Source organism: Lagenorhynchus albirostris, chromosome 5 (assembly GCF_949774975.1).
Source record: "Lagenorhynchus albirostris chromosome 5, mLagAlb1.1, whole genome shotgun sequence".
In the NCBI taxonomy this organism is placed as follows: Eukaryota; Metazoa; Chordata; class Mammalia; order Artiodactyla; family Delphinidae; genus Lagenorhynchus; species Lagenorhynchus albirostris.
The window spans coordinates 144,853,322-144,981,413 of NC_083099.1; the positions used below are offsets into that span (position 1 = coordinate 144,853,322).

Sequence of the window (128,092 nt, forward strand, 5' to 3'; positions counted from 1 at the left end):
TTTTTGTCAGCATGGCTTTATGATGTGTGTTTATTGTCAGTAGGGTTGTTATTTTGTTTCCTGTTTTCTTTTGTCTTAAAAAAAACTTTGTATGATATTTAACATCACACGAAATTTGTTTTGCTGAACTTTTAAGAAGGGAGGTATTGTTTATAACAGCATTGCTAATTTCACAGCTCTAGAATGCCCTCTTCTGTTACTTTTATGAAGGTTTAGTATGAGGACTTGCTGCAGTTAGAGTGTGTCTGGTGGGAGCTGCTGGGGGTCTCCGAAAGCTGGGTAAAGGCCTTGTGTCGCCGTTAAGTGCTCCGGTTTTGATAACTGGTTTTGTACCCTGCCTACCCAGATGCCCTTGGTTTTAGAAAATATGCTCTAAAGTATTTGGGGTCAAGGCAAGTGCTGTCTTGTAGTCACTCTTAGCCGGTGTGGATTGATGGGGAACAAATACCTGTGCAACAACCAGGCAGGCCTGACTGTGAGCAATGGGGGGACAGTTAAGGGACCTGCAGGAGTTTGTTGTAATGTTCACGCAACTTTTCTCAAGGTTCCACATTACATCCCAATAAAAAGTTGTCAAGTAAGTAAGTAAAACGAATTCTTCAGTGGAAAACATGGTGGCCCTTCTCCTCTGTACAGATCTCCTGGGAGACTCGGGAGCGGGGAGGCCAAGGGGCAGCAGGTGGGGTCCCAGGTGGGCCAAGGGGGGCGCCGGGCTCTGGGCCGATGCAGGGGCTGACGTTTCAGTCTCTCAGCACTTTTCTCAAACTGCAATTTTAATTAAAACAAAATCAATGCCTCAGAATATAATTCAAAAATCTAATGAGAAGAGGACAAGCGCCCTCCTGAAGTGACGTGGGGTTTCGGGGCCCAGGAGGCCCAGAGGGCGGCTGGCGAGAGCTCCTCCCTCGGCCCGGTGGGCGCCTCCCACTGTCCCGAGGTTACTTGTCACCAAGCGCGAGCCGCTGAAGATGTGCGCGGCTGGTTCTCTACCGACCCGGGCTGCGCCCGGAGTGGGTCTTTGGATTCACGGGGTGCAGCGCTGCCGGCCGGGCCTCGTGGTGAGGAAGCCGGGCGGGGGCTGGGGCGGGGGGAGGTGCTCGGGCGCTTCTCGCCCGGGGCTTTCCACTCACACCCGAGCAGAGCACGTCCGCACCCCGTCCCCCACGGGGGCCCCGCCTCGTGGCCGTGGAGAGCAGGACCCTGGAGCTGCCCGGGGCTCTGAACCCTGGGGCCGCGTGAGCCCCGTGCTGGGGAGGTGATGCCTCTTCTTGTAGCAGTCTCCAGGGAGCTGGGACTCCAGCCGGCCGAGGGCGGTGCGGCGGCTCACCAGGCGCGCCCCTTTCGTGCCCAAGAGGCTCATCTTGAGATGCGGGCTCCTTGGTGACCTCGAGACCCCTCAGCGTCACCCCCACAGCCAGGCCTGACCGCCCCGCCCTCACTCCCCGCTCCGTTGCCCTGGCCCCCCCCCCCCGGGCCTCTGCCCCTTGCCCAGGGCCGGGTGCCACGCCCTCGCGGCACCCCGGATCCCCCCCGCGCGGCCCGCCCTCGGCCTGCCATCCACCCTCCCGCACTCGAGCCTGTCTGGCCCTGGTGTCCTTTGTAATCCAAGGTCCGGGCCCAGCCAGTTCTCATCACCACGACCCCTCGCCTGACCCTGGGAGGTCTCTGCCCACAGCGGCCCTGCGTTCCCCACCGCTGGTCTCCAGCACGACCACCTGGATCTGAGCGCTGTCCGAGGAGAGCGGTACCCGGGTGATGTCAGCCGCGTGTGGCCCCAGGCCGGCCGCCCCTCCCCACGGGCTGCGGCAGCCTCTCGGTGGAAAAGGAGGTGCCTGGGCAGAGGGCAGAGGGATCACAGACGCCCCCCCGCGCCCCCCACGTCTGTGCCCCCGCTGTGCGTGCCCCTCTCCACATGGGCTCCACGCCGGGTGTCAGGCCGCTCGCTGTCGCTTTGTCTCCCGCCCTGGAAGCGCCCTTTCCACGCGGCTGGTGACCTGTTGTGTGCTTCTTGCTCGTTCTCTGCCCTGGGCTGAGGTTTTCTCTGGACAGTGCGGCTTTCAGGACGTCGCTGCAGCCACTGCTGGGCTGCACTAGCACATGTTAGGCTCGTGCAGTCCGACGAGGTGAGGCAGCCTAGGCGGGAAACAGCGAAGCACCCACACCGCTGTGCCCGTCGCCTGCCGGAGTTCAAAGTAATCACGTTTACAAACTAGTCACGTTTGTAACTATGGTGCACATCCCTCCCATGTCTGTTCGTGACGCCGACGGAGCTGGCCGGTCGTCTTGGGGTGCCAACTGTCCCTCTGAGTCTTAGGGCCGGTTAGGGCCTCCAGGGCAGCAGCATGGAGAAGGGCGCGCAGAGGCAGCTGCAGCTAAGCTGTGGCCTTGGAGACAGTGCTGCCCGCCTCCCTGGTGTCTCCCGCTGGAGGAGACGGCCCAGCCACAAGGCCCACCTCTCCACCCCCACCCCCCCCACCGTAAACCGCCCGCCGGCTCCTGGCCCCGCGCACAGGGGATGGTCAGATGTGTTCTCCCCAGAGCACAGACCTTCCTCTCTCCCCAGCCCCAGCAAATAATTGAGCCCTGGCGTTGTTTGGACCCGGACGCTTTCAGAAATAATACAGTAAACACATTCCTCACCTTCGTCTGTTCCTTTCTCTTATCTCCTATTCTTACTCTAGAATTATCCTGGCAAAATCAGGCTTAAAGTTCCTCATTTGTATAACACTTTGCAAATTACAGAGTGCTTTTCATGTCACTGAAAGGTGGGTATTTTCTCATTTGTATTTAGAACGAGGAACAGAGGCTGAGAGCAGCCGAGTCTGGGCATTAGCCTGGGGGTCGAACTCAGGGTCCTCTGCAGAGCAGGCCCCCAGGAGCCGTGTCACTAGCCGGAAGTCACCAGGCCCCAGAGAGTGTCCCTGGGGTTGGAGGAGCCGATGCGGCTGCACGGGCGCCAAGTGCTCCCGCAGAGCCGCCTCGCTGCATGGTACTCTCTGCCCCCGCCCCTCCTCCTCTGTTGCCCTGGCGGCCGCCTGGACCTCCCTGCAGGACCTCCCGCTGGGGAACATACCAGAAGTCAGCCCAGGACAAGGTGTGGTGGGCAGATATGTAGGCTTCCACCCCGGCCTAGAGGCCTTGCTGAACTCCCCCCTTGAGAGTGGGCGGCACGTGGGACGTTGTCCCGTGATTGTGTCGCGTTGCCTGGCAAAGGGATTTTGTGGATGTCATTCAGGTTTCTAGTCACCTGACTTTGAGTGACTCAGAGGGAGGTGCCCTGACCTAATCTCAGGAGCCCTTCTGTCTGGGTCTGGACGTGGGAGGTGGAAGAAGACAGAGACGGGAGGTGAGGGGGATTCCAGCGGGAGAGACCAGGAGATGCAGATGGCGTCTGGGAGCCAAGAGGGCCCAGCCGGTGGCCACAGCGACACCCTCCGCCTAGAAGAGCCCGGCTCCCAGGGAGACCACAGCAGTGGCTGAGTCCTGTGTGAATGAGGACCAGCCACCCCATGTCCGGGCCTCCTGGCCGTGAGCTGATAAGTGGGCACTGTGTTCAGCCCTAAGTTATGGGGTTTGCTCTCCAGTGGTAGAGAAAACTGCACAGACCAGCAGGAGTGGGGCCAGTGGGGTGACATCGTGCTGGGCTGGAGTCTCAGGGCCACTTACAATTAACCCAAATCCCTACTGATGAGAGATGCCGCCTTCATCCCAGGCACTTATGGTCTGCGCTCCCCTCCCCCCACCGAGTGCTGCGATCCACAGCATCTCAGAATTTGTCCCTCTGCCAAAAAGCCAACTCACGACCCGCCTTACTCCTCACCTCTGTGCTTCCCGAGGAACGCTGCAGTCCTTCTGTCATGGTTTCTGTGGCCTCCCATTTCAGTCACACCTTCCGGCTGGGAGGGAGGTCCTTCCAAGTGGGGCATGGCAGGCTCTGCCCACACACAGGCCTCGCCAGACCCCGTGGTCTCCTCAGTGTGTTGTGTGGCCCTTAGTCAGGTTATCCTTGGCTTCTTTTGTAAGTGTTACCGATGTATAGGAGAGATACTTATTCTTGCATCTTTAGTTTATAATCTGTCATCTTAGTAAACTACGTCCTATTGGGTCTCATAAGCTGGGATGTGTTAGGTAGAGAATTACATGATCACAAATGATCATTTTAACACCCTTCCCTTTTGAGTATCTATGGCTCCTCGTTATGTTTCATTTACTAACCGCATGGCCTGAATCTTTGGAGTAACATTGAATTGCAGCCTGTCCTTTTCCTGTTCGGCCAGACGTCCACCTCCTCCTGCCCCAAAGCTGCCGGATGCAGTGCACACCCGACCTGCCGGGTTCTAACAGCAGTGAATTATTGACTGTTCTGGTGCTCCTTTCTGAAAACCTCTCGGCCCTGGGCTGTGACCACCCCGCCCGCACGGCCTCCAGACGCTCCTTTCCTGGACCCCATGGGCTCTCCTCGTCCATGTGTCCGCGAGCACGCTTCTTCTGCCCACTGTCCTGGGTTCTCCACTCGCAAGACGTGCGTGTGGGCTCCCCCCTCCCGAGACGCATCCCCGACCGCCAGATGTCCCCCCTCGCGTCCTGGGCACCTGGAGAGCCACACCCCAGACCTGGCTCCTGTCCTGAGTGCGGGGAGCCGCCAGCCCTGCCCCCTCGCCTCACCCCGCCTCCCCACATCCACCACGAGCCCAGGGTCCTCGGTGTGCTCCAGGCCCCTCCTCATGCCTCAGCCTGCATGCAGACGGCAGAGAAGGCCACAGATCAGGGAGGCAGAGGACAAGGAAAGATAGGAAGTCTCCAGAGCCCCCGGGACGAAGTGCCTGCCGGTGTCTAAGGGGCCTGCCTTCCCAGGCAGACGAAGCCGGACTCAGGGAGGCTCGACAAGTGTGCTGAAGGGTGCCCAGACGCTGTGCGGGCACCAGACCCGGCTCCCCCCTGGGAGAGCAGCGGCCCCGCTCCTCGGGGTGCACTCGAGGAAGAGCAGGCTCACGCGCCCAGGAGACGCGTGAGCAGCTCCCTGTCAGATGCTGGGAGGTGCCGGTCAGATGAGGCTGGATGTGTAAATACACCGTGGGCACATTAAGCGTTGATCTGCGGGCGCCAGTGGGGCCACCCTGATGGCACAGTCCTGAGTGTAAGCGGCAGAGGGGCGGTGCAGATGGTGCCCTTGGTGCCCATTTCCTGAACGCGAGATGCGATGGGAGGTCTTGTTGGGGCGCTGTGTGCAGCCTGGTGGGAGCGCGACGGCAGGGCCTCTGCCAGGCACAGCGCAGAGGCCAGGCGGCTGGAAGAGTGGCCTTTTGTGTGTTCCATTCATTTGAAAATAAGCTGAAGCAAATAGAGTGCAGTGTTCGCATTTATAAATTCTCAGTATCCAGTGCACTGCTGTCTCATAGTTTTTAGTTTCTCCGGGTTTGAAATACTTCGTAGTGAGAAATTAAAACTTTTTTCAAACTAGATCCCCCGAGCCTCTCATGAAGGGAGCCTTGCGTCAAGCCCGCCCCTTCCCCAGAGGGCGTCCTGACGGGACTCACGCCCGCTCACCGCTCCGGGGCTGAGGGTCCCAGAGCTCCACCAGGCCTGGTCCCAAGCCCGGGTTGGGCGCAGAGGCTCCTCAGGGCCCGCGGTGCTCTGTCCCTGGACCCAGATGTGGACTTCCTGTGGCCGTGGGTTGAGGGATGTCACCAGGAGCTCCCCGAGGGCCCCGCTCAGCCCAGGCCTGGTGGTGTGGGCATCGCTGAGCTGGGTGGACCCTCCTCCCTGAGCTCTTCCCTTCCTTGGTGGGGGGTCCAGTCTGATAGGGTCACCGTGGTGCCTGGGGGTGGGCCCCCAGGAGCAGGGAGGGTGCCCCACCGAGCAAGACCAGAAGCTGGTCTTGGCCGGGGCCGGCAGACTCGGCTGCCCGCTTTTGGAGCATTTCTCGGTTTCCTCTGCAGGACAGGCCTGGAGGTTACAAGGCACCACGTCCCTTCCTCCCGCCATTGACGGACAGTGCGGCTCTGAACGGGCCCTTCTCTCCCCACGGTCAGCGCACACGTCTGGACCTGGTCACCCTGAGGGTCACATAGTTTCCCAGGAGGGATGGGGGAGCCGACCTCATTTCCCCTTAGAAGTTAGAGGGCGTTTAGCAAGCGATGCCGGCGCCCCTGGGCCGCTATGTGCAGGGATGTCTGAGCCGGGCCAGGTGAGCACCGACCTGAGTCTTCAGAGAGCCCTCCCCGCCTGCCCCGCTGCCCTGTGACAGCAGCCGTATCCCCGCGGCAGGCCTGAACGTTGTTTCCGGTGTCCTGTGGGCCCAGGCAGCACGGCACAGGGGCGCCTGTCAGGGACCCTGGGCTACAGGCCCCGCATCACCTCGGGGCTTCTGCCTCTTTGGCCCTTGGGTTCATTTTCACTTGCCCTCAGCCTCTGTCTCCCTCCTCCATCCGTCAGTCTGTCTGTCTCCCTCTGGGCTCTCCTCATCTCTCTCACCCTCTGCTCCCTTCCTCTCTGCCGGGGTCCCCGCCTCTCCCCGTGACCCTGCTTGGGCCGGTCAGGGCTGTCATGATGGCCGGGCATGTGGAGCCAGGTGCAAGGTACTTTTGTGCCTCAGTTTGCTCCCCGCTCTCGACCCAGAACCACCCGGGTCCCTGCTGACCGCTCCGTACCCCCGCCCGCTACGGACCAGAGCCAGCCTTGTTTAGAGCCCAAGCAGCTGCACGTTTACAGCCTCGCGTCCCTCCCGGGAGCTGGCCCCGCTGACCACACGTGCATCCAGTTACCACGAGGGCAGTGGGAGCGGCAGTGGGGGCAGGGAGGGCTCTGCGGCCCAAGAGGGACAGGGCCCCGTGCCCAGAGCCTGGGCCCATCCTCCCTCCCCAGCACCTTGGTGTGTCTTTCCCTAGAGCAGAATCTTCCCGTGAGATTGTCCACAGGATCCAGGGACAGGTGCTCATGGAACTTACTCTCTGCCCCCTTCCCACAAGAAGGCCCCATGCTGCCAAGACCCGGGCTCGGTGCCCCTGAGCCCTGGGCAAGCTGATTTAAGGCTGGGGCATGTGGTGTCACGTCAGGCCCTTCACTGAGGTGCGCCACTGAGTGGGACTTGTGGGAGGTTTGGGAACAACGGTGCACCCTCTCCAGAGGGGCCAGCTTCCCGGGATGACATCAGGCCCAAGGTCTTTCTGGCTCTCAGATAAGCAAGTGCTCTGGTCACTTTTAGTCACAAAGTAGCCACTACAGTAATTAAAGTATTCGGACGCATGGGCTTAGTTAAGGCAATGCTAGCTGGTACGGTGGCACAAACATGATATAGTTTTCTTTTTTTCCTGATTCTCGATGATGGGGGGAAATGATTCTGTTTCAATTTTAGATCCTACTTAAAATAAGGGATAGAAGGAAAGAGGATGAATATCTTCTAAGATACTGAAGGAGATAACAAGCAAAATGTCTAAGACCTAGCTCAGCATTTTTATACCCGAATGTAAGTGAAAATATATTTCATATAAGCCAACAACATTAAATAAGGAAACAGAAAAAAAACATAAGGGACAGTTGACAGGTTGGATTAATTATTTAACTACTGATAATAAATGGAAATTATTAAACTCTCCTACTTCAAAATAAGCAGCAATTAAACTGTTCTATTTCAGAACAGAGGTTCTCAGATTGATGTGGGAAATGGAAACAACCACATGACATTTGAGGCAGACAGACCTAAGATAAAGGTTAGAGTTCTTGGATTGTGTGAGGAAAGACACACACATTGCTGGGGGTGTAGAGCAGTGCTGCAGCACAAGGCTGAATCGTGCCCTCCAGATTCATGTGTCGAGCCCTAGCCCTCAGTACCTTGGAATGTGACCATATTTGGAGCTGGGAGTCTTCGGTGAACTAATTAAGTTAAAATGAGGTAATTAGAGTGGGCCCTAGCCCAACATGACCGGCATCCTTATAAGAAGAGGAAATTAGGATGCAGACACGTGTATGCACAAGAGAAATGATCGTGGGAGGACACGGAGAAGGCAACCACCTACACGCCAAGGAGAAAGGCCTCAGGGAAACCAACCCTGCCCAGATCTTGATCTCTCAGACCCCCAGCCTCCAGGACTGCAAGAAAAGAAATTTCTGTTGTTTAAGCTGCCCAGTCTGTGGTACTGTGTTGCAGCCACCCAAGCTGACTATTATAGTACTTATGGAGGGGAACTTGTCAGTGTCTAGAAAAGTTTCATTTGTGTTTACCCTTTGATCCCATGGTCCTATTTCTAGGACTCTATCCCAGAGCATCACTGACAAAAATAGGCATGACCAACAGGTATAGGAAATAGGTATACACATGGGTATTCATTTTAGCACTATGTTAATAGCAAAAGATGGGAAATGATCCGTATGTTCATCTATGGGTTGAGTCCATTGTGGTTTACTTATACAGTGGCGTACTCTGCAACTGTAGAAATGGAATGAAGGGTATTTCTGTATTGCAGTTTACGGTCATCTCCAGAATACATTAAGTAAAAAGAAAAGCAGGGTGCAGACTTGTTCATAGTATTCTACCCTTGGAAGGCAGATATGTGCATATACAGATGTGTATGTATGTAATGTATTCATTTATATGTTTAACAACAAACAATGGAAGCATTTACCAAACCAGTTTTTTTGGTTACTTATATTGAAAGGGAGGGACCCAAAGTGGACAGAAATGGGAAGATTTTTGTGAATGAAAGTCATTATATAATTTTGACAATGGCATCATGTAAAGGTTTTTGGATAATCAGTAAACATCTAAATCAAGAAAGTATGAGGAAGCCACTCCTAAATATTGAAATTATATGGAAATTAATTAGTTTAAATATATAAATGTATGTCAAGTTGGTGATACAACCAAAGAGGAAAAAATTACTTCATAACATGGCAGTTTTGCTTTTTTTTTTTTTTTTTTTTTGCAATACGCAGGCCTCTCACTGTTGTGGCCTCTCCCACTGCAGAGCACAGGCTCCGGACGCGCAGGCTCAGCGGCCATGGCCCACAGGCCCAGCCGCCCCGCGGCACACGGGATCCTCCCGGACCGGGGCACGAGCCCGCGTCCCCTGCATCGGCAGGCGGACTCAACCGCTGTGCCACCAGGGAAGCCCTACATGGCAATTTTAACTCTATATTCCAAGTGGAATATTCTCTAAGGGAAAAAAAAATAGTTCCATAGATTGATTGTTAGTAACAACGTTATTACTGTTATTTTTAAACTGTTACATATATTTGGGTGAACCCTTTCAATGTATCTCCCTGCTATGCTGTTTTCTGGATTTTCCGTTTGTTTTTTTGCTAACCTTTTTCTTTCTCCTCTCTGTCCTTCATTTTGGACCTTTTCTGTTGACTGCTTTTCAGGTTCACTGCCCTGGACTTCTACTGTGTTCTGTCCCCTGGTAGCTGTACACAGTGATTTTTTTTCTTTCATATTTTGTAATTTTCCGTTTTAGAATGCAGGTTTTTCTTTAACTTTTCATTCTTTGTTGAGATACTCCATGTCCCTTTTGTCTACCTTTCCTCTATTTTCTATCACATAATCATCACAGCTACTTTGAGGTCGTGGCCAACATGAGTGTTTGGGTCACGCCCAGACCCTGTCGGCTGTTCCGTGGCTCACTGTGCGTCTGGGAATTCTCCTCTGTGTGCCGAGCATCACGGATGAAGTGCTGTGGGGCTCCCACGTGTTCCCCCTTTGTTCCGGCAGGGAATGAAGTGGTCAGTGGCCCCCTTGCTCCTCTCAAGACTCGAGTTTCGGCTTTGTTAGGGCAGGTCTGTTTCCATTTTGCCAGAGTCCCCGTCACCTACGTGCAACTGCTGTGGAAAGCTTGGTCTTCTCACTGGGGTCCCTTCACTCCAGGGCCCCACACTGGCTCCTGCTGAGCTGAGCTGTCAGTGTGACCCCCACTTCCCAGTTAGTTTTGACCACCCCACCCTTGCCCAGAGTCTCATTTTATGCAGACACAGGATTCACCAAAGACCCAAGGGGGATTTCACACAGGTTTTGGGTGCTCCTTCTTAGTTCCTATCTACAATCTCTGCACCCCACTTGGAAAACACCCTCAGGGGCAAGCAGGATGAGTGTGGGGCTCACCTCCAGCTTCTACCTTCCCCAAGGATCGTGGGCTTCTGCTTGTCACCCAGCTCTTACCACGGGTTCCTGCCTGAGGCTAGGTCAACCCCAGTGACTGCATCATGGCCCCATCCTAGATGCCACAACTTGTGTCTTGAAGGATCAAGCAAGTCAGCAATCAGGTCGATGCCATTGGAAAGCAAGAGTTGTCGTGTAACAAAAAGATGTGTTTGTTGAGGGGTTTTGTCATGCATGGTGTTGAATTTTGTCAAATGATCTTTCCTGCATCTGTTGAAATTTTAACTTTCTCCTAGATCCTCTTAATGTGGTGAATTATATTGACAGATTTTGCAAATATTTTGCAAAATAATTTTGCATTCCTGGTGTAAATCCTCGTTCTTCATGATTCTTGAATTTTTCTTGCTAATATTTTTGTGAGGAGCTTGCATCTATGGTCATTAGAGATATTGGTGTTGCCATTTTCAGTTTGCTCACATCTTTGTCAGATTTTAAAATCAGAGTTATGCTTGCTTTGTATGATGTCTTTGGAATTACTTCCTCTTCCTCTATTTTTCTGAAGCAGTTTGTGTGAGGTTGGTGTTATCACTTCTTTACATGTTTGGCAGAATTTCCCAGTGTTTAGAGTCTTCTTGGTGGGAAGGTATTTGACAACAAATTCAACGTTTTCAATATTTACAGGGGTATTCAAATTCCTTTCTTAGTTTGTGTCAGTTTTGGAAGTTGTGGTTTTTGAAATTGTCCAGTTCATCTAAGTTGATATATATGTTGGCTTGAAGTAGTTCATCATAATAATCCCACATTATCGTTTGGACATCTGTAGGATCTGTAGTGGTGGCTTATCTTCATATCTCTTGTTTGTTTTCTCCTTTTCGCTTCAAGCATTTTCCAGTTTGAAGGTTACTAACTTTATTTCATTTTTCTTTATTGTTTATCTATGTTTTCATTAATTTCCATTCATATTTATTATTTCCCACTGTATTCATTTCCTATGGCTGCCTTAAAATATTACCACAAACTTAATGATGTAAAACAACACACATTTTTTATCTTAGAATTAGTTCTGTAAAGCAGAATTCCAGCACAGGTCTCACTGAGCTAACATCAGGTGTGGCAGAGCTGTGCTCCTTTCTGGAGTCTCGGGGAGAATGCATTTCCTGGCTTTCTCCAGTTTCTGGAGGCCTTCCTCCCTTCCCTCCCACCTGCAACACTGCCTCTCTCTCCGACCCTTCCTCCCTCATCACTTCTCTCTCTAATGCAGTCAGAGAGGCTCCCCACTTTGAAGAACTCTGTGGCTGTACATGGTCCACCTGGACCATGCAGGGAAGTCTCCCTGTTTCAAGGCCTGTAACCTTAATCCCATCTGCAGGACCCCTTTGCCACAGGAGGTCACATTTACAGTTCAGGGACTCAGGTGTGGGCATCTTTGGGGTGGGCGCAGGGGTTATTCGGCTGCCACACCTACATTCCACCTACTTCGGCCTTAGTTTACATTACTTCTAGCTTCTTAACGTAGAAACCATTTGTCTTTTCTAATTTAAGCATTTAGTCCTGAAATTTCCTACTCAGTACTACTTTAGCTGTGTTCCACACATTTTGGCATGTTGTATTTTCTTTCTTTTTCTTTTTTTTCTTTTTTTTCGGTACGCGGGCCTCTCACTGCTGTGGCCTCTCCCGTGGCGGAGCACAGGCTTCGGACGCGCAGGCTCAGAGGCCATGGCTCATGGGCCCAGCCGCTCCGCAGCATGTGGGATCTTCCCCGACCGGGGCATGAACCCGTGTCCCCTGCATCGGCAGGCGGACTCCCAACCACTGCACCACTAGGGAAGCCCTGTATTTTATTTTTCATTCAGTTCACTGTATATTTTAAATTTCACTTGAGGTTTCCTCTTTGTCCATGAATTATTCAGAAGTGTGTTAATTTCCAAGTGTTTAGAGACATTTCTGTTATCTTTCTGTTATTGATCTCTCGTTTGATTTAATTATAATCAGAGAATAAATGCGCTGTGTGATTTGAATTCTTTTCAATTTGTTGAGGTTAGTTTTCTGGCCCAGGATATGGTCTGTCTAGGCGATTGTTCCCTGGGTGCTTGGAAAGAATGTGTGTCCTGCTGTTGTTGAGCAGACAGTTCTACAGATGTCAGCCACCTCATCTGGGGCCTGGTGTTAAGTTCTTCTATATTGTTGGTGGTTTTCTGTCTAGTTGTTCTACAAGCTGTTGAGAGAGGGGGTCTTAAAGTGTCCAAATGTAACCGTGGATCTGTCTGTTTTCCCCTTAGTTCTACCAGTTTTTACTTCGTGAGTTCTGTGGCTTTGTTGTCTGACGCATGCACATTTAGGATTGCTCTCTTTTTGATGGAGAGACTTTTTATCATTATGTAATGACTTCTTTGTCCCCGATTGTTGTCCTTGCTCTGAAGTCTGCTGTGTCTGGTGTTAATGTAATCATTCCTGATTTTTACAAAATAATATTTGCTTGGACAGCATGTAGTTGGGTCATTTTTTTCATTAATACATTCTGCCAATCCCTGTCTTTTAATTGGGTATTTAGACCATTTATATCATAATGTAATAATTATTGCCATGTTAGGGCTGAAGGCTGTCATTTTATTGTTTGTTTTGTGTTTGTTCTCTCTGTTTTTTTTAAAAAAATATTTATTTATGTATTTTGGCTGTGCCTGGTCTTAGTTGCATTGCAGCATGCAGACTTCTTAGTTGCGGCATGTGGAGTCTTAGTTGCAGTACGCATGCAGGATCTAGTTCCCCGACCAGGGATTGAACCCTGGCCCCCTGCATTGGGAGTGCAGAGTCTTACCCACTGGACCACCAGCGAAGTCCCTCTCTCTGGTTTTTGTTTTTCTGTTTACTCATCCTACCCTCCTTTGGATTACTTGACCATTTTTTTTAGAATTTCATTTTGATTCATCTCTAACATTTTTGAGTGTATCTCTTTGTACAGATTCTTTTTTAAGTGGCAGTGTCTGCAGGCTGGGCAAGGAGCTGGACAGCAATGGGGCAGAGGTGTGATGGTGGGGCGGCCACATCTCTTTGCCTTGTGGTCCAGCCCTGCTACCCCGCTTGCTGACACAGCGAGCAGTCAGCCTGCAGGACAGAGAGCAGGCCTCCTGTCCTGTGTTCACCAAGGCCCGTGGCTGAGGAGTGGAGGTGGGCTGCTGCGCCCTTCCAGTGCCGCAGGCTCTGGCTGGGCCCAGCGTGTTTCGTCTGCATCTTTGCGGAAAACATTTTCACAAAAGCATTTTGAAAAGGGCAGTTTATTAGAATGTTAGTAATGGTAGCAAGAAAGACTGACAGTAAACAGTTCGCATGGTAATTAAGATATGTTTTCTTTCCTTGTTGAATTTATGTAGAAATGAGCTGGAACGTGGTAACAGGAACCCCGATGTTGGTACTGCACGTCCCCCTTTCAGAGCACGTTCTCGTCCTTGCCTCGTAGGCTCCTCCCCACAGGCCTCCCTGGAGGACTCTGGGTGGAACCACACCTTTTCCAGACACGGTAGTGCTTCTCCTGGGGCCTCAGATAGTGAAGGTTGGCGCTGGGACTGTGACCCCGGCCTGGGGTGTCGGGGCCTCACTTCCTCCTCTCCCTTTGATGCTTTCTGGAACGTTCCAGGAAGTACAGGGGTGTCTGCACCTGGCACATTCAAACTGACTCACACGCAGAGCGTTTGCAGAAAGCTGTGTCTGGAGAAAGGTTTCTGTGGCTCAGAGAAGCTTGAAAACCACCTGCCGTCTCGAAGAGACTTGTGTGACCAGGTGTGCCTGGGAGCGCTGGAGACGTGTGTATGGTCACCTCCTGGGGTGGGCACAGGGGACCATGCAGGGGACCTGGGACTGTGAGGATTGAAGATGAGCCTGTGGTCTGGGGGGCCGCGTGGTGATCAGGCCGACCCCCAGAGTGGAGTGAGCTGGGAGCCAGGAAGTGGGACCCTTAGAGCACTGGGTCAGCACAGCCTCCAGGTGGGCAGAGCTGCTGCCCAGCGAGCTGTGTTTGAACTCTACCTTGGACAGCTGTGCACAGAAGTCAGCAGCTGGAAAGCATGGATGAAAAAAGAGGGACAAATCTCAAGTGAGGAAGGCCGATGTAACCGGTGTGGACTTGAGGTCCGGCCCTGATGACCTGGGAACATGGGGTCCCGCGCTGACCTTCAGCTTCTCCCTGATGCGTCAGGAGCTGCATGGGGTAGCAGGGCTGCCCCGGGGTCTGTGTGCTTGGCTCCCTGTGGAGCTGCACACTCTGGGGGCCTGTCCACCCCTGTTAAAATAATTGACGGCACCGTGGCTGAGTGCGGAGGGAGTGCTCTTGAAGCTGAGGGTGAGGCCTTCCCGATGAGTGTCCCGGCTGGGCACTGGGTCCTGAGAGGCTCGCACATGCTGGCCGAGGCTGCTGGACCAAGAAGCATCAGGCGTGGCCTCCACCTGCCGGGAGTATGCAGCAGGAAGACGGGCTTGGACACTGTCCTGCTGGGAAGAACCGCAGGACCACCCATTAACCAGCTGACCGGCTGTTCTCGACTGGGGATCTGGGCGTGACAGCTTTAGTCCAGGCTCCCAATCTAAAGCACTTCCAACATCCTCACCCCTCCTCGGGACAGGCTGCACAGTGGTGGAATCAGTTCTCACACCAGTTGGAGTCCTGGGACGACCTGGAAGGCCCGTCACTGAGCTCGTGCTGCCCTTGCCCTCTTCACTCCCACCCCACTCCAGGGCCTTTGCAGATGCCCGGCGGGCTGGGTGCTCTGCTCCCTCCTGTGTTTCAGGTCCTTATTCAAAAGTCACCACAGTGGGCCTTCCCTGCCCCTTTGTGAGGCCCACCCCCACCCTGTCCTGTGCGCCCTCCTGGCTGTGCTTAGCACTGGTCACTGCCCAGTGCCCTATTTGGCCTATCTTTGTCTTTGCTGTCATCTGTCTTGTCCACTCAAACGCAGCCTCCTTGAGGTGGGCGTTCGGGTCCTGTCCAGCACTGTTTCTAGGGGGGTGGGGGGGTGGGGGTATGGGGGAGTGTTCATGTTAACTCAGGTGAAACTCACAGTGACCAGGGACTTTGTTTTCTGAAAGGAGTGAAAAGCTGTGGGATCTCCCAGAGATTTAACCCTGCGGGAGGGGGTTCCCCCCAACCCCGTCCCACTGAGCTACCTGCCCCTGGAGAAGGTGTGTGTGGATCACGCCTCCCCCTACACCCAGGGGCCGGTGGTCAGAAGAGGACACTGCTGTTGTCAGGGTGCTTGGGGAGCCCCCGTAGCCGGGAGTTAGAGTAGGTTTGGCCCATGTTTCTGGAATAGTAGGTGAGAGACGCTTTCGGTTTTGAGGGCCTTGCAGTCTTTAGCATCCAATCAACTCTGCCCTTGTAGTGGGCATGGCTTCGAACCGAAACCCACGGGGGCAGGTTTGGTCTGTTTTTGTGAATCCCTCAGAGAACTGTTTTCTTTGAAGAACTGGGATTTAGCCAGTGGAGCTCTGCTGCCTCCTAGTGGCTGGTAATTTTGCTGGATCAGGTCACACCCTTTCATCTCCGGGGCCGCCTTCCAGTGAAGGAGAGACTGAGGCTTCTAGAATACCCAGATGCTTTTCCACCCCGGTTGAGTTCAGGAGGTTCTGTTGACCATCATCCTCCCGGCCTCCTTGGAGACGCCCGCGTAAGCGCGTCAAGACTGGCTTCAGAGCGGGGCTGAGGGTCTGCAAACGTGGGATGTTAACGGAGGGTGGGAGCAGCTGCCCGTCCTCTCGCCTCCACCTGCAGCCTCCCCGCCTGCCTATGGCCGTCGTCCTCTCGTGCTCCAGGTATCTGGCCTCTCCAGGGAGGGCGGGTGAGCTGTGAGGATGCAGTCGGGAGTGCAGGGAATGGCCCTGGAGGGGACGTGGGGGTGTCCAGGGCTGCTGTGACCGCTACCCTCCCACAGCTCCTTAGCCCACCGGGCTAGTCAGGTGTGAAGGATAGGACGTCTGGTCCAACACACCTGCGGACTGGCGGGACCATAGGGCTTGTGCACAGGCTTCAGCTGAAGGGCAGGTGTGGACTCGGGAGGGGAGTGGGTGGAGGCCAGCCTGGGCTGCATACGTCTGGCCCACTCGGTGACCTTAGGCTTCCTGTCCAGGGGGCTTGGGCTGACGTCAGCAGGAGAAGGGGCTTCAGGCCACTGGAAGGGGGACCCTGCGACTCGAGGGGCAGCGCCCTCAGTGCAAGGCAATGGGCGGTGAGGCCACTGCGCAGAAAGGCACGGTGATGATACACCACCTCACCCCTCGGCCTGTGCCTCCCGGAAAATTCACTGGCAGCGTGAACCTGAAGTCAGATGCCTGTTACAGAAAGACTGTCCTGAGTGGGCAGCGCCCAGGGCTGGGCAGGAGCAGAGGGCTGCACATGCACTCCCTCCTGCCGCCCGCAGGCCTTTAGGCCAGGGGCGTGTCTTAGAGCCAGTGAAGGGTGGAGAAGGGGCCACACGAACCTGGCACAGGGCCTCTGACTGGGAGGCAGGCACGTGACCTTTGCCGAGGATGGCGGCCAGCCTTCCCCGTCCCCAGTGGGCTCGAGGACCAACTGGCCTGTGGCCAGGCACGGGCTCCCCTCACCAGGCTGGCCCACAGCTGAGCCTGCCGGGGGCAGTACTCATGGGCATCTGGGTCCCTCCCCTCCTGGCAGGGGAGCAGGCGGGAGCAGACCTCCCCCACCAGCACCGCCCCATCCGACCATGGAGCTGGCTCTGCAGCAGGGCCCCGGGTCCCACCCAGTAGTCCCAGGCCTCAGTGTGGGAGCCGTGGTCCTGGACCAACGCCGGGCAGGAGGGCTGTGTGCAGCCAGCAGCATCGTAAGGAAAGTTGGCGTCCCGCAGTCCACACTGCTGCGATCGGAACTTTGCGCTCACCAAGTGACCTGTACTTACCTATCGGCGAGTCACAATTTACAGGTGTTGCTGTTTCTCAGAGTAATAAAAGTAAAAATATCATCATTAACCGAAGTGGCCAAATTATGGGGGGATTGGTGAAATATGAGGGGTTAGTCTGATGCCTTTAGAAGGGCTTTGGAGAGGGTATTTAAGAACGTGGGAAGATGTTCAGTACATAAATTCTGGTGCTTCTGGACCGACGGCTTTCTCAGGCCATGTCCTGTGAGGGTGGCAGCCCCAGGCCGGGCCAGGCTTCCACGACAGGGCACCTTAAACCCCACCTGTCTCACCGGCTACTGACGAGGGTTCTGGCGGTACCTCTGGTTGTCCCGGAGCTTGCACACATCTTAGTCACACGTTGCCAGCGTCTTATTTTATCATGTAAAAGTTCTTTACATATTGTTTCCTGAAGTATATACTGCAAATATTTTCTCAGATGATCTGCCCTGGTATTTTATTGATAATAGCTTTTTGAAAAAAGGCTTTAGAACAATTTTAGATTTGCAGAAATGTTTAAAAAAAAGACAGCACAGAGATTTCCACCCACCCCACTCTTAGTTTCCCGTTACTAACACCTATGTCAGTGTGGTACACTGGTTACAATTAAGGAGCCAAGATTAATACATTATCACCAAACTAAAGTCCATTCTATATTCAGATGTCCTCAGTTTTTCCCTAATGTCTTTTTTCTGTCCTAGAATACATTGAATTGCCTTGTCTCTTTAGGCTGTTTTTGGCTGTGATACTTAGACATTCCTTGTTTTTGATGGTCTTGACAGTTCTGAGGAGAGTGGGTCAGAGAATTTATAGAACGTCCGTCTATCGGGACTTGTCTGATGTTTTTCTCATGACTGGACTCGGATTATGGGTTTTTGGAAGAGCACAGAGGGGAAGGGCCCTTCTCATCACGTCCCGTCCAGGGGTCCAGGGTCCATGCCGTCTCATGACCTACACTGTGGACCCTGACCTTGGTCACCTGGCCCAGGTGTCTGTCAGTCTCTCCACTGCAAGTCATTCTTTGTCCCCTTCGCCACACTGCCCTCTGTGGTAGGAAATCGCCATGTGAAGCCCACACCTAAAGAGTGAAATGAGAATATACTTTTACTCTTGAAATTGTGCGAGACTCTATATTGGTGTAGCGTGTGAGGTCAGATCAGTCTAATCTTTTACTTTTTGGTCTAACACTAATTGTACTGGTACCTTTGTTAAACCATGTCTCAGTTCCCCAAGCGTCCTAACGTCACGGCGTCTTCCAGTACCTTACGTGCCCGTCCTCCTGGGTCCACCCATCTCACCGCGTGGCTGTACCAGGAGCACATAGTCTCAGTGAGTGTCTTTTAAAATTGGCTCTTTATTCTTTTAAGTGACCTTTCACCCGCTCTGTGAGGGTTCATGCAGGTCCAGCTGGGTTTGGGTCGGAATTGTGATGAGTCTTCGCGGTGGAAATGCGGCCATTTAACCCCAGGCCTCTGGCCCTTCCTTCTAGAGGGTTTCTCTGCCTCTCATCTGCTGCACCCACGGGCTTGGGGCCCTGTCCTGTGATCCGCCAGATCTCCCCAAAGGAGTGCAGCCACTGCCTGCCTGTGGCCCGGGCTGGATGCGCTTGGAGTGCCAAGTGCTCCTGGCCGTGATGGGCTGGAAGCAGCGTCTAAACCCACAGCTGAGGGGGGCTGGAGGGTTCTTACCATGTGTTTCTAGATCTCTTGGCGTGGGTTTTTCTCAGAGGAGTCCATTTTGACGCTGAACAGCTGTATGACTTCTGGCATCTCAAGTTTGAATTTCCCCCACCCCGAGAGACCTTCGTCTGCACACATCCAGCACAGGAAGGGGGCTGGCAAGGTGAGCTTGGGGTTCGAGGCGGAGCCAGATGTCCTTTCTAGCTCCCACTGTCTTTGAGGTGAAGCCCTGCTCAGGACTGAGACAGCAAGTCGACCCTCCAGGCTCCAGAGGTGGCCAGGCTGGGGCCCTGCATGGGCCGTGGGCCCAGGAGTGGACAGCGTGCAAATAAATGCATGGGTAGGTCCCATCCAAAAATACTGCTTCATTTTGCATTTTTCCTCAGTTGGACTGCTGCCTGCAGATTGAAATTTCCTCTCCACCAAAAAGGACCACCTTTGCGGTAACCCGCTGCCTGGGTGCTCTCTGCCCTGAGGGCTGGCAGGAGGGGGCGGAGGGCTGGTCTCCGTGAGCAGCCACGGCACGCCTGTGTGCACATGCAGCCGCGTGCACGGGTGTCTCCACAAGCAGTGCACCCCACCCATGTGCACGGGTGTCTCCACAGCAGACCGGCGCAGGTAGCGCGCTACGTGTGGTCCAGCGTCTCGGGTGGCGCCTGTCCGCGTTGGTGAGCAGTGGGGCCTCAGCAGGCATACCCAAGTGGAACAGCTGTTCTTTACCAGCTGCACACTTAGGAGTCTCCTGCAGCCTGGAATGCTGTGTGCCCGTCTGCTCCCCGGCCTGGGCTCCTGCCCCGGAGCTTGTTCCTGTTTCTAAGGCCACACCCACGTCGCCGTCGCTCGCCCTCACCGTGCCCGTCAGCGGCCGGCGCTATCCACCGAGGCTCAGCAGGTTTCCGAGTGTGAACGCCTCTCGATTTGTCATCTGCCTTTGGTCGATTTCCAGCACCCTAATGGTTATGTTTGGACGGTTTTGTCTAGTTTCGTGATTGCTTTTGGGGGACCGCATTCACCAAGCTCCTCATTCCACCTTCCTGCAGCCCATCCCCCTCGTTATTTGTCTACAATATTTTAGACAGTTCCAAGGATCACTGCACTGAACTGCAAATTAGTCTACAGAGCATCAGGGAGCTTGAAACATTCAGAGTCTTGCTGAATGTTCTGGATCTCTTGTTCCCTTATTCTTGTGCAATCTTTCCATCCTCTAGGAGGGCCATAGGGCACTAAGCCAAATCATATCAGAAAGAACAGCTTTCAGAGGCACATCCACTTCTAAACTCCATCATGGAAGCGGAGGGTCACCCTGACGTCATGGCCACACGCCCCGTAATGAGATTTCTCAGATCAGGTTTGCTGATTCCCAGCAGCGCGTGCCGAGTGGGCCTGGGGTCGTGCGGGAAACTCCGCCTCCACAACGGAGCGCTGTCGCCCTCTGTGCTGCTTTGTCTTCAAGGCATGTGGCGGGAGGGGAGATCCCTGAGGGGGCATCTGCAGCGAGGACAGTTCCTGTGAAGAATCCAGGGCCCGGCCCCCAGGCTGCTTTCCTGCTTCGTCATCTCCCATCCACCTTCTTTTCTGCTCCGTCTGTCACTTCTGCAGGAACACAGGTGACCCTGTGTGTGTGTGTCAGGTGCCTCGAGGAAACAGCGCAGGACCTTTTAACAGAAAATGTGTAACTGAAGGTAGGAAAAGAAAAAACAGCGAGGACGAGACAAGTCCAGGGAGCGTCAGTCATAGCTGTAACCCTGAGTGGGTGAACTTGGCTATTGAGAGATACACGCACAGGGACGGGTTCACACAGCAGTGTGGACGGCCATGAAAGCAGCCTTCATTACGTGACTGGGAGCACAGGCCGGCCGCAGGGACAGAAAGCCAGTCAGCAGACCTCTGCTCCTGGGGAGACGGAGCAGATGCACTTTCCCAACCCCGGTGGGGGCCACTTAGGGCCCAGGTTGAGCTGCAGAAACAAATGATCCTCAAATCGTATAAATACAGTTTATTTTTCATTCTCTTGGGTCGGCTGTGGCTCTTTCTGTGTTGACTTCACCCCCTTCCCAGGCTAATGGGGCAAATTCTCTCTGGAACATTCCCGGAATGGTGGCAGGGGGAGGAGAGAACGCGGAGAACTCTGCTCTGGCCGTGCAGCTTCTTCCCAGGGGAGCACTATGTGGCCAGGCCTGACCTCAGCGCTGGGCGGAATAAATAACACACCGACGTCTGCTCCCCACCTGCCCCCTGCCCAGGAGAGACGGCCGGAGCCCACCCTCCAGCAGCACAGGCACAGGCATCATGGCCAGGCCCTCGCGCCCGTTTCTCGGCCAGCTCCACTCTGCCCCCTCTTCCTCTGGACACCTAAGGGCAGAGGGGCTGCTGACTGTTCACCTGCCCCGACATCCACGGGTGGGTGCGGCTTGCAGCAACTCGGACAGGTGCCTTTCGACGGAGCAGAAGCAGGAGGCACCCGGCGCCCTGCACCCAACAGATGGGAGAGCCCGAGGGGCGACCTCCTCGCCAGGCCCCAGTTCCGACCCTAGGGTCCCTCCCGGCCCGCTGTCCCGCATTCTCTCTGCACCTCCCCACACCTCTGTCCTCTAGGGCGGGGTCTGGATTTCTGTATCAGACCAGACGGTAAACACCTGGGCACTGTGGGCTCAGCAAGGTCTGTGTCCATCGCCCAGCTGCTCCATCGCAGCGAGAAAGCAGCCCCAGACGGTACGCACACTCATGGGCATGGCTGTGCGTCGGTAGGACTTTCGTTACGAAACCAGACGGTTGTCTGGGCTGGGTTTCTGTAGTGTGCAGGCCCTGTTCAGAGGTCCCTGCGCTCCTGGGCTGGGTGGGTGTCCTGGCCTGAGCCTGCCCCTCCCGTGGCTCCTTGGCCAAGACAGTGCCCCCAGAACTTCACTTGGTGGAGTGCTGGCAGCTGCGCCCCTGGTTCCTCCTGAGCACCCCTCTCTCCAGACGGACCTGCTGCAGCCTGGGGTCTAGAAGGCTGCAGCCGTCCATAGAGGGCTCCAGCCTCAGGCCTCCCCCCTTCCCAGCTGGAAATGTCACTCAGCAGTTTGGATGGAGGAGGCTGTGGGCTGGGTTGTGTCCCCCCAAAATTCATAGGTTGAATCCCTATCCCCCACCACGACTGTATTTGGATGCAGGGCCTTTAAGGAGGTTCAGTGAGGTCATAAGTGTGGGGTCGTAACCCGATAGGGCTGTGTCCTGATAAGGAGAGGAAGGGACACCAGGAGTGAGCCCCCAAGAGGAAAGACCACAGAGGACCCAGGGAGAAGACGCTGTCTGCACACCAAGGAGAGAGACCGCAGGAGGGACCGGCCCTGCGGCACCGGACCTCAGGCCTGCCGCCTCCTGAGGCGACTGAGGGTGTGCTGGCCGCCTCCTTAATCAGATTGAATTTTAAGTTGAATTTTAACAAGTGTTTGTCTCCTAAAGACATTCTCAGTCTTACCCTCTACTGCGCTGGTCCTCAGAGCATGACCCGTGGAGCCCTAGGGGTCCCCGAGACCCTTGCAAGGGACCTGCAGGGTCAAAAATGACTATTTCCATAGTGCTGGTTGCGCCTTTCCCCTCACTGAGTGCCGCTTGAGCTGGGGCGGGGCTACTGCTGGGGCCTGAGCCCCTGGAGGCTCTGCTAGGGGCCCCTGCGTTCTCAGCCAGACTCACCCAACCACGTCCTCTCGGGGCAGTGTGCTTACTCCTTGTATCCAATAGATCCCGAGCCTCGAGCACCGTCCTTGCCCCGCCTGTGCACCACGCCATACAGGAAGCACGGCCACTTTGGGGGACGCCTGGTGGACAGGTGTCTGGACTTGGGTATTGGACAGGCACTTTCTCAGAAATGATTGGGGTTACATCTGAGTGTTTTGCTGCCAACTATGACCTTTGAGGGCTCAGCAAAGTTAGAATTGTCCAAAATTTTTATCTGCCACTGTCCACTGCTCCCTCAGACCTTCAGACTTTTCTGTGGTGCTTAGTGGTGATATTAACAAGTGTGATTGCTTTTGGTATTGAGTGATAAAATCTGTCCGCATTTAGAAGATCTGCGTGACTCCGTGAACCAGTTTCTGTATGACCAGTCATGCTTGGGTAAAAGACAATCAAAGTTTAGGGCAGCCCAAGGCTGTTACAGTGTGACAGTGTTCAGAAAGCTCCCTGTGGCTTTTCCTGTAGCTTCAGATTGCAGTTGCAGCTAACCTTTGAGAAATTACCATCGCTGAGTTAGGCATAGTGACAAGGAAGACTGTGTTCCCGGGTATCTGAGCAGGCCTTTCCCAGCTGCCCGTCTCCCTGAGGCCCGTTGTCTTCACGGACTTCAACCAAAACAAGCAATCACAACAGAGTAAACACAGGAGCAGATATGAGAATCCGGCTTCTTCTACGAAGCAGACCCTAAAGAGACTTACAAAAATAGGAAACAAGGCCACACTTCACACTAATTTTTTTGTTTGGGAAAATTTAGTTATTCATGAAGATTTACTTTTGTTAACCTGTGTCAGGTTTCTTATCGTTGTTTTTAAATGAATTAATAGATAAAACATTTAAGGTTGCTCAGTTTCAACGTCTAGTAAGGTGAATGGTGATACACACCCCCCAGAAGGAAAAAGCACCGTGGTGTCCCCAGTGAGTATAAGGGAGGAAAGAGGTTTAGAGACGGGAAGCTTGAGGGTCGCTCTGGGGGCAGAACAGCTGCACCCCTGGCCCCAGCCGCTCCCCACTCTCCCCGGATTCTTCTCCGTGGACCTTCCTGAGCTCGGTGTTGGAATAAAGATGTGCTCCTCCCTCGGGCTCTTGCCTGAAGATGTAATCTCTTCGGGGAAATTGTCTGCTTCCTCCATACAGGCGGCACCTCTGCTCGGTACCACCGCAGCCTCTGCAGCCTCTGCCTGGTGCACCGCCCTGCGGCCCCGCCCAGCCCCAGCAGCAGGTTCTGTAATGGCCAGCGTGGCCCAGCTGCCCTGCAGTCACCATGAGTCCCAGGTCTCTGTGGCCTGCACAAGCCACGCGTCAGCTGAAGTCACTCTAGCATCTTCAGGATGCTTGTCACCAGGGCAGAGGAGTGGCACGTGTCACCCTGCTCACATCTGGCTGGCAGAGCAAGTACTTGGCCAAGCGTGCCCGGTGGGACTGGGAGCATCTCTGCCCCAGGGCGACGCCGAGTTTGTCCCCGAGTACACGGCAGACCCTCTGACCTGAGGCCAGAGCCGTGAGCCCAGAGAGAAGCCCTGCTCCTCCGTCTTTCCTGCCCCTGGACTGTTGATTTGGGGCCTGCCCGCCTCCTCCGGGCGGCGGCTCTCAGGCCTTGGCTGGAGGGCCACCTGTGTGAGTTTGTTGCCGACCCTGCAGGGTGCAGGCGTCGGCCGGGCTTCGTCCCCACGCCGGGTGAGCGCGGCTGGTCTGCGGGCCGCCTGGTGCCCCTCTTTAGTCCCTGGTGGACTCTGGTTCCCCTCCAGGTGTCGGGAGACATGGCCTAGCCCCTTCCACGCTCTGCCCCACCCCCGAGGGAGTGGTGAGTCAGGGTGCTCCGGGGGTCCCGGGCACGTCGGGCTGGGCCGTGGTGAGAGGCTCCGACCCGTGTCCTGCCCGAGGCACCGTGCTGGCCTCCCCTGCTCTCGCGGGGTCCGCTGTGCATCAGGGTTCCGCATCTCTTTATATTCTCGCTCATCCCGCATCTGTGTTGTGCCTCCACTCCAGGCCTGCAACGAGGGGGTGCACAAGTGGAGAGAAGCACCTTCTGGAAGCCAGTTGCTGGGTGAGGGCTGCAAGGCTGCTGGGGCCAGGGGAGCGGGCTCTGGAGGCCAGGAGTGGTGGCCGAGCTTGTGACATGGGGATGTGGGCGAAGGGCGCCCCGGGTGTGGGGGGAATCGGCTGGGCTTTTCATTCTCTTAACAGGGTCTTTGGCAGAGCAAAAGTTGGTAATTTTGATTAAGTCCCGTTTATCACTTTTTCCTTTCGTGGTTCATGTTTTCTGTGTCAAGTCTAAGAACTCTTTCCCTAGCCCCTAGGTCCTGAAGATTCTTCTCCTGTTTTTTTCCTAAAAGTTTTGTAGTTTCTTGCTTTACCTCTGTGTCTGTTAGTATTTGTGTGAGGTGTGAGGCTTAGGGCGAGGGTCCCCTGTCCCAGCACCTTTTGTTGGGAGACCACCTTTCTCAGTGGGACTCCTTTCCCCACTGTCGGAGAGGAGCCAGGCCTCTGTGCTGGGTCTGCTCCTGGGTTCTCTCTTCTCGTCCTCTGATATGTGTACCCCCCGATGCCAACACCACACTCTCTTGAATACCGTAGCTACAAAGTAAGCCTTATTATCAAATCGAGGGATTTTTCCTGCTTTATTCTTCTCTTTCCATATAAATTTTAGAATAAGCTTGTCTGTGTCTACAAAACCTTGCCGGGACTTTTGCAGGAATTGCGTTGAGCCCGCAGACCGATTTGGAGAGAGCTGATGTCTTTACTACGTTGAGTCTTCCAATCCGTGGCTATAGCGTTGGCTCTCCACTTACTTACGTTTCTTTGATTTGTTTCATCAGCATTTTGCATTTTTCAGCAGACAGGGCCTGCATAAGTTTCATTAAGTGTGTACCTAAGTGTTTCATTGTATTTTTGAGTGATTTTAAATCGTTGTTTTAAATTTTGGTTGATATATGTTCACCGTTAGTGTACAGAAATGCAGTTACTTTTTGTGTATGACTCATCTCCCGCACCATTCTGAACTCACTTATTATTTCTAGGAGTTTTGTTTTGTTTATAGATTCCTCAAGATTTTCTAGGTAGAAAATCATATCATCTGCAAATAGAGACGATAGCTTTACTTCTTCTTTTTTCAGCCTGAATGCCTCTGATTTTTTTCTTGCCTATTGCAATGGCTGGAACTCCAAGTAACATGTTGGATAAGAGTGGTGAAAGTGGACAGCCATGCTTGTTCCCAGTCTTAGTGGGCAGCATTCATTCTATCACCATATGTATGATGATAGCTGTGGGTTTCTTATAGATGCTATTTATCAAGTTGACATCATTTCCCTCTATTCTTAACTTGCTGGTATTTTTTTTATCATGAATTAGGTGTTGAATTTTGTCAAATGCGTTTTAATGCATCAGTTTACATAGTCATATGGCTTTTATGCTTTCGCTTGTTGCTATGGTAGATTATACTGATTGATTTTTTTAACACGGAGCCAGCCTTGCATATCTGGATAAATCCTACTTGGCCATGGTACGTAACTCTTTTACACATTGCTGGATTCATTTGCTAATTTTTTTTAAGGTTTTTTTTTTTTAAATTTATTAATTATTTAATTTATTTCTGGCTGCGTTGGGTCTTTGTGGCTGCGCGCGGGCTTTCTCTAGTTGCAGCGAGCGGGAGCTACTCTTCGTTATGGTGCGCGGGCTTCTCATTGCGGTGTCTTCTCTTGTTGCGAGCATGGGCTCTAGGCGTGCGGGCTTCAGTAGTTGTGCCTCATGGGCTCTAGAGCGCAGGCTCAGTAGTTGTGGTGCACGGGCTTAGTTGCTCTGCGGCATGTGGGATCCCCCCAGATAAGGGCTCGAACCCGTGTGCCCTGCATTGGCAGGCGGATTCTTAACCACTGCGCCACCAGGGAAGTCCCTCATTTGCTAATTTAAAAAATATATTTAGTCTATTTTTGTGGATGTTCATGAGCGAGACTGGTCTATATTTTTTTTTTCTGTACTGTCTTATCTCCGGTTTTGGTATCAGGGTCGCAGTAGCCTCACAAAATGAGTTGGGAAGTATTCTATTTTCTATGAGTGTCTAAGGCTTATGTTCATTTTCTTTTAAATGTTTGGTAAAATCCTCCAGTGAAACCATCTGGGCCTGGAGGTTTCTTTTTTCTGGAGTTTTTATGACAGGTTTTCATGTCTTTAACGGCTGTAGGCATATTGAGGTCGTCTCTTTCATTTTGATTGGATTTCGGTAATTTGCTGGTTGTTCAGTTCTCCCATTTCTTTGCTGAGGTTTTTGGAGACTTGCTTTAAGCATGTTCGTACATGCTCACTGCAGCATTTTTGTGATGGCAGCTTGAAAAGCCTTGTCAGAGAATTCTAGTATCTCTGCCATCTCAGTGTTGGCATTTATTGATTTTCTTTTCTCTTTCGTGTTGAGATTCTCCCAGTCTCATTTTTGGTATGGCAAGCGATTTTTGTTTGTATCCTGGAAATTTTGGTTGCAATGTTATGATATTGTGGATCTTATAAAAATCTCCTGTGTTAGCAGGCCTCTACTGACATGGGTGGGGGAACCTGTTCACAATGGGCTGGGGTGGAGGCCCAGGCACCCCTTGGCCTCCCCGATACCTTGAGCAGAGGGAGGAGCTCCTCGTTCCTGAGGGGTGGGAGCCCCTCTGATGTGGGCACGTGTGTGTGTGCCCGCGTCCCCTGTCAGCTTCGCCTGGAGGGCAGTGTTCTCCAGGGGGGTGGGGGGTGGCTTTTCTTGAGACTTTTTTCCAGTGTTCTTTGGCATTTTTCGGTCGCAGCCTTTTCCAGTGACGAGCCTAGAATAAACAGGAGGGAATCAAAACAAAACACAAAGGTGAACTCACTGTTGTGTCAGCCTTCACGCCTCAGGACCCATCCAGGCACCTTCTCTCCACCTTTCCCATTTTTCTTAGGCTTGTTTCATGTTTAACACAGGGTTTAGTTGTGCTCAGCAGGAATGTAGGGAAGAATGCGTCTGCTTCATTCCGTCCAGAACCAGAAGGCCTGGTGCTCCTTGTAGTCACTGCAGTCATCTGTGTCTCTGGATTAATTTTCTTGATCAGTGTCATCAGAGGGTTGTATATTTTGGGGCCTTTTTTGAAGAACCAGATTGTGTATTTGTTCATTTTCACAATTGGTTCTTTTTTTGTAACTTCTGATCTATTCTTTATTATAATTACCTTCTTTCCATTTTCTGTGGATACTTTCTGTTATTTTTCTAACTTCTAAAATTGGATTTTCTATTCACTAGTTTTCTGACTTTATTCCTAGTATAGGCTTTTAAAAGCTCTAAGTTTTCCTGTAAGTTCTATTGTAGCTGAATGCTACAAATTTTGGCATGCAGCACTTTTATTATTGTTGAGGTCTCATGATTTTCTAATTTCATTTTGTCATCCCCATCCACTTCTTATTTAGAATCATTTAAAAAGTGTTACGTCCAGGAGAGTTATAGAGTTATCTTTTTGCTAATGATTTCTAATTTAATTGCCCACCGGGTGGAAGGCATGGTCTGTTGATTCCATGTCTTCAAAATTGGTTGAAATTTGCATTATGAGTTAGAACATTGTCAATTTTGGTTTTATCCTCTGAGAGTTTTAGGAGAGTGTACAACCTCTAAATGTCAGGTGCAGCTTTACACACACACATGATATTCCACAACTCCCTCCGTGTCCACTGTCCTTGTGTGAACTGTGACGGGGGTGCCATGGCGTCCCCAGATGGGCGGTTTGCTGGTTTGGTCCTGGGGTCGCTCCTCAGATTAACCCCGCGCGGGCTCTGGGGTATCGAGGCACTTCCTCACCATCGTCTCTTGGCTGGATTAGTGGGTAATCTCCTGAATTCTCTCCCGGCTTCCTCTCCTGCCACTTTTCACCTTCAGCCTGGTTTCCACACCAGCAGCCAGATTGCCGGTGTTAAAATACCATGATTTATCAAAAGCCTCTTACATCCCTGTTTCCCGCAGGTTCCACCTGCCCCCTCTTCAAGTGGCCTAAAGCACCCTGCCCGCCTGCCCCCACCCTCTCCTGCCACCCAGCTTCCCGGCAGGAGGGCTCACAGAGGATGCCCAGTGGAGAGCAGGACAGCCCTGCTCCCGGTCGTCCGATGTCTCAGACCTTCCGGTGAAGCCAGGCCCCACGTGAGGGTGCGGATGGCAGTGGGAGCCTCTCACGCCCGCGTGCACATGCATGTGTCTGCCTGTGTGCGCATGTGTGTCGTTTGCGGCTCGATGGGCTGCTTTTGTCTGGACTGTGCCTGGGAGGGGATGCGCCGTCCTCGGGCTCTGGTCCTTTGAAACTGATTCGTTGTGGCGGGCTGTTCAGCGAGCCACTGAACACCACTGCAACTGTCGTCACTAAGTGGGTCGCACAGCGAGGGGCGGCCGCAGAGGTGAAGAGGGGAGTCGTGAACCTCACTTTATCTCCTCTGTCACCCCCCTTTCCAGCACCAGTTGAGTTTTGAAAAGAAAACGGCAGAGCCTTCCCTCCGAGACTGTCCCCGTCACTCACCACCTCTTGCTCCGCAGGGAGCTGGGTGTCCCGCTGCCTGAAGCCGTGGCTGAAGTTGGGAGAAGTGGGTCATTGCGCAAGCGAGTCTGTCACATCGCTCTCCGTGTTGCTGGTCTCGTGGTGCTTCTAACCAAACCTAGTGCCAGGTCAGGCTATATGTTTAGTAAACGAGTTCCCTTCAGAGGTTTCTAGGGTGATATAAATTTCAAATCGAATGTCTTTTAGTTCATTAACTTCTGGTTTTCTTGCGCTGTCATCAGAAACTGCTGTCATGCTCTTTCTACTTTGTGAGACTTACTGTGAGGGTAACCCTGTCTGCTGGGACGCCGAGAGCCTCAGGGAGGAGCATGAGATCTCAGTGTTCTTTCAGTTCTCGTCCCCGTAACACTCCTGGGTTGATGCCGGCATTTCTGTCCTGAAGAGTCACCCTTTCCCAAGAGGAGACCTCTGGGTGTCCCTGGGAACAGGAGTACTTGATTGGTGACAAGGGTGCCATGGCCCTTGAGGCCCTAATGCTCCCTCACAGACGATTCTAATTGTTACCGCTGTTTCCACCCACTTCCCTGCGCCTCTGACCTGTGGAACCACTCGGTGCCTGCAGGCCCAGCTCTTCCTGGAATAGAGGGCGAACGGGCGGCTTCCGGGTGGCTTCTTCCCTCAGAGGCTGCAGTGTCCATGTCTCTGCTTCGCTCCCTATTTACCCCATTTCACCACTTCCCAGACCCCAGGGCTGTGCTGAGAGCTCTCGCTGGTTCTCCTCGCTCCTCCTGACTTCTTAGTGCTGTGGGTTTGTGCTGTTTTATTTTATGAGCATCATTGCAGTGCAGTTTCTGTAAGGGTGGAGTAAACACATGTTAACTCTGTGATGTTTAATACGAGGTCTCTTCCATTGCCTTTTTAAAAAGAAGCTTTTGAGTGTTTATTACCTTTGTTCTTTTTAATTGAGTATAATTCACATACCATACAATTCATACTTTAAAATTGCACATTTTAGTCGTTTTTAGCATATTCACAAAGGTGTGCAACCACCACCACTATCTAATTACACAACGTTCTCATCACCCCAAAAGAAACCCCACACCCATGCCATTACCCTCTCTCCTCAGCCCTAGGAACCGTGCGCCTACTTTCTGTCCCCGTGGGCTTGCCCGTTCTGGACGTTTGCTGTCAATGGGAGCACACAACATGTGGCTTTCCGCGTCTGGCTTCTTTCCCTTCTCATAATGTCTTCAAGGTCCATCCACGTTGCCGCACGGGTCAGTACTTCATCCCCTTCCTTGTGGCCAAATAACATCCCGTTATAAGGGTGCACCACATTTTGTTTATCCACCATCATCAATTGATGGACGTTGGATTGTTTCCACTTTTTGACAGTTATGAACAACACTGCTGTGAACATCCATGTACAGGTTTTTCTGTGGACGTATATTTTCATTCTCTTGGGTATATGCCTAGGAGTGGAGTTGCTGGGTCATATAGGAACTCTGGAGGAACTGCCAGCCTGTTTTCCAAAGGGGTTATATCATTTTATATTTCCACCAGCAATGTATAAAGATTCCAGTTTTTCCATATCCTTGCTGACATTTGTTATTTTCTGTTTCTTCTTATTATTATCATTTTCATTATTATTACTATTATTGCCATCCTAAGTGGCTCATTGTGGTTTTTTTTTTTTTTTTTTTTTTTTTTTTTTTTTTTTTTTTGCGGTACGCGAGCCTCTCACCGCTGTGGCCTCTCCCGTTGCGGAGCACAGGCTCCGGACGCGCTGGCTCAGCGGCCATGGCTCACGGGCCCAGCCGCTCCGCGGCATGTGGGATCTTCCCGGACCGGGGCACGAACCCGTGTCCCCTGCATCGGCAGGCGCACTCTCAACCACTGTGCCACCAGGGAAGCCCTCATTGTGGTTTTGACTTGCATTTTTCTAATGCCGAATGATGTTGAGTTACTTTTCCTGTGCTTATTGGTCATTTCTATATCTTCCTTAGAGAAATATATATCAAATCCTTTGTATATTTCTTAATTGTTTTTTATTGTTGAGTTGTAGAAGTTTTATATATAGTCTGAATATTAATCCCTTCTTAGGTATCTGATTTGCCGATATTTTCTATTATGTCAGTTGTATTTTCACATTCTTATTAGTGCCGTTTGATGCACAAAAGTCCTTAATTTTGATGAAGTCCAGTTCATCTACTTTTTGTCGCTGCCTGTGCTTTTTGTTGTCATATCCATGAAATTATTGCCAAATCCAATGCCATGAAAACTTTTTTTTCCAGTGTTTTCTTCAAGATGTTTATAGTTTTAGCTCTTAAGTCTAGGTCTTTGATCTATTTGAAGTTAATTTTTCCCTGTGGTGTAAGGTAAGGATGCAAGTGCACTCTTTGGTGTGTGCTATCAGTTTTCCTGGCACTGTATGTACAAGACTTCTTTTTTTTTTTTGAATTTTATTTATTTATTTTTTTATGCAGCAGGTTCTCATTAGTCATCTATTTGATTCTTATTAGTGTATATATGTCAATCCCAATCTCCCAATTCATCACACCACCACCACCATTCCCCACTTTTCCCTGCTTGGTGTCCATACGTTTGTTCTCTACATCTGTAAGACTGTTCTTTTCTAATTGGCAAAAGGGAGCCAAGACAATCCCTTGTTCTTCCATTGCTTTCTGATGAGTTCCCACTCGTGACCTTCAGGCCTCTCCGATCCTCCAATCAGTAACACGCTGACGCTCTTCTGCACCAGTGGAGACACCGTCTGCCCCTGTGAAAGAGGGAGGCTTTTGCTCAATGTCACCTTCATGGCGTTTCCTTACATTTCGTATTTTCTCATTTATTTCACTTTGAACCTCAAGGTATGATATGGGTAAGATATTTTAGCTTGAAACAGACTCAGTGATGTAGTTTATTGCCTAAAATGGTTACCTGATTGACATGGAGAAAGACAGAGAAATGTAACATGGGCTTCTCATTATTTTTGGTGCTCTGCCCTCACAATTCCAAATGTTGGATGCTGTTGTCAAGAGCCTTTGAAGGCATCCCTGACAATAATGTGCAGAGGTCCTTACGCCTGGACTTGAAAAACAGCAAAGAGGGTATGTTATGAACATGAGTTCTTGTGCCTGGGGATGAAGTTCCCTGTTTGGGCAACAATGTGAATTCAAAAAGTGAAGAGTCAAGAAACGTAGACCAAGGAGAAAATGATGCACCCTGGAAAAGACTAGGTGGACAGATTGCATGCTGACATGGAAGGGTTCAAGTGAAATGATTATACCAGCTGTAAAGTAGAAAACCAGCAGTGTGTTTAAGTTAATATATAGTTTCATAACTTTTAAAATCAGTATATGTACATATGAATATACTAAATATTACAAGCAGAAAGTTGACTGTTTCACTTATATTCTCAAAAGTGTATGCAGTTTTACCAGGCACTTCTGGACTGCTCACCTGTGCAGTGGAGGCCCCCTGCGGGGCGCATAAGGCAGGTCCCAGGATGAGCTCTCACTGGCATTTCATCACATCCCACGCGTCTCATGCCTGAATCTTAAGAAATGCTCGCTGCTCTGTTGAACGCAAGAAAGCAGTTCTGTTGAAGCTCAGTCCCGACGGACAAGGTCCTAATCCATAAGCTCATTTGCCCCCCTGTGTTTTGTGTTTCAGGTCAGTGGGCTCCACGACCAAAGTTGGTCCTCCTGTGAATCGCCGGTTCTGGTTGTGATGCTCTAGGTCACAACGAGTGTGAACACACGCTATCTATGGGCCTGCTCTGACTCGTCCAGCCTGCTTATGGGGGAAGGTGAGTGGCTGGGAAGCGGCCCTTGTCTGCTTGTCTGTTTACCAAGAATGTGTAGCAAAGTCAGACTCACCACGGAACAATGGAATGTGTCTGAAGTGGCACCATGCTGTATTTCACCCTCTTTAGTCCGTGATATGGTGTCAGCCGGGAGTAGTGCCAGGGAGCGAAGACGAGCCATGAAAAAGGAAACTTTAAGAGAGGAAGTCGATGCAATAATGTGATCGGACAGGAACATCATTCCTGATCGGCTCTTGAAAAGGCACGTCTAGAATTTGAAGAAGCAGGTTTAAGCTGAGGCAGAAATGTTTCTCCCTGGCTTTTTCCCTTGAGTTTTTGAGGAACGTGGGATGCCTTTGAACTGTGTTCCCCTATGTGTTCCCTGTTTTCAGGCCTCCGTGGCCTCATTCCACTAGGTGTGGAATCTGAAGAGCTGGCTCTGTGGTCTGCTTGCTTATTGGGTCTGTGAGGGACACTAGCCACACGCAGCGCCCCGTGCTAGCGCTGCAGGAGGCCTGGCCCTGCTGACCGTCCCGCCGTGTGGGTGTGGGTGCAGGAGCCAGTGTGCACGTGTGCGGGGGGGGGGGCGTGTGCCGGAGCCTGTGTGTCCTGTGTGCCGCTGTGTGCTCCACCCAGCACCCTGAGGTCCGACTTCTGCCGGGGCTTCAGGGGTCCCGAGCCTGCAGTATCGACTTTGCCTGGCCTCGGTGTCTCACTGTAAATGGAGGCCTCCAAGTTTCCTTGCTCATCTCTCACGCCTGGTCCTCTCCAGGCCAGTTCTAGTTTATTCACCCGTGCATTTCAGGTTACAAGGGCATTGCCGAAGGCTGAAGAGTGCATTCTAGAGTGCCTTATTCATGCGGGGCTGCAGAGGTGGCCACTGAGAAACTGTTTTCAGCTGTGGGAGTTTCTAATCCGGGTTCACGACATACACATTGTACAGGTTCCGAGTCAACCTATCTCCCAGGTGGCTGTCAAAGAAACACGTGCATCTTTAAAAAGTCACAAAACTAAATAAGGGGTGCAGGGCCCCCTCACCGACTTTATGAAATCTTTCTTCATTCTTCTCCACGGCGGCTTCTCTTCTGCCCTATCCAAATGTTGTCTGGCTGGCTTTGCTTCGCTTTTTTAATTGCAGCTCAGCGGTTTTAATCCTGTGCTGCTTGACCCGATTCCATAAGCCTGCGCGCTGTGTTGTTTGGACCTTTGCCTTGTGCAGAGGGAGGCTAAAATCATTCCAGCCTCCAGGTGTCTGTTTGTGTGAATGTCGGTGACAGGTCACTGGGCGGCGGCTCTGGTTTTGGACAGGAGCTGCAAGGAATGGCTCCTTCCACACGGCTGGCACGTCCCGGGCTGTTGGCAAGAGCGAGGCTGGTTATGTAAACCAGAGCCGTCTGACTGGGCTTCTTCGGGACCACGTGGAGGTGTAGGACAGGCCCGGACCACCCCCAGGCCAGGCTGCAGCTCAGCAAAGGCGGGGGCCGACGGACCCCACCAGGCTCTCTGCCTTTCGCCCCGGCCGCCCAGCCCCGCACCGGGGGCCCCTGCCCTGCCTGTGGGCCTGCCCTCTGCCCGGCCACGTTTGCCAGGTGCCCCTGTGCTCCAAGGCCTGAGCGCCTGACCTTGTGTCGGGCACTGGGCAGGCTGCAGGGGTGATGGGTGGAGTCCAGTGAGACAGAGAAGCCCCAGCCGTGGGCAAGCGAGTGAGCGGCCGCTTAGCACGGTGAACACGACCCCCCAAAGCAGGAGGCATAGTGCTCAGCGGTGTGGGTCCCCCCTTTCCGACACCCACGCTGAAACAGCCAGCAGGCACAGCTGGCAAGGCGGTCCTGTCCTGCCCTGGCCTTGTCCCTGCCCCTGGCTGTGGGCTTGTCAGCCCCAGACACCCTGGATGCCGCCATCCTCGGTTCCCCCCGACGTCCAGGCTGCACCTTCTGGCCTCCTGTGTGGTCCCCGTGCCCTCAGTTCCTTCTCTTCGGCCCGTGACTCTGGTCCTTCGTGCCCCTCTGCTCGCTGTCCCTTCCCTTGTCACTTCTTGAGGGACGCAGCTCCTCCCCCAGCCACCTGCCCCCGCGCAGAATCAGGCGGGGGGCCTTGGCGGCTCGTCCACCCACCGTGACCACCCCCACCCTGGCGGCCTCGCGTGGCCGCTCGCTCTCCTTGTACCACTCCTGCCCCCACCAGACCCAAAGGCCAGTGCCCAGGCCTCCCAGCACCCTCCCAGTGGCCGAGGGGGCTCTCAGCGGCCTCTGCCCTATGACCGTGAGCGAGCCCGAGTGACAGGGCTGCCTTTTCTGTCCCTAACAGAGCTGTTGCGGGGTCTGGACGAGCTGACGGTGCAGGACATATGGCAGGGCTCCTGGCATCCTCCTCCCCTGCCCAGCCACTGATGCTGGCATCCCCAGGACGCCGGGCCCAGTGGGCACCGATTACAGGCTGCCCAGTGTGGGCGGGAGCGCAGGGAAGGGCCCCTCCTCGCAGGGTTGCCGCTGGCTGGGTCGGTTTGTCACCCTATCCAGAGCCTCGAGCACGTGTGTCCTTTGACCTTCTGTAAAGAAATACTCTGAGGCAGTAAAAGACGGACAGAGAGAGGTCCACCCGAAGAGTATTGTTAAAACACTGTTTAATATAACAATTCAAAAACCCAGAATATACGGTCCTTGCAGTTGACTCTATCCTTACGCATGAAAATGCGTAAAATTAAATGCATAAAATCTTATGCATAAAATGGGGTACCATGGGGAATTTGATCACTACTGTGTAGATTTAAATATAGTGACATACAAAAATGTTTTGTATATAATGTTAAGTGAGAAAAACAGGACAAACTTGGGTGGTTTGGGCCTATTTTTGTTAAAAAGTATAATGACACACACCTACTGGAAAAAAGTCTAACGAGGTCGACCTCAAAACACCCCATTTTCACTGGTGGTCTTTCTGGGGGATGAAGTTACAGGGCTTTTGCATTATATGCATTTTCCATTTTTTCCTGTAACGAACAGTCAGGCTGATCTGGCAGGTGCCACCCCGGTTGGCGTCACAAGGTGCCCCGCGCTCTGCGGGCTCTCCCAGTGGGAGCTCGGCACCACCCCCAGCAAAGCCAGGCTCGTCCTCCCGGACAGCGAGTCCTCTCTGCGCCGGAGTTTCCCCACTACCTGGTAGGTGTTTGGCTTTTTCCATTGGTCTGCATCTGATTTCGTGTGAGACGGCGAGAGGTGGAGGTGATAGCACCGTCACAGGGCGACCTCCTGCTGCTTGGAGGCAGTGCCCGCTCTGACCGGGGGGCCAGCTGCGTCCTCCTCGTCCTCTCACGGGTCTGGGTCGGTCCTTCCGTCTCGCTGCCCAGACCAGAGCCCCACCGTCGGGCTCACTCCTCTCAGGACGCGCAGCGCTCAGTGCTGTCTAAGCTCCTGCACACAGCTGGCTTCCAAGGCAGCACCTAGAAGCCCTAGATCACAAGGGAGAGAAAACTGGGGGAAGGAGAGGGTTTGCCGGTGGTGCCCTTTCAGACGCCTCGTCCTGGTGAGGACCCAGCCCCCGAGCGCGCAGACAGCTGACAGGGGCGGCAATGGCTCAGCTCTGCAGAGCTGTGTTTCGATTGACATGGGCCCGAGGTCTCTGCCCCCCTCCTTTTCCAGGCCTGAGCTGTCGTGGCCGATGTCCCGCAGGCACGGCGGTCTGTGCGGTGGCCCCTGTTGGGGGAAGGCGTCATTAAAATGACAGCGCATCCGCCAGGCGCACCCCTCCAACGGAACGAGGGGAGCCGGGAGAAAAGTAGGTCACATGTGCCTGGTCCCATGTCACGAGGTCTCCAACCTGAGGCCAATGGGATCTGTAGCGTCCTCTGGTTTAGAACAAAACCACACTCTAATTTTTCTCCTTTAGCATTTTTATCTTCTCTAAAGGGGGAGAGTGACCATCTGTCTGATAGCCACATCCATCCGGCCCTGCCCGACTGCACAGAGTGGCTTTGTTCTGAGGTAAGGGGCTGCGGGCCCGGCCGAGGCCACGCGGAGCCCAGACAGTGGGTGTGCAGGGCCATCCAGCTGGGCTGTGCCCAGTGCTGACGGAGCGGGAGCGTGGGGTCCTCAGCGAGAGTTCCAGACGTTCCCCTGGTCTGACAACACGGCTCCTCTTTCAGGATCGGGGTCACTGCTGACACTCCAGTGTTAGTGAGCTATTACGTAGAAAACAAACAGGTCATTTTTCAGCCGTTTGTGCTCCTGGGGCAGGTGTGGGAGTATGGTCCTCCCCTCAGAGAGGCTGGTCATCCCCGGGGCCCAGGGCTCTGCTCCCTCTTTGGGACCGGCGCCTTCGTTGGGGAATGTCCACCCCTGCGGTGACCAGGTGAGCCGCTGGCATCCACTGGCGTGAAGCGCACGTTAGAGTAAGGTCGATGCGTGTGTGTTGCCGCGTGTGGAGCTCGATGCTAGATGAGAAGTAACACCCTCTGTTGTCCCTGGGAGGCCAGCGAGCACGATTCCTGTGTGAGGAAGCAGGGAAAGGTCCAGTGTTTAAAAGTGTTTGTAAAAGTAACGTGAGTTTTGTAGCTTATAAATAACAAAAAAAATTTTTTTTACCTGTCCTATAAGTGAGTCAAAGTATTCCATTAGTTCAGGGTGTCTGATGAAGAAATTTTGCAGGTAACGAGTAGAATATAAAATGTTTGCAATATCTGCCGTGGGCTGGCCGCTGGTGCGCATCTAGACAAACTATATGCTCTTGTTAGGATGTCCCGGGAAAAAAATGTTTCCAGAGTGGTTTGCCAGAAACCAAAGTTGTAGGGTATTTGATTTGAGTGTGTTCTACTGGAGAAAAGGGTTTTGCTTTTCAGAAATAAAATATTTAAAATGTGTATCTTAGCTGGCTTTCCAGGACACATAGGTCTATAGCCAAGTCCACAGGAGTGAATGTGGACGCTGTAGATGATTAATTCCCCCACATTTGAGACGTAGAAACAACAGTTGCACCCTTGGTAACAAAATAAGATTTTCCCTTGTAGAAATATTAGGCATTCAGGGTGATACCCAATTCCTTCCAACTGCAGCCTTTGAAAGAGTCTCGTGAACTATATCTAAAGGGCTCTTTACCCGTTTTGCAATCTTGAAGAAAGGGAAATTTTTCTACTATTTCCTTAAGATAGGGCAGGAATTTTCGATCTTTCTTGTATTTATGATTCTAAACGCTTCCTTTGTGCCTGGGAAAGTGCCCAGTATTTCAATGCAGTTTTCACATTGTCTCCTTTTCCTATTCCACCTGTACGTCCTCACGGCTGGGACAATGGCTCGGTCATCGTGTGGGTAGCAGGTTCATGTGCGTCCATGTAAAGTATGCCCCATAATTGGCTCTGGGGGGCAACAAGACCTGGAAGTAAACCTGCACCCCGGCCAGTGTTAGGAGCACTGACTTGCCCTTTTTTACCAGCGGAATAGAAGATTGTTTTTCCAGAAAGAACACAATCTCAGAGGAAGGTGCCCTAAGCAGAGGGCCAGTCTCTGTCCCCGGCCCCCCCGGCCCCCCTCGCAGGCTCCTGACGGCCAGCAGCTCGACCTTGTGCTTCACGTTGGCCTGGGCCGGTCTCTGACGGACATTCTTGGCTTTCGGTCTGGCTTCGTCTGGGGACCAAAAGGACTGCGGGAGGAGCTGGGCCGCCTTCTGCACGCGTACCCTGGGCCACCCCGCCGGTGCCCCACTGTCTCTGCGAGGCCCCCGCTCTGCGGAAGGAGGCGCAGAAAGCCACCGCTGTGAAGGGCACATCACCGGGCCCAGCAGCCTCAGGAAGGTTTGGGGTCCCGCGCACCCCCGGGGCTGGAGCCTTTGAAGAGCCGTCTTGTCTCTGGCCGAGGGGGGGCTTCAGAGATCGGGGTCTGAGGATGGGCAGCCCGTCGGGGTGGAGCCGGTGCTCCAGGCGGACCCCTGGGAAGGGCCCGGCTCCTTCTCCGGGGCATGCCCGTGCCGCTCTAGGGGACGGTGCCTGTCAGTGCTTCTCCGAGAGGATCCTAACCCCTGCCACCAGCTGAGAACCTTCTGGAGAGGCAGTCTTGTCTACCCCCACCCGACCGCCTGAGTCAGGAGCTCTGGGCTGAGCCTGGTTCTGTGATCCACAGAACCTTCCTGGGGACGCTGGTGCCCGTGAGTGTGAGAGCCGCGGGCGGCGCCGCGCAGGAGCCAACGGGCAGACGGCGGTCGGCGGTGTTGGTGCCCGCGGCTGGGTGGGCACGGGGAAGGTCACAGCCGAGCCATGTGTGTCCTGTTCCCCGCGTGTGACCTGGCAGCGGAGTCTCTTGTCCTGAGGGAAACGGGGTCTGTTCCCTGTGTGCCCTTCCCGCACGGAGACCCCACTGCTAACAGTCTTGCCCGCAGCACGGAAACCAGAGGAGACGTGGCCACCCCTCCTGCCCAGGCCGAGCCCCAGGCGGCGGCCGGCAGTGGGAGGACGGGAGGGACGGCCCTGGGCCTCCGGGGACTCAGGGACCGGTGGGGGCAGGGCTGAGGCTGGGCTCACTCCCCAAGCGGGCAGCCCCCGCCCCGGGGGGGGGGGCGCGGGGTATCGTTAAGAACAACAATCCAGAAGAAGGCAAGAAAGGAGAGGGAAAGAAACCTGTATAAAAACACACCACCGGGCAGGAGTAAGGAAACCGGTGATGGACGTCAGTGGAGGAGACTGGTCTGGAGGGAGGTGGGTCTGTTTTGTTTGCTTTAACAAAAGTGGTAGAACAGAAAGACTATTCAGTAAATGGTGTTGGGTCCATCAGCTATCTATTAAAAAAAGCTGAACACCAAGTCAGAACTTGATCTCACATCAAACACAGATGCCTCTGCGCCAAGATGATGAGCTGAAGGACTCAGACAGGACGTGTGGCAACTTGGAAACGGCCTTTTCCGGGGACGGGCACCTCACAGGCGCTGGGCCCAGGAGGCACCGAGGGCCTCGCTCCAAACGGGAGGCCGATGCCCGGTGACAGAGGGTCAGTCTCACGTGACCGTGTTTGCACCCTGAAGTCCCACTCGGGGGGGGCAGGAGCGACAGAGCACCGACCTGCCTTGCTTAGAGCTCAGACACCCCCAGGGACCTTGGTGGGAGGGGGCCTGCCCCCAAAGTGCGCCCTGGGCGCTAAGCAAGCTGTCCAGCTGGGGCTGAGCCGTGATGCGGAGTCGTTCCTTGTCCTGAGTTGGCGGTCACACCTCCCGGTAAGTGTGGCTGTGAAATCCAGCTGTGATTTAAGCTGTGCGTGTTTTACAGCCTCTAAATCTTACTGCTTTTAAAGTCAAGCTGAGACGCACACACGTGCTGCGATGTTTATGCAAAAGGTCACGTGTGTCCCTAGGAAATGCTCAGAACAGGACCCAACAACAGCGACCGCCCCCAGGGGTGGGGTTCAGTCTGCTCTGAGGCAGTTGTTTCCCAGCCCCCGGGATCCTGTGTCCCAGCTGAGAGGGGTCCGCCCACGGCCCACCCTGTCACCCTCACACCTCGAGGTTTAAATTGCCACAGAGCCTCCCGAGCGGCATCTGGGGGCCCGTGGGTGGCTGGACAGCTGGTGTCAGCTGGTGACACCCTCGGCTCCAGAGGTCCCTGCCTCAGACTGGGCTGGGCAGGCAGGGAAGGGGCAGGGCCCTGTCCCCCGACTGTGTCCGCAGCCTGCCTCGGGGACAGCCACCTGGCCTGGCCTCCAGAAGCACAGCAAGCTGACCGCCCGGGCCCAGAGCATCACCGCTGTCCCCGTCCCCCAAGCTCAGCCCCCAGTCAGCAAGGACCCGGCGCCGGTGCTGAGGAAATGGGCGAGGGGTGCCGGCACGCGGAGGCAGTGCCCACAGGCTTCGCAGGCTGCGCCCTGTCGGGACCCTCGGGGGGAGGGGCGGGGTCGGCTCCGGCAGCTCGGTCGAGTCCTCTGTCCTGTTCAGCTCAGGTCCTGCTGCCCCCAGCCCTTGTCTCGCGAAGCTCGTGTGACCCACTTCTTCCCGGCCAAGGTCGGGAGCTAGAGCCCGCTTGGGTGCTGTGCGGGTTACCTGCGCTGTGTCTGTACTTGGCTTTACACATCGCCTTTGTGTTTGGGAGGTGGGAACGGGGAGCCCCCTCCCGTGCACGCGCCTGCAGGGAGGCTCCCCCAGCACAGCTCAGAGAGCACGCCAGGCCTTGCAGGGAGCGAACCGCGCAGGGCTTGCGGGATTAACGGGCCATCAGAGGATGGAAGTCCAGGGGATTAAATACATCAGGAGCGTCGGCTGGGGCGGTGGGGGGGGCCACTGGCGGTTCTGCCCCCTGGGCTGCTCTCATCTGGAGGCCAAGGTGACCCTGGGTCATTTTAGGAAAGAGAAGCCGCCCTCTCGACAGGGGAACCCCGTTGGCACCTGGGGCACCCTCACCCGGGCAGCCCTGGGGAGACAGCACCCAGAAAAGGGCCCAGCTCCTGGGAGGGCTGGGTCCTCACGTTTCTGGTTCCCCCCACCCCACCCCCGCTCTGGCCTCGGGCCTCCTGCCCTCAGCATCCTTCCCCGCCTGTTCTCCAGGGTCCCGACGGGGTCCTGAGGATGGGGGTGGTGCTGCCCTGAGGGAGCCTGTGTGGCGGGGAGGCCGAGCTCCTGGTGTGAACTGGTGGGAGTGGGTTTCCCGGGACAGGCCCCCCTCCTCGGAGCCTGCAGAGAGGGATGGCTCTGGGGGCGTTTCTCTGAGGACATTTTTCAGGCAAGTCCTGGACTGGCCAGCCTGCCTGCCGCCCAGGGAGCGGCCCTGGCACGGGTCGAGGGCACTCTTTGGGCCCCTGGTTACTAAGTGAAGGAGTCTGTTCCTGTCGGGCAGTGGGGCCCTGCTCTGTTCTTGCCTTGTGACGGACGCCACCTCAAATCCGAGATGAGCTCCGGGAGGGAACCCCGACCAGAGTGCCCCCAGCCAACCGTTTTCCTCATAACTGGTTGGGTTTTACTTCTCCTTCAAAATCTCATGAGCTCAACTAATCTTGGCCTCTTTTGCTTTTCACGCTAACAGGGCAACACCCTTTCTTTGGTTATGTTTATCTAAAATGATTCCCTGATTCCCGCATTTTTCTTGGTATAAATTACCCTCTATGTCCCTTTGTTGTAACAGAAGCTGGAAATAAGAGCTCTGTGTCCCCCTTTTCCCCAGTGAAAAATGGCGCCCGGGGCACAGGCTTGAAACCAGTGCTTTGCTTTTTGGGGGCAGATGGTCTGGACCGTACTCAAGGCGCTTCTCCTGTCCTGTGTTGCCAGGGAGGCTGTGCAGTACGTTCAGTGCCTCCCAGCACCTGCCTCGGGGCTGGGGCCCAGCTCTGCGCTTCCCAGCTTGAGGCCTCGGCTCGTTGTGGCCTCCTGCCCCCAGCCCCCTGCCTGCCCCCAGCCCCCGCCCCGCATCCGGTCTGTGAGCTGGAGGGGCACTTCCCGGCGGGGCTGCAGGGAGGACTGTGCCTGCCACATGGTAAACGTCGTATCAGCTTTAGGTATTGGTATTGGTATTGTGTGTATGACTGTTTAACTTATTAATCTTTTAATTTATTAATCATGTTGACGGAATTCCCGGTATTAAATTACCTGTCTACTCCAGGTGTAAACCTCACTGGGGTATTGTGATTAGTAGTCCTCCAACATTGCCAGTTCTGTTTGTTAATATGTGACTCAGAGCTCCTAGCTGATCAGAGGCTGGAACTACTGGCCCACGGCAGGACCGGTTCCCCAGTGACGGGCCTGCTGCCCACATGACTGCGGCTGTGCCTCCGCCTTGGGGGCTCCCAGGGGCTCTGCCTGGGCTGCACCTGCCTCTACGCTCCGTGCTGTGCTGCGCACCCGGCTCATCCTCATGTCCTGGGCGGACACCCACCACACACACGTGCAGGGACACGTCACCGGACGGTGGGGTGGATAAGCACGGCTCCATCCCTGCCGTTTCCCTCCTGCCGGCCTCCAGTCTGCTGCACTGGGCCAAGTCGCGCAACATCAGAAAACTCAAGCTGTTCTTGGACCGACGCCTGCAGAGCGCCAAGTCTGCAGGCCCAAGGGGCGGGCTCCGTGCGCTCCTGCCCTTGTCTCCAACTTCTGACGCGCAGCTCGCCTGCACTTGGCGCCCCGTCTAAGTGTCCCATCCCCCGTCCAGGGCAAGGGCAGGAGGGAGGCCACCCACGCTCCCCTTGGGGACTGTTCCCCAGCCTCTGGACCTTCACATCCCATTGGCCCAGAGGCCGTGAGCGACTGTCCTCTCCTCTCCAGAAGAGGCGCTTTCGGCTCTCTGACCTACTTGGAGCACACGGCCGAGGGGCGGGGGAGGGACCGAATGTGGACTCAGCCTTTTGGACGGCCAGCGGACCAGCCTGCAGCTTGTTTGTCCACCAAACTGAGCCCCTGGAGGGTGAGGGACGCTCCTTGCTTGGTCCTGCATCCCCAGCACAGGCCCCTGCTAGGAACCGAGTGTTAGATGGACGGTCCCTGCTGTGGTCAGCCTCCCACTGTGGCCAGAGGGTCCAGGGAAGGCAAACGGTGCACAGACAGGCTGAGCACCTGCTGTGTGCAGTGGCCGGCGCACAGAGAAGTCGGGTTCTGGGAGCCATGGCCCCGGAGGGTCAAGTCCACACCCAGGCCTCACCGCAGGACCAGAGTCGGGTCCAAGGGAGTCCTACCATCTCTGCAACAGAGGTGTTATTAATCTTGAAATGGGGTGTTTGAAATAATCGGAATGTTTGCAAGCCGTACGCTCTGATGTAGTGACACCCTAGACCCTGGGCACTTCCCCAGAGGCAGGACAGGAGTATCCCTGGGTGAAGCCCACACCTTCCCAGCAAGAGGAAAGACCCGCGCTCCACGGCCTCTGGAGCAGGGAAGGAGGTGAGCAGGCAGCCAGCCTCCCAGCCTGGCACGTTTTTCTGTCCGGACACCTGAGTGAGGAGCCGGCAGGCTGTGTGCAGCGCTCACTGAAGTCAGGTTGTGTCGGCCCGAGTGTCTTTCTAACGTTACCTGAGACCGGCAAGAGCATTTTCCTGCAGAAGTCTCCCCTCCTCCCCAGCCTCAAGGACATGCTCCACACTGTGCGTCCTCCAGGAGCCAAAAGCAGCCAAGAAGCTCCGCGGGTTTGTGCAGTCCTGGCCTCCTGCAGCCTGATGGGGCAGTGAGCTGTTAAACAGGATAAATCAAGTGTGTGGGCCCTCCCCCCGCAGGGCCCCTCCACGGTCTCTCCCCGGCACAGCTGAGGCCCTGGGTGTAGCTCTGGACAAAGCACAGCTAACGGGGCAGAGCCGCCGTGCGCTTGCCGCAGCCGTGCGGGCCTCAGAAGGCACTTGGCTGGCGGGACTTCTCCAGCTCCCGTCTCTGGGCGAGAAATCTCGCGCTGACGCGTGCTGCACCTGTAGGCGGTGTGGCTGCTGTAAAACGGCTTCCGCTTCACTGCCCAAGTCTACTGGCCCTCCCCCGAGGAGAGTGCCTCAGGGCTCGGGCATCACATGCCACGTCCAAACGCGGGTCTCCCTTCTTCACATCTGAAACAAATGCTGTCAATGGCATATGTTTGACTAGTTCACAGTCTGCGGTCAGGCGCATGAGCTCTGGAGCCAACTTGTGGTCACTCAGTTTTGTGGGACTCATATGTAAAACAGGGCTGGGACTGGCCCTCCTGTGTTAGGACAGAGTGCATTTGCGTAAGTGCAAGCCTGTGTACTGTGTGCGGTTGGCTGCATGTTATAGCTACACGTCTTCTTAGGACAGTAGTTATTGTACTAGAACTCCTTTGATTTGAATATTCCTTTAAAAAAGAATGATTGGAAAATTTGCTTTATCAGAATTTCACTAAGTAGTACTGGTTATAAATAGATTTTGCCAATTGAATCAATATAAAAGATCAAATGAGGTTTTGGTTCTGGAGCAATGGCGTAAGCGACACCTACCAACTCACATCATAGTTACTGGTGAAAAACTACTGCTTTGCCCCTAAAATCATCAACAAGACAAGGGTGTCTGCCCTCACCACTCCTGCTGAACAGAGGACACAGCTCTAGCTAGTTCAGTATGACAAGTAAGTAAAGGAACAGGCATACAGATTGGAAAGGAAGAAATGAACCGCTTCTATTTGTAAAAAACACGATTGTCTACCTCGAAAATCCCATTAAGGCTACCAAAAAAAACTCCTGGAACTAGTAATAATTAACAAGTTGTTAAGAAAGCAAGGTCGGGCTTCCCTGGTGGCGCAGTGGTTGAGAGTCCGCCTGCCGATGCAGGAAACACGGGTTCGTGCCCCGGTCCGGGAAGATCCCACATGCCGCGGAGCGACTGGGCCCGTGAGCCATGGCCGTTGGGCCTGCGCGTCCGGAGCCTGGGCTCTGCAACGGGAGAGGCCACAAGAGTGAGAGGCCCGCGTACCAAAAAAAAAAGAAAGCAAGGTCTACATAAAAAGTCAATATTGTTCTATATACCATCAATGAACAATCAGAAACCAGAATTCAAAACACACCATTTACAGGAACTCCAAAGAGTTACATACTTGCTGTACGTGTAACAAAATATGCACAGCATTTGTGTGCTGAAAACTAGCAAATGCTGATGAGAGACATCAAAGATCTAAATAAGAGACCTCCGTGTTCACAGCCGGGACGCTCAACATACGGTGCCAGTGCTTCCAAGTGCGTCTGCAGGTTTAAGGCAGCTCCTGTCAGAGTCCCGGCAGGACTGTTTGTAGATGCAAACAAGATGATTTTTAAATTTATATGAAAACACAGAGGAACTAGTTAAACCAAGAGAATGTTTTAAAAGATTGAAGTTGGAGTCATTTTATGTCACCATAATGCTGCAGTGATCCAGACATTGTGGTATTGGTGGATGGATAGGCACTTACGTAATCAAACAGGATAGAGTCAAGAATACACCCACACACATATGGACAACTGATTTTTGACAAAGGTAATAAAGCAATTTAATACAGAAAGGACAGTCTTTTCAAAACGTGGTGTTGAAACAATTGGCTAATGCATAAAACAAAACAAAACAAACAAACGGAAACCCTTGAACTTCATACCTTACATAAAATTAACTCAAAATGGATCAAATATCCAAACGTAAAATCTAAAATTATAACCTATTTAAGAGAAAATATAGGAAAAGAAGGCTCGCTCATAAAAGATAAAAAATTTAAACAAAAGTCATAGGAGATAAGATTGAGAAGTTGTATTTCCTCACAATTAGAAGCATTTGCTTCATGAAAGACCCTGTTAAGATATGAAAAGACAAACCAGAGCCTCAGAGACGATCGTTGTAAATCACATATCCAGCAAAAGGCTGTGTCCACAGCATAAAGGCCAAGCCCTTTAACCTCCAAGCAAAGAAAACAAGACAGTCCAGTTAGAAGATGGACGAAAGACCTGAGCACACGCTTCTCCAAACAGGGTGAGGAGATGGGAAATACGCACCTGGCTGGGTGTTCAGCACCATTCGCTGTCAGGAGAAAGCAGGTTCAGTCGCAAGGAGACGTCACCACCGTCTATAAAAATGGCTGAAGTAAAACACTGACACCCCCAAGTGCTGACGGGAACAGAGTGCTGGGTCTGTCTTGCCCTGGGCAGGGGCGTGGTGGGGGGGTGGCGGTTGGAGGGGTGGAAAACGGCACAGCTGCTCCCGCAAATAATTTGCCAGTTTCTTAAGAAGTTAAAGGTATACTTAACATATGATTCAATAGTCAGTCATGCTTTGCTGTGCACCTGAAACTATCACAACATTGTTAATCAGCTATACTCCAATATAAGATAAAAAGTTAAAAAAAAATCACAGTCCTGGGTATTTATCACAGAAAAATGAAACCTTGTGTTCACACAAAAACGTGCACCCTGTTGTTGCCAGCTGCTTTGTTTGTAATCCACCAGAGCCGAAACCAACCCAGATGTCCTTCATGGGGTAACTGCATGCACAGGTCGTGGTGCAGCCATGCCCCCAGCCACCAAGATGAGCAGACTTCTGTTAGGTGCAGCACCTTGGGCTCTAGACCTCAAGAGCAGTATTATGCTGAGTGCATTTGTCTGATTGGATTTATATGAAGTTCTTGAAATGATACAATTGTAGCGACATAGAACAGATCAGGGCTTGCCTAGGAGAATGAGAGGCTATGAAGGGACCACCTACAGAGCTCTGCATGGTGGTCCCACTTGTGTGCGTGGTTAGGGAAATCTACACACGTGATAAAATTTCATAGACCCATACACCAAAAGAAGGGCGTGTACAGACTGGGGCCACTTAGGTAATAGTGTTTGACCAGCGTCCCTTACTGGTTTTGCTAATGCACTGCAGTTATGTGAAATGGAAGCTGGCTGAAGGGTACACGGAAACTCTGTATTATTTTTGCAGCTACTCATGAATCTAAAATTATTTCATAATTATACAACACACACGTATAATACACATACGCAGACATTAGAGTTGACAGTTATTAAATCTGAAATATAAGAGGTAAATTGTGTAAACAGATGTTAAAAGTAAGAGACGGTCAGAGTGGAAAAAAAAGCAAGATCAGTCTGTGCAGCCAGCAAGACACCAACATGAAATCTAATGCTCTTGGCGGGTTGACAGAAAAAGATACGTCACGTTAACACTGATCGAAACCAGGCTGCAGTGACTTCATTAATGTCAGAGGAAGGAGGCTTCCGGACGAGACGGTGACTGGGGTAGGAAGGACATCGTGTGAATGTAAAACGGTCGATTCTCCAGGAAGACACATCCGCCCCAGATGTACACACGTCACCTAACAGAGCCTCAAAACACACGAAACAGAACCTGATAGAACAGAGAGGAGGATAAATTCACGATTGTAGTTGGAGATCCAACTGCGCTTTCAGTGACTGACGGGACAAGTGGCCTTGCAGGACGCCACACCTGGCCGCAGAAGGGACATGTTCGTGGCACACAGGGTGTTCCCAAGGTGGACCGTGCTCTGTGTAAAAAAACCAAAAGCCTACCGAACTTAAAACAGTTGAAATCACAAAAAGTATATATTCTGACCAGAGTGAAACTGAACTAGAAATCAGTAACCAAAGGTATCTTAAAATTTTCAAAGTACTTGAAAATCAAAACACGCACCTCTAAATAATATGGTCAATGTGCTCTATCAAAGGAATTTAGGAAATATTTTGGAATATTGGGAAATAATATAATATATATATAATAAACGCACATCTCTAAATTGGTAGGAATCAAGGAAGTCAGTGCCTCTAGAGAAACCTATGGCATGAAATGCTAACATGAGCAAACGTCTGCAAACAACTATCCAAGTTTTACCTTAAGGAACTAAAAGAAAAGAAAAGGCAAGCAGAAGGGAGGAAATAATAAAGCAAGACCAGAAACCAATGAAATTGAAAACAAACTCACTTTCCCAATTGGACCAACTCAGATGAAGAGAGACTGTGGAAGAGAGGGGCAGCTTGGTTGGCCGCGGTTCGCTCTGCTTCCTGGTACTTTTCTGCATCCTTTTGTTGGCCTCACAAGACATGTTCCTTCGTGAGTGTTTCCTCTGCCCTCTCCTGGGAACTGGTGGGTTTGCGAACCAGCCTGAGCCTGGGAGGGAGGAGGGTAAGGTCATGCAGCCTGGACGGGTCCCCAGCTGGCCGTGAGAGAAGAGGCCCCTGTGTCCCGGCTCTGCCTGGAAGCTGGGCCTCGTCCTGCCCTCGGCTGTGTGTGTCCCCAGGGAGCCCCTCCCATCCCAACACACAGCAGACCCTCACTGGTGACCAGGTGAATGAACGAGAGTGGATGGGGAGAAATGGAAATATCATCTTGGACGTTCCATGAGTACTTGAGTTTAGAAATCGCTGAATTCTGATTCCAGAATACCCTGTGAGGCCCTAGAAATGGAGCTGGGCTTGGTGTCCACTGCACGTGCTCACGCCGTCTTTAAGTAGGTACTGAATGGGCTTCTGCTTACGGTGGCCCGGGAATGGCGCTGGGAACTGCTGGTTCCGTGTTGAATGAAGGAGATGAACGTGTCCTCTGCCCGCAGGCCGGGGCTGTGGTGGTACGGGGCACAGGAGAGAGGGGGCGCTAGCGGCTGGGGGTGCAGGTGGAGGCCTGGCAGGGAGTGCCCTCGGCAGAAGGGCCCAGACCCCGGGCAGGCTGGAGCTCAGTCTGTCGCAGGAAGGGAGGCCACCGAGGCTGGGTGGAGGACAGCAGTGTGGAGACCGAGGCAGGCAGTGATCTGTTCGTTTCTGTAATTTTGTCACTTCAAGAACGTTGTGTAAGTGGAGTCATAGAGCGTGTGTCCTTTGGGGACCGGCTTTTTTCACTCAGCCGAACTCTCCGAGGTCCCTCCCGTTGCTGAGAGCGTCAGCAGCTTTTCCGCTTGTGGCGGAGTAGGTTCCGCGTGTGCGGTCCCTGTCGCGCTGCCCCTGGCGGGGATGCACCGTGACTGGCTAACCAGCCACTGGATGAAGGTGCTGCTTCCTGTTTTTGGCAATTACAGATAAAATCACAGCCTTTTGTGAGGGCATAAATTGTTATTGCTCTATAGTAAATGCCCAGGGGTGCCACCACCAGGTCGAATGGTAGTTGCGTGTTTAGTTTTCCGAGACACTGCCAAACCGTCTTCCAAGCGAGCAGAGGCCACATCGCCGCAGCCTCCGAGTGGCCTGCCCGCCGCTCCGCCTGCTCTCCGGGCTTGGCGTGGCCACTGCTGTTTATTGTGGCCGTTGTGACACGTGAGCGTGGGCCCCTCCCGTGGTGTTAATTTGCATTTCCCTGATGGCTAATGATACTGAACATCTATCTTCTCATGTGCTTGTTCGCCACCTGTCTATCCTCTTTGGTGAAATGTCCATGTCTTGTGCCCGTTTTCTAATTGGATTGTTTCGTGTTTACTGTTGAGTTTGATCATCATATATGCTTTAAACTAGTTCTGTGTTGGGTGTGTAGTTTGCAAATATTCTCTCCCAGTCTTGGCTTGTCTTTTCATCCTCTTAATTTTTTTTTTTGGCAAAGCACAGGTCTTTAGTTTTGACACATCTAATTTATCAGTTTTCCCTTTTGTATATCACGCTTTTAGTGTCCAGTCTAAGAATTCTGCCTTACCATGGACCCTTAGGATTTTTCCTTTTCTTTTCTGAAAGTTTCGTTGCTTTACGTTTTACATTTAAGTCTGTGATCCTTTTTGAATTAATTTTTATATAAGGTATAAAGTTTAGTTCAAAAAGTCCATTTTTGCCTACGGATGTCCAGTTGCTCCAGCACCATGTGTTGAAAAAAGCTGTCTTTCCTCCGTTGAACTGCTTTTAGATCTTTGTCAAAAATCAGTTGGGCATATTTGTGTGGGTCTGTTTCTGGGTTCTGTATCTGCTCCATTGGTTTTCTCCACCAACACCACAGGCTTGATTACAGCAGCTGTATAATAAGTCTTGAAATCGGGGAGACCAGTTCCTTCTACTTAATTTTCCTTTGTCAGAATTGTTTTAGCTATTCTAGTTCCTTGTCTTTCCATATAGATTTTACAATGATCTTGTCTGTATCTCTGAAATTCTTGCTGGAATTTTAATAGGAATTATGTTAAAGCTGTATGTCAACTTGGAGAGAACTGACATCTTTACTATGATGAGTCTTGCAATCTGTGTTCTGTCTCTCCATTTATTTAGATCTTAAATTTCTTTCAACATTTTGTAGTTCTCAGCATATAAGTCCTACACGTTTTGTTAGATTTACACCTAAGTAGTTCATGTCATCTGCAAATAGGGACAATTTTATCTTTTCCTCTCATTACCTTTCCTGCCTTTTTGAACTGACTGAACTCCCCCGACTGTGTGAGTAATGGCCGTGAAAGGAGAGATGTTGTGACTTGCTCTAAGGGGAAAGGATTTAACCCTAAGTGTGATGTTGGACGAAGGTCTTTTTGTACATGCTCTTTATCAAGTTGAGGAAGTTCCCTTCTATTCCTGTGTTTTTTCCTGAGAGTTTTTATCACGAGTGGGTGTTGAATTTTGTCAAGTGCCTTTCTGCACAATATAATCCAGTGATATCTTCTTTAGGTCTGTCAATATGATTGATTACACGAGTTGACTTTTAAATACTGTACCAGCCTTGCATCGCTGGAAGAATGGGCATAGTGTATAATTCTTATTGTATACTGATGAATTCTATTTGCTAATGTTTTTAAAGGATTTTTGCACCAATATTCTTGAGGGCCGTTTCCTCCTTTTGTACCATCTTTTGTACTGATTTTTGTATCAGGCTAATACTAGCTTCATCAAATGAATTGGAAACTATTTCTCTTCTCTTCTGTTTTCTGAAAGAGATTATGTAGAACTGGTATTAATTCTTCTTAAAACTGTTGGTAGAATCCTCTAGTGAAACCATCTGGATCTGGAGAATTTTTGCAGGGGAGTTTTAAGATTATGAACCCAATTTCCTTAACAGTTATGTAGGGCTATTCAAATTATCAGTTTCATATTGGATGAGTTGTGGTAGTTTGTCTTTTTCAAAGAGTAGGTCAGTTTATCTAAGTCAATTTATTTGTGTAGAGCTGTTCTTAGTGTTCCTTTGTTATCCCTTTGATGTATGCAAGGTTCTTAGCAATAGCTCCTGATTCATTCCTTATAATGATGTTTTGTCTTCTTTCTTTGTCAGTCGTCCTAGAAGTCTGTCAATTTTATTGACCTTTTCAAAGAATCAGCTCTTTATTTTATTGATTTTCTCTGGTTTTTCTGTTTCCAACTTTAATTATTTCTGTCTTATTTCCTTCCTTCTGTTTGCTTGAATTTATTTTGTTCTTTTTCCAGATTCCTCAAATGAGAGCTTAGATTATTAGTCTGAGACTTTTTCTCTTTTCTGATATATGTATTTTGTGTTATAAATTTCCCTCTAGGCAGTGCTTTAGTTGTGATTTACAGTTTTTGATATGTTGTATTTTTTTTCGGGTATGTATTTTTATTCAAGTATACATTATACATTCAGGTCAACATATTTTTATAACCCTTGAGATTGCCTCTTTGACCCGAGGATTATTTAAATGGGTGTTGTTTTAGTTTCCATGTGCTTGGAGATTTTTCTGTTATTTCTATTATTGATTTCTAGTTTGATTCTTTTGTGATCTGAGAACACACCATATGATTTTTTTTTTTTTTTTTTTTTTTTTGCGGTACGCAGGCCTCTCACTGCTGTGGCCTCTCCCGTTGTGGAGCACAGGCTCCGGACGCGCAGGCTCAGCGGCCATGGCTCACGGGCCCAGCCGCTCTGCGGCATGTGGGATCTTCCCGGAACGGGGCACAAACCTGTGTCCCCTGCATCGGCAGGCGGACTCCCAACCACTGCGCCACCAGGGAAGCCCCACACCATATGATTTATGAGTCTTTTAAATTTGTTGAGGTTTGTCTTATGGCCAAGGATGTGTTCTGCCTTCATATATATTGTGTGTGTTCTGCTGGTGCCAGACGTGCTGTAGATGTTGACTAGGTCCAGTTAGTTGGTCGATGGTGGTGTGAGTTCTGTATCCCTGCTGGTTCTCTGCCTAGCTGTTCTTTCAGTTGCTGAGACGGTGTGGAAATCTCCAGCTGTAATTGTGGATTTCTGTATTTTTCCTTTCAGTTCTGTCAGTCTTCACATATGTCACTGTCCTAGTGTTGGATTCATACACTTTTAGGATTGCTTGCTATTGCTTCTTCATGGGTTGACTCGTCTTTATATAATGCCTCTCTCCATCTTTGATGATTTTCATTGCTCTGAAGTCAACATTATCTGGTATTACTATAGCCACTCCTGCTTTCTTTTGGTTAGTGGTTGTGTGACACATCTTTTCCGATCAGTTTATTTTCAGTCTGCTTACATCTTTCTATTTGAAGTGAATGAGTTTCTTATCGACAGCATATGGTTGAGTCATTTTTCTTAATCCACTCTGCCATTCTGTTTTTTTAATTGGTAAATTTAGACTATTTACATTTCATGTAATTATTGAGATGTTAGGGCTTCAGTCTGCCATTTCGTTTTTTGTTTTCTGTTTTTTCTCCCTATGTTTTGTTTCTCTGTTTCCTTATTTCCTGCCTTCCTGTGGGTTACTCAACATTTTTTAAAAAATTCCATTTTGACTTATCGACAGTGTTTTTCAGTATCCCCTTTGTGCAACTTTTCAGTGTTGCCCAGATATTACATTATATACATATAACGTAGGCGTTGTGCTCTTGAAAGGAGGCATTGCCTCCACTTCCTCACCTCACGTCTGCCCTGCCCCCAACTCACTGCCTCCTTCCGATTTCTTTCACAAAAGGAGAAAAGCAGGCCCGGGGTTATGTGGTTGGTTCGTTCCTATTACTGGCAGCCTCCCAGAATTCCTAACAGATCGAGTAGGGGAAGAGTTGGAGTGGGATTATGACCAGTGGCTCCCAAACATGGCCTTGCTCAAAAGGAGTCTGGAGAACCTTAAATGCAGCTTCTAGGACCACCTGGGTCTCCTGAATCGGGCTCTGAGGGGTGGCACACACACACCTCGACTTCAGTGCCAAGGCCTCCATGCTCTGTCATTGTAAGATGGCCAGGTGAGCCCTAGGCCACCACCTGAGCCCTGGGATACCAGGTGCATCAGAGTCTCCTTTCCCAGACCTGAATCTTGCAGGTACACCACCCTCCTGGGATGGGATGAACTGTGTAGCCACTGCCCTCTGAGCAGTTCTGGGAGTTGGGGCAATAGTCCTTCTCAGAGCTCCCCCCAGGAGCACACACAGCCGCCAAGTGCTGCTGCCTGAGGACTCAGCCTGGCCTGTGACTGACACCCAGAGGGCTCCACATTGGGTGGGGGTGTCTCCTCCCGTTCCTCTGGCTCCTGTCTCACCATAAGGATTTCTTGACAGGCCCGTCCCTCCCTCAAGAAGGTGCCCTGTTTACTTCTCTTTGTAGGACAGCACAGTGCCTGGAGCTTAGTAATTTCCCAGGAAATATTTGTTGAATTAACAAAGTTATTTATTACCAGTTACCTACGAGGCAAATTTCAACCTGCATCTTGCATTTATGTGTTCTTGTAGGAAAGGACAGGGGCGGGGAGCAGCCAGCACTGGCTCTGGTACTGGTCTTTGACGCCCTGTCTCCTGTGCCCTATCCAGCAGGGCTGTGCCACAGCGGGGGGGGGGGGGGGGGGGTCGGGGGGCGTGTGGCTTCACCAGGCAAGCGTCCCTGGAGGGGCCATCAGAGGCGCTCTCAGGAGTCTTCCTGTTGCGCTGCTGAGCGGCAGCATAGCCCTCTGCAGGGACCAGGCACTTGACAGCACAGGTAACCTCACCTCCTGCCAGCTTCCTAAACGCAACTTCAGCAGTTTGCCCAGAGCCCCCCATTGATGCTGACTTCCTAAATCCACCAGGAGGTTTAAGTGAAAAGTAAGTGGGTGTATTTTACACACGTGAACAGAATCTGTACATGTGCTGATTATAAAGTTAGCATGTCGAATAGCCCTTATGTTTGCTTCCCGAATGGACACCGAGAGGCGGTGGCTGGTAGGGGCAGCAGAGTGCAGGCCGGAAAGCTCAGAGGCGCTGCGGGGCCAGCGGAGCGGGAGAGGGGCATACTCGTCAGATGCAGGCACGCCCCGCGGCTGCCAGCGACGACAGCACAGACGCCACGCCCTCTGTGTGTGTTTCCTTTGACCGGAGAAGAGGCCACTCACACAAGCCTGGGTATGTTTAGAAATCGTCAGGATTCTGCCGTCCACCCCATCCTGCCCAGATCTGAGTGGGGGACTGTCGGCCGGGCTCAGCGGGGCTCCTCCACACTCAGGCTGGCCTTTTCTGCAGGCGGGCTCCGCAGCCTGGACCAGCCGCGCAGCGAATGTGAGGCTCCGTCTGCTCCCCTAGTGTCACGTCGGCCCGTTTTCCCTCCCAAGGGAATCGCAGCGCCCTCGGGAGACCCGCTCTCCCCGCCGCTCGCCTGGACCTTAGTCTCCCCACCAAAGTGCAAGCGGCAGGACTTGGAAATGGCCGCAGACACGTGTTGCTGGACGTGCCCCTCGGCTCTGAGTGTACCCCCATCTGTGGCCCCAACGTCCTTGAGGGAAGGACACTAGGTTTTATGTAGACACCGGGGATTGCAGTGTTACAAAACCTGCCTCCATCCCCCCAGATCTCCCCAGCCTGGCATCCTGGGGCAGATGCCCTTGAAAACCAGGGGGCTCTCTTACACGTGGATGTAGCACGTGGCTGCTTCTGCCCTGCCTGGGCGTTGAGGCCAGCTCCTGGCCCTGGCTCCCCTGGTGACCCCGGTGCAGGACCCACACCGGGGCAGCCGGAGTCCTTCCTCGGGACGCCACAGATGTGGACTGAGTGTCCCTTCCCGGTGCTGGGTGACATCGGCTGAGGACACTGGGATCTGTGGCAGGGCGCCTGCAGGCTTTCTGCACAGGAGAGGTCAGAGCAAATGTGAGACCTGGGCTGCGGGGGGAGGGCTGCGTGTTCCCATCCCGGGCCTTGTCCCTGCGGCCACCCTTCCCTTAACTCTAGCCTCAGGCTTTGCGTCAGCGGGACGAGGTGACTCGTGTCCTCCAGCCGAGGAGCCGAGCAAAGCAGTCGAAATGGATTTGTGTCTCCCGTGCACTGGAAGCGGTGGTCAGATTTGGATGATTTCCTTATAGATGGGACTGAACCGAGGAGGGCACCCTGGCCACGTGCAGGATCCCGCCCGTGAAATCGGGAAGAGCCGTGCGGCTCAGAGACGGGCCGGGCCTTCAGGTTGGTCTGAGGCAGCGCCTAGATCTCCTCCACCCTTGGCTGGTGGGTGTTGGCTCTGCTGCCCCTGGAAGTGACCAGGTGCCGCCGGCACTCACTCTGTGACCCACACGGGAAGCGCTCTCGTCACTGTCACGCGGTGTCAGGGCTGCATTCCACTGCCTGGCCCTCGACCCAGAAACGATGACAGTTATACAACCAGGGGACACGGACACTGATGTCATCGTTATGACTGTACAGCCTGTGTTCAGGAAGCAAGAGGAAGGTCGAGTGTGTTTAGTGGAGACGTGATGACACAGAAAAGGACCCGTGCCAGGCTTCTGGGGGTGACACTGCAGGATCCGAGATGCCAAGTGCACTGGATGGTCAACAGCAGAGCGGCCCATCCAGTGAGTCAGAGGAGAAATGGCACGTCACGGAGTGAGACTCAGGGGCAGAGGGCAGAGCCTGACATGCCTGCAGATGGAGGCCCTCCCTGCGCGGGGAGCAGAATATATGCTCGAGCAAACAATGGCTGCAGTTTTCCGAATTTGATGAAAATTCTAAGACTGCAGATCCAAGAAGTTCAGTGAAGCCCCAAGAACAAAAACACAAGGCACAGCACAATAACATAATTGCTCAGAGCAGTGATTAAGAGAAACACCTTTAAATATGCTAGAGAAAAGGAGGTTACGTTCAGAGGACAAAGGGGAGACTGCCGTAGACCCCTCCGGACACAGTGCGGTGAGGAGGGAAGGGCAGCACGGCCCACCTGGAATTCTGCACCAGGTGAGACAGGCTTCAAAAGAAGGTGACTGTCCAGACACACCCAAAGCTGAGAGAACTCATCACCAGCAGACCTGCCCCACACAAATATTAAGGGAAATTCTCACAGTAGAAGAAAAATGATAGCAGAGCTACATGGTTGAGCATGAAAGACACTTTCGTTATTATCCAAATCCCTTTATTGGGATCAATCCCTAATTGACTGTTTAAATTTCAAAAATAAAGTACTGTAGGATCTATAACATAGGCGGAACTAAAATGTGTGGCAGTAACAGGGCAAAGGCCGAGAGGAGAAAGGAGAACACGCTGCTGTCGGGTTGTCCTGCACCCGTCAGGCGGCGACGCCACAGCTCACGGGCTGAGTCAGGTTAGAGGTCTGTGCCTAGGCCCTGAAGCCACTGCCTGGGTGACAACACCCAGAGTGGAGACTAGTCAGTGAACGAAGGAGACGAGGTGGAATCACAAAGTGTATGCAATTAATCCAAAATGTGGCAGAGGAAACATAGACACGGGGGAACGAAGAACAGATGGTGAAAGCAGAAAACAAATGGTGGAATGATAGACCTAAACTCAACCATATCAACAATCACTGTGAATAGTCCTAACACCCCCAATTAAAAGGCAGATTGTCGAAAAAGATTAAAAAGTTTCTTGGAGGCAACTATATATTGCCTACAAGAAACTCACTTTGACTATAAAGACACAAATAAATTAAAAATAAGAGGTGGAAGAAGAGACACCATGCTAACACTAATCAGTAGTAAGGTCGGGTGTCTGTATTAATGTCAAAGTAGATTTCAGAGCCAAGAATATTACCAGAGATAAAGAAGGATCTTTCATAATGGTAAAGGGGTCAATTCATCCAGAGAACATAACAATGCTAGATGTTACGATGCTAACAATGGAGCTTAAAATACATGAAGCAAAAAAAGATAGAACTGCAGGAGAAACAGACAAATCCACAATCACAGTCAGAGACGTCAGCATCCCTACTCAATATTGGGATAAGCGGACAGAAAAGCACGCCCAGCCGTCTAGCTCTACTGACATCTGTAGAACGTCCCACCCAGTCACACAAGATAGACCACGTTCTGGTCCATAAGCAATTCTCAATCAATTTAAAATATCTCAAGTAGTACAAAATATGCTGTCTAACTTTAATGGAATTAAATTTGAAATCAACAGAAGAAAGCTATCTAGAAAATCTCCAAATATTTGATAACACACGTCAAAATATCCCATGAATCAAAAAAGAAATCAAAAGAGAAATTAAGTCTTTTGAAATGAGTGGACAGAAAGCACAAATATAAAACTTCGTGGGATGCAATGAAAGCCACATGTAGGAAGAAATTTATAGAACTAAACACTGTATTAGGCCAAAAGTAAGATTTTACAACCATGCCACCAGCTTCTTCCTCAAGACACTAGAAAAGAGGAATAAATCGCGGACCCTGCCCCCGTGTCAGGACTTGGTAACAAATGGGGTGGGTCGGGGGACCGTGTCTGCTCCTCCTCTTCCTCTCATCAAGTGGAGTAAAATACATTAAATCCCCAGCGTGAGGAGGACAGAAGGAGGGGTCCTCGCTGGCGAGAGGGATCCGCCGGTTTCTGGACACCAAGTGTGGGGAGGAGTGAGTCTCAGGAGGGCTTTTTCTGATGAACTGGCCGCCTGGCTGGGTGTGGACGGCTGTACCCACAGGAGTGCAGCTGCTGCCTCCTGCAGAGCTTCCCTGGCAGCCACAGAGGTGGGAAGCAGGCCCAGCACACTTGGGGTGGCCTCTGATGGGAGGTGTCCCGGGTCCTGGCGGGATGGCCAGAGGATGCCCCCACCTTCCCGGCGCCCCTCGCCTGCCATCTCAGGGTGGGTTCTTCAGGGTCGGGGGTACTGAGTCCGGTTGACCTGAACAGCCCCTGGGGATGCTTCTGTGGCCAGGGTCCACGGAGGCCTGGGATGCCCACTCGTGGCCACGTGAAGCAGGCCGGCGCTCACTGGCCCGTGTGACTGATGGTGGCTGACAGCCTGCAGCCTGGAGCGCCCCTGGCGCTCGCTGACCCACTTTCTCCACCGTGGGCTGGAAACATTTACATAACAGATGGCCCCAGACCCTGGAGGAGATGTTTCTAATTAAAAAGGAGGCGCGGCGTCCCCGCCTGGACCCCCCGCCGTCCGGTTCATCGGTGCAGGTACCTGAGCCTTGGCACGCACCCTGAGCTCAGGAAGGGCTTTGCAGGGCTGCTGCAGGGTGTCTGCGTGGCAGGGAGCCATGTCTATTTGGTGCCACTCCGATCGTTTGAACTCGGGCCTGGACCCTGTGCGGACCTTGGGCGGGGGCCTCTTGTCTTTGTCCTCCGCACAGTCAGGCTGAGTCACCGGCACACGCGCCTCGCTCTCCAGCCGTCCTCAGGTCCGCTACTGTGACCATTCCTTGCCTGTAAATCTTAAAACGGAGCCTAAATGTTGGCTGGAGGGTGAAGTGCTGAACCGATACACTGCAGAAATGATACAATAAGCAGACCCGTGCTATGGGATGTAAAGCATCTTCTGAAAACTTTCTGAAGGGGGACTCTCAGCTGTTTGGCCGTTTAGTTAATAGAGACTGAATGCACTTTAGAATGAGGATAACGAGGGAATCTCGACTAGACATAAAGGGAACACAGATCTGTAATCTCCTGGCTTTTTAGGGGTGAAGGGGAGCATTCTGGCACCAGCGTGGTGGGAAATGGGCAGACCCAAGGTGACAGCAGAGCACACACTCCCCAGACACACAGGGGTCCCCAGGCTTGCTGGTCACCCCTTTTCCCCTCCAGCGGCTGAGGGAGCTGGTCCGGGGTCCCTCATCACAGAGGTGACACTGAGGCCCAGGACCATGCGTTAGTCAGCACTGATGCCAGGTCACTCGCTGGCGGGCTTTCCCCGAGGCCCACCCCCCTGCCATGTACCCCAGGTCCCCACAGGTGCCACACCTTGAGTGCCGGGACCAGCCCTTCCTCGCGCTGACTGGGGTGCCCAGGAAGCCTCTGCCTTTCCCCAGCAGCGATGCTGAAGGCGGCAGCCCACCGACCCACCCACCCGCCCAGGCCCGGTCGTACAGGCCCGGTCACCTGACGTGTGCCTTCCCTTGCCAGGTGACACCATCTGGGCCCCATCTGTCCTTCCTCACGGCACCCTCGGCACCTTGAGCCACCACCCCCAGCTACATTTTGGAAGAAAGATGGAGTCCAAGGTCTCAGAAGGTGGCCTGAACGTGACGCTGACCATCCGCCTGCTCATGCACGGAAAGGTACAGGGGCGGGACAGGGGAGGGGCGGGGAGGCACGCCCACCGCGAGGGTCTTCGTTTCATATGAGGCTTTTAAATTCTAAGCAACCTCCGACTCCAAATGACTCCAAATGACGTTTCTCCCAGAACCTTTCGCGACTGAGCTGCCCGCCTGCTGCCCCATCCCCTGTGCCCTAGTGTGTTTTCTACATGCGAGGGCATTCTCCTCCAGGACACTAACACTGATGCACACGTGCCGGCCAGGGGGCTAGGGCCCCATTCAAGTGCACCGGTCATCCCAGGGCTGCCCTTCAGACAGGCGCTCCCCATGCTTCCTTTGCCTTTTGCTTTGAAAGCAAAGTTCCCACCCAGTTCTTTTGTAGAAAGAATGTCCCTCACTTTGGCTTTTTCTGACGTTTCCTCACCATTGGCAGGAGTGTCACAGAAGCTTTCCTATCAGGTAGTCCAGATTTCAGGGTGTCACTTGGTGGGGGGCACCTGCTGGGCATCTCCCCAACTCCTCTTCCACAGTCATCAGGGCGTCTTTGCTGGCGGGTACTTAGGTGCTGCGTGAACGTCCTGTGTGCCACCCTTGCTTCAATCATGGCTTCCTGGACGCAGGGTTTGCTGTTTTGTTCACATCACCCCCCACGCTGTCCCCACGCTGTCCCCGCACTGTCATTATTAGTTTTGATGCTCACATGGTCCCTGACTTGGCGTGGTTGCCCCACCAAGCTGGCGTGTGTCGCCCCACCAAGCTGGCGTGTGTCCTCCTGGGGGGCCCCACCGTTCTGACTGCACATCCTCTCTGCATACCGCTGTTGCTCATCCTTACTTTCCTGCTGGTCCTGGAATCAGCCGTTTCTGTAGAGAACCCAACTCTCTTGAGTGGAGGATGGTGGGATGGTGTTAGAGCCCAGAGGTGGGCACATGGGGTACTCACGGCTTTTGGGCTACTGTGGGCCCCAGACAGAGCTAGGGAATATGCGTTTGTGTGTGTGCGCGCACGCGTGCGCTTGTGTGTGTGGGTGTGTGTAGAATCATACACACCTATGTCTGCGCACATTTGCATATTTATCTCTAAACTGGGCTCCCTGAGTTCACACCCCCTATTCCAGTCCAATAGCACAGGGTTCATCCTGGCTCCTCTGTCTGGTGTTTGTACCATGAGAAACCCAGGGGACGGTAGGGGCTGGCATAGTACCTGGGGCACTGCTCTCCCTAGATTTCCGGAAGCTGGTGCTCACACCTAGAGCCTCCCCTTCCGTGGTGGAGGGATGCTGACCGCCTTTCCCGCTCCCAGGGTGGGTGGCGTTTGGTCAAGGCTGTCCGGAGCTGGCTTGTACCGTGGAGGGCAGTCTGAGGTCAGATGCACGGCCCCACCTCCAGCAGCTGCTGCCACAGCAAGTACCAAACCCTGCCCCTGGGGGGTGAGGCGCCCTGACTGCCGGAGGGCCACCGCCCCGTGCCCAGCTGCCCTTTGCTGCCACAGCCCCTGCCGCACACGCGCCCTCCTGGCCTCGCAGGACTGAGGCGTTTCCCCAGGACACTGTGGTCGCTGAGGGCTTCACTGTATAAGGAAGATGAGTCTGATGGTGGCAGCCGCTCTCTGCGGCTGGAAGCAGGCTGGCCGCGCCCCCCTGAGGTGCCGTGGCCGAGCCTTGTGGGTCTGTCCCAGGCAGGGAGGTGCTGCGCCGGGCAGTCCTGGGCGGGAGCGCGTCGGAGCCATTGCGGGCCCCAGGCTTTAGAACCATGGCGGTGGGTGTGCTCAGGAGTCTTTCAGTGTTCTACCTTTTTTAGAAACAGTCAAATAGCAATAGCAGCGCTACATTTTTATGCGTCACAGAATCACTGGGGGAGACTTTATCTCTCATCCATTTCTCGCAGGGTTTCCTTGAGGCCTTAAGTGCGCAGCTGATACCTGTTGACATGTTTATCTGGAGCAGCTGGCCATTCTCTTTCTCTTTGTCTGTCTGTCGGTCAGAGGCAGGGCAGCCTGCCTGCCCGCTCCCTCCTGACCGTCCAGTCTCCCTTCCTCACTCATGACTCGGAAGCTGGACGGCCTCGGCGCCTGTCACAGGATTTATGCTCCTTCTGCTCTATGACATCATCTTTCTGTGATTCTTTTCCTACAGGAAGTTGGCAGCATCATCGGGAAGGTAATTATTTTTTTTATTTTTATTTTTTTGGCTGCCTCGGGTCTTCGTAGCTATGCATGGGCTGTCTCTAGTTGCGGTGAGCGGTGGCTTCTCTTGTTGCAGGGCACGGGCTCTAGGCCCGCAGGCTTCAGTAGTTGTGGCACGTGGGCTCAGTAGTTGTGGCTTGCGGGCTCTAGAGCACAGGCTCAGTAGTTGTGGTGCACGGGCTTAGTTGCTCCGTGGCATGTGGGATCTTCCCAGACCAGGGCTCGAACCCGTGTCCCCTGCATTGGCAGGCGGATTCTTAACCACTGCACCACCAGGGAAGTCCCAGGAAGGTAACCATTGTGTGAACTCTGCCTCTACTGGGATATCTCAGAGGCACAGTGAGGTGTGGACCAGCCCTGTGCAGGGGGTGAGCCGCGCACGGTGCGTGCCAGGCGAGCAGTGGGGATCCCGCTGGAATCCTGCCCCGTCGCCTTCAGGCTGCACCCCCATGAGGCTGGTCGCAGAGCTTCCCGTTCTCCAGCCCTGTGGGAGCTGGGGAGTCACCCCCCGAGACAGCCCCACTGTCCACCTGCCCTGGTGGCCAGTCATTCCTCCCGGGTTTGAGAGCTCAGGACCAATTCCCACGTGCATTCCTGGGAGCAGTCTCCCACCTCCGGCCTGAGTGGTGGTGAGTCCATTCTCAAAGAAACGTTCCCCTGGGGAAAGTGAGCGCTGGTTTGGAAGCTGGGTGTGTGTAGGAGAGAGGTGGGCCAGGACCCCGCACCCGCATTCCTTGTGACCGTCTCTGGCTTCGCTGGTCCCTCGTGGTCCCTGAATGGTGGGGGAGCCCCCAGAGCTCAGAGTCAGGCTTCTTTTCACAAGTTCTTCATGGGATCGCCCGAGGACCTGGTCCCCGCTTTGCCGGCGGTGAGGCTAGGGGACGGGTGCAAACCCGCCCCGTGGAGCAGGTGCCCAGGCCAAACGTGGAGCCGCATCGGGTCCCTGGGGCCAGGTCTGCCCAGCCCACAGCCTGTGCCCTGGGCGAGGTAGCGGGCCAACTGGGGAGTCATGCATGTTGGGCCTGAAGCCCACCTTTGAGGGCTGGGGCGCCCAGCCTCCCGTGCTTGTGGTGGAAGCCCAAGTGACCCCCTCCCTTGTCTGAACTTCTGTTCCAGAAAGGAGAGACCGTGAAGAAGATGCGTGAAGAGGTGAGTTGGCGCCCTGAGCCGCGTGCTGTTTCTGGGAGGGCAGGAGGGAGGAGGCCAGGGCCTCCTAGCAGCTCTGCGCCCAGCCCCACGCGGCCGGGACCCGCCGGGAGCCCCGCATGGCAGGGATGTGAGCGAGGGATGGCCATTCGGAGCCCCGAAGCACACACCAGCAGTTCAGGTGCCCTCCCAGTCACGACCGGGTCACAGCCAGCACAGTAGGACAGGACCGGCCATCGGTGCTGAGGCTCGGGCGCCACCAGCCTGCACGAGTCCCCAGTGGTCAGTAGGGCCTAGGACCCAGCCTACTGCCGGCCCCAAGGCTTTAATCCAGTTTCTGGGGTCTGCGTATCTCCCTCCCAGAGCGGGGCAAGGATCAACATCTCGGAAGGAAACTGCCCAGAAAGAATCGTGACCATCACGGGCCCGACAGACGCCATCTTCAAGGCCTTTGCCATGATCGCCTACAAGTTTGAGGAGGTAAGGGGCGCCCCTGGGGAGCCCTATCCCGGAAGAGGGGACCTCTCAGCCCCTCTGCCTCCCCGGGGACTGCCCCCTCCAGTCCACCTGGTGACCGACCAGGGTCCCTCCTCCCCCAAGGCCCCCCTCCCTCACTGAGCGGTCCCTCGGGGCCTGCCCCCAGACCACGAGTCCTCAGGGAAGGCCTGGCACCGGCAGCGAGGCGGCCACGTCCAGGCCTCAGCCCTGTCCACAGCAGCTGACCCCCAGTGTGTTTAGCTTGGCTCGGATGTGGACGGACACAGGGAGAGCCAGGCCCGGGACACCTACGCGCATTTGTGTGTCTGTGCGCCTTTGTGTGCCTCTGTCAGAGACCGACCTTAAGCTTTTTATGTGTTTCCGAGATTTCTGAAATTGCTGGAAGTTACCAGAGATGCATTTCGTGTCTTTACTGGAAGGGTGATCAAGCCGGGGAGTAGGTCCTTCTGTCAAATGGATCCCCCTCTGTCCAAGCCCCTCTCTGCCCGCCAGGCCTTAGGGACAGAGGGCGGACCCTGAGTCCAGGCACCCTGGGCGTCTGCGCCCCACCCTGCGGCAGCAGCGCGACTGCACAGACGTGCACGCCTGGGGGTCCCCTTGTGTTCTCCAGCCGCCCCCCACCTCCTCCCCTGAGGCTGGCCCGGCCTCGCAGCCGCTGTGAGCAGCCCAGCCCGGCCACCGTGTCCTCCTGCTGTTCACCCTCAGCTGTTTGCCATCGTGCTTCTGCCTCCCCCTCGTCCTCGTCTCCCCCACCCCTGACAGGGAGCCTGCTAGGCTCTTGCGGCCGACGCACGTGCCTCTCCCTCCCCAGGACATCATTAACTGCATGACCAACAGCCCGGCCACCAGCAAGCCCCCGGTGACGCTGAGGTTGGTGGTCCCCGCCAGCCAGTGCGGGTCCCTGATCGGCAAAGGCGGCTCCAAGATCAAGGAGATCAGGGAGGTAACGATCCCTCCCCACCCGGGAGCCGAGCGTGGGCGGTCAGGCTGTCCCTAGGGCAGAGCACTAGCCGGGTCCCTGCAGACCCTGCAGCACAGAGCTTGCGGCAGGGGAGGGACGAGCCACGAGGCAGAGTGGCCGTGGGAGCCCCCGCTGCGGGCGTCACGCAGAGGAGCCCAGGCCTGACTCCCGGGACGTGGCCGTGGCACCCCTCCACCCAGTCCTGGGCTCCAGGGCACGGGCTCTTCTCCCCAGGAGGCCCCTGCTCCCACTGCCAGGCCCCGTTTCCTGAGAGTCGCTGAGCCGTCCCAGCTGGGGTGGGGCTTGCCTGAGGGGCCCACCTTACCTTCACAAGTTCCTCTCCCAAGGAAAGCCCGAGGCCTTCCCTTCCCCAAAGGATGGCAGCCCCCAGGCTTGATTCCTTCCAGGAAAGATGGCCACTCGCTTTAGGCCCTGTGACTGGGATCCGTCTTTCTCTGTGACCTCAGACTCCACAGAGAGAGAGAATTCCACACATTTGAAAAAAACCCTGCCTCCTGAGATGCCGCTCCGCACCCAGTGTCTCCCGCCCTGCCCCAGGTCCGCGGTGCCCGCCCTGCCCCAGGTCCGCGGCGCCCTGGCAGCGGCGGGCTGAGCTGGATGGGGCTGCCCCGGGGGCTCCAGACGGAGCGTGCAGAGGGCGTGGGGGGGTGACCTGGGGCAGCGTCGGGGGGTGTCCCAAGGCGTGCTGTGCCCTGGACGCCCCCGGGGGCACCCAGGAAGTGCCGCTGCAGTGCACACTGCCCCGCTCGGTGGGGTCCCTTCCGACGCCTGGTCTCTCCAGTCCACAGGTGCCCAGGTCCAGGTGGCCGGGGACATGCTGCCCAACTCCACGGAGCGGGCAGTGACCATCTCGGGGACCCCCGACGCCATCATCCAGTGTGTCAAGCAGATCTGTGTGGTCATGCTGGAGGTACAGTCTGTCCACAAGTCCAGGGCTCCTCGCCAGCCAGCCCCTCACTCCGTGCCGGCCGGGGCTTCTGAGCGCCGGAGGCCTCGGGGCCCTGAAGCTTCATGTGGTCAGGGCCGCGTGAGGGCGGGCCTCAGGGATGGCCTGAGTGAGAGCTGTGCTGGGGTGCAGGCTCCTGCCACCTCGGGTGGGTCGGTCGTCTTCACTGGGGACCTGGGGGGCGAACGGAGAACGTGGGGAGCGTGAGCCCCTCCCCTCATTTCTGGAGTTGGATAAAGGGTTAGCAGTCCGTGGTGTGAGGGTCGTTCAGCAAAGGGTCAGTCCTTAAAAGTGGTGCAGGTGTGCCCTGGGGCCAGGTCCGGGCTGGAGATGCAGATGGAGTGAAGAGGCCCACGCCATGGACAGGACCCCACTGCGTGGGCCCAGCCTGCGGGCATCAGAGACGCCGCCGAGGTACAATGGGCAGGACTTAGGAAAAGCACACGAAAACGCCCCAACTTTGAAGACAGAAAGAAGTAAACATAAGGATTAACCAAAGGAGAAGCAAGGAAGGCACAGCTGAGCAGGAAAAGCCTCTCTTGAAAATCTGAGGGGAAAAAAACCCAAGATTGAAGTTTCAATCAATACCCAAACTGCTGCAAGATTAATTGAAGCTATCAATAATACTTGCTGGTCTTTCTTAAGCTAAAATGAAGTCATCGTGCCTCAAACGAAAGGTTTCTGTGCTGGTGGCCCGGCCCCCTGGGCCCCCCCCCCCCCCCCCGTGCCCGGAGCCCTTGCCGGAGGGTCTGCCTGAGGTGACAGCAGTCTCCTGCAGGAATTAGCCTCGGGGCGGGGGCAGCGGTGGGCTCTCCCTCTTTTGTACTTGACTTGGTGTTAAAGCACCATGTCCAACTCCTTAGAAAAAAATTTGTAGCGCTTTTATTTTCCTGAAGTATGATGCTGGGAAATCAAAAATATTTTTCTAGATATTTTGTTCTGAAGCTCTCCCCACACGCTGGTCACGGTGAGGATCTGTGTTCTCTTCAGTCCTGGCGCTGGGACCGCGAGGGGCCGTGAGGGTGGGTAGCAAGCAGGGCCCGGCACCCCTAGTGTGGCAGATGCCCAAGCGGCCTGGTGGGCGGCGGTGCCCGGGCGAGGCGGGGTGACGTGAACCGCTCCAGGAGGGATGCCGCCTCTGGTGTCCCCGACGAGGTCAGAACAGGACATGTGGGCTCCTCAGGACCCCTCGCACGTGGCCTTGCTTGTGCCACGTTTGTGGTCAGACGTGACCCCACAGGAGAGCTTGACCCCGTTGGCTGTGGGGCGCTGGTGCCCCCAGGGCTGTGAAACGGTGAACGCTGAAGCACACGGGCAGGCGTGATCGGTCCTCGAGGGACGGGGATGAAGCCTCCTGCCGTTGGTGTCACGAAGCCCCCGGAGGCCGGAGCAGCCACTTATGGGGGAGGAAGCGTCACCGCAGCTAGGAGCCCCTGGTCCGATGTTAAATGAAGAGTGACTGGAGTTTCGGCCTCTGGGGTGGGGGGCTCCGCCCATGAAATCACTACCGAAGGAGGGAGGGGCTGCTCGAGGAGTGGCGGATCGGTGGAGAACGTGAGGGTCGGGCCCGCAGCCCTGGGTGGGGGGGCGTGTGCTCAGAAGGCCTCCCTCCACCAGAGGTCAGCTCGAAGGGAACCGGGCGTCATGGCCATCAGGGCCAGCGGAGGGCGGGCGCTGCCGTCGGCGGGGTCGGAGTGCACCATGGAGCAAGGTGACAGTTGAGGCTGAGAAGTGGGGAGCCCACCCCCCAGCTCAGGGATGGAGTGGGGTCAGCAGCAGAGTCCTCCTTTCGCAGCGGACCGAGTCCTCCTTTCGCAGCGGAAACGGTCACTCAGGGTAGTCACGCTTCCTGCCCAGTGACCCCTAATCGCCCTGAGACCACAGAGAACCCCGCTGCAGAGGCGCCTGGACACGACCTCAGACGAGCCGGAGACGGGAGGACAGGAGCCCAGCGTCACCCACACGCGGTCAGCACACGGGCCCTCGAAGCAGCCCCTCTTGCTCTCCACAAGGTCACACAGCAGGCCAAGGTCACACTGTGTTCAAGGTCACCCAGCACACATCCAAGGTCACACAGTGTGTTCAAGGGCACGCAGCATGGACAAGGTCGCATGATATGGCCTGGGCTGAGAGTTGAAGCTGCCAACCCCTCTGCTGTCCCCACCTCCCTGTGTGTGTCTTGGGTTGGGTCACTCTGAGGTCACACTGCCTGGTGGCTGGGCCTGGGTGGGCAATGGCCGCAGGAAGTCCCAGCAAAGACAGGCCACCCTGGTCCCTAAGTTCTGTCTCTGGCTGGTGGTGCTGCTGACTCAGGACTCTCGACAACAGCCCAGGCCCAGCCCTGTGGACTTTGCTCCCAGGGAAGACGGTCACCCAGGCAAGGGGACAGGGGAGGGCCTGATGGCTTCTGACCAAGGGGTCTGGTTGACATCATCAGAATCTGGCCGACTCCTGGTGCTTGAGAATATCGTTCACCCCAAGATATGAATCCTATACTTTTGGACACAGAATAATGAAAGGAAATTGTAGCGAATTGCATCACAGCTGTGGACTATTTCATTTGGACGCTAAGGTGCATTAAATGATGGCTCTTTTCTTAAACAGTGAAGGTGGATGTCCCTCACTTTCCCGCGATTATGCCGACTGAACGCCAGCCCAGGCCACGCGAAGCCCCGGCACTGGCACCGAATCCCCGGGGGCTCTTTCCCGAGGACTGAAGGAGGGGCCGCCCCTCGCAGAACGCGGCGCCTGTGCTGGCGCCTGGGGAGGGGCGCGGGCGCGGGCGGGGCGCGTCCACCCGCCTCACCCGCCACCCGCCGCCTCCTGCTGCGGCTGTGTGTAGGGCGGTGGTCCCTGGCGGACCTGGGGGCTGGGGAGGGCGGGCGCGCGGGGGGGTCGGAAGGAGGCCTCACGACTGCCCGCTGCGAAGCTGCTCTGACGCTCTCTCTCCCTCTCCTGTCCCTTTTCCTAGTCCCCACCGAAAGGTGCCACCATTCCCTACCGCCCAAAGCCCGCCTCCACCCCTGTCATTTTTGCAGGTGGTCAGGTAAGAGCCGAGCCGCTCTCGGCCTCCACTGCCAACCTCAGCCTCTTACTGCAGCCCCCGCCGCTGCCCGTTAGTGCACTCAGGTTTTCTCCCTCCTCACGTGCACGTGTCCCCCGCGCACGCTGGACGCAGAGCTCTCCCGGCACGCAGCCGGCCCTGGGGTGGATGCGGGCCACCGCGAGAGAGACCCACCGGGCAGCGTCCGCAGACAGAAAGGGCCGAGGCGGACGCCCTGTGGCGTCCGGGCCCAGGAGGACCCTGGTCCGGGCTCAGGCCTGCTCAGCCGGGCAGCACCGCCCGAGTCTAGCTTCCTGGTGTTTTTAGGAAGCTCGGAGGCAGCAAGGGCTGCGAGCGTTACCGGGGGTTTTATGACTCCTGGTTGAGGCAACTACGACTGTGAGAACTGGCCCCATCTCCCCTGAAATACACGTTCCCAACTTTCCACACACGAGCTCCCCCCAGGAGCACGTGAGGGAGAGACAAGGATGAAGGGGAGGCCAGCTGGGCATCCCGTTACAGGGACGACCCTCTCTCTCCACCCTGCCCCACGCTGGCCGCAGGCCCAGCAGGCCGGCCGTGGCCACTTCACACACCTGCTGTTTTGGTGGGAGCCCCTGAGCTTTCTCTCCTGCCAGGGAGGGCCTGGAAACCAGGGGTCATGGAGATTTCTGTCTGAGGCCAGTGATTGGCTTAGCGGGACCTGGAGGGGCCGACAGGGGGGCCGTGCCCTGTCTTCTGCCCTTGGGCACCGGGCTCAGAGGCGTCCGCCAGGAGCTCGCTTTGTCCCTTCACAGCAGGGTGACGGCAGCCGCGGCTGAGGGACTTTGCAAAGGCCGGGCCAGCGTGCCAGGGGAAGCTCTGCGTCCAGGCGGCAGTGCTGTGTGCCTTGTTCAAGGGAGAGTTAGGACAGAGACTTCCCGGATGACCCGGGACGGGAGGGCCGAGAAGGAAAAGAGGCAAATGCAAACTCTCCACGTGTTTCTCTGCTCTGTAAAAGAACCTTGCCCGGTTTCTCTCCCACTGAGCCCCGTGAGGTGAGGGCAGGGTCTGAGCTCCTGCGGCAGCGTTTGTGGCGAATCCCCGGGGGGAGGGGGCAGCGGCCCCGTGGTTCAGGCCAGCCGCAGACGGCCCGCCGCGTTCAGAGCTCCTTTCCTGCCGTGCATCCGTGATCAGCGGCAGGTGAGTTACCTGCGTGGCCTCAGCCCCAGCAAGCAAGCCCGCGATGATTCCACATGGAGAAGCGCTGGCTTTATTCAGAGGGGAGGCATGTTAACATGAGGCAGAGCCTGGCAGCCTCCCGGGCCCATCCCAGCCCCGCCCCGGCCGGCAAAGCAGGGCATCACCCATCCCCCAGTCAGGACAGCGAGGGCCCCGCCGCCGTGGGCTTCACAGGGGCTCAGCACCTTAACCCAGCGCCTGCGCCCCAGGGACAGGTAGTGTGGCCAGCGACTGACTAGTGTTGGTCGTCGGTGGGGGACAGAGTCACAGGAGGGTCACCGCAGCGCTGCAGGTAGCGGGCAGAGGGGTCACTGTACCAGGCCCCGGGCCCTCCCTGCCCGCGTGCAGGATGCGCTGCGCACCCAGGCTTCAGAGCCTCCCGCCTCCCCCTGTCCCTGGGAAGATGCCCGCACGCCCCTGCTGCCGAGAGGCACTTCTTGCCATCCCAGCAGTTTCGGTCCATAAAGATTTCATCCAGACGGAACCTGTGACCTGTCGTCTGTCTGTACCTCTGCCCTGAGACGATGGTAGGCGGCCCGTGCACTTCCAGTAGAACTAGAAACCATAACACCCGAGTGATGAAAAGATAAGTCAGAAACTGAAAGTGTCTGGGATAAAGAACGGCCAGTCGGGGAGCACATGGCGGCACTGTCCCAGGGCCTGTCACGCTCGGGGACACGTTGGCGCAGTGCCTGGTGGCGTCCCACGGCCCCGAGCACGCACAGCCTCCCCGATGCGTGCTGTTTCTGGTCAGGTTCCTTTCCTTCCCCACGAGGTGCCCGGGCCTCCCCCAGACGGGGGCTCTGCACCTGCCCCACCTGCAGGCCTAGCGTGGCTGGTGCCGCACGTTCCACGTCACCGAGTCCCAGTGGCAAGTCTTTGTCTTTACTCTCCCTCGACTCTGTGTGGTTTGTTTGTTTTTTGGCTGTGAGTTTCTGGAAGCATCTTGGCTGAGGGACTGTTGAGGCAGGCGGGGCGGGCGGTGGGAGAGGCTTCGGGGCCCACACACACGCTGCGGCTACTCCGAGTCACTGTCTTGAAGGCAAGTGACACGGTGAAGGCAAAACAAGCCCCCTCTGGGAGCTGTGCCAAGAGCGTGCTGCCCCCGAGTCACAACGGCCGCCCGTCCTCCGAGGCTGGAGGGCGATCGGCCAACCTGTGGCTCATTTGGGTGCGTTTCTTACTTAATCTGGCCTTCCCAAAATTGGTTTTGAGTCAACTTTTAAAGTTTTCTCTTTTGTTGTTTGGGTGTCTTGGAGTAAATATGTCCTGAAAGTGTTTACTCTGATAGCCGCTTAAATTCTCAAAGGGTTAATAATCAGTGACTCATAGCGAGGGTCACCAGCTCGTTCTTAGATACTGCCAGCTGAGGGGCAAGGGAGTGAGAGTCGGAAGCCGGCTGCCTGGCCCTTCCCCTCCCCCCCCTCGCCCCACCATGTGTCTGGTTGTAGCTCCAGCCACCGAGGGACCCGGGGGGAGGCTCGATGCCAGGACCCTGCCCCCAATCTCTGCACCCCGGGCCCTGGGAGCGTTGCCTCTCCTACGTGAAGGGGGAAGGCCTTAACCAGAGGGCCCGGGGCCTGCTTGCAGGAAAGCCCTTCCCGAGGAGGGCCCTCGTCCCGCAGGGGAGGCCGCGGTGGGGGACACATGGCTGCCGCTTCTCGAGCTGACAGTGTCTCTCTCTCTCCAGGCCTACACGATCCAGGGACAGTACGCCATCCCCCACCCAGATGTGAGTTTTTACTCCGTCCCTTCACCTCTCTTCTCGTCTCCACTTCCCTCCTACCTGCATGCCGCTGTCCATCGCTACTAATATTAATATTACACCATAATATTAATACTGTTCTCAGTGTTCCTGACCTGTGTCCTATCCATATGGCCCTGAGTAACCTTTAGTCTCTTAGCACTGATTCTGCTCCTGTGGAGGACTTGGCCTGACGTCCAATTGTCTTGATTGTGGCTGCAGTCCCGGCTATTCCTGCGCACGTGGGGCCTTGGGCGGGGGCCACGGGCCTGCTCTGTCCCCGGCGCCTGCCCTGGCGGGCGGGGACTGCTTGGGCCCCATGGGCACCTGAGCAGGCAGGTGATGTGTCATGAGCAGGGCTGCCAGGATACCTTGGATGGGCTTTGAACAACTGCTGAAGCTACATGCTCCCTTTCAGGCCCCAGTCGGAGCAGGGTCCGTGCATGCACGAGATCCAGGCTGTTGGGAGCCCGTGCGGCAGGCGAGGCTCTGTTCTAGCGTTAGGACGCGCTCCACGCCCAGGGCCGCTCCGGACTGGGTTCCAGTCTGAGCGCAGTGTTGCTGCTGGAGGACTGGACGCCCCGAGCACACTGCAGGGGAGCCGCAGGCCACAGGGCTGTAGATAGGCTGGGCCGCGAGGCCTGCGCTGCTGGCCCGGGCAGCGGGGTGCAGGGAAGAGACGGAAGAGGTGGGTGGGTTTGTGTGCCACGGCCACAGGCACGGCAAGCTGAGGTCCGACCCAAGAAGTGTCCTCTGTCCTGGGAAGGCGGGTCCACGTGCGCTGCTCTCGGAGAGCCAGTGGGGGGCGGGCTCCGTCCAGGCAGAGGGACCGCAGGTGACAGCGATGCCCGCCCATCTTGTGCAGACGCTCGCACTTTTGAACTGGCAGGTGAAGAGCCGGCCGCCTTAAGACGTAAAGTCAGGGCAGGGAGAGTTATGAGAATTCACCGACACTGCGTACATGTGAGATTCAATTCACTATCATTGCAGGACATTTCTATTGAATAGAAAAGAAAAACCAACGGCTTTTCCTTTTTAAAAAAATCCTCATTACGCAACACACATGAATCAAAAGTCAGAGGAAGCTGGTGGAGACGGGGCTGGGGGCCGTCCTGAGCCACATGGGGGACGCCTGCCCTCCCCATCCCACATGACAGTTGGCTGTGACCCAGGGCACGGCAGGTGCTGGAACCCGGGGAGGGAGCCCGTCACCCATGTGGAGTGAGCAAAGCATAGCACTGGTGGGGTCGGGACGGGCACCGTGGCGTGTGGGTTCCGTGGACCCCAGTAGAGCGCCCGCGTGGCGTGACGGAGATCGGAGGAGAAGCCGGTTTACAGGGCGGCACAGCCTTCACTCCCCGTGGCTGGTGGCCTTGTGCCTTTGGAAAAGCATCTGTGCAAAAGCAGACTCAGAACTCAGCACACTTGGTGGTCTGGGCCACGAGGGGCGGTTTACCCAGAGCAGTGAGGTGAGGCCCCGACCCGCAGCCCATGGCAGACCTGTGCTTCCCTGCTGCCCGAGGCCTCTGCGCTGCAGGCCTGAATTCCTGGTCTGGATTCCCTAGGCCAGGGCACACGCACCGAGCGAGGCCGGGGGACTTTGACTGGTTTGGTTGGTTGGTTTTCAAATCAATTGGTTGTTTTGCTCTTTCCATGTGATTGTCTCAGTATTTCTGAAAAATGGGTAGTTTCAATTTTTTTTCGGATTTTAAACTAATTTATAGCTAGCTATTACATGGTTGCCTCATTGAGTTTGACAGAGATTTGAAACACTTGGTTTTTTATGGTGAAAGGGCTTTTGTGAAGGACCCTGCATTCCCCAGGCCGCACGTGTGACGGAGCAACTGTTAGGACAGAAGAGCAGGACTTTGATAAATGCTTTCCTTGCAGGAATGCAAAGCTGAAGGCTTGGACCATCACTAAGAATCGTTCAAAACAAAATAAAGTGGTGACGAGTGACCACGGCCAGGAAGGCACTTTTATCTGAGCTTAATATTCAGTAGGAATTTTTTAAAAGCTTCATTTCTTAGAATGCAAATATAATAATTACAGGAAGTACTAATTTATTTTATAAGGTAACTGAATACACCATTTGAATATTTCAACCCCAGTGGCTGACACACACCCCACTGTCATCTCAGCCGCTAATTCCTTCCTAAGTCAGGCACAGACTTTGAGAAAATACATTTCTTAGAGCTGAGCATTTCTTCATCTAGAGCTAAAATGTGCGCAGTTTTTCCTGCTTTCTGGTTTAACCCACGTAGGAATCAGGGCCCCACCCTCACCAGTCTCCCTCCAGGTTCTTGCCTGCCTCAGCCCTTGTTTTACCGGAATCCTTCTGGAAGCTCATAGCTCTTGGGCATTCGGAGAAGCCAAGGACTGTTGCATGACTGGGCCTGTCGCAGCTGCAGGCCTTGGTCACGGCTTGTGGCCAGAATGCTCCAGGACGGCCGCCCACGGGTCCTGCCCGAGGGGTCGGGTGTAGTTTCAGACACGAGGAAGGACCATGGTGGCCACAACTCAGGACGCAGGAGCAGATGCGAAGCCTGGACAGACACAGCATGGCCACCACCGCTCTCTCCCACCTCCGCTCTTTCTGTCCCTGTACTGATTACACCAGGAAGAAATTGGTTTCTTCTGGGAGAAATCAGTCAACGTCAGGCACGCCCTCACGTGTGAATCTTATTTCTACTCTTTAAAGTTTCCAAGTCACTCCCTTACTTAGCATCCCCTCATTAAAGGAGTGCTGGAAGCGAGCAGAATCGAGACCAGAAGCCAGCTGGGCCGGCGGCCTCCCTTGGAGCCTGGACATGGGCTTTCGAGGGGCCCTCGCCAGAGCTGGGGGCTAGGAGCAGCGGAGCTGTCGGTCCCCGCGACGCTGGGTCCCAGCAGAGGGTGTTGAGTATCTGGGGGTAGATGGGCGCCGTGTTAGCCGGGAAGCTCGTCACTTAGAGAGTTAGCAGTGGGGAAACTGGGAACAAATGAGTCATAGTAAGTAGAAGAAACCAGTGGGAGCGCACAGCTAGATCCCGTGCAGACGGTGGTCCCTGGGACTCTGCTCACAGTGGACACAGCCGGGGATGGAGTGCCTTCCCCGCCCACCTCCTTGGTGTCCCCCTCCGGGAGCCCACAGGGAGGCGCCATTGAGGCTGCTCCTAGCATCTTCTGGTGAGAGCCCTGCACGGCCACCCCGCCGACGCCTGCACCTCTGGCTCTTTGTTCTTCCAAGATCCGAGGATCTTCAATCCTCTCCTTTCGCAGCTCGGAGTGGCGGGGAGGCGCCCCGGCCTCACCTCCCGCAGAGCAGGAAACAGGGGCAGGTTAACTCTTGCCCCCGCCCCCTCCCCGGGCTTGCACACCCTCTCCTCGGAGCTGAGCTCTTCAGTGGCACGGCCCTCAGCCCGCCCCTCCCAGAATCAGAATCTGCATTTTCACAAGACCCTGGGTAACTTGTTTGCACGGGAAGTCTGAGAAACACCGATAAGGAGGACTGAGAAGGGAGAACACAGATCCAGTTGAAGTCCCAGGATTAGTGGATAGGATGGAGGGAGGGAAGCTTCTAAGAGATGAGCACAGAGAATTTCTCAGAATCAATAAACAAAAAAACCTCACATTCAGGAATCCCAAGAAATCCCCAACTCGATCAAACAAAATCCATTTTAGACGCCGTCCAAGTAAAGCCGCGTGACACCTAAGACCAGAAGCGAATCTTCCGAGAGGAGAGAGAGAAGGAGTATTATAAAGGAGCAATTGTGGTGGCAAAAGAAAAGAAAACAACTGTCAACCTAAAATGCAACCTCCGGAGGATCTCCCAAGTTACAGACGTTTTCAGACAAACAACTGTGACCTCCTAAGGGACACCGGTCAGTAGAAGGAGAATGATCCCAGAAGGAAGGCTATAAATGCAAGAAAGAATGGTGAGCAAAAAAAATTACCATTTCTTTCCTTAACATAAGCACAAATCATAAAGAAAACATTGATATTTTTGACTACATTAAAATTTAAACATTTGGGTCAATGAAAACAAACTTTTTAAAATCAAAATCAATGCTATCTAATTGCTGGGATTAACATAACAGAGCTAAATGGGCACCGACAGCATACATAAGATTAGGATGTGGCTGAGGGGATTAAAACATCCTGTAGGTCATTGTATCGTTCAGGAGGAAGGCAAAGATATTGAATTAAGACTAAATGGGGCTTCCCTGGTGGCGCAGTGGTTGAGAGTCCGCCTGCTGATGCAGGGGACACGGGTTCGTGCCCCGGTCCGGGAAGATCCCACATGCCGCGGAGTGGCTGGGCCCGTGAGCCATGGCTGCTGAGCCTGCACGTCCGGAGCCTGTGCTCCGCAGCGGGAGAGGCCACAGCAGTGAGAGGCCCGCGTACCGCAAAAAAAAAAAAAAAAAAAAAAGACTAAATGTACGTGTTAAAATTTCAAAGTGGTGACTATCAGAAACACGTTCACTTTCATAACTTCCAAAAAGGTACGGAGGGGAAAGCGGGTGACAGGAAAAGATTAATCAGCACAAAAGGAAGGGAATGAAAAAAAGAAAAGAAACCCTTGAAGATCAGGACAATTAAAATAAGATGACAGAAATTCATCTACATCTGTGGGTAACTGTAATCAGAGCGGGAGAAACTTTCCAGTTAAAAAACAAAGGCTGTCAGAGGGTTTTTTAAGAAAAGCTAAACAAAAAGACAAGGAAACAGAAACAAAAAAATATATCAGTTTTTTTTTTTTCAAGAGACACACCTAAAGAATAAGGACCTGGAAAAATTAAAAGAACAGAAAATCTATTCGAGGAAAATACTAACCCAACGAAACAATACACCATTATTATTATTAGTGGGGAAAAAAAACTTTACAGGAAATTACTTAGTCATTACTTATTGATAAATGCTTCACTAGAAGATAAAACATTTAAGTTTGCACCTAAAACATAGCTTCAAACATATATAAAGGAAAAAATTAACAAACCATTAAGAGAATTTAACAGATGTTGCAGTGGAACCTTAACAGACCTCTTTCAATGAAGGCCAAGTAGACAAGTACAGAGATTCTGACAGTGCAACGTGAGCCTGAGTTAACCGACGTGCACCGAACACTCCCCCAGCACAGCCACTGAATTCATGAGAACGTTTGCACAGCTTGATCACACCCTAGACCGTAAAGAAGACTCAGCATCTTTCAAAAATCGGAATCAGATAGATGACTCTCTCCCCATAGAGCAATTAAATTGAAATCAATAATTAAAAGGTGAATTTAAAAAAAAAAAATCTTGTCGTTATTGAAAGTTAAAGAAGACCAGAAGACCACAGTGAATGGAGAGACACACGATCCTCCTGGAAACGACCCCAAAGATCTTTCCAGGTTGAGGTACAGATGCAGTACAATCGCACACAAAATCCCCGCAGGCTGTTTGGAATTTTACGTGAAAGAGGAAAAGCCAAGAATCACCAAGCTAGTCACGCAGACGACATCTGATAGGATAGTCCTTACAACGTAAACAAAAACCCACTCCTTGTGTACCAAGAACTTCAACACGAGAGAGAAAAATTTAGCACTTTTAGAAGAAAACAGTATCTTTCAGTTCACAGATCAGGGAAGGATTTCCTAAAGCAGAAGCACAAACCATAAAGAAAATAGTGATGAATTCAACTACATTAAAATCTTTAAATTCTGTTTCTCTCAAGGCTCCATAAGGAGAGTGGGGAAAGATCTTTTCAGCACATATAACTGGAATAGGATTAGTATCTGAAATACATACGTTTACGTGAATCAGCGAAAAACAACCCAAGAGAAAAATGGGCGAAAGACACAGGCATTTCACAGAAGGGGAAACGGGACTCGCAGACTAAACCACGAGGCGGCCCGTCCCTAGATGCGAACGCTGGTGCGTGGCATGTCCGTCTGCTGATGACTCGTGGAGCCGTGCGCTTATGAATCCTTCTGACTTGTCGAGTGTTTGTCTATGTTTTATGTTCTGACACAGAGTTCGGTGGAAAAGGCAGTTATGGAGAAATGTCTGTGACTGACGCCTGCCCGCTGGCTCCGCCCTCCACCCTCCCCTCCTATCTTCCCTCGCAGTGGTTTGTAGGCACTGGCCAGATTAGAAAGTCTGATTCTCGTTTTGTTTTGTTTTACGGCAGAAATATCTCGAAAAGTGGGAAGTCCCCTTAGCACTTAGTGCTGCACCCTCCTTTACAAATGTAGAAATGGAGGCAAAGTTAAGGCCAGAGCCTTAACAGACAGACAGATGCCAGCTGACACCCAGCCGCCCACCCACTCGAGGGACGGGTGCTCCTCCAGGCACCACCGTCCGGTCAGTCCTTCCCGAGATGTCACTTTATATTCGTGGGTGCCTGAGGGGGGATCTATTTGCTGGTGTGGCCACTGTTTCATACAGAGCAGCAGATCCACTGCAGTGGGACAGGTCAGGGCCTGAATCCCTGAGCTTCTGCATGCCAGACCCTGCAGGTGCAGCGGCGCCCACCGCGCGGGTTATCTGGCTGTGCCTGTGACATGCGTGGCCGGCGGGCTCACCCATTTAACTGAGAGCAGGTGATGGAGAGGCCAGAGGAGCGCCCGCGGGGCAGGGGCTCTGGGTGGCCAGGTGGGGACGCCCCGCGGGTTTGCGATGTTCACTCACCCCCAACTCACGTGGGCAGCACTTCAGCCTGCCCATCCCTCACGTGGCACCGGGCCTCGCACACAGGGGCACGAGGCCCACGGAGACCAGATGTGCCCATCTCTCCAAAGCTGATCAGTGTTGGAGGCGACTCCGACCAGTTCTCCCGCCCCCAGAGCCCCGCTCTCCCCTGCCATCTCGACCAACGCACAGCAGTGCACTCTTGGAGACTCGGGGACACATAGGAGAGGGCCCTGCCCTCATGGGGACCATGCCAGCCCGGCCGTCGGACACATAAGCATGTGACGGGGGTAACATCGCAGACCAGGAGCAGAGAGCAGCCTGGCCAAGGCCCCTTAAGCCCTTCAGGTGCCGCAGGGCCGCCCCTTGGGCTCCCCGCTGATCCCCGGCCCCGGGTGAAGGGCTGGAACCCCCAGGACGCCAGTCCCGCGCCAGGCGGCTCCTCTTGCACCAGTGTGGTGTCTGCACGAAATCCCAGTGACGATCAGAGCAGGTGGCCTGCCTGCCCTGGGCTGGGCTCTGGACAGCCAACTGGATGTTTGTTGTCTCCAGAGACAGGGTTTCCTCCTCCATCCTAGGAACTTGTGTTACCTCCTTGTGAGGAGACCTTAGACCCGGTTCCAGCGCTCCGTGTAGGTGGGCTCAGGGCGCAGACGCCGCCCGGTGTCCCCGTGATTGGGGGTGACGATGTGCTCAGGGGAGGCGGGGTTGCAGGACCCAGTCGGTGCCCCCCACACACACCCTCATGCCCCAACGCCCATGGGTCCTTGCCACATTTCTTATGGGCCCCTGGAAAGAGGAGCCGTTGCTAGGGTGCCCGAGCCGCGCAGCGGGGTCTCCCACCCTTCAGCGCCTTCCCTGCGGGGTCACCTCGCCCGTGGCATGGCAGGTACGGGTCCCGTCACACCTCTTGTCCCCTCACACCTCTTGTCCCCAAGACTTGGGTTGGTGTCCCCATAGCGGTGTTTCCCGGGTGTGCTCTTCTCAGGGGGCTTCTGTGCATGTCTGCTCAGGCCACGCTTAGCTCAGTGGTGTCAGTCACAGGGCAGACCTGCCGGGCAGCAGGTGTGCTGTCGGCCCCCAGCCCCCCCTCACCGGGGACTCTCAGAGCTGAATCTGACCTCAGGTCACCACGTCCCCGCCCCAGAGCTGCCAGGCATGACACCTGAATCTGGGATGAGGCCGGTTCTGTCCGAGCAGGCCCACCCCCAGAGTGGGGAGAGGCCTGGGGTGGGGGAGGGCTGCTTTTACGGTGGGCCTACCGCTTCCGGGGAGGGAGGGAGGGAAGAGGCAGCCCCACACTGGCAGATGCCACAGGAGCGGCCAGGAGACACCAAAGTTTGGCTGCAGCGACAACCCACCCGCATCCCAGCGGCAGCACAGCGGAGGTTCTACCGGGAAGGTGTGCCCGGAGGCCACAGGCTGGGCACGGCTCGGCCCCTGGACCCCGACCTGTGGAGGCAGGAGGAGGCCGGACTGGCCGGCCAGCGTGCCACCAGCCCTGTCCCCACGGCCGCACCTGCCGGACACGTGACGGGGTGGCAGGCTCTCGGGAGGAGCCCCCGTGGGGCAGCCGTGATCCCCCACGTACTGGGAAGGGGTGTTCGGCATTTGTTAGGAGAGCACGCCTGGCCCCTGGGAGGCCAGCAGCATACCCACTCCTCTGTCGCCCGAGGGCTCGCCCGTGAAGGCCATGGACGTGGAGATCCCAGCGCTTGTACCTGCCCCCACCCCCGACACGTTCTGCAGAATGGGACCCAAGTGGTGACTGGTCAGACCCTCGTCTAACCTGGGGGCGCCCTCCATGCTCCCTGGGTGCCCACACCTGCCAGCCGCAGGGGCTCTCTGGAGGCCCCATGCCGGCCTCCGGGCTCTGGAAGCATTCGGGCTGGGCTTCCTTTGTGAAGGTTGGGAGTTGAGTGCACGTCCTGGAATCTCCTGGCTGGAGATGTGGGCCGGGCCAGTGGGTGAGCCAGGGCTGAGGACATGCCCGGAAGTCTCCAAGGCCGGGGGTCCCAGCATTCAGACAGCCCCTATCTTCTGTTATTTGTAGTGTTTACTTAAGAAGTGAAGCTCAGATAAAATAACTAAAGAAACTGCATTTCAAAGCCCCCACCAATGTCTAGTGGCTGGGGGATGGGGGCCAAGGGGCAGGTGACAAGGGATGGGGCACGGGGGGGTGGGGGGAAGGGGCATAGGCACGGGACTCCCCACAGGGGCCCTGCACCCTCTTGGCGGCCCTTGCAGCTCCCTCGGTGGAGCCTTCCAGCACTGCTTCCTGTAATCCTGGAGGCCGCAGGGGGCGGGCCTGCAGGTGGCCCCTCCAAGTCGCCCCATGGGTAGAGCGAGGGCCTGCGGGGGAGGATGCCGGCCGTGGGGTGGGCCAGGCCCGGGGCCGACCCACCGATGTGAGTGGGTCCCGCGAGTGACAGCGTGACGTTGAGGCACTTGGGGCCCAGCGGGTCCTGCTCCGTGGCTCTAGACCCTCCCCGTGGAGCCCGGGGGCCCGCCTGGCCGGGGGCCGAGGGAGGGGAGGACTCAGTGTGCCTGCCAGCCGACCACGGCCCTTTGGTTATCCCAGGCCAAGTCCTTGCGTGCTGCTGCGTCTGCCATGTGTCGCATGGCCCCCTTTCTATCTATCTGTGCAGACTTCCGTTACGCGTTTTTAATTTGGTGTGACTTGTACTCGATGACAATAACCTTCTTAGCTCTCGTGTCCCTCCTACCCCAGCAGTTGACCAAGCTCCACCAGCTGGCCATGCAGCAAACCCCCTTTCCTCCCCTCGGACAGACCAACCCCGCTTTCCCCGGTACGTACCCAGCCGCCCTTTCTGACCTCCTCTCTTCTCACCTGGGGCCTTTCTCTTTCCGAGCGGTCTGTGTTCAGGGCAGTGAACGGAACAAGTACAGCTCTGGAGTGAGGGCCAGGGACACGGCGCTCTGCACGCTGCCGCGGGTGGGCGGGGGTATCTCTGTGCGTCTCCATGACGGGTCAGTCACCCTACAGCTGGCCTTCCTGAAGGAGACACCCCCCCCTCGAGGGTCCACCCTGCTCTCTGCTGCCCACCAGCCGTCGGGGAGGCCCTCCTGCAGGAGGTGGTGCACCCGCAGGGCGGCTCGCCTGGGATGGCGTCCCCGTAGCTCAGAGTGGCGCACCAGTCAGACTTTGAGCTTCCCTAGTTGAAGTGACCTTGCTTCTCTCCTTGAGGGCAAAACATTAAATCTGTTTCTTCTTTGCTCTCCAGGAGAAAAGCTGCCTTTACACTCCTCCGAAGAAGCTCAAAATCTGATGGGCCAGTCGTCAGGTAAAAGAAAACCACGCTAAAGGGAGAGCAAGCAGGCCAGGAAGGGACCTGGCGGGAGGAGGGGGCGAGGGGGCTGCTGGCCAAGCGCCTCGGGGAAGGGACACCGGCGCCACCCAGGGCCGGGGCCCAAGTGGCTGGCCCCAGGTCTGCACACGCGGCTCCCAGCTTCCGCCCCGTTCCTGCTGGGAGCGTGGTGGGTCGGCTCTGACTGGGCTCGGGGCACAGCTGCCCTGTCATCCAGAGGCCCCACCTGTGTGTCATTTATTCTCCCAGTGGCACAGCGTGTGGGGGTCTGGAGTGAAGGGCTGACCACGCTGTGTGCCTTCCAGAAGTGTGTTTCATGGGAGATGAGATCACTGTGGCCTGGATTTGCACTAAAACACTCTTCTCGGACAGGGCAGGGCAGGGCGTGGATCCACAGGTCCTGTCACCCAGGCTTGGAGCAGCGGGCGCGGCCCGCTGACAGGCCATTGGGGAGCAAAGCCCCTGCAGGCATGTGGCCCGGACCTGCCAGGTTCCCTGGGAGGGAGGCGGCCCCCACGCTCCCATCCCCACCCACACGGGCCTCGTGAAAGCCTGGATCAGAGCGGAAGTGCGAGTGCCGGCTAAAGGGGAAATGCGGGAGAGGCCTGTTTGCAGCGGTCATAGCTGTCACCCCCACTGGTGTGTTCCGGGCCTCAGGGTGCGTCCGCCCCTCACCCATCCCTCAGAACCACGTGGGCCCAGCTGAGACCACGGGGCTCAGAAGCGTCTCTCCAGCTGGGACCCCAGCTCTAATGCTTCATGCGCTCACTGTGGGCTTCTCAGCGCAGCCTTTAAGTTAATGCAGAATTGAATGAGTGAAAACTAGAGAAGAACATTTATAGAATGTTTCTGATTTTGGAACTGGATACCAACCTTTACAAAGTTATGTGTCTGGTGATAACACGTTTGGGTGTTTGTACAGTTTATAACGTGACTGCAGATAATTGCCCAGCCATCGTCTCCAGGAGACGACTTGGGGACTCCAAGCACCGAGCTTACCTGGAACACACGGCCCCCACCCCACCCCGACACGGCCCTCCCAGCACGGCCTCGGGGACGTGGGACCTGTGTTCACATGCCCCCGTGACGACCTCCCTCCCAAGGCCCTGTGGGACCCAGAGCGCTCACACACCACACTTGCACGCGCACGCGCACGCTCCCGCCACGGCCGCGGGTCAGGGAGGCCGGGCGGTGGTCGCGTCCTCACCCTGAAGGCCACGCCACACTGCTTCCCAGGCAGCTGGCCTTTGTGTTGGGGAAGCAGCGTTCGTGGCTCATGGGAAGCTCACCAGTGGGTGTGACTTCGGCCCCTTTTAAAAGAAGCCCCCTGATCAAACATCATAAGCTATAGGTGAACAGGTGTGACCCCCCAGCTGTGTCACCCAAACCAGGAGGCACCGCACGGGACTTGGGACCAAGGAGATCTCTTAAGTGACATTTTAAATGTCACTAAGGATTGAATGTTTATAGTTGGTTGGACAACTAAGTAACTGTATTGAAAATACCTTTATGAAAAGAGATAAAGAACAGAAACTCCAGGTTTAGCTGTGAAACAGAAAAATGATGGATGGTCTGGGATGAGTTAGTTCGTTCAGCATAGCTGAGCCCCGTGCTCCGCGGGCCCCAGAACAGGCCCAGTCTCACCGGGTCCCTGTGTCCTCGACACCGATGGCCACGGCACATCCGGTTCCGGGGACACACGTGCCATTGAGGAGGATGCCTGTGGGGCCGGGGGCCGGGCAGTCGCCTTTGTTGGGACCCCCTCGGGGCCTTGTGGGGATTAGCCTGAGGGGCAGGGGCCAGGGAGGGAGGAGCGTGGGGTGGGAAGAGGGCTCAGGTTCCGGAATATTCCGAAGGTGCGTGAGCCGGGTCTGCGATAGTGTGCCACGGGGAAGGTGGGTGGAGCTGGGGGCTCCGGGTCTGGGCTGAGCTGCGGGACCCACGACACTGGGACACGGGTCTGGGGCAGGAAGAGCGGGGTCTCGGCTGTGGGCTTTGAGTTTGAGACGCCTCCTGACGGGATGGAAGCGCCTCGTACACAGGAGTGTGTCTGCCCCAGTGTTCACCCGCGAGGGCAGACCCTGCGTCCCCTCTGGGCCCCTCACATCCCACCTGCGTTTTGTGATCACTGTTTCCAAAGTGAGTGTGGATCTTGTCCTTGAACCCTGAGAGGCTGGCTCTGACTTGGTGGGTGCTGAGCTGACATTTGTAAAGACAGAAGCTGGGCGTGTGATGAGCTGGGCCTGGGTCTCGGCCCAGGACGCCCTGTGGAAAGGCACGGCCTCCGCTGCCCGGCTCTCGGGCCTCCCTGCCCCCACCGGAAGCGCTGCCCGGGGGCGGGGTCCGCAGAGCGTGGGAGGGAACAGGGGCAGCGGAGGAGGCCTGCTGTCGGGTCTGGGGGCGGGAGGGTGGGCACCCAGGACTGGCGTGACCAGTGCGGCCCGTTCTCGGGGCGCCAGGCGGAGCCACCAGGGTGTCTGTGAAGGGCGTCTCGAGAGACTACACAACACAGCAGACAAGTGACATCATGTCGTGCCCAGAACGAAAAAGTGAACCTGCATCCTGCTGGGTTCCTCTTCCTTGTTTGAGAGACGCTGGGGTCAGGAGGGTGGTGGCAGCCTGGGACTGAGCGCTCACAGGCCGCGGCCCCCGGCTGTGCAGACCCTCCCCTGGGCAGCCCCCGGCCCTGCCTGCCTATCGGCCCAGCGGGGCCGAGCGCCGGGTGCAGCGCGAGCAGCCTTCTGCCCGCCTAACCGTCTCCCCTCACTGTGCCCAGGTCTGGACGCCAGCCCCCCCGCCAGCACTCACGAGCTCACCATTCCCAATGATGTGAGTATGCCGGGCCCCGCCCATCCTGAGCCCGTGTGTGCCCCTCCCCTCCCTGCCCTGGTTAAGCAGCTTAATGCCCATGGGGGTGGGTGATATCACCCCCAAGATACCAGCCAAGGAAGCAGCTGGTGGCGCTTCAGGGGTGACTCGGAATTCAGATGCCGGAGCTGCCTGGGGACCCCGGCTGCCCCCATTTGAAGGCCCTGCCTGGTTCAGGGTCAGCCCTGAGAGTAGGTGGCCCAGAAGTGCTCCATGGGCCCTCGGAGGGCCTCACACACTCGCCTCACACACTCAGTTATCTCCCAGCCACCCTCTGGATCCCTGGTTTATCCTAAGAATGTTGACTCCGATCCCCAAACCAAGACAACAGGGTGGGTGTGGGGCACGTTTCCTAGAGGGGTAGCCGCCTGAGGGCGGCATGGTGATGGCTGGGGACACGGCCTCTCCAGCTCCCGTGTCCACTCAAACATACATCCCTCCAGCCCGGGGGCGTGGCCTAGAGGGGCCAACATGGCCTCGGGCCCACGGAGGACGCTGGGCCAGGTGATGCGGCCGCATAGCCACTGTGTCTTGATTTGTCGGGACTTCTTGCGGTCGAGGCCAAGCAGAGGCCAGGCACCCGGGCTCCCGTCCTCCAGCTGGAGGGGCGTGGGCGTGCCTCTTCCCTCTGGAGCGTGTGACGTGCTGGGGGTGGGCGGGCCAAGGCAGTGCTTCCGGCAGCTTCCCCAGCGGCTCGGCAACGCACACGGGCTGCGGTGGATTCTCCTCTAAGAAGCTCCTCCGTCCTTTCTTCCAGCTAATAGGCTGCATAATTGGACGCCAGGGGACCAAAATCAATGAAATTCGACAGATGTCTGGAGCGCAGATCAAAATCGCCAATGCCACGGAGGGGTCGTCAGAGCGCCAGATCACCATCACGGGGACCCCGGCCAACATCAGCCTTGCCCAGTACCTCATCAACGCCAGGTGAGGCCGGCCAGCCTGCACGGGCCTGCACGGGGCTGCCTCCCGGGGCTTCTCTCTCCCGGCTGGGCGGGGCCGGAGGGGGGGTGTGGAGCGTGACGGGGAGAGTCTCCAGGTGGACGCGGGCCCACACGCTCCTCTGCACTCTCACACCTGACCTTTCACCTCCGGTGGTGCCCGCACGGCCCCAGACAAGTCGCCAGGCGGCAAACTGTGGGGAGCCCAGCGTCCACACGGACTCGGGGCGTCTGAAGCCAAGCCTCTGGGCCTCACTCGTCACAGCCACGGGGAGCTGTGAGGGCCAGCCTGCGCCCTGCCTGTCCCTGTGCAGTGGGAGGGTCTGGGCCCTGTGACGGCACCGCCGGCCTCGTAGCTGTGCTGCCAGCTCTGCACACCCGGGAGGTCCCTGGGGTTTGGAGCTGCAGGGGGGCTGCTTCACTGGCCTTTCCTGGGACCTCCGGCCTTCTGCCCACGGGGACAAGCTGGGGGTGGCCTGGCCAGCACCTGCCCCGTGCCCACCCCACGGTCTCTGCTCGGCAGAGGCCTGGGTCTGGGGTCATCGAAGGTGAGCATGAAAGGCTCTGTAGTTTCAGGGAACAGGTCACTGGGTTTCTCTGCTCTCACACATCTGTGGTTGGAAAGACCCCCCGACCCAGACACTTGGTGGGCGGCTGCCAGGGAACCGTGCAAGGGCCTGAGGTCACACGCTGGGGCACAGGGAGGTCCTGTGGCCGGAGAGCCAGGGCGGAGCTCCTGGGAATAGCGGACACCTCCCTCGGCCTCCCTGCTGAGGGCGACCACACCCAGGAAGCCTCCAGAGCCGCGGCACAAGGGCCCTGCGTCCCTCTCCCTGGCAGGGTCACTCCCACGCCCCTCCCGGCAGTGGCTGTAGAAACAGTTGTGGCAGCCTGGGCCTGTCCTGGTGGCTGTCGTCACGCCCCATGTGGTGACAGGTACATGGGCCCCTGTGGCGGGGAAGGAGGGCCCCGTGGCTCTGGTCCCCGGTCCTCAGCCAGTGGCCACTGCGCTGTGAACCAGGACCGTCCGTGGCAATGAAGAGGGAGGCGCACGCCTCTAAGGACTCCTCCGTCTGTGAGGACATGGTGACCTGTGCCCTGTGCCCTTGTCTCTTCCAGGCTGACGTCCGAGGTCACCGGGATGGGCGCGCTCTAACCCCGCCGGCGTCCCCACCACTCGCCTGTGCAGACCGCCCACCCCCTCGCAGATATAGAGGTTTCTTTACTACAGAAGGTGTCTGTGCCCTAGAGATGCACCCACAGCGCTCCATCTGTGTCTGTGAGCCCCCGGCTCCACCCCGACGCTGCTCCAACTTCACTTACGCCCGTCTCCTCACGCGTTGGCATGCCGTGTTCATTATTTTAAATGCTTTGGGGCCACTCCCATCTGTGACGTTTTAGAAACGTTGTTCCTTAGTGTCCGTGTAACTGTTGTTTTAAGACTTGGTTTGACATTTGGACGGCGCTTCCAGCAGCCGTCCCCTCCAAGCCCCAGGAGCTGTGGCCGCAGGGAGCTGCCCCTCCCCGGTCCCTCGGCCTCGGCTCCCGTGGCCACACGGGTCAGCGCCGGGCAGGGTGCACGTCTCCCTTTGTCCGAGGGTAGGAGAAAGGAAGGCTCGGGGTCCTGACCCGGGGTGCGGGGCGAAGCGGGGATGCTGGGCCCCGGGCGTCTTCGGGGCTGAGAGTGGGGACCGGCCGGAGGCGTCTCCGCACCGCGTCCCGGCTCAATAAACGTGTGCGCTGCCCCTCGGTTCTGGCCCCTCTCTGTGCCCCCCGCGCTCAGACGCCCCCCCCCACGCTCGTGCGGCCGCCTGCCGCCCAAGGAGCAGGTCCTTCTCACCGAAATCGCCCTCCCACCCTCTCCCACCTTTAAACAAGTCATTGTCTGACTTCCACGAGTCTTCTGGTTTTACTTTTGCAAAACTGCGTGGGGGGCAAACCCCAGCCCAGTGTCAGGAAGTAAGGCTGCTGCCCCGCCGCGCCCCGGGCACGGTGGCCCCTGCGCTTCCCCGCGGGAGCCCGCACGCACCCTCCTCCCGGCTCAGCTCGCCTGTGCTCACCTGAGGAGCCCGCTGCGCCCCTCTCGGCGCTGAGGCCTTGGAGGGCCCAGGCCCAGGGCAGACAGCTCTGCCTGCTCGCGTCAGAGGTGGGCTCACGGCCCCGAGCAGGTGGGCGGCCGGGAGGTGAGGCATTGCCCTCCCCGCATCGCTGGGAGTCCGCGTGGCCTGAGGGGCCTGCCCTGGTGCCCGCCCCTTGGCAGGAGCCCCTCCTTGTCTGCCCCGCTCCCCGGGCTCCGGCAAGGCCTCCAGTGCTCGGGCCGCCCTTGCACACTCCGCCGCCCTCCCAGGAGTCCCCTGGTCGAGGTTGGGTGCGCAGCATAGCGGTGCCCGCCACACCACAAGCCCAGGGCTCGGGGCTGCGGTTCACTCACGCACCCACCGGCCACGTGCCGGCCTCGCTCAGGGCCTGGGAGGTGGCGGGGCCGAGGTGGACACGGGCCTCCCTCTGGGCCCCTCGGTCAGCTTTGGGGCGGCGGGTGGCCGGTAGGCAGGGTGAGGAAGTGCCTCAGAGAGCCAGAGTGGCTGTGGGCAGAGCCAGGCGTGAGGAAGACGTGGGAAGTGCAGCGTTAGCGTGGGGCCCGGGAGGTGCGGCCCGCGGCGCAGGCGTCCGCAGGAGAAGAGCAGGCGGAGGGGCGGCCGGGGCGGAGCAGCTGCAGCGGGGGCGGGGGGGGGGCACAGGAGTGCCGGGGGCCAGGGGAGCCCTGGAGGCTGCGGGGCTAACAGAGCGTGCGGCTCAGCCAGGTGCACTGGTTCTGGAGGCATCCGAAGGAAGACTGAGCAGGATTCCCTTGGGAACCGAAGTGTGCTGTGGAAGAAAGAGGGTCCAGGCCACGCGAACGAAGGCTCTCGCTCTAGCCCTGGAAAGGCGGTGCGGACGAGGGCTGGGAGACAGGCGCTCGGTTCTGGATGTGTCAGCGGAGATATGCCAGCCCCGCGGTCCGGGCGGGGGAGGCCGGGAAACAGCAGGCCAGGCGCCACTGGAGGAGCCCCGAGGGCGCCACGCGGGATGCCCCCAGAGTCGGGAAGAGGGGCCTCACTCGTGCCACCTGGCGTGGGCCGCGTAGGGCCCAGAGGAGATGACCGTGTGCCAGGCACATCACCAGCCTGGCTGATGCCCGGCACCCGGAGGAGCGGGGCCCCTACGGAGCTGCCCACCCTTCCGTGTCCACAGATACAGCTGCTGTGAGCTGCATGTACAAGTCTCTGTTGGAGGTGAATACCTAGGAGGGAAGTGACTGGGGCACATGACGGTGTATCTTTAACTTTTAAGAATCTGCTACCCTGGTTCCTACAGTGGCTATGCCATTTTATGTTCTCTCCACATTGCAGCGGAGTTCCAGTCACTGCACATCCGCAGCGGCATGTGGTGTGCTCAGTCTTTTTCATATTAGCCGTTCAAGTGGGTATGCAGTGGCAACTCACTGTGGTTTTGATTATCATTTCCCTTATAACATGATGTTGAGCATCTTCTCATGTGCTCATTTGCCCTCTGTCCTTCTCTGCTGAGGTATTTATTCAAACCTTTTGCCCGTCTCTTAATTTGGTTCTCTTATTATTGAGTTTTATTTATTCATTTTTTGAGAGTCCATGGGCATTTGTTTTAACACATCTTTATTGGAGTATAATTGCTTCACAATGCTGTGTTAGTTTCTGTTGTACAACAAAGTGAATCAGCTATACATATACATATATCCCCATATCCCCTCCCTCTTGAGCCTCCCTCCCACCCTCCCTATCCCACCCTCCCTATCCCACCCTCCCTATCCCACCCCTCTAGGTGGTCACAAAGCACCTAGCCGATCTCCCTGTGCTATGCAGCTGCTTCCCACTAGCTATCTATTTTACATTTGGTAGTGTATATATGTCCATGCCTCTCTCTCACTTCGTCCCAGCTTACCCTTCCCCCTCCCCATGTCCTCAAGTCCATTCTCTACATCTACCTCTTTATTCCTGCCCTGCAACTAGGTTCATCGGTACCATTTTTTTTTTTTTTTAAGATTCCATATATATGTGTAAGCATATGGTATTTGATTTTCTCTTTCTGACTTACTTCACTCTGCATGACAGACTCTAGGTCCACCCACCTCACTACAAATAACTCAATTTCTTTTCTTTTTATGGCTGAGTAATATTCCATTGTATATATGTGCCGCATCTTCTTTATCCATTCATCTGTCTATGGACACTTAGGTTGCTTCCATGTCCTGGCTATTGTAAATAGTGCTGCAGTGGTACATTGTGGTACATGACTCTTTTTGAATTATGGTTTTCTCAGGGTATATGCCCAGTAGTGGGATTGCTAGGTCATATGGTAGCTCTATTTTTAGTTTTTTAAGGAACCTCCATACTGTTCTCCGTAGTGGCTGTATCAATTTTCATTCCTACCAACAGTGCAAGAGGGTTCCCTTTTCACCACACCCTTTCCAGCATTTATTGTTTCTAAATTTTTTGATAATGACCATTCTGACCAGTGCAACGTGAAACCTCATTACCCTCACCAAAGTGGGTATAGAGGGAACATATTTCAACATAATAAAAGCCGTATATGACAAACCCACAGCTACCATCATACTCAAATGGAAGCATTTCCTCTAAGATCAGGAACAATTCAAGGATGCCCAATCTCACCACTTTCATTCAACATGGTATTGGAAGTCCTAGCCAGAGCAATCAGATGAGAAAAAGAAAGAAGAGCCATGCAAATTGGAAAGGAAGAAGTAAAACTATCACTGCTTGCAGATGACATGATACTATACATAGAAAATCCTAAAGATGCCACCAAAAAACTAGCAGAGCTCATCAATAAATTCAGTGATGTTGCAGAATACAAAATTAATATACAGAAATCTGTTGCATTTCTATATTCTAACAACAAACTATCAGAAAGAGAAATTAAGGAAACGATCTGATTTACAATTACATCAAAAAGAATAAAATACCTAGGAATAAATCTAACTAAGGAGATAACAACACGTGTACTTGGAAAACTAGAAGACACTCATAAAAGAATTTCAGAAGACAACACAAACAGATGGAAAGGTACACTGTGTTCATGGATTGGAAGAATTAACATTATTAAAATGTCCATTCTACCCAAGGATATCTGCAGATTCAGTGCAATCCCTATGAAAATACCAATGACATTTTTCACAGAACTAGAACAAATAATCCTAAAATCTCTATGGAAACATGAAAGACCCCAAATAGCCAAAACAATCTTGAGAAAGAAGAACAAAGCTGGAGGTATCACACGCCCTGATTTCAAACTATACAACAAAGCTACAGTAATCAAAACAGTATGGTACTGGCACAAAAAGAGACATAGATCAATGGAACAGAGTACAGAGCCCAGAAATAAACCCTATATGGGCAATCAATCTTTGACAAGGAGGCAAGAATATACAATGGAGAAAAGATAACCTCTTCAATAAATGGTCTTGGGAAAACTGGACAGCTATTCAGCACATGGAAAAGAATCAAATTGGAGCACTTTCTTACACCATATACAAAAATAAACTCAAAATGGATTAAAGATTTAAGTGTAAGACTTAAAAACATAAAAATTCTAAGAGAAAACATAGGCAGTATGCGCCTTGATATCGGTCTTAGTAATTTTTTTTGGATATGTCTGCTCAGGCAAGAGAAATAAAAGCAAAAAGAGATGGATTGGGGCCACATCAAACTAAAAAGCTTGTGCACAACAAAGAAAACTATCAACAAAAGGAAAAGACTGCCTACTGACGGGGAGAAGATATTAGCAAATAAAATATCCAATAAGGGGTTAATATCCAAAATATACAAAGAACTTATACAACTCAATAGCAAAAAAACAAACAACCCAATTGAAAAACGGGCAGGGGATCTGAATAGACACTTTCCCAAAGAAGACATGTAGATGGTCAGGAGACACGTGAAAAGATGCTCAACGTCACTAATCATCAGAGAAATGCAAATCAAAACCAGAATGAGATTTTTTTTTAAAAAGCCACAATGAGATATCACCTCACACCTGTCAGAATGGCTATTATCAAAAATACAACAACTATCAAGTGTGGGTGAGAATGTGAAGAAAAGGGAACTCTCCTGCACTGTTGGTAGGGATGTAAATTGGTACAGCCACTATGGAGAACAGTATGGAGATTCCTTTAAGAATTAAATATCCACGTGATCCAGGAATTCAACTCCTGGGTATTTATCTAAAGAAAAAGAACACTAATTAGAGAAGATATACGCACCCCTATGTTTATCGCAGCATTATTTACAATAGTCAAGTTATGGGAGAAACCCAAGTGGTCATCAACAGATGAATGGATAAATAAGATGCGGTGTGTGGGTGAGGGTGTGTGTGTGTATGTGTATATATATAATGGAATATTACTCAGCCATAAAAAAGAATGAAATCTTGCCATTTGCCAAAAGGATATTTTGCTAAGTGAAATAAGTCAGACAAAGACAAATACTGTATAATTTTGCTTATATGTGGAATCTAAAAAACAAAACGAACAAACATAACAAAACAGAAACAGAGTTACAGACACAGAGAACGAACAGATGGTTGTCAGAGGGGAGGGAGGTGGGCAGAGGAGAGAAATAGTGAGGGAGATTAAGAGGTACAGACTTCCAGTTGCAAAACAAAGGAGTCACAGGTGTGAGATGCACAGTGTGGGGAATACAGTCAATTCCTACGGAACACCTTTGTGTGGTGACAGATCAGAACTAGACTCAGTGTGGTGATCGTTTTGAAATGTATAGAAATCGTGAATCACTGCTGTGTAACAGGAACTAACATAGTGTTTTAGGTCAACTATACCTCAGAAACAAACTCATAGAAAAAGAGATGAAGTTCGTGGTTACCAAAGGGGGGGGGGTGGGTGGGAGGAGGAGGGATTGGATGAAGGTGGTCGAAAGGTACAAACTTCCAGTTATAAGATAAATAAGTCCTAGGGTTGTAATGTACAACATGGTAAGCATAATTAACACGGCTGTGTGCTGCTGTGAGAGTTGTTAAGAGTTCTCATCACAAGGAACATTCTCTTCTCTTTCTTTAATGTCGTGTCTATATGACGTGATGCTGTTCACTAAACTTACCGTGGTGATCATTTCGTGGTGCGTGGACGTCAGATCACTGTGCTGCACCCCCTGAACCTGACTGTGCTGTGTGTCAGTTGTGTGAACCTGGTTCTTGTTTCTTTGGAGAATCTGCGCCCTCCATCTGGAATGTCCATACTTCACCCTAAAATATCCAGGCCCAAGCGCCCCACATGCCACTCCTCCATTCTACATGCCACTGGCACCTCTACGTGCCCTGTTCAGGGCAGGGCGTTCACCTTTCTGTAGCTCTAGAAGATGTATTTTCACTATTTCATTAGATAATTCCTCTGTCTGTGTGTTTCTCTCATTCTGTAACTTCTGTCTTCTGGAATTGATTGTCACCTGCACTCGGCACCCCTCTTAGTGGCTTCTCCTTTTACCTCTTCCCCAGCGTTCTGTCTCCGGGGCCTGCATCCGATCCTCCGGCGGTCTGGTCAGTTCTTCAGCCTACACCGCCCTATTCTGGGTCCCGTCTGTCCGCTCCTCAGCTATCACACTCGGGATGGCTAATATGCAGCCGCTTGTCATGGTTTCTTGCCCTTATTTCACGTCGTTAAGGAACCCCCTTAAGTTTTAGGTGTATTTCTTTTTCTCACACTTATAGGACCTCGAGATCCCAGAAGGGTCCAGTCCAGCCCATCATAGATCAGGAAATAAGTCCGGGAGCAAGCAGGCCCCTCCCAGGATGACTCAGCCTCGGCTGCCCTGACCTCTTCCAGCATCATGGTCAGTGTGGGGGGCAAACTCCTCTACTGGGTGTCCCCCGAGATGGGCAGGCAGAAGAGGAAAGGGGCATTAGTGTCGCAGAGCTGGGCCCCGGGCCAGCCCTTCCAGAAGCACCCCGGTGGGTGACTTGGCCCTAGCCCAGGGCTCCGTTCCCCGCATCACGAGGGGATTCACTTTGTTCTGTTACCGCTAAGGAAAGAGTGGGCAGGAAGAATATTTGCAGGAAAGCTGGAGGCTCTGAAGGGCTGTGACCCCAGGAGCAGCAACTCCGGGGGGCACTGCCAACGGCATGGGGGCCTTGGCGGCCCCCGCCCACGCGCCCCCCCACCCTGCCCCCATCCTGGCGGACACCCAGCAAATGCTTGTCAGGAGGTGCAGGTGTGTCTGCAGGGCCAGAGCTTCAGGACACAGCGTGTCAACCTGTGTGACGCTGTGTGTCCCCCATGGCCGCAGCCCGTCCCTCTCACAGGGCGAGATCCATTCCTGGCCAGAGCAGAGCCCCAGTGCAGACTTTCTGTTGCATCAGAAGAATTGAGAAAGCAGAAGAAGACCAGCTAGGAGATCACGAGCTGCTGCGTCAATTGTGTAAGGGATGAATGAATCTTCCCGTGAATATGCTTGTAATTACAGGCCTGCCCCTATCTTCACGCTGCATTAGTTTCTGGGGCTTTCTAGAACTTTGTGGAGTGAATCTAGCTGTGTTTTGAACTACATGAGAACAAATCATGAGGCACTCCCCAAAAATGTATTGCTCGTGACACAGCGCCTGCTCGGTTTCCTGCGAAAGTAAATGAATTTGGACACAGGAGGCGCTGATGGAAAGTTAAAGGAAAGCAAGCGTCTTTGTAAGCGGTGTAAGAACCAGGTCTGTTTATGGCTGAGTAATATTCCACTGTATACATGTGCCACATCTTCTTTATCCATTCATCCGATGATGGGCACTTAGGTTGTTTCCATCTCCGGGCTATTGTAAATAGAGCTGCAATGAACATTTTGGTACATGTCTCTTTTTGAATTATGGCTTTCTCAGGGTATATGCCCAGTAGACGAAATTGAGTTATTTCTAGTGAGGTGGATGGACCTAGAGTCTGTCATACAGAGTGAAGTAAGTCAGAAAGAGAAAGACAAATACCGTATGCTGACACATATATATGGAATTTAAGAAAAAAAAATGTCATGAAGAACCTAGGGGTAAGAAGGGAATAAAGACACAGACCTACTAGAGAATGGACTTGAGGACATGGGGAGGGGGAAGGGTAAGCTGTGACAAAGTGAGAGAGTGGCATGGACATATATACACTACCAAACGTAAGGTAGAAAGCTACTGGGAAGCAGCCACGTAGCACAGGGACATCAGCTTGGTGCTTTGTGACCGCCTGGAGAGGTGGGATAGGGAGGGTGGGAGGGAGGGAGAAACAAGAGGGAAGAGAAATGGGAACATATGTATATGTATAACTGATTCACTTTGTTATGAAGCAGAAACTAACACACCATTGTAAAGCAATTATACTCCAATAAAGATGTTAAAAAAAAAAAAAAACAGAACCAGGTCTGCGACCAACGGGGTCCTGCTCCTGTCGGCCTTTTAATAGTTACTTATCAGAGAAAATAATTCCATATCAAACTGAAAAACGTGTTAATGCGCTTATCACTCCAATTACACTTTGCTGTAGAGCAGCCCTGTTCCTTGTGAATTTCCAGAATTGCCCAGATTTATGCTGAATGTGACCAGTGTCTCGCCCGCCCCCAGGCTGAGGAACCTCGCGCCCCTCACGGGACAAGTTAGCGGAGCAGGAGACTCTCCGAGGGGGTGGGCAGGTTCCCCAGGGGAGAGGGCGGCGCCTGGTGCTAGGTGAGGCCCCAGGAGGGACGTGTCCACGCAGCTGGATGGAATGGCCTCACGTCCTCACAGCTGGACAAATGACCACACGTCCTCACAGCCGGACAAATGGCCTCACGTCCTCACAGCCGGACAAATGACCACACATCTGCGCAGCTGGACAAATGACCACACATCCGCGCAGCTGGATAAATGACCACACGTCCTCACAGCCGGACAAATGACCACACGTCCTCACAGCCGGACAAATGACCTCACGTCCTCACAGCTGGACAAATGAACTCACGTCCTCACAGCTGGACGAATGACCTCACGTCCTCACAGCTGGATGGAATGGCCTCACGTCCTCACAGCTGGACAAATGACCTCACGTCCTCACAGCTGGATGGAATGGCCTCACGTCCTCACAGCTGGACGAATGACCTCACGTCCTTGTGGCTGGATAGAATGGCCTGGCAGCACTGCTGGGTGCACCGTGGGGCTGAGCCAGTGGAGGAAGGGAGAGTGTCCGATGTTCTGGTCTTGCTGATGACCCGCCCACAGTGCTCCAGGGAGAGCGACCTGGGCAGACAATGCACAACAGCCTTGGAGGGAACTGCTACTCCCAAGGGATTTGTGGGGCCACCCTGGAGGAGGGAGGGCACGCCCTGGCCACCCCCTTGTGCAGCAGCAGCAGGGAGGGGTCCTCCATCAGTTTCTCTCCCAGAGCACAACCTGAGAAGGGGCCACGGGCCGCCAGCCAAGCGCTGGAAAGGCCTGGGCTGGTCAGAGGGACAGGACCTCTCGGGTCAGCATGGCGCCTGCTGCGTTCCACTCCTCGCTCATTTGTTTAAAATTTTCTCTCACCCTTTCCCGTGGGCACCCCACCGCCCCCCCCGGCCACCTAAGGGTCCCAGGTGCTGCGCCGTGTTCCAGCTGAGCCCAGCTGGAACCCTCACCAGCCAACCTTGGCCAAGAACCAGAGACAAAAAGAGCGACATAGAATCCAAAGAAGAGAGTCAGTGAAAGTGACCTGATTTCGCCCCATGGAGTTTATCTGGGAGCCAAGTTAAGATGTGTCTGGGCTTCGAGAGTCTGGTCAGCCCAGAAAGCAAGTTCTCGGCCATCTGGGCAGAGCCTCCAGGACTATAAGTGTGCAGCTCCAATTATACAAACCGTGATGCTCAGATGACTAGTGTCCGTTTATTGATAAACATGCCTCCAAGAGTCCTGTGTGCATGGGAGATTTAAAGGAGGTCATTTAAAGAAAAGGCACCGTATTTTCTTATGGATAATTGTGATTTGCAAGAAAAAGAAATCTTCCAAATTGCACACTTGAAATGACCATAGGAGTTTAAATGTTCATGGTTTTGGAATCACTGGTGAAATTTAAATCAAACAGTAAAATCATTGATCTTTCCAGGGCATTCAGAAGTGAAGGTGGGGCTTCCCTGGTGGCGCAGTGGTTGAGAGTCCGCCTGCCGATGCAGGGGACACGGGTTCGTGCCCCGGTCCGGGAAGATCCCACGTGCCGCGGAGCGGCTGGGCCCGTGAGCCATGGCCGCTGAGCCTGCGCGTCTGGAGCCTGTGCTCCGCAACGGGAGAGGCCACAGCAGTGAGAGGCCCGCGTACCGCAAAAAAAAAAAAAGAAAAAAGAAAAAAGTGAAGGTGAAGCCAAGTGGGAGGCTGGTGTCTGGAGGCTGGTGTCTGGAGGTCAACTCAGTGGGGGAAACCAACAGCTCCTACTTGCTTACTTCCCGTGAGCCCCCGGGTTCCCCTCTGCAGGGGAGAGGGTGACATGCCTGCCTTGTGGTTGGGGGCACTGACCTCGGTAGGCCCTGCCTCTGGGACTGCCCCCCAGCCCTCCCCCTGGGGCCAGGAGCCGCCCAGATCACATCTGCACCTGCAGAAGCTTCCTGCTCAGAGCCTTGCAGCCTTGAAGCCTTGCAGCCTTCCTTGCAAAGGACAAAAGCAAGTCTGTGAGCAAAATGCATTCTGGGTTTGGCTTCTAGAACTTTCCAAACCGATGCTGAGCCTATTAACAAGAAACATGTCCCTCCAGCTTGGAGCGTGTGATTGGAAAATGCTGTTGAATTATTTTGGCCTAAGAATTCAGAATTTAACTTCAGTCCCAGATGATAAGGCGTGTCTAGAGTTATTTTCCCCATGGCATTAAAAATATACACTATCCAAAAAAAATATATACACTTTCTATTATAAAATTTAAAATGCACAGAAAATTTGAAAAAATATGCAGTGAAAACCCATGTACCATCCTGCCAGCCTCTGTCTCTGTCTCTGAATTTCTCTCTCTCCCAGTATCTGAGAGGATTTGCTCCCCAACTGTGTGAGCCTGAATCTCCTTTTCTCCTAATAACAAGGGTGACCTCATACAAAACCACAGGACGGTCATCATGGCCCAGAAGCGTGTAGCCCACAGCGCCCCTAGTCCACGTTCCCCTTCCCGGGTCACCCCGAGGGTGTCACATGTAGCTGTTTTTCTGGGTCCACCCACCACATGGTCTCATGTTCCCTGGTCTCCTTCAGTCTGGAGCAGCTCTCCCGACGGTTCCTCGAGAACAGTGACTCTCTAGATTTTTATATTTAGTTTAATACTCTAAAATCCACCCTTTGTGATGTTCAGTTCTGTGAGTTTGGACAAATTCACCGTCACGCAAGATTCAAACCAGATCATCACCCTCACAAACTCCCTCCCGCTGCCCCTTCAGTCCAGCCCGTCCCCTGCTCTCAGTGCACGGAAACCACGACTCTGTGATCCGTCTTTATGGTCCTGTCTTTGCCAGAAAGTCACCTACAGGCAGACCTAGGAGATACTGTGGGTTTGGTTCCATACCATAGCAATAAAGTAAAGTGAGACAGGAACTTTTCGGTTTCCCGGTGCATGTAAAGTCAGTTTATACCATACTGTAGTCTATGAATTGTGCAGGGGCTTTACTGAAACCCAGCAGGACTCTACGGGGCCTTCCCAGGGACCCCCCACCACCCCTGCGTTTCCCCACCTCTTGTTTGTAGAAAAGCCTTAGCCTCCTGACTTCCAAAGAGCGCATTTAATCAGAGAAGAGAGCAAATGCAGAAACAAAGGAAAACAGTCAAGCAAGACATAAAAATACTAGTTTAGCCATAAAACTAAGTCAAGGGCCTTTAGTTCCTCCTCACGGACCGTAGATGATATTCTGAGTCATGTCCTTTGAGCTCTTTTGCAGATACGGAAACTCCCACCAGGTGGAGAAGTTAACTGTATGCTGCCCTCAAGCACGGAGACCCCAGACCGGTTGGAACCAGAAGGTTGATGATGTTGACTCCCAATTACATCACCACCAGCCAATCATAAGGACTCCCAGGAGCTGACCACGCCCTGCGACCCTCTCCTCACACTGCCTTTAAAAACTTTTCCCCGAGAGCCATCGGGGAGTTTGGGTCTTTAGAGCATGAGCTCCCGTCCTCCTTGCTCAGCCCCACGCTGGGCACCTTGCAGTAAACACCGCCCTTTCCTTCACCTCAACCCGGGTCAGTAGATGGGTTTGCTGCAGGTCGGGCCAGGAGACCTGAGTTTGGTTCAGTAACATGATGTCTAAAAAACAACCTACATACCTTAACTAACAAATACTTTATTGCTAAAAATGCTAACCGTCGTCTGACGGCACGGGGCTGCCGTAAACCTTCAATCTGTAAAATACGCAGTATCTGGGAAGCTCAGTGAAGCCAAGGGCAGTTGGGGAGGTGTGGAACCAGACAACACGTGGCCGCAGAAGGGCTCCTTGGCGTGAAACCACCGAGACCCAGCTGAGCCGCTGCGCCTGTCCACAGTTTGTTCTTTCCATTCTGGGCCTGTGTGGACCCGTCTGTTGAAGCATACACTGGACACTGGGTTGTTTCTAGCCTTTGGTGGTACAAGTAAAGGTGTTACGAACACCCATGTGCGGGTTTTGTGTGTAGGTAAGTTTTCAGTTCTTCAGGGTAAATGCCCAGGGCATAACTTTCAGGTTTATGGTAGGTATAGGTTCAATTTTTAAAGAAATTACAGGCAGATTTCCAGAGTGGCTGTGCCTGTTCCCACGACACTGCAGGGGGGCACCCAGCACCCCAGTCGGCAGCTACAGCCCTTGTGTGTAGTCATTCTAGAGGATTCCTAGCGTAGCTTAAACTTTAATTTGCAAATCCGTCATGACTGCTGGTGAGCAGCTCTTCACGTGCTCATTTGCCATGCATGCATCTTCTTTGGGGATTGTTAGAATTAATTTGCCCATTTTTCATTGAGTGGTTTTCTTATTGTTGAGTGTGAAGAGTTCTTTATACATTCTGGGTACAAGTCCTTTGTCAGATAGGTGATTTGCAAATCTTTTTCAAACATCGTATTTTTGAATTCTAAAATTTCCATTAGGTTCTTTTTATAATTTATTTTTCTCTGCTGAGAACTTCTGTCTTTCCATTCATTTCAAGTGCTCACTTTTACCTGATGGAAAGGAGAAGAAAAATGGAGTCGGTTCAGAGAGTCTCTCAGATGGAGCCGGGTGGCCACCAAGGATGGGTTTTAGGCTCCTCCCAGCCTGGACGGACTCTGACCCTGTGACCTGATGAAGTTCCGTCTTACCTGCTGTGTGTGGTCGATCCAACGTCGGCCCAGTTTTCAAAGCCTTTGCTCTGCTGTGTGAGTTTCCCCAGCAAAGGTGCAGCTCCAGGGTTGGTCTCAGGCTGGGGTAGTGTTTCATGTAGAATTCTGTTCTTTTTGGTGGTTTGTGTGGAATTCTGTAACTTTGACTCCAGGACAAGTATCTTGTGGAATATCCCATATCCCAGGTCTTATCAACCAAAACAATAATGCAAGTGGCTGCACATAGGAAAAGAGTTTACTTGCGGACTGCAAGTAAAAACTGCAATTCAGGAGACCCAGATTCGGGTAACCCTGAAAGAGTGTTCAAGGAAGAGAAAGAGTCAGGGGCTTCTGAAGACAAAAAGCCAAGAGGCCGTTTTGTTAAAAGTTGCCTGGTGAGAACTGATTGGTCCTGACGGGAGCTGGAAAACACTCGTTCTTAAGGGACCACGAGTTGCTTTAGGGCAGGGGTCTGGTAAGTAGACTGACCGCATCAGGTCACAGGGTCAGAGTCCGTCCAGGCTGGGACAAGCGAAAGTCCCATCTTCGGTGGCCTCCTGGCTCCATTTGAGAGACCCTCTGAGCGTCACTGACTCCATTTTTCTTTTCCTTTCACTATCTGATTGTCTCCATACTGTTAAAATGCAGACATTGAAGCCAAAAAGATGATAAAAGAATTCATATTCAAAAATGTTGTATTTGTGTGTTTTGGTCCCTAACGCGGTGGAAAGAGTGGCTTCGCTCCCTGGGCATGGTGGCAAGCTGGGCGGGGAGCTGCTTCCGGTGTGGATGGTGGCGTCTCCATCACTGCTTGCTGGGCAAAGGGTGAAGGACGCAGCCGGTCGCATGTGAGCACTGGGCAGCCGGGCTGGTGCGTCCAGCTCAGCGACTCTCCCCCAGCCCCACGCCCGGCGAACTCGCGTGATTAGCTTGACACCCTCCCAGGGGGCATTTACATCCCAGAAACTGGGAAATACTCCCCATCGGGGCTTGTCCCCCAGAGAGCCGGTTTCCTAGCAGTGACCAGTGTACCACCGGTGTGAATGTCCCCCAGGCCATGCGGACCCTCGCCATGGGGGTCCAGTCACGCCAGGAGAGGTGGCCAGACCACAGTGCCGTGGCCACCAGAGGGCCCCAGCACTGCTCCTGGGAGAGTCACTGTCCCGGCTGCACTGGCATTCAGTTTATTTTTCATTACAAAAGCTTTTAAGTGATCTTTTTATGGTAAATACGCGTAGTATAGCATAAAATGGACCATCGTAACCAATTTTGAGAGCACAGCTCAGTGGTGTGAGCACATTCACACTGCTGTGCAGACGTCACCACCACCACTTCCAGACCCTTTTCATCTCTGGAACTGAAACTCCGCCCCCATGAAACACTCACTCCCATCCCCCCAGCCCCTAGCCCCCACCAGCCTGCTTTCTGTCTCTATGAATCTGACCCCTCCAGGGACCTCGTGTAGATGGAATCACACAGTGTGCGTCCTTTGGTGACTGGCGTATGTCACTGAGCATAATGTCCTCAAGATTCATCCATGTGGTAGCACCTGTCAGAATGCCCTTCCTTGTTGAGGCTAAATAATGTTCCACTGTGTGCGGATGGACCATGTTTTGTTTATCCATCGCCCATCAATGAACACCTGTCAATTAATGTTATACTATCTTTTCTTTTTTTCTTATTTTATTTATTTTTTATACAGCAGGTTCTTATTAGTCATCTATTTCATACATATTTGTGTATACATGTCAATCCCAATCTCCCAGTTCATCCCACCACCACCACCACTCCCCACTTTCCCCCCTTGGTGTCCATACGTTTGTTCTCTACATCTGTGTCTCAATTTCTGCCCTGCAAACCGGTTCATCTGTACCATTTTTCTGGGTTCCACATACATGCCTTAATATACGATATTTGTTTTTCTCTTTCTGACCTACTTCACTCTGTATGAGAGTCCCTAGATCCATCCACATCTCTACAAATGACCCAATTTTGTTGCTTTTTATGGCTGAGTAATATCCCTTTGTATATATGTACCACATCTTCTTTATCCATTCGTCTGTCGATGGGCATTTAGGTTGCTTCCATGTCCTGGCTATTGTAAATAGTGCTGCAATGAACATTGGGGTGCATGTGTCTTTTTGAATTATGGTTTTCTCAGGGTATATGCCCAGTAGAGGGATTGCTGGGTCATATGGTAATTCTAGTTTTAGTTTTTTAAGGAACCTCCATACTCTTCTCCATATTGGCTGTATCAGTTTACATTCCCACCAACAGTGCAAGAGGGTTCCCCTTTCTCCACCACCTTTCCAGCATTTGTTGTTTGTAGGTATTCTGATGATGCCCATTCTAAGTGATGTGAGGCGATACCTCATTGTAGTTTTGATTTGCATTTCTCTAATAATTAGTGATGTTGAGCAGCTTTTCATGTGCTTCTTGGCCATCTGTATATCTTCTTTGGAGAAATGTCTATTTAGGGCTTCTGCCCATTTTTTGATTGGATTGTTTGTTTTTTTAATATTGAGCTGCATGAGCTGTTTATATATTTTGGAGATTAATTCTTTGTCCGTTGATTTGTTTGCAAATATTTTCTCCCATTCTGAGGGTTGTCTTTTTGTCTTGTTTGTAGTTTCCTTTGCTTTGCAAAAGCTCTTAAGTTTCATTAGGTCCCATTTGTTTATTTTTGGTTTCATTTCCATTACTCTAGGAGGTGGATCAAAAAAAGATCTTGCTGTGATTTATGTCAAAGTGTGTTCTTTGTATGTTTTCCTCTAAGAGTTTTATAGTGTCCAGTCTTACATTTAGATCTCAAATCCACTTTGAATTTATTTTCGTGTATGGTGTTAGGGAGTCTTCTAATTTCATTCTTTTACATGTAGCTGTCTAGTTTTCCCAGCACCACTTATTGAAGAGACTGTCTTTTCTCCATTGTATTTCCTTGCCTCCTTTGTCATAGATTAGTTTACCATAGGTGCGTGGGTTTATCTCTGGGCTTTCTATCCTGTTCCATTGATCTACATTTCTGTTTTTGTGCCAGTACCATACTGTCTTGATGACTGTAGCTTTGTAGTATAGTCTGAAGTCAGGGGATCTGATTCCTCCAGTTCCGCTTTTTTCTCTCAAGACTGCTTTAGCTATTCGGGGTCTTTTGTGTCTCCACACAAATTTTAAGATATTTTGTTCTAGTTCTGTAAAAAATGCCATTGGTAATTTGATAAGGATTGCATTCAATCTGTAGATTGCTTTTGGTAGTATAGTCATTTTCACAATATTGACTCTTCCAATCTAAGAACATGGTATATCTCTCCATCTGTTTGTGTCATCCTTGATTTCTTTATCAGTGCCTTATAGTTTTCTGAGTACAGGTCTTTTAGGTCCTTAGGTAGGTTTATTCCTAGGTATTTTGTTGTTGTTGTTGCAGTGGTGAATGGGATTGTTTCCTTAACTTCTCTTTCTAATCTTTCATTGTTAGTGCATAGAAGTGCAAGAGATTTCTGTGCATTAATTTTGTATCCTGCAACTCTACGAAATTCATTGATTAGCTCTAGTAGTTTTCTGGTGGCATCTCTAGGATTCTCTAGGTATACTACCATGTCATCTGCAAACAGTGACAACTTTACTTCTTCTTTTCCGATTTGCATTCCTTTTATTTCTTTTTCTTCTCTGATTGCTGTGGCTAGGACTTCCAAAATATGTTGAATAAGAGTGGCAAGAGTGGACATCCTTGTCTTATTCCTGATCTTAGAGGAAATGTTTTCAGTTTTTCACCATTGAGAATGATGTTTGCTGTGGGTTTGTTGTATACGGCCTTTATTATGTTGAGGTAGGTTCCCTCTATGCCCACTTTCTGGAGAGTTTTTATATAAATGGGTGTTGGATTTTGTCAAAAGCTTTTTCTGCATCTATTGAGATGATCATATGGTTTTTCTCCTTCAATTTGTTAATATGGTGTATTGCATTGATTGATTTGCGTATGTTGAAGAATTCTTGCATCCCTGGGATAAATCCCACTTGATCATGGTGTATGATCCTTTTAATGTGTTGTTGGATTCTGTTTGCTAGTAATTTGTTGAGGATTTTTGTATCTATATTCATCAGTGATATTGGTCTGTAATTTTTTTTTTTGTAGTATCTTTGTCTGGCTTTGGTATCAGGGTGATGGTGGCCTCATAGAATGAGTTTGAATATAAATTTTTGCATCTATATTCATCAGTGATATTGGTCTGAATTTTCTTTTATTGTAGTATCTTTGTCTGGCTTTGGTATCAGGGTGATCATGGCCTCATTGAATGTGTTGTTGGATTCTGTTTGCTAGTAATTTGTTGAGGATTTTTGTATCTATATTCATCAGTGATATTGGTCTGTAATTTTTTTTTTTGTAGTATCTTTGTCTGGCTTTGGTATCAGGGTGATGGTGGCCTCATAGAATGAGTTTGAATATAAATTTTTGCATCTATATTCATCAGTGATATTGGTCTGAATTTTCTTTTATTGTAGTATCTTTGTCTGGCTTTGGTATCAGGGTGATCATGGCCTCATTGAATGAGTTTGAATATAGATTTTTGCATCTATATTCATCAGTGATATTGGTCTGTAATTTTCTTTTTTTGTAGTATCTTTGTCTGGCTTTGGTATCAGGGTGATGGTGGCCTCATAGAATGAGTTTGAATATAAATTTTTGCATCTCTATTCATCAGTGATATTGGTCTGAATTTTCTTTTATTGTAGTATCTTTGTCTGGCTTTGGTATCAGGGTGATCATGGCCTCATAGAATGAGTTTGAATATAGATTTTTGCATCTATATTCATCAGTGATATTGGTCTGTAATTTTCTTTTTTTGTAGTATCTTTACCTGGCTTTGGTATCAGGGTGATGGTGGCCTCATAGAGTGAGTTTGGGAGTGTTTCTTCCTCTGCAATTTTTTGGAAGAGTTTGAGAAGGATGGGTATTAGCTCTTCTCTAAATGTTTGATAGAATTCACCTGTGAAGCCATCTGGTCCTGGACTTTTGTTTGTTGGAAGCTGTTTAATCACAGTTTCAATTTCATTACTTGTGATTGGTCTGTTCATATTTTCTATTTCTTCCTGGTTCAGTCTTGGAAGGTTATACCTTTCTAAGAATTTGTCCATTTCTTCCAGGTTGTCCATTTTATTGGCATAGAGTTTCTTGTAGTAGTCTCTTAGGATGCTTTGTATTTCTGTGGTGTCCATTGTAACTTCTCCTTTTTCATTTCTAATTTTATTGATTTCAGTCCTCTCCCTCTTTTTCTTTATGAGTCTGGCTAAAGTTTTATCAATTTTGTTTATCTTCTCAAAGAACCAGCTTTTAGTTTTATTGATCTTTGTTCTGATCTTTATGATTTCTTTCCTTCTACTAAATTTGGGTTTTGTTTGTTCTTCTTTCTCTAGTTCTTTTAGGTGTAAGGTTACATTGTTTATTTGAGATTTTTCTTGTTTCTTGAGGTAAGCTTGTATTGCTATAAAATTCCCTCTTAGAACTGCTTTTACTGCATCCCATAGGTTTTGGATTGTCATGTTTTCATTGTCATTTGTCTCTAGGTACTTTTTGGTTTCCTCTTTGATTTCTTCAATGATCTCTTGGTTATTTAGTAACGTATTGTATAGCCTCCATGTGTTTGTGTTTTTTACATTTTTTCTCCTGTAATTGATTTCTAATCTCATAGTGTTGTGGTCGGAAAAGATGCTTGATATGATTTCAGTTTTCTTAAATTTACCAAGGCTTGATTAGTGACCCAAGATGTGATCTATCCTGGAGAATGTTCCATGTGCACTTGAGAAGAAGGTGTAATCTGCTGTTTTTGGCTGGAATGTCCTATAAATATCAATTAAATCTATCTGGTCTAATGTGTCATTTAAAGCTTGTGTTTCCTTATTAATTTTCTGTCTGGATGATCTGTCCATTGGTGTAAGTGAGGTGTTAAAGTCCCCCACTATTATTGGGTCACTGTTCATTTCCTCTTTTATATCTGTTAGCAGTTGCCTTATGTATTGAGGTGCTCCTATGTTGGGTGAATAAATATGTATAATTGTTATATCTTCTTCTTGGATTGATCCCTTGATCAATATGTAGTGTCCTTCCTTGTCTCTTGTAATATTCTTTATTTTAAAGTCTATTTTATCTGATATAAGTATTGCTACTCCAGCTTTCTTTTGATTTCCATTTGCATGGAATATCTTTTTCCATCCCCTCACTTTCAGTCTGTATGTGTCCCTAGGTCTGAAGTGCATCTGATAGACAGCATATAGATGGGTCTTGTTTTTGTATCCATTCAGCAAGCCTGTGTCTTTTGGTTGGAGCATTTAATCCATTCACGTTTAAGGTAATTATCGATATGTATATTCCTACTACCATTTTCTTAATTGTTTTGGGTTTGTTTTTGTAGGTCCTTTTCTTCTCTTGTGTTTTCCACTTAGAGTAGTTCCTTTAGCATTTGTTGTAGAGATGGTTAGGTGGTGCTGAATTCTCTTAACTTTTGCTTGTCCGTAAAGCTTTTGATTTCTCCATCGAATCTGAATGAGATCCTTGCTGGGTAGAGTAATCTTGACTGTAGGTTCTTCCCTTTCATCACTTTAAATATATCATGCCACTTCCTTCTGGCTTGTACAGTTTCTGCTGGGAAATCAGCTGTTTACCTTATGGGAGTTCCCTTGTATGTTATTTGTCGTTTTTCCCTTGTTGCTTTCAATAATTTTTCTTTGTCTTTAATTTTTGTCAGTTTGATTACTGTGTGTCTCGGAATGTTTCTCCTTGGTTTTATCCTGCCTGGGACTCTCTGTGCTTCCTGGACTTGGGTGGCTATTTCTTTTCCCATGTTAGGGAAGTTTTCAACTATAATCTCTTCAAATATTTTCTCGGGTCCTTTGTCTCTCTCTTCTCCTTCTGGGACCCCTATAATGCAAATGTTGTTGCGTTTAATGTTGTCCCAGAGGCCTCTTAGGCTGTCTTCATTTCTTTTCAGTCTTTTTCTTTAGTCTGTTCTGCAGCAGTGAATTCCACCATTCTGTCTTCTAGGTCACTTATCCATTCTTCTGCCTCAGTTATTCTTCTATTGATTCCTTCTAGTGTATTTTTCATTTCAGTTATTGTACTGTTCATCTCTGTTTTTTTGTTCTTTAATTCTTCTAGGTCTCTGTTAAACATTTCTTGCAACTTCTCAATCTTTGCCTCCATTCTTTTTCCGAGGTCCTGGATCATCTTCACTATCATTATTCTGAATTCTTTTTCGGGAAGGTTGCCTATCTCCACTTCGTTTAGTTGTTTTTCTGGGGTTTTATCTTGTTCCTTCATCTGGTACAAAGTCCTCTGCCTTTTCATTTTGTCTGTCTTTCTATGAATGTGGTTTTCCTTCCACAGGCTGCAGAATGTAGTTCTTCTTCCTTCTGATGTCTGCCCTCTACTATCTTTTCTTGATAAAGTAATACGTGTACTTAGATTTTTAAACATTTAGGTAAAACAAAAGGACATAGAATGAAAGACAGTCTTCCCTCTACATGGACCTCTGACCCTCCCAGCTCCTCTCCTTCATTCTAAAGGCCTGGTCAGCATCTCTTGCCAGACTCACCAGGGTTCATGTCCTGGTCCTTGTGTTGCCACGTTCAACCCTGACCCTGCGGTGAAGGCTGGCACCTCCACGGACAGAAGACTCAGGACCTTGGCCACTGCAGAGGGAAGCTGGGTGTGGGGAGGGGTTAGAGGCACAGGGCCTGGGCCTCCTGTGGATGCTGCCCCATTTAGATGCTACTCTCTGGGCTGGTTTTGGCCATTTGTGTTTTCCTGGAAGCTTATCCACTTCATCCGTTTATTTGTTTTGGATTGAGCAAGTCCTTTCATTTCTTCTACTTCTGGGCTTATTTCCTCTTCTCTTTGTAAAATTCTGTTTCCTTTCTCTTTCTATTTTTCTTAATGGAGTCATCTAGTGTTCTTATCTATTTTATTGTTTTTTTCCCCAAAGACCTGCTGGTGGATTTATTTATTATTCTATTACTTTTCTATTTCAATTACTCCATGTTTACTTTTATTAATTCTTTTTTTCTGTTTTAAAATTTGTTTTCTTACATGTCACGTTAAAAGCCAGTTGTGTTTATGTCCATTTTTTATCACCTTTAGTCATGTAGATATTTTAAAATATGCTTTTTAAATATACATTTTATTTTTAACCAAATTTTATATTTTAACCATATCCCATAGGCTCTAGTGTTTTTATTATATATTATTTTCTAAATAGCCTATCTTTGAGGCTTTGTTTCATTTTAGAAGCAGTAACTCTTGGAGAGTTTGGGGTTTTTTTTCCTGGTAGAATTTGTTTCTCTATTTTCATTATGAATGCTTTTAAGAAATTTTGCACTTCAACTAGAGAATATGTTCTCTAAATTTACTGAGGTTTTCTTTGTCTCCTCAAACACTCCATCGGAAAATGTACCCTTTTTCTCAGAGTGAGGAATTCTCGGATGAAACCATTAATCACAAAGGTCTGATGGAGCCATTAGCATAAGAGCACAAGGTTCCGTTGCTCTTGGTAAGGACACCACTACCCAGAAAGATCCACCAGGTCACAGTTTAGAACTTTGCCTTGTTTTTCACCTGCACTTGCCCTGGACTAAGAGGAGAGGATAGGGTCTGTTGTTGCTTCTGTGTTTCTGTCTCCTCTTCACTCTGCTCTTGTTTCGTGCGTTTTGACACTGTTCTCTGGGGCACTGCTGTTCTGGAGCTGTTTCCACGGAGGCTGCTCCCTGACCAGGTAGGTGGCTCCTCGACGGGACCCGGCTGCTGTGACCTGTTCTCTCCTCCTGTGTGTGCTGTCCTGTCGCGTCCAACCTCCACCTGTTACCTCCTCGGAGCCATGCTTCCTATAGAAACACGTGCTTCTCCGTACACCCTGAGGAATTCTTTTCTCTATCGAGTGGTGAACAGGAAGAGGGATACCAGCGAGGTGGGGACCTCACAGCCTGAGAAGGACCTGGAGGGATGGATGAGGCATCTAGAACCCAGACCTCACCACAGGGCCTCAGTCCCACTGGACTGGGCACACCCTCGTGTCCAGACCAGGACACCCTCAATCCCCATCAGTGGCTAGTGTCTGAAAGGAGTCCTGGGGGGTCCCCAACTACATGAGAATTATAGTCACTACTGGGCCTGGCCCCCACCTGACCCGACCTGGCCCCACCTATTTCCACATGACCCCACCTGACCCCACCTGGCATCACCTGACCTCACCAGGCCCCACCAATTCTAACCTGACCCCACCTGGCCCCCACCTGACCCCACTTATTCCCACCTGGCCTCACCTGTTCCCACCTGACCCCACCTATCTCCACCTGACCCCACCTGACCCCACCTGGCCTCACCTATTCTTACCTGGCCCCACCTGTTCCCACCTGACCCCACTTGACCCCACCTGGCCTCATCTATTCTTACCTGGCCTCACCTGTTCCCACCTGGCCCCCACCAGCCCCAGGCCTGTGCCCACCCGTCCCTACAACCCCCTGCTGCAGACCAGTGACATCCGCTGAGCCAGCTCTCCCACCCTCCCAGCTCCAGCTTCCTGCTCGGGGAGGACTGTGGATGCCTCGTTCTCCCATGATGCCCCAGCCAGGGTGTCCTCACAAGTTCTGTCTCGTACTGTTGGTCATGAGGGTTTCAGTGCCAGTAGCTCTTGGTTGTGGACAAATGCCCAAACCTGGCTGTTGTCCCTGCACAGAGGACAAGAGAAATTCAGCATGTTGGTCCTCTCTTGGCTTTGTCCGACCTGTGTTCTGTCCCCTCGATGTTAGTGCGGGGCAGTGTGGGGTGGGGTGGGCACCCCTCCAGGACCAAGGTTCCAGGCAGCCCTCGAACTGCCGAGGACAGCCCGCAGACAAGACCCACACGCGTCCCTTTGGCCTCAAACTTGGTCACCATCTTGTCCTGTCCTACCTCCCAGGCCCAAGAGGGTAGGGGGTACAGGGCATGGAGCACAGGGGGTGGGGTCGGGGTACCTCTTCCTTATACCAGGGCATCTGAGGCTTCAGGCGTGTCCTCAGACTCCAGGACATGCAGACGGCGAGCAGCGGGTGGGAGCTGGGCCGTCATCCCTGCTTGACCACCTGGATAAAGCTTCCTGAGTGCCCCCTCTCAGCCAGTGTCTTGCTGAGCCCCTCGGACACAGGCCCTTAGCAGAGCCTGGGAGGCCTGGGAGGTCACCCCCGCCCTGCAGCCCAGGAGGCATTGGCCGGGTGGGCCTGGGGGTCCTCGCTGAGGAAGCAGTCAGGGCCGCCCAGCCGGGACGCCCTGCGAGCTCAGAGGAGCCACTGCTTCCCTTCCAGCTTGTCCTGTCCTCCTGCGTCCACAGCAGGGAGATGGGCCACGCCAGCCCAGCTCAAGTGGCCGGAGGGGCAGCTTGGGTCCTTTCACCACATCCGTCCTCACAGCTCGGCTCAGGGGCCCAACGATGGGAGGGTGTGGCTAGTGAGACTTTATGGAATAAACTGGGAGCCTCGGGGTGTGTGACAGGACCCCCCCTAACACAGGCAGGCAGGGTCCTGGCTGAGGACCCGGGCCAGGGCTGAGCCTCTGTCGGTGTGGCCGCCAGTGGTCGTGTCACCCCCAGGCCCTCCACTCTCTGCCTCTGCCCTCCGGCCTCCGCCGGCCCCCCGCCGCGTGAGGCTTCGAGGGAGGGCCCTGCCCCCTCCTGGCACACCCTCCCTTTTGGGCACCCCACCCTGGCGCCGGCCCTCTTTGGGAAAACCAAGCTGAATTGTCGTGGAATTCACGCCTCCCAAGCCACTCCGTGTCCCACGGGAGGGGCTTTCTCTCTGTCTGACCCCCAGTGTCTTCAGCAGGAACTCGCCATGCATGGACCAGTTTGCTTGGCATCGCCTGTCCCCCGCACCCCAGTGGGGTCACCGGCTCCAGCTGTGTGTCGGATGGGCACCGTCCGCGTCCCAGTGACGGTCACCAGAGCACACACCCCGGATCTGAAGCCGCAGCCTGGTCATAGCCACGCTGCCTGGACGCACTCAGAGTCCGTGGTTCTGAAGCTGCTGGGCTGGACAGTGCAGGGCGGTAGGTGGGTGGCCCGGGTCCACGGAGCCGGCTTGGGCCCTTTCCCAGCCCCGTGACGTCTCTGCTCTGTCTGCCCAGCCCCCCACAGTGGCCCCTCTGCAGGCGCCCTGGCCTCCCATCCCTGCATACGTGGCCGGGTGGCTCAGCCAGAGGCTGGTCCCCAGGGCCCTGGACACTCAGCCTCTGCCTGAGGCCACTCAGGAAAGGAAACTTCACACACTGAGGTCTGGGGAGGTCATTCTGGCTCATACACGAGTTAACTTGAATTCTGTGCTAACTTAAAACAGCCTGTTTATGACCTATCAAACCTAGACTGTCCATCTGCTCTAATTATTAAACAAAAGGGCACGTTGTCCAGAAGTGAAGAATGTCCATGTTACACATAAAGCTGAAATGCCTCCCTTCCTGAGACGCCGATGCTGGTGCTTTGACGGGAAGCCTCCCTCCCAGGTGACAAGGCCGCGCTGACTCGCTGTGTACGTGCTGGCCCGGTTTTTTGCACACCTTGAAGGAAGGTATCCCTGACTTGTTCGATGTTCTTTGTTCTGAGAAGACATAAAACTTTGCTGCAAACCCTGCTTCTCTGGAGAAGTTCCTCAGAGTCATCTGAGAGGCTGTCTTCCAGGCTACTCCTCAGTTTGGCTCTAATAAAGCTCTTTTCTATTCCTATTGCAGACTGTTGGATTATTTTCATCGACCCCACACACAGACCCACCCGAAAGCAGCTCATCTCCCCCCGGGGAGCGAGGGTGCCCAGCAGACAGACCCCGGGAGGCTTTCCTGGAGGGCCCTGTACCTCCAGAGGGGCCCGGGGTCCTGTAGGGGGGACCCTCAGGCTGCACACACTCAGGGACAAAGGCTACTGAAGAGAGCCCATGCGGGGGGTGTGGGGCTGACTGGGACATCCTGGCCCAGGGGAGGCTCAGGTGTGGGTGGCAGGAACGCCCGCATTCACAGGGCAGAGGCCATGCAGCGCCTCTTCCTGGAGACTGGACTTTATGTGAAAACTCACACTGGTTCCTAACTGAATATTTTTACCACCAGGCTGGGCCACCTGTGGGCTACGTCTGTCCTAAAGGCTCCATGTGCCCCCTCGAGACAGGAGCCTGAGGTGCGCCGGGCCCCCAGGGGCTCACCTGAAAGCATAGAGGTGGCCTGTTGGGAGCCAAGAAGTTTTCGCCATTAGAAGATGGCCGACACCCTGCTTCTCTTCCTGATTTATGAGATAGAAGTTCGCGCCTAAAATGAAAGCCCGCGCACGCAGCACCAATGATGATTAGCCAAGTACTTCCCTCATTCTGAATCCCGCCCCCCTTTCTCTGCAGTGTATAAATACAGCTACCGCAGCAATAAAAGTTTGAGGCTTGATCAGGATTCTGTCTTGCCTCCATTCTTTCGCGTCTCCTGCCCTTCCCCCTTTTTTCAACCCCCACAGGTTCCTCCTCGGACTCACAAGGATTTGTCCTGCTGGTCGGGACTCCCGGGGACGCCCGGGGCCGTACACAGTGGCCCGTCCGTGTGAGGTGAGGCCGGGCCCACGTCCCCGCAGGCTCTCCCGGGAGGCGGGGTGAGTGAGGTGGGTGGGAAGGGGCAGCGTGTGGCTGGAGGCCAGGGACCCCCACAGGCCACGGTGTCCCCTAGGGTGGCTGTGACGGGGCTTTGCCCCCAGAGGTGCCCATGAGCACCTCCACCTGGCAGGGCCTCTGGAGCAGAACCAGGGTCCAGCCCAAGCCTGACACCAGAAATGAGCAGCCGGGCAGCACGGCCGGGGCTCCCAGGGAGGGACGGGGAGAGGACACAGGGCAGCCGAGGAGGCCTGGCTCTCCCCCAGAGAGCAGCGGCGGGGGGTCTGGCGCCGAGGCAGGGGAGCCCAGCCCAGGTGGGCAGAGGCGCAGGGATGTGGCCCTCGCCACCAGGTGCCCAAGCCTGGCCAAGCCACCCAACTGCTCAGGGTGAGGCCCAGCTTGGGGGGATCTGATGGGAAATCTGGGGCAGGTGGAGGGGCGGGGATTCTGCAAACCCGCGGAGGCAGGCCGAGGCCGCGGTCCTGCCTCCTCCGGCCGCCGTGCCCGCCCCAGTGCGGCTCCTGGGCGGGCAGCTGCTGCCTGCTTCCCTGTGGTTCGGGCGCCTGGTCTTTGTCACCTGCGGGGCTCCTCCGGCTGCACGAGGGGGCGGGGCGCTGGCTGGCCTCTGCTGCGTCGGCCCCAGGCCGTGTGCTGGGCCTGCTGCTGGCTGGGCCTCCGAGTGGACCCTGCGTCCCCCCAGCTCGCGCCGACCCCCTTTCAGACACAAACAAGCCATACATTGAGGCCAGAGAAGCCAGGGGATGAGAGCCCACCGACCCACTTTACCACCGGGGCCCCCAGCTGCCCACCAGGAGCACCGGGCCCAGGGGGGCTTTGCTATTCGGTGGGGTGGGGACCTGCCTCGTGGCATGTGCGGCTCCTGCCGTGGGCTCAGGCTGACTCAGCGGCTACCACATAGTGTCACGCCGTGTCCCGTCAAGGTTCCGCCCTCTGTCAGCTGCTGGGAGGAACACAGGGACCCCAGTGGTGGCCCAGCAGGGGCAGGGACCCCCCCACGAGGGAGGGCAGCTGGGTGGGTGGGTGGGCGTGGTCTCCTGCTGCTCACGTGAGTGGAATGTTCTCTGCTTCGGGGTCAGCCCAGGGTGGCCGCTCCCCCAGGAGATCTGCTCCTGGCCGTGGGCAGGGCCAGCTCCCCAGACGCAGAACGTGCAGACCGTGGGGCCCCTCCAGGGTCCAGCCTGCTTCTGGTTTCCAGCTTGGTCGCGGCGCCGGAAGGTGCTGTCAGGCTCCTGGCTGTGAACGCTCCTGCCCGTGTGCTTCTGGTTAATTCACAGAGGTCACGAGCAAAGAATTTTACAAGTTGTTTCATTCCAGGATCACCTATGTTCCTTTTTCACAGCTTTCCCGGCTCTGTTAGTTTCTATTTATGCCCTAAGGACCATTCAAAACGAGATCAAGCCAGCTTGTGAAACTGGGCCTGACTTTGTCGGAAAATGCGGCAAAACCCCGCCGCCCCCTTTCAGCTGCGTTGCTCGCAGGGGTGGGTGTCAGCCGACACCAGGAAGGACGCTCCCAGCCCGTCTCCTGCGCGGGCTTCCGACAAACAAGGTCTGAGGGGCGCGTGGGGAGGACAAGGAAGGAAATCATCACTTTACAAATAACCCAGTGAGAGGCGGACTGAAGACAGATGAGAGCCTCTCCTCGGACGGCTGGGACCCCCACTGGCCACAGGGTGAGGGACCGGGCCTGAGCCAGCAGCTTCCTCCCATGGGGGCTGAGTCCTATTTCCGGCGGCTCCAAGCCAGGCAGCCTGTTAACCGAGGACCCGGAGGCCCCTTTGTTCTCCTGGAGGGAGAGGAGGCGTCTACAGAGGGAACATCTGGGCCCGCCGGGCATGTCCGCACACGTGGTCAGAGAGGCCGACGCTCCGGTCTGAGAGCCCTGCCCGGGGGGGCCGGGGGGCCCTGCCGCCGCCTCGGCGGAGTCCGGAAGGTGGGGAGCCCCCTGCAGGGGCCCTGCATCCGAACACCAGCCACGCAGCTGAAAACACCCGTACAGCCATGGCTTCGAGCTGCAGAGATGCTCAGCCTGGCCTCAGGTCGAGCAGGGAGGAGGAGGACGTCCAGAGACCCGCCTTCTGATGCCTGGGTCCCCCAGGAGACACAGGAGCTTGGAGGGTAAGAATCACAAGCAGAGGTCCCTCGTCTCACAGTCAGCGGGGCCAGAGGGGAGCAGCCGTCAGGAGGAGGACCCTCTGCCAGCAGGTTACACGCGCGGAGGGTGGTCCAGGACGGTTCCGCGTCACGTGCTCCCACATTTACAAGTGAGATGTTATTGTTTATTTTCTATTATTTAAGCACATGTTCGTTTTAAAAGTCACATGTGAAGAGCCCGGCAGAACCTCTCCCCCAAAGAAACACCCAGCACATTGGTCAGAATTAGCAAAGGAGCCACCAAAGGAAGCTTTTATTCCACAAAACCTGTGGAAACTCAGAGACAGCAGAGGCCCCGGCCTTCGCGGTCAGGGTACAGCCGCCCAGCTCTGGGGCGCGGAGAAGCCACTCTGGTGGCAGTGCCTGTGTCCCCAGGTTCTGGGCAGCCAGTGAACGTCAGCCAGAAGGAGAGGAGAGAGAGCAGAAAACATATCCCAAGGAATAATGGCTGAAGACTCCTCAAATTTGATGAAAAGCAATAGTCTCTGTATCCAGGAAGCTTCACGGTCCCTAGAGGAGAAACACAGAGACGCACATCTGGACACACCACAGTCAAAATACTGAAGTCCAGTATTTGGGGCGTCAATTTTTTAAAAAATGTTTTAATTGTAAAACTAGCTTGAGGGAAGGGAGGGATGGGCTCTGTCCAGGGGCCAGAAACCTGATTCTTCGAGCAGAGGCTCTGTCCCTGGTGCCACCCCGCAGGACAGGGCCCTCAGTCCCCAGAGGGGGGCTGGAGTGTTACAAGATGACAATATAAGCAGATTCTAGGAAAGAGGAGGCTGTCCAGGTGCAGGAGTCACGTTCTGCAGAGGCTGGAAGTGGGCAGGAAGCCCAAAGACAAAGAGAAAGCTTTGAAAGCAGTGAGAGAGAATGACTTGCCCCGCACAGGGAGCCGCAGTCACAGGGACAGCTGACTTCTCATCAGAAACGGTGAGCTGGCAGGACACAACAGGTGACACGTTCAAAATACTGAAAGTAAAAATCTCTCCAAGAGTCTTATATCCAGCAAAACTATCACGCAGAAATGAAGATAAAATAAAGATTCTTGCAGGTAAACAAAACTGAGAAGGTTTGTTGCTAGTAGACCTGCCGCACAAGCAACACTACAGGAATTTCTTTGAGCTAAAAGCACACGACCCCAGACAGTAAGTCCGCACATGCCCGCAAACCAAGAGCACCAGTAAAGTAAGTATTTACTTAATTACACAGACAGGATAATCACACACTTCTCCTTAAGAAACAATTGCAGAAAACAATATCTATAAAATTGTACTGTTGGGGCTTTAACCCATGACCGTACGATACTTGATAATAGAGGCACAGGCAGGGGAGTGGCACTGATGCTCTGTCGGAAACGACAGCAGATGAAACCTCAAATCACAGAAGGAAACAGAGAAAATTAATAACAATAAATAGATGGGTAAATATTAAAAAGTCAATAAACGTATTTGCTTCCCATGTGTCCTCTGAAGGGGGGGGGCCCTCCTCCCAGATCCCCTCCTCTGCCCCCTGGAAACCACACCTGGACTTTGCCCATTTTATTGCCCCTTACATTTTATCTCCTCCCTACACACTCCCTACACACTGTTTAGTTCTGCACTGTTTTTAAGGCCGATAAGTGGAACCGTACCGAATGCGTTTTCCACGACAAGCGTTTTCTACAACAAGCGTTTTCCACTCAGCTCTGGGTGCAGCCGCTGAGGCTGTAGCCCAGACCGTTTTAGGACCAAACAGCGTCTGGTCACACGTGTCCGCTCATCGCAGGGGGAATCGGGGTTGATTGCAGTTCTGTTTGTTTTTGACTGTTATAGAGATCGCTGGTGTAAACGTTCTTCTGGGGGTCTCCTGGGACAGGGCTTTGCATTTCATGGGAAACACTCGTATTTGGACGGCGCCCACGCACAGTGAAGGAAGACGCTCGCGGCCAGAAGCAGCGGGGGCTTGCTGAGGCCTGAGGGAGGCCCCGCCGGGGTACACCTGCTGCCAGGGCGCTGCACCCCCGCGGGGGGACCCTCCAGGCACAGACGCCATGCGGTGGGCCTGATCCTGCCAAGTCGCCGCCCCAGGCGGCCGCATCAGACTCTGCTCCCACCGGCAGCGGGCGGGGGTCCTCGGGCGGGGGACACTTCTGTAGTCTTCTCTGGGGGTGCAAGTACTTGTGGTTTTTTTTTTTTTTTTTTTTTTTTTTGCGGTACGCGGGCTTCTCACTGCTGTGGCCTCTCCCGCTGCAGAGCACAGGCTCCGGACGCGCAGGCTCAGCGGCCATGGCTCACGGGCCCAGCCGCTCCGTGGCATGTGGGATCCCCCCGGACCGGGGCACGAACCCGCGTTCCCTGCATCTGCAGGCGGACTCTCAACCACTGCGCCACCAGGGAAGCCCAGTACTTGTGGTTTTAACTGCACTCCCCCGATTCCTGGTATGGCTGAGCCCCTTCCCTGCGTTCGAACCCCAGTCATGTCTCGTCTTCATGGGATACCTGCTCCTGGTTCTCGCCATCTTCCCGTTGGCCCCTTAGTCGTTCTCGCTGCATTTTAGGAGCTCTTCACGCGTGTGGGGATCGACCGTTCGTTGGTCGTGTGTGCTGCAATTATACCCGTTGGCTGTGGCTTGTTCTGGAAAGTTTCAGTGTCTTTTGATGCTTATCTCAATGAGTCAGATTGATCAATCTCTCCTTCGTGGCCTGTGAATTCTGAGTCTTGTTTGACAAATTCCTTTCTTCCCCAGGGGTCGTGTCAATATCTTCTGACATTTTCTCCCCAGAGTTTTCCATTTGGTTCTGACATGTGAGGGCTCATCCTTCTGGAACTGGTCCTACCCTTGCCGAGGGGGGGGTCTCCTTGGTGAGGCATCTCGGTTTGCACTCGCACCTGCTTCCAGGTACCAGACTGTGTGCACAAGCACAGCTTCACCGCCATCCTTGATTCTGGAGGCCAGAGGCCCTGCTTTTATTCTCCTTTAGGGGCATCTGATGTTCTTGTTTTCCTCCTACATTTAAGAGTCATGACGGGATTTTGGTTAGAATCGCCTTGACTCTTCAAACGGCTTTAGGATTTTGAGTCTCCCTGGGCATATTGAGTTCCTCTCCCTTTTAGGTCTTCTTTAATATCTCAGTCACATTTAAAATTTCCTTTATTTGCATCTTTCATTTTGTCGTGTATGTCCCTGGGTACTTGTGCATGTTGCTGCTAACTTATAGGATAGCTCTTAAAGTTACATTTCTTTAACGTTCTAAGCAATAGAGTTTATATATTGTACTTTCATCTAGCACGGGGGTTGGGAGGCCTGGCCACCTGGGGGTGACAGGGTGGGCTTCCCTGCAGCCCTGTGAGGGCTTCGTTAGGATAATTCAACTTGTCACAGACTTGCTTTGAGAACTTTCTATCTCAAGCCCCGAGCCGGCTCTGTGGACGGGAAGACGTGGGTCTGTGTGAAATAATGTCCCAGAAGGCGTCTCCCCCACTTTCCAAGAGGAGAATAAGCCACATCTGGAAGAAATACAGACACAAGCCCCACGAGTGTGGACTTGCAGGCCCGGAAGTGACCGTCCTCACCCAGCTGCAGCCTGGACCACACGGAGGCAGAGGCCAGGGGTGGCCTCCCTTCTGGCCTCCCTCCCGGCCTGGAGCAGGTCACACTGAACAGCTAAGCCCTTGGACACCTGCTGGGGCCACATCACCTGCAGGAGAGAGGGGACAGGGTGGGGCCACCGGGAGCTGCTCCCAGGCTAACACCGTGGAGTCCGAGGGGGGTCCGGCCCTGAAAGCAGTCGGTCTGTTACCTCCCGCTGAGGGTGCCCGGCTGGGCCCGGGGACTGACTGACTGAGACAGACCAACAGTAGATTGATTTAAGACAAGTTTTACGGGTCACGGGAGCCGCATAAGGAGAGGAAGACCCAAAGGCACAGCAGAACCGAAACACCTTCCTACCTGGTAGAGAGAGACCATCATGGGGAACAACTAACTGTCCGGGAGGTGGGGGGGGGGGGTGAGAGGCACTTGCTCGAGTCTGCTCGCTGAGAGTCCTCTCGGCCCAACTCCCCGTTGCTGGTGGTACGAAGGCTTCTTTCCTCCTGGTGCCGGGAGGGTGTCTTTCCCACGGCTTCCCCTCCTGCCTTCAGAGAAAGGGGGCGGTGTCAGCAGGCCCGTCTCGTACCTGCTGCTACTTAAGAGCCTTTGACCCAAAATAATCCTTACGCCAGAGGGCTTGTTCCGGGGCGTGTTCTGCTGCCCTTTGTCACCCGGCAAAGAGCAGAATAATGACCACAGAATCGTTTAAATCCTCAGAAAGATAAATGGGGGAATTATATCCATGAACCAAGAACAGGAGGTTATGAAGCAAATGTTGGTGGATGAGAAAAAATGACTATTAATAAAAACAAAACTAATAAGAGTCACGCTCATTTGTAAACTGTAAATAAGACTTACTTAAAAATTCCACTTGGAGCCAAAGCGCTTAACAAAATAACGTGGAAAGTCTGGACGGGGGCTCTAGTGTAAGTTAAAACACACTAGATTCTTCTCTTGTTGCAAGGAAGTAAAGACACACAAAATAAGTTCAGAATCTTAGAAAATACAAAGCTAAGTCTATGCATGTTAAACATTTTAAAAGTCAACACTAAAAGAAAGAAAGAGAGTGTGTAAATTACAAACTGGCTGAGAAAATGAAGAAAATAAACTAAATTTGCTCAATCTAATAAAAGGTAGGAAAGGCAAAAAAAGAAAAACACGGCTGTTTTAAATTATGCTGTAAGATGGAAGAAACTCCTTCAGACGCATCACAGTGACGCAGAAGGAAGGCAGGTGAGATGCATTAACTCACGACACTTATGAAATGTATGAATCCATTAATTCTCAAAGAGATAGAAACTCTCTTATTGGGTAAATATACAGATTCCAGCCATGCGCTGTTTCCAAGTGACATTGAAAATAAAACAGCACAGAAAAGTAAATCACACAAGGAGAGGAGAACCTACAGCAGGTGTCGTGGTTTGAGCTGTGTCCCCAGAAGAGGCAGCCCCGCCCTCGTCCCAGAACCTGAGAACTTGGCCTCGTTTGGAAGCAGAGCCTTTGCAGGTGCGGCCAAGATGAGTCATGCTGGCCCTGGTGGCCCTCGTAAGAAGAGGGAAATTTAGACACAGAGATACAGAGAAGACAGGCGGGTGGAGACGGAGGTACGGTCGGTGAGCTGCGGCCACGGCCCCCAGGAGACAGCGAGGCCGGAGGCCCCTCCCCCGGAGCCCCAGAGGGCGCGCAGCCTCCAGACTGTGAGAAAATACATTTCTACGGCTTTGAGCTGCCCCGTCCGTGTAACTCATTATAGCAACCCTAGGAAATGTAATCAAACAGGAAAGAATGGCGCAGAGTTTACAGCCAAAAGCCCTGATGGACTCACACCAGGCCCCCACCCCCCCACCCCCGGTGAAGGAGCTGCCACCACGGGGCCGAGAGAGACGGACACGCGGGTGGCATCGCTGGTGACCTGGGGACATGGCTGCTGGCCCTGGGCGGGGGCGGGCACCTGAGCGAGCAGGACACACGTCCGTCCAGGCCTTGGTTTCTAAAAACCATCTCTGCTGGTTTCAGAAGGAATCGGGGCTCCTTGGAGACACGGCTTGTCTGGGGTGGGGCAGAGAGAGGGTAAGCGGGAGCCTGGGGCTCGGAGAAGGACAGGAGCTGGCTCCGCACCGGCCCCTCCGGCCAGCCGTGCGCCCACGTGAGCACATAAGTGAACAGTCACGACAGGTACAGGCCGCAAGCTACAGAATAAGATGAGAATCCACAAGTGCCCACAGAAATAAACACACGAAAAACTCAAGGGTAAGGGAGAGAGCTCTTCCTTAACTACAGACGGGATGAGGAAATTACAGAATCGCCGCAACCGAGGTCAGGTTAGTCACTGTTTTCGCCCAGGATCATCGAATAATGTTAAAACTCGTGGGTTAAAGTTGAATGAGAAAGAGGAAACTTAACATAGTCCCAAGAGTATCCCCAGAAGATGGTAACCTCTCAGTGGAAAACTTGGTGGACGTCACGTTTGCTGGACGCTGAACCACCGCGACGCTCCCAGCGGTGGGACAAACGGGCTGAGAAAATGGGCTCAGGAACAAGGGTGTGGAATTCCTGCATAACTTGAATCTGATCGGGGGAAACATTGGACAAACCCAAACTGAGATGCATTTTACAAACTAAGTGGCCTGTACTCCTCAAAGCTGTCGAGTCAGGAAAGGCAAGAAATAGGTTAACGAGGCATAAAAACCAAGTATAAGACGTGACCCTGAGCAATCCTGGGCCGGACGTGTGTATATATATGTATATATATAGCTATAAAGGATATGATTGGGACAGTTGATGACGTTTGAATATGTTCTGTAGATTAGACAGTGTTATCCTGTCAGTGTTCATTTCCTGATGTTAATTATGATACTTGGCGAAGTAGAAGCAGGCCCTTGATTACCAGAAATACACAGCGAAGCCTGACCCTGGCCCCACAGAGCTCTGGGGTCTGAATGTCCCTTGGAAACGAGAGCATCCGCCCTCGTGACCCCCGCGGTGGCTGCAGCGGCCCCGCGCGTGCGCCTCGCCTCCCAGGCGCGCGTGGGGGCCGCGTCCGTCGGTCAGGGCAGTTCTCCGAAGCAGGTGCGAGCGTGAGCCTCCGGCGCTGGGGACGCTGTGCTGGCCCACGAGGGGGTCTGAGCCGGACACCATCAGGCCTGCTACAGCCACCATGTCCACGACATAGCACGTGCGGGTGACCAATGCCACCGAGAGGAAAAGCCACAGAGACGCAAGGCCTGGGGAAGGGGGCTCGGCCAACAACTGGAACCGCATCTGTAAAGCCGAGAAGCACTCAGGGTGGTTTCATCAAGTGCCACGTTGTGAAAGCAGCGTACAGAAGCTTCAGGGCGTGTGGAAGGGATAATCCCGTTAGCAGCAGTAAAACAGGACAGAGTAGACGCTCAGCACAGACTCCACGAGACCCGCCCAGAGCGTGTGAGGAAGGCATGAGACGGCCCTGAGGGCATCCCTCACCCCTGCCCATGCTGGCTGCTGGGCCTTCTCCTGCCCCCCTGGGGCGTGAGCCCGGCTCTGGTGTCTGGGGGTGGTCTCGAGGCCTCTGTGCCCAAGCTCCTTGTCTGAAAAGAGAGGTGACACGGTGGTGCCGAGTCCCAGGGCCCCCGTGCAGATGGGCGAGCTCAGGGGCCGGGGTCTGCGCTGTGACGCGTGTGGCTGGCCCTCGGGGTGGGGCAGGTCGGCCCAGCCCTCACAGCCGCTCTCCTGCCCTCTTCCGCGCCTCCTCTTGGTGGGGTGGGCGGGCTGCCCCACGAGAAGCCCAGGGTCACTGCCCTTCAGGCCTCCTGGGGCCAGAGGGGCCGGTCTGGCCCCACCTGCTGACCTGACCCCCGGGGCTGGGAGCCCAGGGGAGGAGACGGGGGATTGGCCCCCGGGGCGCCCACCTCGGCCCGGAGATGTCTCTGAGCTCCTCAGATCCCAGGTGGGAAAGGGAGAGAAGGGCTCCCCTGGGGCAACCATGACATGACTCTGAGGACACGTGCACTCATGTGAGGCCAGTGAAAACCCCCGTAGTGGGTGGCGTCAGAAGGCCCCACTGCCTGAGGCCTGGGTGGGCCTCTGGGGCCAGGCCAACTGGCTGTGCTGCCTCTCTGGCAGGACTGGGACCAGGGGACGGTCAGGGGTCAGCCACACAAGTCCCCTGTCCCCAGAGGAACCCTCGACCTGCTTCCAGGTCTCCGGGGCCTGGGTAGACCAGGCAACATGCTTCCTGCGGGGCTGTCCCTCCTGAGCCGGACTGTCCTGCATGAGGCCCCGACGGGCACCAGAGGGCGCCCCAGGCCCTGCGCACTCACGCGTCCCAAGCGACCACCTACTGTTTCTGCAGTCATTTCCTGTCCTGGGATGTCCGGGGTTTGGCTGGAGGGAGGGGGCTGGGCTGACCCCTCTGGGTGGAGCAGAGGCGGGGGCCCTGGGACAGGGCCTGGGCCTGGCAGGGTTAGGGGCCCACAGACAGAGCGCCGCTGCTCTGGGCCAGCAGCCCCCCTGGGCGCCTGGCTCAGCGCGTGGGGAGGACACTGGCCCAGCCCTGGGCCCACAGAAACCCCTCGGTCCCAGTGCCGAAGCCCGGGGTCTCTGCCTCCTGGCTGGGGGCTCTGAGGCCGGGGCTGGGGGCCTTCCCTTCCCTCACCTTTGGGAGGGGCTTCCCTCTGGGGCTCCCCGACGGTGGGACCCCGGACCCTGCCCGCCCTGTGGCCCAGGACAGTCGACCACGTCCCCCCGCCTGGCCCAGGCCCATGGGCGCGCAGCGGCGAGGGAAGGCTTTAACGCTGCCTCTTGAGAATGATTTTAAACCGCAGGCCCCTGGAGGCCCTTTTCCCTGGAACATCGGTGTCTGTTCTCACACACACTCTGGGGCCCCAGGGGCAGGGGCCCCAGGGCCAGGGGTCCCAGGGGCACGGGTCCCAGGGGCATGGGTCCCAGGGGCAGGGGCGGGTGGCTCAAGGCCCAGCAGCCTCGGCGTGTTTCTGAGAACTCAGATGTTCTCCCCGAGCACCCCACGCCTCTCATGATGTGAAGCAAACGTGGGGCAAGTGGAAGCCAAATGTGGAACTGTGCTCAGGAGGGCATGTCGGGGTTTCTCGGGACAGTTTGCGGAGCTGGAGTGCCTTGCCCGAGGTCACTCGACCAGCAGGGGGCAGAGCTGGGCCTCTCCCGGTCTGGCCGCCCCTGCTCTCCTGGGGTTCTGGGTCTCAGGGTACACCGGCCGGATGCCAGCAGCTTCCCAGAGCCTTGGTACAGTCAGGCCGAGGGTCAGAGGGTCTCAGTGGCCCCCGCAGATGCCGTGGTCCTGGGTCTCAGGGGAGAAAGCCAGGGTCGGGGCTTGCCGGGCTGGGCCCTCAGTGACCCGGGACTGAGGTCGCCCTGCACCTGGCCACTTGGGGGAAGCATTCCCTCTTTCTCTGGGGTCGAGTGGTCTGGGGGCTGTCAGCGGCGGGGCAAGGCGCACCCTCTCCCTCTGCCCTCACCCGCTGTGTGACTTGGGACGTAGGGGCACAGGCCCATGGCCAGGACCCTTAGTCCTGTGCCCACTAGTGTGGGGTTAGCTCACGTCATCAGGGACCAGGCTGGCCCCGCAGCCAGACACCACATGGGGCCCCAGTACCCCCGCCTCGAGGAAGCAGCGGGGAGGGGAAGAGGCCCTGCAGGGACTGCCTGGCCCCCGGCCCACTGCCAAGGGCAGCCCTGTGGGTGGGAGCCCGGCCCTCGCTGTAAGAGAGGGCGTCCCACTCTGAGGCTGGGGGAAGTGGGTGCAGGGGGTGGGCAGGGCCTGCAGCCCCCAGACCAGGGCTCCCACACAAGACCCTCGCCCCTCTGGAGCCTCTCTGCACCTCAGCGGGGCCAGGACAGGGCTGGCCGTGCCCCTGGGGCCCCTGCCCCTGGGACCCCTGCCCTTGGGAGCCCTGCCCCTGGGGCCCCTGCCCCAAAGTTCAGCAGAGCAGGACTTGACTTTCGCTTGCAGGAATGCTGTGACGGCAGGGTCCCTGCTGGGTGGGCTGCGGTGGGCGCCCGGGGCTGTCGCTTCCTGAGAAGCCCCTCCCCCGGGCTCCCCAATTTCATCTAAATCTTCTGTTTCCAAGGAAGGCCAAGCTTCTCCCACAGCCTCAGACGCCATTAGAGACATTCTACTGCCAGATGTTCTGCTTTTTCCACAGAACCGGAGGCCAGCATGAGGTAGCTGGGGAAACATTAACCCCTCCAGACCCGCAGCCGGGTCGTCGTGTCTCGGCCTGTCCTCCAGGGGCCCTGTGCCCATCCCTCCCCAGCCCACTCAGGGCAAAGAAATGCCTTCTCTTTACAAAGCTTGGGGGGGCACCTCCCTAAAGACAAGATGCGTTCCCTGCTGAGGTCCCTGGGAACTCGGTGAAACAGAGTTCCGGGGGCCTGGCCAGCCTCGGACGGGGTGTGGGCAGCGCTGCTCCTACGCTGTCACAGTGGGACCTGGGGGGATGACCCTCGGGCCTCACGTTTCACCAGTTATTAGACGGGCAGTGACCACAGCTCCACCACCCCGGACGCTGGGACGGCCCCCGCACGGCGTCCATCACAGACCGTCTGTCCAGAGGGTCCTTCCCCCACCCCTTCCTCTCTCCCCCTTTCCCCTCCCCCTTCCCCCCTTTCCTTCCTTTTTCAGTGTTTCTTTCAAACGACAACCACAGCCTCTATGTCTGATTCCAACCGACCAGGGACTATGACTCTCAGCTCTTCAGCAACCGGACAGAGTAAATCAGGCCAAAGCGCATGGCCCCGGGACACAGGCCAGACAGACTCATCGGTTTCTCGGGGCAGCTGGGATGCGGAGGGGTGGGGACCTACCACACTCCCTGGTGGGTGCGCCCCAGCTACTCCTCAGGCGACAGCCCGGGAGCCCTCCTGTCCCCTGGAGCGGCCAGCACGCGTGGACGTCTGTGGGCACTGCCTTTCCCATCCTGGCCTCTTTTTCTGGTGGTTCTTTGCCTTCCTGCTGCCAGCTGGTGCAAGCTCCCTGTCACTTAGGACATGAGTCACCACCTGAGGGGTCCCGCCTGCAGGTCACTGTGACTCAGATGCCCCACATGCCAGCGCTTCCACCTGGGCGGCCAGCCTGGCCGTGACCGGTCCACACCTCTCGGCCCCTGGGGGAGGCATCCCGGCTCCCCCCAACCCCAGCATCTTCTCTGACCACTGGCTGCTTCCCATCCAGCTGACTCATTTTGCAGTCAGAGCTGGGAGACGGGACCACCCTGTGCTCGGTGCCTGGGGCCAGACCGCTGGACCCGACAGGCAAGCTGGCCAGGAGAGGGGACAGGAGGGAGAGGCTGGTCCACGCTGAGGGCAGGGGCAGGAGCCTGGCCAGCCTGGCACCCCCGCCAGCTCCGACGTCCTCACGGTCACCCTGCCATGGAAACCACATGTGTAACCATGGAAACCACATGTGTAACCACGGAAAACATTTTCCTGGATGAATCATGCTCTAAGTTGGAAGGAAAATTCACTCAATAGTTGAGGCATTAAAAAGAAATCAAAAGGGTTTTGTTCAACAGATGCTAAGGGAGTTTGGGTCTTTGGTGTTTATAGGTGAAGGCGGCTTTCTGTCACCCACAGCCGGGAAGAAGCAGGACGTTCCGGAAACACCCACCGCCATCGCTTGGGAAGCCAGGCTCCTGGGACACTCCCCATGTCGCCCTGTCCTCGGGGCCACCATGTCTCCCCATCCTCTGGGCCCTTCTGGTCTAGGAAGTTCTAACAAGAGGAGTCTGAGTTTTCAGGGCCTGTGGAGGACAGCTCACCCTGCCGTGGGTCCGAGTGGCCCTGGTGGGGCCGGGAGGTGTCCGTTCAGCGGCAAGGGCTCAGCCGTGGGCAGTGGCCTGGGTCTGTCTCCATGGGTCTCTCACCCACCGTGTGGCTCTGGGCACGATAACCCACCTTGGTTTCCCCACCTGGACAATGGGGGTAAGCTCTGCCCATCTACCCCTGAGTCGGAGGAAACATTGAACCAGGAAACACAGGGAAAAGCCCTTTGTGCCCTGAAAATCCATGTTTGCAATTATAAATGTACAGTGTTTCCCAGAAAGAGCCGTTTCAGACCACAGAACCAGCGCTCGGCAAAGCGGACTTTGCTCCGAAGGGCAGCGCCGTCCATCGGGCCTGCCGGCCACAGCCGTGGGGATGCTCGCCACAGGACGGCCCTCTGGGATGCCAGTCACGCGGTCACTTCAGAGCAGAAGGCCTCCTTGCAGCGTGGAGCCCACAGAGGGGGCCGCGCTTGGGCCCTGGGCCTGCACGGCCGGCAGGAGGACTGTCAGAGGGGGACGAGGCGTGCGGTCAGGCGGGGGCCCTGGAGCTCCCCCGACAGCCCCGGGGACCCTGGGCGCAGGCCTGGAACGGTTGGCTCTGTGTGTCCTGGACATTGCACCAGCGGGCTGCCTGGGGCGCTGCCACCTGGTTGGCGGCATGGGGTGCAGCGTGGGGTCACCCGCTGGCCACCTTCACTGTGTGGACACAGTGCTGTGAGCAAGTGGAGAGGAGATGATGAGAGATACACTGCCCACGGCAAGGCACACCCTCACCCTCATGCTCTGCAGGGGTGGACTTGTGCTAAGGGCCAGGGGCCAAGGTCCTGGGGCCTGGCAGGTGTCCGCACTGTCCTCAGGGCATGTCCATATTCCCCACATGCCCACACCAGACGGTGCATCACCCATGGGAGCATGACCTATCTGGGGGGCATCACCCATAGGGGGGCATCACCCACCGGGGGGCATCACCCATCGGGGGGCATCACCCACGGGAGCATGACCTATCTGGGGGGCATCACCCATTGGGGGGCATCACCCATCGGGAACATCACCTATCATCTGAGGGGCATCACCCATTGGGGGCCATCACCCACCGGGGGGCATCACCCATCGGGGGGCATCACCATCCAGGTGCCTGGCCTGGAGACCAGATCGGGAGGGGGGTGAGCTCTGCTCTCACCTCCTTGCCCCTGCCACTCCCCTCATCCCCCCTCCATAAGGGTCCTGGGCCGTAGCCCTGCTGTCCTTCCTGGAGTGCGCCCTGTGTCTGAGGGGCCCTGGCCCCTGGCAGGGGCAGCCTGGCAGCAACCCCACAGGCCCCTGGAGAGGGTCTCACAGGCTGGGGGCAGTGGGGGGAGACGTGCCCCAGGGGTCCGGGCACAACCCGACACTGGCTGTGGCTGGAGGGGCTGCAGGAGGGCTCCCCCTCCACCCTCCCCTCTTAGGGCCTCACACTTGCTGCCTGAAAAGGGTGGGCGGAGGGGGGAGGGTGAGGAGGAAAGAGGGATATGCTCAGAGGGAGGAAGGCCCTGCCGGCGGCGGTTGCGGCGTCTGCAGGGCAGAGGGGCGCTGTGGCTGCGCGGGGAAGGGCTCGCCCCGCCCCATCAGCGCTGCCGGCGGCAGGCCCCTCCCGCGGCTCCCTGGGACGGGGCGAGGCGTCCGGAGGAGCCGCTTTCCTGCCAGCCTCCACGCACGCCGCGGTTCTTCACGCAGGGACAGCCCTGGTGGATAACTTCCCCTCTCCCTGCGCTTACTTTGGAGGCACCTGGTATCACTGGGGCCTGGGAGGTGCAGGAGTCCTTTCGGGGGCGCCCCTGGAGGGCTCCTGTCAGGGGCCCAGGGGCCCGGAGCCCCAGCCCCTAGGAGGCCGAAGCCCAGGGAGTGACCTGCGGGGCCTCCAGACACTGTAGGCCGCACCCCGGGGGCAGGTGACCCGTGCTTCCCTGAAACAGCCCCCTAGCATGGGCGAGAGGCCCAGAGATGGGGGGCTTCTCCCCATCACCACCCCACCCTTCCCGTGGGGCCTGGGGACAGCCCTGTCCCCCAAGCCTCCTGGAACCCCAGCCCATGTCCTCCCCCACCTCTCCAGGGCCTTGACTCTTCCCACCTGGAGACCTCAGCTGCCTGGACAGTGTCACCTGGGGGTCCATTCAAACCTGCAGCAGCCCTGCTACCCACCCTCCCCCCAGACACCCACACCCTCCCAGCCTGGTCCCCGAGGACTTCGTCCCACCTCTCACCCCTCACGGATGCTGGATACCATGCGAGGGGCAGGGCGGGGGGCGGGGCTTGCAGCCTCGGGCCAAGTATCTCCCTGGGGCCCCTCCCCTCTCATGCCCTTCCCCCAGGGGGCTCCAGGGCTCCACGCCAAGCAGGCGCCCTCATGGCCCCTGCAGTGCTGTGGAGAAAGGCTCGCTCCCCGAAGGCCGATCTGGGACATCGGATGAGTGACGCCCCGCCCCCTGGGAGGGGCCAGCAAGGCCCACGGTGGGAGGGAGAGGAAGAGAAAGGGGCCCCTGGCTGCCCATCCTGTCTCTTCTCCACAAGCAGAGGGGGCGCTGCAGAGCCAGGCACCCTAACTTCCTCCCTTGCACCCTGGCCGACGGCCCCGTAGGGCAGCTGTGCTGTCTGCCCGGCTCCCGGGAGCCCTGCAGGGGTGGGTCTGAGGCCTGGCCTGGGCCTCGGGGCTGTGGGGATGTTGACCCTGCCGAGGCCGGCCCACCCCTCGGG

At 54.2% G+C, this 128,092-nt stretch overlaps 1 protein-coding gene across 1 annotated transcript; it reads left to right on the plus strand.

The window, feature by feature from the left end:
* The first annotated feature begins 28,927 nt into the window (after positions 1-28,927).
* On the plus strand, positions 28,928-86,676 carry PCBP3 (poly(rC) binding protein 3). The gene is made up of 15 exons (XM_060149478.1): positions 28,928-29,034; positions 32,543-32,678; positions 59,219-59,373; positions 61,487-61,510; positions 62,653-62,685; positions 63,046-63,162; positions 63,992-64,123; positions 64,944-65,072; positions 68,080-68,154; positions 71,063-71,104; positions 80,498-80,576; positions 81,012-81,071; positions 83,872-83,924; positions 84,721-84,890; positions 86,024-86,676. Exons 2-15 carry the CDS (start codon positions 32,669-32,671, stop codon positions 86,058-86,060), a joined length of 1,116 nt encoding a protein of 371 aa, XP_060005461.1. The 5' UTR covers positions 28,928-29,034; positions 32,543-32,668; the 3' UTR covers positions 86,061-86,676.
* The last annotated feature ends 41,416 nt before the right edge of the window (positions 86,677-128,092 follow it).

What these genes read in the sequence shown, in the direction of transcription:
- PCBP3 (XM_060149478.1), top strand. An exon ending in GCCTGCTCATGCACGGAAAG is followed by an intron (nt 59,374 to 61,486) that starts GTACAGGGGCGG and finishes CTTTTCCTACAG; the next exon opens with GAAGTTGGCAGCATCATCGG. An exon ending in TTGGCAGCATCATCGGGAAG is followed by an intron (nt 61,511 to 62,652) that starts GTAATTATTTTT and finishes CTTCTGTTCCAG; the next exon opens with AAAGGAGAGACCGTGAAGAA.